This window comes from Delphinus delphis, chromosome 19 (assembly GCF_949987515.2).
Source record: "Delphinus delphis chromosome 19, mDelDel1.2, whole genome shotgun sequence".
NCBI lineage: Eukaryota > Metazoa > Chordata > Mammalia > Artiodactyla > Delphinidae > Delphinus > Delphinus delphis.
Genome location: NC_082701.1, coordinates 2,170,248 through 2,271,399, shown reverse-complemented (window position 1 = coordinate 2,271,399; position 101,152 = coordinate 2,170,248). Strand labels below are relative to the sequence as shown.

The following is a 101,152-nucleotide window of genomic DNA, read 5'->3' as shown; positions in this document are numbered from 1 at the left end:
CGTGAAAGAAAAACTGTAAATTTCAGATGCAGCTCCAGCACGGAGACTGTGCGACCGCCTTCAGCAGAGGCCGGGGCAGTGGGTGGGGTGGCCAGGGTGGGAGTGGGATCGCAGCACCCTCCAGGGGTCCCGAGGTCACTGGACCCGGCCTTTCTTCCTCCCCTCCTGTTCACTTTCTTAGCTCCCACCCACGGAGTCCTCAATGCCACCCACAGGAGATCCTTGGGAGCCCAATTCCTATTTTTCAGGGAGTGACGTTCTTAAAGTAAAAACCAAAGTCTGCGTTTGCTCATTTCACTGAGTTTACTATGTTCATTTGCAAGATAGATAGATATAGACACACATTTGTGTGTATACATGTGCGTGCATGCGCGCACACACACACACACACACGATTGCGGCAGCTTTTTGGAAACTATCTGAGGCTCAGAAAATAACTTGCCTGACAAGACATCAAAGAACTACAGAAAGAGGCCACAGCGCCGAAGGCCGTGCTGACGGACTGCTTCGCAATTTGCAGTGACATTGATGATAAGCATCTATTTGCTCCAGCAAGTTGAAGTAGAACTGTAACATTCTGTTTGTTCCGGGAAACAGTAACCGAAGTCACAAATCATAAATAATAAAAGTTAGAAAAATCCCCTTTTAACCTAATGGACTAGAAGATTTTAGTTTGCTTCTCATTTCTGCTAATGGCCTCTCTCCCTTGGCACTGCCGGAGCTGGCCCATTACAGGCAAATCAAGCCTTGGTTTGCAAGTAGGACAGGATCCAGAAGATCATTTATAAGCTGGGTGTTTGGGATGCAGGATGTGTTTCCCCTAGAAACTGTCTTCCCAGAGTGCCTGGGTTCTCAGCTTCACTACACAGCCCAACCCCCGCTGTACCTGGGCTGTGAGGTGTTTTTTTTTTTTTTTTTTTTCTTTTTGCGGTACGCGGGCCTCTCACTGTTGTGGCCTCTCCCGTTGTGGAGCCCAGGCTCCGGACGCGCAGGCTCAGCGGCCATGGCTTACGGGCCCAGCCGCTCCGCGGCATGTGGGATCTTCCCGGACCGGGGCACGAACCCGTGTCCCCTGCATCGGCAGGCAGACTCTCAACCACTGTGCCACCAGGGAAGCCCGGCTGTGAGTTTTTGAGGGCAGGTTGTCTGCAGTGCAGGAGAGAGAAAACAAGTCAGCTCCTGCTCTCCCCATAGAGCCCTGGCTCTGCGCACAGTTTAAACACAGGTTAACTTTCTTTTCCATCTTCCTAACTCCTTTGAGGCATCCAGGTCCCAGTGTCCTAATCTCCTGGATCACAGCATCCTCCCCAATCTGCCTTATCTGTTCTGGGCTGCTCTCCTGCTGGGGGGCTCTGAGACCTCAAACTCCCCACCTTTCCCCACCAATGTAGGGGACACGGGTTCGAGCCCTGGTCCGGGAAGATCCCACGTGTCATGGAGCAACTAAGCCCGTGCACCACAACTGCTGAAGCCCGCGTGCCACAACTACTGAAGCCTGCGCGCCTAGAGCCCACGCTCCACAACAAGAGAAGCCACCGCGATGAGAAGCCCGTGCACCGCAACGAAGAGTAGCCCCCGCTCGCCGCAACTAGAGAAAGCCCCGCCAGCAACAAAGACCCAACGCAGCCAAAAATAAATAAATAAATAAAATTTTTTAAAAATAAAAAATATAACAGTTATCATTGAGACTTAAGCTAATGACATGTTAATGAATCATATATAGGGAAAACTGACTAGACAGAGCCATTAAAATTATTTACAGTGGCTGTGATAGCCTAGTAAGATTGGCGAGATTTTTTTTCTTTTTACCAAAAGTTTTTGGTATTATATGGAGGAAGTTTATACCAAAAAAAGGTGTTAGACAGAAGATACTCAGGAGCTGCTGGATTCTTACCCCTGCACTGATCCACTGAAAACAAACAAAAAACAGGTCCTTCTTAGAGGGAAAAAAAGGCAGAAATCAAGCTGGATTGAAACCAATCCTGATGATGACTGTTATGGACTGAATACATCCCCTCCAAGTTCATTTGTCAGAGCCCTAATCCCCATGTGATGGTATTTGGAGGTGAGACCTTCGGGAGGCGATTAGGTCATGAGGGTGGAGCCCTGATGAATGGATTAGTGCCCTTGGAAGAGGCCAGCTAAGTGAGGATAAGTCTGCAAACCAGAAGAGGGCTCTCCCTGGAACCTGATTCTGCTCAAACCCTGGTCTCCGACCCCCAGCCTCCCAAGCTCTAAGAAATGTATTTCTGTGGTTTGTAAGCCACCCAGTCTATGGTACTTTTTATAGCAGGCTGAACTAAGATAATGACCATAAAATGAATGAATCTGACCTTCACACATCTGAACACTCCAGTGAGTTTTGGAGGCTATCAGATCCAGACTTTCAACACCTCAGAAAGACTAACAGCACACTCTTGAATATCTATGGCCTGTTACAAGGACATTCCCCATGAGGAAAAGAGTGCAGGAAAAAAATAACAACACACGGGGTGGGGGGGGTCACTTTTCCAAAAACCTACTGAGTTCCCCTTAGGGTCCTCAAAGACACATACTTAAAATTTTCCCCATAAAGTCCCTCTCTTTACTTTTTTTTTTTCAGGAAAATTTGAAGACCTTATCATAGGAATTTTGTATTATCATTATTATTTTTGGCCTCGCCGAGTGGCTTGCGGGATCTTAGTTCTCCGGCCAGGGATTGAACCTGCGGCCTCGACAGTGAAAGCCCCGAGTCCTAACCACTGGGTCACCAGGGAATTCCTGGAATTTTGTATTATAGACTATATTACGCTATGAACAATTTTTGTTGCAAGTGGGAATATTCTAGAAGGCTTTCAAGAATCTGAAAGTAGTAAAGAACAGAAACCATTGAGCTCAAGCTCCTTATTTCCCAGATAATTGGTCTAATCTTAAACTCCTTAAGTTAGTGACCGTGCACTCAAGGGCCACTTGTCCACACAGTAGGGACACGTTCTCTCCACCCCTCCTCGGGCTGGTTCCACTCAGGCTCCCGTCACAACTGGACTGTGAGTCTCCTAAGGAGGAGACCCTGTGTCGGTGCCTCTTGGGAACAGTCAGACGTGTCAGCCGGGCACACGGGGAGCTTAGCAAAAGCATCTGTGTAACAATGTCGGATTCGTGTCACCGTCGAGCAGAAGCATTAAGACGTGAACGTAAATCGCTCTACAGTAAGTGCCCTGGGAGAGGGGTAGGATGGGAGGCGCACACAGAGGAAGAAACTGCTCCAGCCTCGGGGTGGTAGTCATCCCGCCATCCTCCTCAGAGTGAGGCCTTAAAGGGTGAGCAGGACTTGGCCCATGGCCAAGAGAACCAGAGAGGCGAGACGTGGGGAAAACAGCTACCTAGTTCAGCTGGTGTGAAGGAAACTGGAAGGGCAGGCTGGCTGGAGAGGGAGGTTGACGCCTTGAATGTTGGACAGGTGTTTGAACATGATTCTGTTCCATGCACTTTGGAGAGGGCTATGCTGTCCAGTGCACCTGTGTTACACTGACGCTCATTATCGCCATAAAGTTGGGCATCCACCCTTGGTCTGGAATGTCATCCTCCTTTACCTTGATTTATAGCATCTTCCCCCAAACTATCACCTGCTGCAGAAATGCGAGGGCAGCCCGGACAACGCTAGCTCGAATGTGGAATTTCATCAGTACTGCTGAGCCCTGGGTGCTGTGACGCTCTTCCTTTTGGGATAAAGTTTCGATATACTCATTCTGGCCTTAAATGAAACCAGTGATTTAAATCTCCAAGTCGACAAGCACTGGGATTTTCCACGGAGAATAATAGAAAAAGAAAACAACTCTACTTTTCCTCTCCCGAGGTCAGTGGTGTTTGACCTCGTGGCATCTTAAGAGTTAAGTCTCTCTTCTTCCACGTTTGACGGGGGAGGAAAATCAAGCCCCAAGTCAAGGCCGTGGACTTAATTACAAAAGAATGATCGACTTTTAAAAAGACTTTGTTGCTTGTTTTCCTATCATGTACCTTCACGGGGAAAAGATAAATCAACACACTCCTCCACTCAGTATAAATGTTCACTCTGGACATAACTTCCCTCTGTATCCTTGGGGCCAGCACAGAAGATTAACCCTCTGCCCTGAAGAGTTACTTTGTATGGAACCCTTGTCTGAGCCCTTTGTCATCTTGGTGGCCTCGGAAAATGGACACTCGGGAAGTGTAGGTGACAGTGCTCGGCAGATACCCCTTCCTCTAGCTGCGATGCTGTATTCCAGGGGCCCCGCTCACTTCTGAGGGAAAGTTACAATGTGTCTTTTAAAACAATGCCCAAGTCATTCCTTTTCTGAGGATTTGCCAAATTTCCCGTCACCAAACAAACCTCTGGTTTAACCTATGAACTGCGGGTTTCCTGCATTCTCAAGAGACCAAAGGCTCTTTTCTCTTTCAACAACCCACATTGTGGGCAACGGAACAGGTCATTTTGAGAGCATCTCATGCCAAGGCTCTGTGATGGGGCCCAGCACTTCAGTGGACAATAGTTTTTTAGCTGTTTCCGCCGACAAATCAATATTCTCTCGTTCTAACAATAGCCTAAGAAAAGGTTTGTTTTTCTTTTTTTTTTTTTTTGGTAAAGACTTCTTGGTTTCCTTTGGGGGATTCAAATGCAAGTGAGTTTAGTTTCCACTTTAAAAGATCTTAAGTCTAACGAAGGCTAATCTAATGACCTGTTTCCAATCTAGAAATTTGTAGGTATTTGTAGATTTGTAAACATCTCTAAGCCCCAATTTTTCTATCTCAGTTTTTCTTGGGACCAACAGTGAAATCTCACTGTAAAGGTCAGGACTTGGACACAATTTTTATTTTGCCAGAAAGGCCTGGAAGCAACCAGTCCTGGATTACAGCCATCACCACTGAACATTTATTCACACCTGCTTTGCAATTCTGATTGTGGGAAAAGGCCCTTCATTCTGCTTTGGGGAAGAAAAGTACATGCTCAGCTTCCCATAAACGCCACTTAAAGAAAAGGTATAAACATACCAAAAGTTATTCAACAACTTCTAATTCGGCTGAAGTTGCCAAGGGAAAAGACGAGCGACGTGATTTCACGAGAGTGGTAATTTTACCCCTGTGGTCCCCACACACAGAATCCAGTCTGATCACAAGGAAGATACCAGGCTGATCCCAACGGACGGACAACCTACAAAATACCTGACCAGCACTCCTCCTCCTCAAAACAGCCGAGGTCATCAAAAACAAGGAAAGCCTGGGCAACTGTAATAGCTGAGAGGAGCTCAGACAGACAGGACAAATCAGTGTAAGACGGTGTCCTGGAGGGATTCTGGAACAGAAAGGGGCAACAGGGAAAAACTAAGGAAACCTGAATACAGTATGGGCTTAAGGATAAATTACCAATATTGGTTCATTAATTTTGAACCAATATGGTGAATTAGTATAATGCAAGATGTTAATTAGTACGATGCAAGACGGTAAATGGGGAAACTGTTGCCAACAGTGTGGAGTACAGGGAAACTACTATCTTTGCAATTTTTCTGTAAATCATCATCTTAAAGCTTCTTGAAACAAGGAGTGTAACATGTTGGTTTGTTTTTAAAACGCTATTTTGATGACAAAAGACATAGCAGCATTACTCCTGCAGGTGGACAAACTGTGAGCCCAGAGACACCCTAGGGCAATTTCAGCGATTTTAAGAGGAGCAGAGAGAAAAGTGGGGTGTTCCCCATTCCCACATCAAAACAAGTGTTTGGGAACGTTCTTGAAGCCCGCATCTCCGTCTTCAGTGAGGAAACGTTTACAGACTAGTATTAAGTCAAAGTATCGCTGGAGATCTGACAAAAGAGCGATTTCTGTGCTTTCAGTCACTGGGTGAAACCTCTGCTTTCAAATATTAAGTGTCTGCTTTACACTTGACATTTAATCAGATTTAAATAACATCATAGTATGGAATAGTTTATAAATGTTTATTAAACGTCCGTAATTTTTACAAAGCAAATATTAATAGCAAGAGGCAAAATTTTTGCAAAATATGTACAAAAGTAAAAAGCCTGGATGACTAGCAACTCATTTTATCAAATCAAACCATTCTTTCCACTTTCAGACCTCCTGTAGAAATAATTTATTGCCAATCCTGAACTAAAGCACTGACAGAAAAAAAATTTACAACAGTATCAGATAATGTGCTCAGTTCTGGGAAAGTTATAAAAAGATATATGTATAAAAAATCCTAAGCCACAAATACTTTCATACAGAGCTAATACAAATCATGTTTTGTTAGGTACAGTATCTATGAGGTTGTTATGAAATAGACTTTTTGATAAGGCTTCCGTGGCAAATGAGCCCCACCTTTAGACTAGTAAAGCCATTTAAACATTTTGCGATTCTGCTTTCAAGTAAGAGGTAAAGAAAGGGTAAATGGTATCGTCTGTTGCACTGTTACATATACTTTCCAAGAATTAACCCCTGCCTGCCCCCTCTGTTTTTTTCCCTAGAGCCATCAAATAGGCATGATTTGAGAACAAATGCAGCCCTTTTACTATGGCAAGAAATACTATAAACGAGCTTTCCAAAGACAAACCCAAATCAGAGAACAGGTAAGTAGCATACTTCTACCATGACCGTCACTGACTGATGATGTAGGCGTACTGGGTCCCTACTTCCATCCATCTGGACATTTTCATTATCAAAGGTAATGTGGTTTTGGAAAGGTCGCAGAATCTCTCATCAACCCAGAAATGACTGCCCTATCATTAACACTTCTTTGTTCCCTACGAGCTCTGGCATTTGAAATCAGATGGTTAGACCTAGATGTCACAAGAATGAACAGAGTTATTTAAATGCTAACTATACATTCAAGTACAGACAGAAGAATGCTAGTGGCACAAACACTGGTACTTCAGATTATGTTAATAATCACTTATCAGCCTAAGGTGAGTATCAACTCAATGGTACTTGAAAAGGCCATAAAGTTCAACTTGTTTAAAATGGTCCGGCTTAGACTTATACTTTAATCTCTCTATAAATTTATTAAGCCCTAACCTCGTACCATAAAATAATGGGTATGTACTATCACTTGCTTTATTTGGAACAGGGGGACATGTACACACCACTCACGTACAAGTCCCTCCCTTCCTCATGTTTACTACACTGAAGAGCCAACCTGTGTCCTATCACTAAAAAAAAGAAAAAAAAAACAGTACTTTTTGTCCAGCAGCACAAACACATGGACAGATCATCTGTAATTAATGTAACTTTATGTACTGAAATGATGGGAAAGAGAGATAAAGTCAGATTTCCAACTGAAAAAAGACATGCAAAATTTATTCTCGATCCCTCAATTAAAACTAAAAGAAATGAAAAGGTAACAGAGTGACTGTCTCTAGATTTATTAGGGAGTTTATTACAAATGTTTGACTGAGCTTTACAGGCACGATTTCATGGATTCAAACAAGAAATTAAGAGTTAACACTGGTATTTAGCCTTCTCATTACATATACAGAAATAACATTGCTACAAATTGCAATGAAGAGAATCTTGTTTCAAATGGCTTGGTTTGGGGTTTTGTCTAAATGTATCATTATATAATGAAAGCACCAATTTGAGGGTTTCTCAAATAGTGATTTGAGTTTCAGAACATAACAGAACATAACTTGGTAACTTTATTCTTCACATAAATAAGGCATAACACCGGATATGTGTACTAATGCTGAAAATACATTTTACCAAAAGCATAAATACAAGTATCGGGGTATACATTGGAAGTTCAGATTTACTCATTCTCGCTTACAAACAATTCTGGGGCATATGATTTTTGTGAGTCTGAACCAACACTTCTAATCACTTCTGGTATTAAGGGAATCTTCCTTTCTTCTACTTTATACTGACCACTGCCAACAAATGAACAAGGACCTCGCTCGACAACCTCCCTTGGGAGTTTAACCAGAGGACCTTCACCATGTAAAATACACGCCAGTGCAGCTTCAAACCAAACCAAACAGCCAAACCACGTTCACTCCACGATGCCTTCTTTGGTCGCTGCTGTGATCTAGCTGTCAAATGCCCTTTCCAGACAATACAATTGAGAAGAAGATTTCAATGCAATATATTTGGCAGCAAGCAATGATACGGGTTATTAAAAATATCTGACAGAGGCATTACATTATTTGGATCTTCAGAAAAACGTCTGACAATACCTCTTCCCTATAAGATAATCAAGGCAAAACTCTGTGCTGTTCTTTGATTTATAAGGCAACTCTGTATACTATAAATTTCTTCAAGATCAGTGAAGACACTTGTGTGACATTTCTTAAGAATTAATAAGCAAGAAGACACTCAGACTTAAGAGGAGAATGTAATAGAGAATTGGGCACATTTTATTCCAAATCATAACCATGAAGACTTAGAAAATCAAACACACTGAACAGCTTTAAATCCAACTTACATTTTTAGAGACTGGGGGGACACTGGCATAGGGCAAAACTATGAGCTCCCTTTCAGCTTTGTCACTGAATCTCATCTCCCTCTTCACACAGTGGTGTTTCAAAAGGGTCTGGTTTTCATGCTGTAGGTATAGGACTCCTTCAAACGGTTTAAAAGTACAGTATATAAAACATGCGGACTAAAGCCTTCAGATTGGAACTTAAAGTTCCACTGAGTGTCTAAACCAGCCTGCCATTAAATGTAAGTAATTTACTGCCTCAAAATATAGGCTAGGTTTTATTTTAAAAGAAAGCTGACTTTGAGACTTCACACACGTCAGGAAAGGAAATCTCAAATGCCCAAAGTAATATCCTATCTATTTGGTGTTTTAACATTTCTCTGTGGTAGTCAAAATGGTGCTTGTCAGGCAGTATTTATGGTTCATATATTTCAGATCTGAAATATAACTTAACTGAGAGTAACCTTCCTCTTTATACATACACTGGAGTGAAATGATGCTTTGGCCATTCGATAGGACCATTTGCTAAATTTACACACAGACCTTCCACCCAAAGTCTCCACGTTACTGTGCATATACTCAGATACTCCTCGGCCCTGAAATGGTTCTAACTCTGTGGATTAAACAATGCACTCTTTTTGGTAAGAAGCACTATAGATACAGAACTATTCTGATGTGCGTGAACTCTGCTGTACTATGGACGCCTGCATCAGGATGTAGGGCTACATGTCAATAGCTCAGGTGTCAACCAAGACACGAAAACACTGGCAGTTATGGGGGTAATGATGGTGGAGTTTCAAATGCAAGAAAAGTCAGGTACATTGAGAACAATCCCTGGTCAGTTCACTGCAAAGCCCTATTCTTACTAGACAGCAAGACAGACCCAGAGCCACTGTCTTAGAAAGGCTGGGTGATCCAGAATGTTGACCAATCTTTCAAGGACTTTCTAGCCAATAAAATACCTGAGAACACAGTCAGCTATACAGTAAAGTGAAAGGTATCACGGTCTTAATCACAATTTTCAGGAAAGGAAGAAAAGCCATCAGACTTTCCAAACTGTCACCAGTCTTGTACATCTGTTTCTCTAATCCAATTCTGACACTACGCATAACCTACAGGGCAGTATTTTTAGTACTGCAAACCAGCCACTCTGATGAGTTCACTATGAATGTATCTGTAATTGCAAAGCTACTTCATGGGTACGTTTTAATTTGGTAAGTGGTGGAGGAGGTCAAATGTAATCACCTTTCAGTATGAACTAAAAAAATTACTACTTATTCTTGAAAGTATCCTTGAAACCTTCAAAATGTACCTCAAGAAAGCTGGAATTTCGTAAACAATGATGTTGCAAACACACACACTCTTTCAGAGACACACCAAGAATGAGTAAGAATCTCAAATAGAAGTGAATAGTGTGGCAGGAAAATACTGCCCTTGGCAAGCTCCAAAAAACAAAAAAAAGCCCATAAATGCCACCGTCTGGAGTTGATGGGAACAGACAGGAGAGCGAAAGGACAATGTTTGTGATGGTGCAGCAGTGATCCCACCGTAAGGACCCACATCAGCTGAGACAGGATTTCAAAGTCTGAGAGTAAAACACATAATATTCTTGGGCAAGGGTGTATTTATTTAGGACGTTCTGTTATCAGGTTCTCGCACGTTTTTAGCTGCTGCTATGGCCAGAAGGTTTCCCGTATAGCACACTGATTACATGATATTTAAATATGAAAAGGGCAAATAACATTTCACTCATGACTTTTAATCAAAACACTACGGATGGCATGCGCCTGCCTTGTGCTCCCCTGGACCATTTGTGAGCGTTCATTACCATCAGACCAGAGATCCTCATGTAAACTTTAAACACACCAGAATATTGCCTTCAGAAACCACAGAAATTTAAAAAACAAAACAACTGCTGTGTATATAAGCAATCAGAAAACCGTGAAGGCTGAATCTGGGTGAAGCTACAGAACGCCATTCCTTAGATCACACATTTTCCAGTGGCCCTTTCAAAACAGGTCACCATAAAGCTGGGCACAAGTGTGGCTGCTACCTGCAGGGCGAACAAAAGGTATCTTACTCGTTCTAGAACTGAACATTCTCAACCTCAGGCCTACAAATATTAAGGACACCTTCTATACTTGGCACTACAGGAGAATTCAGTTTGAAAAGTGGAAGAATTTAAAGCCTGAGGGATGCCTTGTCTGAGGTCTGGCAGGAAATGACTCCACTCCAATGGAAGCCGGAGTGAAAGAGATCAAGGCCAAGCCTCAGCAGATATTGGCCCCGTGTTACTCAGCGGCTCTCAGCCACAACCAAAGGCCGCAGAAGAACGACTAAGATTTCCAAGAAGTTAAACACAGAATCAAGATTTTTCTAATTCCTGTTGTAAACTTCTATTTTAAAGAAACAAAACAAACCGAAAACAATCAAAAAGACAAAAAGGTACGAAGACAGCGAGTCTTCTGTACGTCACTGGAGCATGAGCTGCTTGAGGTTGTCGTGAAGGATGGTGTCCTTCACGTCACGGAAGACGAGGCGGATGTTCTCCGTGTTGATGGCTGTGGTGAAGTGGTGGTACAGGGGCTTCTGCTGCTGGTCCCGCCGCTTGTTCCGGAAACACTCCACCAGGAATTTTTGGACGTCTCTTAAGCAGTGGGGATCCCCTTCGAATTCTAAGAAATAGTCTTTGATGCTCACAATTTGCACTTTCTCCTCAAGCAAATCTGTCTTGTTCAAGAAGAGAATTATGGAGACGTTGCTGAAAACCCGGTTATTGACGATGGTTTCAAAAATGTTCAGAGACTCTGTCAGGCGATTGGTCAGACGATCTTCCATAAGCACCTGGTCAAACTCACTTGAGGAAACAAGGAAAAGTATTGATGTCACGCTGTCGAAGCATTCAAACCAACGTTTTCTTTCTGATCTCTGACCACCTACATCAACCATTTTGAAAGGGACATTTTTAATTTCAAAGTCGTACTCGTGAATGCCTTTGGTGGGCCTTCTGGCTAGCAGAATGTCTTGCTGTGATGGAATGTAATCCTGGAAAAGAAAAAAAATCGTTTCCTACTCAGTAATCCAGGAGTAATGAGAATATTTAATGTACTACTAACTGGGCTAGCGAATGGATACGTAAACAAAAGCATCTTTTAAATGACAATCCCCTGGTAACATTAAAGCATCAATGCTATTCTGATTCTCATCATAAAACAGCAAGATACGCTGCAATGTTAGCGTCCGCACTGGTTCGAAATTCGCCGCAAATGAAGGCGCCTATAATTTTTTCAGCCTGCCGGACGACCCGAGTGTCCGTCCACGCGTGACGCCCACCGTGCCAGCAGCCGCCTGCCGCTGCATGTCCACGGCCACGGTCACGGCTCCTCGCCCCTCCGTCAACAGCGGCGGGGCCCCAAGTCAAGGTTCTCTGCCCCCTGCGGCCCCTGCTCTGCGCCCCTGCCCGCAGCACCGGCAGCTCTCCCCGGGTCGCCTATGTTCTCACTGCTGCAACGCGGCCCCTGCTCTGCGCCCCTGCCTGCAGCACCGGCAGCTCTCCCCGGGTCGCCTATGTTCTCGCTGCTGCAACGCGGCCTCTGCTCTGCGCCCTTGACCGAGCTCACTCTGCGGGGCTTCCCAGCTGTTGGCGGGGGGCCGTCTCCGTGGCAGGGCCCCAGCTTTTCTCCTCTGCCGGCACCCGTGCCCGGACACAGCGGTGCCTCGGAGGGAGGGTCTACACCAAGACCCTGGACAGATGGATGGACGTATGGACGGAAGCTGCTGGCCTCCCGAGCCCCTGGGTGACCTGCGACAAGTCATCACTTAACCTCTCTGCGTCTCAGTTTTCTCACCTGTGAAAAACACAGACAACAGCACCCACGGGGTGCTGTGAGGACTAAACACGGCAAGTGGGTGAAGCGCTTAGGAACCGGGTTCGGCACACAGCCCGTGTGTTACTGTCTAGCGGTTCCCACTGTCACCACTGCTGCCAAGAGAGGGAAACCAAGGCAGCAACGGCCCCCCTACCTGTGCGCACCTGACAGCCCTCCACGGATGCAGCCTCTTCAGTCCCAACACTCACCGTCTTCGTCCCCAGCCCCGTCCACCAGGACGCTCTCCTGCCCACGTCCTGCCCCGCCCGCACCCCAAGCCTGCCCCTCACGGTGGACCTTCTCCATCACCTCCTACTTTATATCAAATCCCGCTGCTCCTTCTCTGAACCTTCCTCACCTTTTCTTTCCCCCCTTTATTTTCACTGCCCCCGTTTTTTAACATCTCAGCCTGGATTACCATCTTGCCCCTTGGTCCTCCGCACCTCCTGGGTCCACCTCTAAGCCCCCAGAGACCACCCCTCCTGCACCATGCCCTCAGAGCTGGCGGTGAGGCCCCTCCCTGCAGCAGACCAGACCTCGCTGACCCGGCTTCCATGACCCTCCTTATTCCTTGTTTTCCGGAACCAGCAGACTCTGCCCCACCTCGTCAGGCTCCCCAGAGCCCAGCGTGGAGAGCTGCACGAGCCTCACATCCTGAGACCGCCGCATGTCGTCAGCGTGATGCGTGACTGCAACGAACGGCGCATCCAGACCCTGGTGACCGCCTTCCTGAAACCTGCTCTTGTACGTTAGAGCCAAGCACTTCTGTCAGACGGATGTCCCTCCTGACCCCAGGCATGGCCCGCTGTGCGCGTCCCCTCGTCCCCCCAGCCGCCCAGGCTCACGTCCTCTCAAGGGCTAGCCCCAGCTTCTCCATCCATGCGCTAACACCATCTTCACCATCAGTCTCATTTAATCGTCCTCTGCTTGTTTTATGTATGTTAGTTTTGTCTCTGACTAGAATGAGTTCCTTAAACATGGAGGTCAAAGAACCAAACAGCTAATGACGAGCAGATATTACAACTGCAAGGCACCAACCTGAACACCTCACTGGGCGCCACGGATTGAACTGCGTTCCGGCACCGTCCCCGCACACCCCGCCTGCGTTCATGTGCTGAAGCCCTAACCCTCAGTGTGACTGTCTCTGGGGACAGGGCTTTTAGGAGGCGACCACGGTTAAATGAAGTCATATGGGTGGTGTCCTAATCAGGTAAGTGTTGGTGGCCTTAAAAAGAAGAGGCCATACACTTCTTGCACGTGTGTGTGCTGACCAAAGGGCACGTCAAGGCACAGCGAGAAGGCCACAGCCTACAAGTCAGGAAGAGTCCTCACGAGAAACCGACCATGCTAGCAACTTGACCTTGGACTTCTAGCTTCAAAAACTACAAGAAATAAAGGTCTGTTATTTAAGCCACCCAGCATGTGGTATTTCGTCATGGCAGCCTGAGCAGACTTTTGAGACATGGGGTTTATTTCACGTAATCGCCCCCGAGCCCGACGGGGATGGTTCTCTTACTATGCCTATGATGTGGATGAAGAAACTAACGTCTAGAGATGCCTAAGGTCACACAGCCAGTCTGCGATGGAACTGGGATTGGAACTCTGGTGGTCTGGCTGCAGAGCCCTGTCCTTGACCCCTGTGGTTCCATCTCCCAGAGGGCCATGGGGCTTGGCACACAGCGGGGATTCAACGGTCCTAGAACTTCAGTCAGAGATGGCGAAGCAAACGCAATCCCGTGACCTGTCTGATGTGCACAGAGTGGGCGGCCAGTCTGCAGCACACCCACATTGATTCTCCTCGCCTTTACAACTACCTACTGATCACAAAAACACTTCTTTGTTTTTATTCCAGATGTGGCCTCAAAACTGTTCCCAGCGTAAGCCTGTAAGCAGCCAGTACAAACTGACGGGGGCTGTGGCTCTGAGTCACTCGCGCCGACGCTATTTGCTGAGCGCCTACGAGGCACCAGGCACTGTCACCGGGCAGCAAGGACTCAGCCCTTCACAACCAAGACCCGAGGTCCTTGCCCTCAGGGAAAGAGGTGGGGGAAAGACCAGCAAAACCTGTAAGTGAAGAGACCAACTGTAACAAGAACAATCGAGCCTGAGAAGAGCCAGTGCTGACGCTGAAGACAGCGGAGGGGACCCACCTCGAATGGCTGCTCAAGGAAGGCCTGTCCGAAAAGGCAGACTGAGAAGAACGGGGCGAATGCGCACTACTGGGATCAGAAAACGTGAAATAACTCTTAGAGGATTAGTTTACCTACTAAAGCTTCTCTCCATTGGGCTTATACGGAACTTTTTTTTAAGGCTTATTGCAATCTGACCACACGGAAAAGTGACAATGAAACAAGTCTTAATACAAAGTCTCACTGATGTGGATTGAGTGAACAGAAACAGACAAATACAGAGACCCTAACTTCTAGAGCACCTGTGTCTACGAAACAGGTGGGAGAAACACATACTGACTGAACGGCAGACAAGTGCAATTTAGCAAAATATAAAAAAATAAGGGAAAATGCAAAACTTAGCGTTCTAGACACACATATGGTACTTTCCTACTTGCAATAGGTTTCATTTTGTGCTTTCCTTCTGTTTTATTTTTAAAGTTAAACATCTCAAAGAACCCATAAAACCACATTAAACTTTACAACAGAAATCTGGTTTAAGAGGCGGCATACGAAGCTATCCTCAATTGAATGGGTCACCACTGACGCTAGGGCAATGGTTTTCGAGCATTTTCTAAGCAGCACAAAGCTTCCTTCCAGTGAAATCTCTGCACAAGTCCAACACAGAGAGCGGCCAGCACCAGCCCTCGCCAGTCGGCCACGGCCTCAAGGACGCACTACAGGACAGTCTGATGCTCCAGCTCCTTTGCAAGGGCGACTCCTCCCACATCACGGCCTTGAGAATCCAGCCTCCTACGCTCCACCCCAACACACGGGGGGTCCTGGACTGGAAAATAACGTTTGCTGAAAAGTTCTGAAATCAATCAGCCCACCGCGTTCTTTCGGTTTCCACTTACAGAAAGGCAAAAGACACTGACGTAGGCTAGTTAATGTGCCACCTCATTTTCAAGCATAAACTTCTTTCCATAAAGAGTTTTACTTTCACAAAATAGTGGACAGGGCATTCCTCAAGGAACTGGCAGAGGTCAGGACAGGAGAGGGAGAAAACATGAAGCAGGAACAGTCGGCATACTGCCACTAGGAAAAAGGATACCGCTTAATACATCATTTTTCTAAGTTTCCTTATCCTAACTACTGCCTTCAAATGGCAATAAACACAAACATTCAGTCTGAAAACTTACTGGTTCTCCAAGTTTATCCAAGTTATCCAGGAAATATTTTACAGATTCACCCTGAAAACAAGAAGAAAATAAATAGTTATTAGGGCTTAGGGATGGAAGACTTTGCTACAGCAGTTTATATTAAACTGTCTGGTTGTACACTTAATCCAAATCCAAACATACTTTGTTTAGTCACCAATTTCAGACTGAGCAGCTAACCCCCCTGAAGACACATAAAGTGTCTGCCTCTGTCAAAGTGCTGCAGCCTGGCGAGGCTCACAGAGTCCTTACAGAAGCCATTCCCCAAACACTCATCCATTCGGACAGGATCGCATGTACGTGTTCCGATATATCTGTGTATCCAAAGGGAAGATGTAATTAAAAGGTGAAAACTGCTTTTGCGATACACATACAACTACAAGTCAGGTGGGATTATTTCTGTCTACATTTTTCAATCACGTTTATATCAAAAGCGAAGCAGGGATGAGGTGAGAACACCTAACAGGCAAGCGCCTAGACGGACACGCCTTTTTGCTCCTGAACCCTGAATAATGCTGCAGGCTTCACCTCTCTTCCCTACCTGAGTGATCAGTCTACTCTCTCTGAGCCCAGACTTCTATCAGACCTCAGGCAATTTCCAACATCTAAAGTGCATGAGAACACATTCCTAAGAGGAAATACTCGAACAAAGGACCGGCGGGGCTGTGTCTTGGCGTCTCCCAGGGTCCTCCCTGTCCTGCTGGGTTTCTACCGGCGCAGCACTTGTCCTGCCCGAGCTCCAGAAGGCAGTGCTTCTTTCACACAGAAGAGAATTCCCTGAAGACCTTGTCTGACTGCAGGTTCTGAGGGGGCATCTGAGGGGACAGGGGCGGGCACGTAATTCCTGCAATTCAGGTGATTTCTGGGACCACAGTTTGAGTCACGAGGCCTTAAAGCGGCAGTTCTCAAGATTTGAGTCTCTGGATCCCTTCATACGTCTTAAAATTCTTCAGGATCCCGAAAAGACGTTGTTTAAGTGGGTTATGGTTACCAGTACTTACCACGTTAGAAAGTAAAACTGAGACACTGTAACAAATATTTATTAATTCATTTAAAAATATCAATAATAAACCCATTCACGTTAACATATTTTAGTGTAGCTTCATAAAAGCCAGTGAGACACTTCTGCTTCTGCATCTGAACTGCTACTACAGGTCGTTTCCGCTGTAGCATATGAAGATCTGGCCTCACAAAGAATGCTGATTGGAAAAGGGAGCATTTTGATAACCTTTGTAACTGTAGATATTTTTGTTTCTACACCAGAATTTGACAAACGGTAGTTTCTTGAAAGTGACGTCCCTGTGGAATGGAAAGCCTACGGATGAACTTTCTGCACTTTTGTTACAGACACTAAAATTCACTGGTCTATCTTGTACTTTGAATGGGTCTTTCACCCACCCACAATTTTGTAACACCAAGCGCTGATCACATGGAACATGGTGGGCAATTAAGTATACAGCTCTTCCAAATGTCGGCATGTTTCATGACATAATATTAAGAAAATCATATTCATTAACATCATAATGATCTCATAAGAAGCCTTAAGGCTTGGGAAGTTGACAACCTCACAGTGGTGGGCAGATACAAGTTTTCCTAAATTCTGATTTTCACTTGAAAGCTCAAATTTTATCAATGGCAACAAATACCGTTACTTTCCTTGAACTGGCAGGCTAAACTTCATTCATTTTCTAAAACAATGCCTGTCAAATGCCCAAGTCTGAGTAAGTTGATTGTTTCTTTCAAGTAGAAATGGTGTTCCACGAAAAATACAGTTAGCTCAGCTCACGTCACAACCAGTCACAAAAGTATTTTCCCTGGAGACCACAGTCCTGCTGCAGGAGCGTTTTCAGGGTGCCGCCCAAGCCGGCATGCGGCGCAGTACAGAGCTGCTGAAACTGACCTAGAACAGCCTTCACTGCTTCATCAAGGATCTCTTCAGTGAACCTGGTGTGTGTGTCTTAAACTGCAGATGTAGAGCGGTGATGAATACACCAACTAGTAGTGTGTTTGGGGCTGATACCCCATCTGCGCTCAGGCACTGGCTGGCAACTGCAGCCCTGCTGTTCTGTTCTATCGGTGCGAGTGTCAGCTTAATGAAGGGAAAGAACATCTTAAGTGACACCCTCAAGAGTGCTGAACATGAAGACTCCTTTTAAAGGGTTTCTGGGATCCCCAGTGGTCCACGGACCGCACTTGAGAACTGCTGCCTTAAAGTACATGGTGGCGAGCGCGTACACGGGCATGTGCTTGTGGTGGGCACGGGGAGAAGGGGGGGTGGGGAGGCCTGGCTGCGATCTCCTGGTGACTGCGAAGGAGCAGCGGCAGATGAGTCTGCCTTCTTCTGGACCTGGAACATTCGTACAGTGTTTATAGCACCTAAAGATGATTTTTAAGAGAAGGGAAAAGAAAAAGCTTCCAAAAAATTCATTCTGGGGTAATGAAGAGATTATTTGGTCAAGCCTGTACAGGTACTTTGCATTATTTCATCCATTTTAATGAAAAACATAATATTTTTGGTTTTATGATGGACAACATATATAGGCCAAAGGGAATTTGGGCTTAATCTTTAAATAACATCAATATTTACTTATTGAGTTGTCTGTACAACCCAAATGAGGCTATATATTTAAAGTACTTTAAAAAGTAAAATTCAAACGAATATTACCAATCCTGTTACACTGAAGTATACACGGTAGAGTCTCTTGGACAAATGTGATAAAAAGTAGTCACTGTGTTTCTGTATGAGTAAGACTTACAGAACTGTTACCCTTTCAGTAATGTGCATATTGAATACTTACATAATGTTAAATACCTTAAATGAAATTCAGAACATTTCAGAAAGGTGTTTTTTTGTTTTGGTTTTGGTTTTTTTTTGCGGTACGCGGGCCTCTCACTGCTGTGGCCTCTCCCGTTGCGGAGCACAGGCTCCGGACGCACAGGCTCAGCGGCCATGGCTCACGGGCCCAGCTGCTCCGCAGCACGTAGGATCCTCCCGGACCGGGGCACGAACCCGTGTCCCCTGCATCGGCAGGCGGACTCCCAACCACTGCGCCACCAGGGAAGCCCCAAAAAGGTGTTTTTTGACTGGTGTTATATGTTGCATTAATTGACTTTCCTTGATTTTAGAATTAGTAAAATTCACTGTAGAAAACTTGAAAATTAGAAAAAGGAACAAAGAAGGAAAGAGGCAATAATCATTAATTCCATCGTTCAGAAACAACTACAGTTAACGCCTGAAGAGATTGCCTTCCAATCACTTTTTGTATATTTAACACTGCTGAAATAATATAGACAACTCTGCATCCTTATTTTTCACTTACGTAACTGTAAGTACATTTTAATGGTCAAAATAATTCCCAGTATTTATATGCTAAAAAGTTAACTAAAACCGCTAATCTAATGTTGGATATTTGAGTTATTTCCACCTTTTAAATAAGGTTTTAATATTTTAAAAATAAATAATGTTGTGTAAACAGCTTTATGCGCTCTTGAATTACATTCTTAGTGATCTCAGAAGAATTACTAAGGCAAAGAGATCCAACGTTTTTAATACGCCTACTACTCACTGACACACAGGTCCTATTGATTCTCTCCTACACAACAGCTACAACACTGAGTATATGAATAGTGAAACTATGAGGACGAAAAATAAGCCAAGATCACAGGAGAGTGTCTTACAGATGCTTCTGTAATAAGCTAGAATGCGGACTCGCAGCGGCCCCACACTGTGCGGGCTGCTGCTCATCACTTTGGGACCCCAGAGCAAAGGAGCTCTGTGTGAAAGAGAAAATAACACGTTCCACATCCAAACTGACAATGAAGGTTCAACTACACAAAAATTTACTTCAATTAATATTGCTGTTTAACTAATGGTCAAATAAACGAAGGTTAAAGTAACCCTAAGATGAACATATTATGGAAAGCAGCAAGCCTTTCCCCCTTTAAGAGCTAAACGCTTACACCGAACCCACCATTTCTGAGGGTGTTGGGAAACTGGTATACTCATGCTAGCGACCTTGCAAGTTCACACAAACTGTTTAGAGAGTACGAGCAGTATAAAGCTTTTCACGAACTTTTGCATATTCTAAGGAATTTACTGAACATAACACGACGCAAACAAAACGATATTTTCCTTGGCGCTGCCCACAACAGCAAGATCCGGACGTTTATTTCCCGCTTATCACGGGAATGAGTTAATAAATTTTGGCACACTAACATAACAACATAGTTTAAGTCATCAGGTAACAATTATTTCGATACAATCGCTACATACGAAATATGTATGCCGTTAAGAGCTCAATTAAAGCAGGGGCTGACACAGCTAAGCTCCGCAACCCCTCACCCGACCCACACGCTGCTCGTATGCTCACCCCTACACCCACCTGGCAGCAAAACCTGACCTCAAGCGGCTGAGGCTCCTCCTATAGTCTTTATTTCTCCTACTTAGTGAAACTGTTCAAATGTTTTGCTGCAAAAGAAGTGTGGAGGGACTTCCCTGCTGGTCCAGTGGTAAAGAATCCGCCTTGCAATGAATGCAGGGGACGCGGGTTCGATCCCTAGTCGGGAACTAAGATCCCACATGCCGCGGGGCAACTAAGCCCGCGTGCCAGAACTACTGAGCTCGCGTGCCTCAACTAGAGCCTGTGTGCCGCAAACTACAGGGCCCACGCACCCTGGAACCCACGCGCCACAGATACAGAGCCCAGGCGCCATGGAGTCTGTGCAGCACAGCTAGAGAGAAGCCCGCGCACCGCAACGAAGAGCCCACGCACCGCAATGAAAGATCCCACATGCCGCAACTAAGACCCGACGCAGCCAAAAAATTATAATAGAAAGTAATAGTAAGTAAATAAATAGAAAAACAAAAGAAGTGTGGAGATTACGTAATAAACAGTACATGCATTATATTATCTATCTGTAATCCAAAAAATTCTTCATGCCATTAATAAATGTGGACTCGGATTTATGATAAGAATAGTTCTGCATTACATATGCTTTGATTTTCGCTATTTAAAATATGGACAAGGTAACTTTGCACTTCTGTGAGTGACTATATTCTCTTTTCAAAAAAGGAAAAAAGGAAAAATCATCCCTATTTGTTCTTCTCTTGGTATTACAATACAAATATAAAAAAGTATTTAGAAAGTTCTTTTCACTGAAGCTTCCTGATTTAACTGCATTCCCTAAGAGGGAATCTTAGATCTTTGGGGTTCAAATTATTACATACCTTTGTTTATTAGGAATTCATCATCTCACCAAAATCAAATAATATAACACAAATATGCACGTGCTCCTGTTATTAAGTTTCAGCTTCTACTGAAGAAAGTTTCATCAGTGTAATTTACAAAGTCCTTTGTGCACTTGAGACTGTATAAAATCTAAATAAAAACATTTTAATACATTTCACACATTTAAATGCGTGGATTATCCCTAATATTTTAAGTCCTAAATAAAGTCCCCTTTGCCTTCTCCCCCATCACCCGGCCAGGACTCAAGGATTATAAATGCTTTAAAATATTATTCCTAAGAAAAACACATTTTGGTTTAAAATAACTCCTCAAAAAAAAGCTATTTACATCATAGGTGATACTACTAATCCTTGCATTAGTGAGAAAACTGAAAGTGGGAGACATAAGAATAATCTTAATCATCTTTTAATGCACGTGGTGGTAACTCTTACTGTTAAGAGATGAAGTTTAGCCAAATGAACCTATTCTGAAACAAAACAGTTTTAAACACACGCATGCAAACGCACACGTGCATATGCGAACACACACATGCTATAAAAGGATGAATACTTTTCTGAATTAGGTAATTTAAGGGAAATTTCTTTTTTCTTTTTTTTTTTGCTGTACGCGGGCCTCTCACTGTCGTGGCCTCTCCCGTTGCGGAGCACAGGCTCCGGACGCGCAGGCTCAGCGGCCATGGCTCACGGGCCCAGCTGCTCTGCGGCATGTGGGATCTTCCCGGACCGGGGCACAAACCCGTGTCCCCTGCATCGGCAGGCGGACTCTCAACCACTGCGCCACCAGGGAAGCCCTAAGGGAAATTTCTTACAGTAGCTTTAAAGACCTTTTACTGGGGAAAAAAAAAAAAGAGAGAGAGAGAAATCTTTCACAACCTCAAAAAACAAAAAACCCCCACCAAACTAAAAAATATAAAATGTGTGTTATTTGCAACTGAACCATGAAGGACATAGAAAGTGAATAACGGCATCTCTGTTCTCAGTAACCGAGAGCTTCTGCCCTGGCCTTTTGTCTGAGCGTTAGGCCCTCATGCAAATCGGATACCTCGCTCAGTGCCTGGCACCTGGCGGCCTGGCTCCCTCCTCCCCAAGTGTCCGGTGAACGAAGTGTGACTAACCAGGGGGTGATTCCCCTCAAATCCTTTTCCCTAACCGGTTCAGAGGTGATCGGAAGTCTTCTGGTTGTCTAATATTAACACTAAATCTAGTCCTTTCCCTAATACTGAGCCATCTGCAAGTCTCTAGACTTGTCTGGGCCTCAATTTAACCGTCAGTAAAACGAGGAAGTCGCGTGGTTCAATGCATAATCACCAGAGCTCTGTCTGCCCTAGGCAACAATTTCAGTTTGTACAATTGATTTAAATTTAAGTTCTTCTTTCCTTTATCTACGTGCCTGTTACCCTTAAAGTCACTTTTGTTGTGACTCATTATTCAGGTTGTGTTGCTTAGTCTCCTGGCTAACACAGAAGTAAACAATTTCATGTATCAGGCAAGAAAGACCACGGGTTTAAGACTCACTCTTTGTTGGTTATGACTTGAGAGCTATTGTAACTCTCCACAGTATGATTTATGTTACGGAAGGGAATTTTTAATAAAATTCCAAAGAAAAGCCATTTCGCACTTACGACTTTTTAAGTTTCAGATGTTTTAGGTCATCCCTTAGTTCTTTTTCTCTGTTTGAAATGCTGAGATAACTTTCTAGTTACCGAAGCAAGGCTGAAGCGTCCGCAGTGGCGCGGCACTCCTGAAGTTTCCGTACTTCCTTAACCTGTGGATGTTTGGGTTCTGCCTAAACAAGGGCAGAGCAGCCAGTGGGCCTGGGTTCTACTCGCAAGACAGGCTCTGCTACTGACAAAGCCAGGGAACCCTGGTGAAGTTAACTCAAGGACAAAATAAAATGACATGATATTAATTTGTGTCAGCTTTGCAGAGCTGAGCCTAAACTAGGAATGGCTTCAATGTCGTCCCCATTTACAAGAGTCATGTGTTAGAAAGACTGTCTTTGCTTGCAGAGACAAAACGGGTCAGGGACCCTGAGTTTGAAGGTAACAGAAGAGCTGAGAACACAAATTAGAAAATAACTTCTATTAAACAAATGTGTAATTATAGGGATACCTGGCAGTTTATTGGCCCAGTTATCAAACAAGTGACAGATTTATTCAGCACCCTCTTGTGCACGGCTAAAATATATACAGGACAGGATTTAGAATGTACTACTTTAAAAGGATGTGGAGGGGCTGCCCTGGTGGCGCAGTGGTTAAGAATCCGCCTGCCAGTGCAGGGGACACGGGTTCGAGCCCTGGACCGAGAAGATCCCACATGCCGCGGAGCAACTAAGCCCGTGAGCCACAACTACTGAGCCTGAGCTCTAGAGCCTGCGAGCCACAACTACTGAGCCTGCGTGCCACAACTACTGAAGCCCTTGCGCCTAGAGCCTGTGCTCCGCAACAAGAGAAGCCACCGCAATGAGAAGTCTGCGCACCACAACGAAGGGTAGCCCGCGCTCGCCGCAACTAGAGAAAGCCCGTGCGCAGCAACAAAGACCCAAAGCAGCCAAAAATAAATAAATTAATTTAAAAAAAAAAGGATGTGGAATTTCAGCTAGATAGCCAAAGAATACACAAGAAGAAATTATCTGCTTTTTAAGAAGAATATACTCATTTACTAGCAGCTTTATAGCAACAGGAAGGGGACAACTCTACTTAAACAATATAGGTACAATCTAGAGGAGATTTTAACTTCAAAGTCTTATTTAAATTTCTAAGGTCTATAGAGATAAGGATCAACTTCAGATATTTTAAAAGCAAGGCATACATATTCTAGAAAGCAGTTTGGTAATCTGTAACAGGGGCTGTAGAAACGGCCCAGGCCCTAGAGCTGCGGGAGTAGCACAGGAGCGGAGCGATGCCACTGCGGCAGAGGGGGAGCCACTGGGGCGCTCCCTTCTTGTGTTTCATATATTCTAGCCCAGGGTCCTCCAACCATGACCTGTAGGCCAGACCCAGCCCACTGTCTGTGTTTGTGTGGCCCATCTAAGGAGTTTGGGAAAAAAAAAAATTAAAAGACTACTTCATGATATCTGAAAATGATATGAAATTCAAATTTCAGTGTCCATAAATAACACCGCATCGGAGCACAGCCGTGCTCATCGGTTTATGTCCTTACTGTCTACAGCTGCTTCCTGGCCGCCGCCAGGAGAGCAGTCGTGACAGGCCACGCGTGGTGCTCTTCACTCTGCACCACGAACTGCACGGACGCAGTCATAACGTGAAAATGTTTCAAGTGTCATCAGTAGTGCAATACCACGACTTTTTGTTTTTTTATTATTACTAGTGCATGTCCAGCAAAACAAGCAGAAAAGGACTTTCTGTGTCGCGCTTTCAAGGCACAATGGAATGTGGATCATTTTGATATCAAATGAGATGGCAAAGCCCCGTGTTTATTATGCAATGACCCTACAACTGCGCTAAAAGTACACACGGACACCAACACTACCAGACAAGCACTCTGCAAAATAATCCCAACTCCTACAGAAAAGCAATAGTCAGAAAAATTACAAAATTTTAAATGGAATAGCTCATCACAGAATTTCTTCACAAGAGGGAAAAAACGAAAATGAGACGGCAGCTGATAGCTGACAAGTTTCCAAGGAGTTCGCATTTGTTAGCCAAGCAAGGACTGCCACGGACTGCTCAGCGGTTGTGTACTCAAGGGATCAATGCCAAGGGTGAAGTGACTGAAGAATAAGCCTGTGTGAATAGGCTGTGTGGAAGAACTACAGATGAGGATATTGTCAAGGAAGCTGAGCAAACACTAGATCAGCACAACCTGAATTGGGACGCGTACTACAACTGACGGTGGTAAAACTGTGTGGAGAAGAAAAAGGACACATTTACAAAGACTGTGAAGATGGTTACATCATGTACTCTTCACCAGCAGGGACTCTGTAGGAAATACATTAAATCTATATTGTTACTGAACCAGTATTGTTAACGACGAATTTAATTCACTCTCATGGACTTGACCATCACCAGTTCCGTGAATTTCTGTCAGAAACAGAAGCTGAATATGCTGATTTGCCCTATTACACCAGTTCCATGTCTTGGCAGAGGTAAGTTTTTACTGAGATTTTTTGAACTAATGGATGAAATCGAATTTTTTCTGAACAAGAACCACCTTCAACCACTAATGCAGAACACTGAATGGCTTTTCAAAATCAGCTTTAGGGAAGACTTGGTTACATTTCATAATGAATTCAATCCAAAACTAAAAGGCAAAACAGTTTTTTGCAAACTTTATACTGTGGTAAAATCATGTTCACAATTAGTGTTACTGGAATCATAAGCAATGTCCAACTGCTTTATACCCTTTCTTTGCTGTCAAGTTAAAACAGTAGGCCTCCATTCTCATGCAAATGTGCAGCAGATATACATTTCTAAAGTCAAACTACAGTTCCAGCAACATCTTTCAGACCGTAATACAAGTGTAAAAAAAAATCCATACTTCAAAACCCATTTAACTGTGCAAGGACTGGAAATGGTAAACCTGCAATGTAAATGACATGCCCAGAGGCAAACACCAGGAACAAGCTAACAGAATTCTCTAAATGTCTTCCAAGCAAAGTCTATGCTCAATTAAAACCAGATGCTTGGGTTTCCCTGGTGGCACAGTGGCTAAGAATACACCTGCCAATGTAGGGGGCACGGGTTTGAGCCCTGGTCCGGGAAGATCCCATATGCCACGGAGCAACAAAGCCCCGTGCGCCACAACTACTGAGCCTGCGCTCTAGAGCCCTCGAGCCACAACTACTGGGCCCACGTGCCACAACTACTGAAGCCTGCACGCCTAGAGCCTATGCTCCGCAACAGGAGAAGCCACTGCAATGAGAAGCCCACGCACTGCAACGAAGAGTAGCCCCCGCTCGCCGCAACTAGAGAAAGCCTGCGCGCAGCAACGAAGACCCAACACAGCCAAAAATAAATAAATAAAAAAAATAAAAATTAAAAACAAAACAAAAGAACTCCCCCAAATGCTCACTTGGCAGTACCCATCTGTGTGCAAAGACACTTCCAAGGGCGGAACGTGTAAAATCATTAAGGGATGAACATTTGCACCTGACTGTGATAACAGGGAGCACCAAAACCCTGAACCCTACTTAAGCAAAATGCTATCCCCTTCCAAAAGAATCCAATTCTTCTCATTAGTAAACCTATACTACAAAAAACCGTAGGCAACTTTATTATGTTCTGAATTGCGTCAATAAAAACATCTGTGCAAACCTGAGCTCTCTCCTGTTACACTGATTTTGTCTCCTGGCATGTGACGTCTAAGGTATCACACCACCGGGCCCTTTACAGAAAGCCTCTGACTCCTGCGCTAGCCAAGCGCTTCTTAATCTTGGCAGTGCCTCAGAACCACCTAACGTGCTCCTTAGAGACAAAGACCCCCAGGCCCACCACAACTCCACCAAACCAAACTTTTCCAAAGGCCCACGAGACATGGTTCTGAGGGGCCGGCTCCAGCATCAGCTCAGATCTGCACAGACAGCAGATTTTATTCAAAACTGGATTTTATATTAATTTTACCTTTTGATACTGATTATATCAAATCACCTAGGGTTTTTATTAAAAGCTTTGTAAAAATGCCAAGAATATTAAGAATCCAGATCAGAAACTTATTTAGCTTCTTCATCTTATTACAAAAGTAGGTTTCAAGCAATATTTACTTGAGTTCAACTAGGTCTCACATGAAAAGCATCAGGCCTCCATTTGACATATTTGAATTGTGACATAAACAGCAGAATTAAGTCTAGAAATAGCTTTCTTTCTCTCTCTCTCTTTTTTTTTTTTTGTGGTACACGGGCCTCTCACCGTCGTGGCCTCTCCCGTTGCGGAGCAGAGGCTCCGGATGCGCAGGCTCAGCGGCCATGGCTCACAGGCCCAGCCACTCCGCGGCACGTGGGATCCTCCCGGACCGGGGCACGAACCCACGTCCCCTGCATCGGCAGGCAGACTCTCAACCACTGCGCCACCAGGGAAGCCCTCTTTCTCTTTTTTAAAAACTGATTTGGTGATTCAGACACACTTTATTTCCTGTGTTACTACAGTTCTAGCAGCCTTCCTCTCCATATTCCTAGAGCCCATTTTCAAATGTCCAACAGCCTTCAAAACTTAACTCCCAGAGATTTTTGTGGTTAAAAATTAATGCACCTGGTACTCTAGCTGTAACACTGTTAAGCAGCTAAAAAAAGCATAAATGAGAACAAGTATTAGAACTGCTACTTATATTTTAGCAATAGGACCCTAATGAACTTAAAACCTCAGTTAAACTTATAAAATTATTTTGCTTCTGCAACAGACACTGAAACTTTGCATGACAGGTAAATAAAGCAATGCAAAGTGTTTAATAAGGAGCACTATCTTTTTACCTGGTAAACAGGTGAAAATCACACTGTGGAATGAAAAAAGAGGTAACAGAATTCCATCAAATGCAAACTATAAGTAATGCAGTGGATTTCAGTTTGCTACTAAAATGAACTACTGTTGCTTAATCTTGTAAAATATCTGGAATTTAATTGCAGGCTTATTAGGTATGTCTATAAATGGCAGAAAATCCACTGTGAAGAAATAAGTCAATTAGAAAGAAAGAAGTGAATTAAAAAGCATCCCGGGCTTCCCTGGTGGCACAGTGGTTAAGAATCCACCTGCCAATGCAGGGGACACGGGTTCGAGCCCTGGTCCGGGAAGATCCCATGTGCCGCAGAGCAACTAAGCCCGTGCACCACAACTACTGAGCCTGCGCTCTAGAGCCCGCTAGTCACAACTACAGAAGCCTACACACCTAGAGCCTGTGCTCTGCAACAAGAGAAGCCACCGCAATGAGAAACCTGCACAGCACAACGAAGAGTAGACCCCACTCGCCGCAACTAGAGAAAGCCCGTGCGCAGCAACGAAGACCCAACGCAGCCAAAAGAAAAAAAAGCATCCCATTTTTATGTGTGGAGGCCCTTTTAGTTATGAGATTAGCATCACCTAAAATAGTTTTTTAAGAGTAAACATATTTCTTGAGAGTACAAGAAATATTAAAATTCAAAGAATCTCTATATTACCAAGACAATTAAGCAGTGAGAAATTTTCTTTTGAAATCTAAGTACACATGTGATTCTGAAAATGATGGCATAACTCGAAGTTAATATCCAGTTTCTCTTTATATAGAGAAGCAACCACTAGCCAAGTACTACAAACAACAAACACTTCCTGAAGTACTAGTAAACTACAGAACAGAGGTCTGTGTTCTAAAATAGCTAAATGCAACGGTTTAAAGTGGTTCACACCCTTGCCATGCACTTTAAGTCCTTCCATTTGCAAGTTTGGAATATTCAAAGAGGAAAAGGAATCAAGACATAAAATTACAAATCTGTTTACTCTTTAAACTGGTTACAACTGTGAACTCAACTGCCGTATGGTGCTGCCCTGATTGCCGTAGCAAGGTTTCTGTATACCTATAACATGCCTTTAATTTTCATCTGTCTTATAATCCCAAAACTAAGCCAGGTAGAAATGTTCTCTGAATATTCATTAGGCAGGCTTCACTATGCATATATTTGGAGAACATCTATTCAATAGGAAACTAATTAACTTGCCTTTAAAAGTGACCTAGAAGTACGGTTGTTTTTTTTTTTAAATCAATAATTCATATTTTGTATACACTTGTAATTTCAGCCCTGCAAATATCCTGGTGAAGCCACATCTAAATAAGGAGGCTTTAAATATTCTATGAATAGACTCTGTGTAATATAAGCCTTTCCATCTAGCATTTACTTATATATAAGGTTTACAGCAAAAATTAAATGCCAAATAAGTAAGGTACAAAATGGAAATATTTGAGGTCAAAGCTGGCTAATGAATCCAGACTCCTCCTTTCAATAAGGACGTGGCTAGTAATAAAGACAGAAGGTAATACTTCTTACTGGATGGGTTCTGGGTCTTTTTTCCTCCTTAGTTTTTATTTCAAAATAAACTACAATGGAGCGGCTGGCGAGCCCACACACAGGGTAGGCATGAGACTCTCCTGGTGCTCAGGCCCTCGCCACGAACAGCCTCACTTCTGCGTTCATCTGCCTGCCCTTCCAACATTCTTGTTTTGCCTGGTCTTCACAAAGGACCCATTTTACTATTTCTTATCTTTGAGATGACCTACCTTTTTTTTTTTTTTTTAATGACTTTCTCTATTCATTTTTCTCTGGACAAAAACATTGTAAGGTATTGAAGTGACACACAGCACATGTTTAATAAGGGGATACTGTCATCTTTATCACTGAAGCATAAAGTACTACCACTCATGCCTGTTCTTTGGTTCACAAGGAGAAAGACAGTATTTACTTATATTCAAAGAAATACAAGCTATTTTCTTTTGCTCTGTAGACAGGTCAAAATTAAGTAGGCTCCAACTGAATGCACTTCCAAATTTCTTGCTGGCATTTTCTATGTACATCACTCAAAACTCCCAAAAGAGCCAAAATTAGTCAGTTACGTTAAAAACCATCCAAACATTTGAAAATATTTTTCAAATTAAATAGCTCTCCAAACTAAGATAGTTTATAATAGCCTAAACAGAATTTCAGAAAGAATACCTCTAAACAGTTAGTTTCAGATTTTTCTTGCATATAAGCTATAAAAACAAACTAGTGCACGATATTAGTAATAAGAAATTTTTGGAAAGAAGTTAACACTTTATTTTGTAAATTGCCGTTTTCTTGCCACTGCTCACAAATTAATAAATTCTTTTTTATATCAAGTTTTCTAATTAGACTTATCACCAAAATGATTTAAAGCTAATGATCTTAGTTTTCTAAGAGTACTCCTGTCGCCCCACCAAATTCCAGTTGACATATATCACAAAAGGCAAACGCAGTTTAATAATTCTACTACAGATGTCACAAAAAAGAAGGCCTTTATTTTATTAAAATGCTTCATCCTGAAGAGACAGAAAAAAGAGTTTGGCCATATGTCTAACAAGCATTTATAGGTGCGTATGTCTTACACTTATATGCTGTTCAACTTTGTTATCTTAAAGTATCAATTATTTTCAAAACCCTATATAAGAATTACAGCCGCTTCTTTAAAATACAGGTTTCAGAGTGGCAGCCAGCATTTCTTTATAAAATCTTATTCCCTGAAAAATCAGACACACATTTTAAGTGTGAGGAAGGAGCTGAACACCGCAGAGGCGGGCTAGCTCTGACACGGTGTACGGTGCTGCTCACTACGGCAGCAACGTGGCATGATTTACCGAATTATTTATTCCAGGTTACTATTTACCACCCTACTATTCATAAATACGTATATATGAAAGAATTTTCCATATAAGTCAAAAACGCACATCCATTTCTAGAAGAATGCCTTACCAGTCCTCTGAGAAAAATCACCTCCTCCAAGAAATGCGAATGGCACATTAAATGAACAGGATAGAAAACTGTACAGAAACTACAGAAAAGTTTAACTCAACAGCCAACAGTGTATTCAAATACTGGAGGAAAATACACCCAACTGTCAACACAGATGTCTCGGGGTGGAGGGATGGTGGCCAACTAGATGATCTTCTACAATGGGCATACACACGTTTTAAAATCTAAATTTTAAAAAAAAAAGCTAATTTAGATTCTGGAGCCCATTTCAAATCAAAAAACAAAACAGCTTCCCTGTTTTTCAGTTTTCACATAATGATAACACTAAAAAGCTTAGAGTTTTGAACCCTTAAAAATTCCTCAAAGTTAAAATACTTTTTTGAAAAGGGTCAATCATACACAATCCCAACAGCATATAAAGAAATGTCTCGAATTCTAAAAGAAATGACCTCAGTTGTTTAAAAAAAAAAAAAAGAATGTGCAGTTTTCCAACATAAGACATAACTTCCCAAATATAGTTTCAATTCCCCTGCTGTCTAAATAGAGGGGCTCATACAAGCACTTTTTAACACCCAGAAGTCCTTGTGAACGGACACCAGATGGAAAGCTCTGCTCTGGGCCGATGTGCTGCAATGCATCTTGAAATCCCCACAACTCAAACATTACGCAATAATCCACGTTAATTAACAAAGTAATTCTATGCCTAAGATCACAGCAGGTGACAGGAAAACCCAGACTTCGATGGATTTCACATTCAAGCCATCACCCCGATCTCGGCGGCAGAGAAGCTCCGCACGCCACCCCTCACCTCCGATCAATCAGGTCAGACAGCAAAGACACATGCAGCCTGGAATGTTTTACATGTTGATGAATGTGGGTAACGGCTCGTAGCGTGTGCTGGAGTATCAATTCCTGTTTCTAAGTCACTACGGGGCTAATGTGTTATTAAGGGACACGGGGAAGCACAGCAGTAATTATGACTGTCACACCCAAACTAGCTACGACCTTAACCCTGATGGACCTGGGTTTTATGTACAAAGCGAAGCGAACTGGCCTACCTGCCCTCCTAGGCCTCTTCTCAGTCAGTGAACACTTGCTGATTCTGCAAACTCTCGGAAGAGAGGGTACCAAGGCAGCACTCTACACCGTTTACTGTATCATTTGCAGCCACCGCTGGGTGACTTGTGCGCTCCTCACTGGATCGAGAGCCTCCGTGAAGGCAGGCCAGCCAGGCAGCTCCTGAGTCCCAGGGCCTGCTCATCCCAGAACATGGTGTGGGCAGATACTCAGCACACGCCTGCTGAAGGAGGGAAGGAGCATCGCTGCTAAGTTACCGCCCTCACTGCATAAGCAATGGTCTCAAGTGAACATTATTTGTGTTTGCCTGGCCCAACAGATTAACACTATCATTAACTGATATTAACTCTTCTTCTGAGAGTGAGATTCAAAGAAATTGGTTAATATAAATACAATACACTCTTAGACTTTAAAAAGGCTTGAAAAAACCCAACCTAGTACGTCAGGTGGGCTGAACGCGCTGCAAAAGGGCAATGAGAAGAGTCAGCTGGACTTCAAGAGAACTTCTCCACTTCCTCGCATCACCTGCCAGCCAGCAGTAACCTTCCTGCTGTCCGGCATCAATGGACACGTCCGTCTTCACCTCACGAGACCTCTCAGGGGCACGTGGCGCTCCTGACCATTTATTCTTCTTTAAAACCCTCTCCCGGCCCCCATGGCGTTACACGTTCCTGAACGTCTTCTACCTTTCTGGCCATCTCCGCTAGCATCTCCTCTTCTGAACAGTCTCAAACAGTCTGAAGGTTCCTTAAGACTCTTTCCTGAGCCCTAACTGATTTTACGCCCTTTCCCTGAGTAACTGTACGCGTTCTAAAGACTTTAAATATCATCTGAACACAAACAGCTCTGAAATTTCTCCCTCTAGCACGAAGCTCTGTTCTAGATTCCAGACATATATACCCAACTGTCTACCTGATTCCTCCTGTATGTCTCAGAAAGCTCAAAACCCAATAAACCCAAACTAAAGCCGTACTCTTCCCCCTCAAATTTCCTTCTCACAGGGTCTTTTCATTTCAGCAAAAAGCATCACTGCCCACCTGGTTGTCAAACCAGAAATCCAAGCCCCTCTTTACTCATGCTTTTCTCCCTCCCCTCAGTCAATCCATCGGCAGCCCCATGACTCCCCTACCAAGTGTCCCTGATGCATCCCATGGCGACCCCCTGACAAGGAGGGCTCCTTCTGCAGAAGCCTCCCAGCTCTGGGGCTGCTCGGGCCCCCAGGACAGCCCAAAGGCTCTCCTCCCTCTCCTCGGATTCCCGCACTCAGGCGAGCCCTGGCCCGCGGCAGGCCCTGCACACGTGATGCTCCTTCTGCCTGTCCAACTCTCCCCTCTCCTGGCCTGGCCGACCCTTTCCCACCCCTGGGGTCTCAACTTCAGTGTCACCTCCTCTGACTGCCCTCTCGTTGCTTTCTCTTCTTCTCCTCCAGAGCATTTATCACAGGTGGGATTATTTACTTGTTTGCATCCAAGATCAACGGGAACAAAGATTACTCTCATGTGGTTTGCCAGCAAGTACCCAGCCTGCAGAAAAGCACCTGACTCACTAACAGGTGGCAGGTAACATGTCCCTGAACAGCTGCTGAAAGCTGCCAGGTACCATGATTTCACTAAGGCTTAACTCTTGTTAAAGAGGAATACGTCTCCTGAAATGTGCTACCCAAGGCCTTCTTGTTCTTTTACACTTGCTCTTCAGTTTTCACATTTGAGAAGAAAAGAATTCAGATTATCATGATGAAAAACGGATACTTCTGAAGTAATGCCCTAAACCTTAATATCTGCACATAGTATAAAATACAGTTACATATCAAAATATCAAATGGATATGTATATATATTCCTATCAAAAGAATAAAGTTCTACAGAGTGATTTTTTTTTTAAATAAAGCACCTTTTTCAAAAGAAAGCTATCTTACATTAAGGCCAAATGTGCAAAATACAAGAGACGGGAACCTTGGTTTCTTACTAGATTGTAACGCCATCTTAAAATTGATTGTAGCATTTGATCATAACATAACAGTTTAAAAAGTCAAGAAAAAAGTTAAGTATAATTCTCCTTACCCTAGCCTAGAGCTGAAGTGTATATAATCTATACGATGATTCAATGTCCCCAGCAATTTTGAAGCTGTAGCTAACAAAGGCAGTTTTACTGCAAACGTGGTAAGTCAGTATCAGTTAAAAATGGGAAATCATTTGTACTGCAATATTTAACTCAGTAGGCTAAATCACATCACTCTTTTAAAAATATTTCAACTAGGATATATAGTATTTGCAGCTTTGTGAATATGAAGCATTTAATTATTTAGATTTAAAAAAAATTACTAAAAATGAATTTAAGAGACCATCGGACATTTGAACAGCAGACAAGTTTACCTGTCTGAAGCACAGGTGTGTGCATCCTCTCATCTGTGAGGCCTCGCGGAGCCAAGCTGGCCAGGAAACCCCTTGTGAGCAACTCGCTAGCGACCTGGAGAAGCTAGAGCCACTGCTCACTGCCAGCAGCTTCTGTGAGTGTTTCTTTTACTTAATATCAATAAATGGAAACCACCACACTACACAGCGTGAAGCCTAAATGCAAGTCACATGATATAAGAGGACAGACTCTCTATACAATTTCTATTGAGGAAGTTCATTCTATCTAACAGGAAAATAAATTTTAAAAGATTACCCAGGGATCAAAAAATGGTAACCAGGACATTGAAAAGGAAAGCGAAAGTCTCTCACCCCCATGACAGTACTCATTATCCCAGCACTTCTTGTTTAACCTCTCTAGAAGGGAGAAAAGAGATGTCCTATTAACAGGCTAAATGTAGCTGCACTGGTTGGAAGAACCCAAACACACTGGGTTATTTTGGGGGACGGGGGTGACAATACAAGAGTTTTGTTTGCTGGCTAACATTGTTTTTAAATGGCAAAATTAAAATTTCGGGGCTTCCCTGGTGGCGCAGTGGTTGAGAGTCCGCCTGCCAATGCAGGGGACACGGGTTCGTGACCCGGTCTGGGAAGATCCCACAGGCTGTGCAGCGGCTGGGCCTGTGAGCCATGGCTGCTGAGCCTGCGCGTCTGGAGCCTGTGCTCCGCGACGGGAGAGGCCACAGCAGTGAGAGGCCACGTACCGCAAAAAAAAAAAAAAAAAAAAAAAAAAAAAAAAATTAAAATTTCATTTTCTTTAGGGGAGCAAAATTGAAATTTGTTTATTTTGCTCCATTATTCTTTTAGGCTAATGAAAGTTGGTGTTTTTTTTTTTTTTAACAAAGTGGTCAGTAGTTCTAAAATCTCACAAAAAGTAACATGAAATCTTAAAAAAAAAATGATTCAGTATTTTATGAATATAAGGAATTTTTTAGGTTGGAAAAGAAGCCCAAATACCCTCCTCAACGTGAGTCCTCACAACACCTCTGCCAGGCCACAGGCACAGGAAATGGCAAAAAGGGAAAGAGGATACATGTGTGCAGGGGGAAGGGCGCCAGAAACAACCGAGCAGGGAGAGGGAAAGACAGAAAGCGGCACATTTGGCGAGAGTCACGGAGCACCTGCGCCCATGCTGCGGTGACCTCACGACGCCGCTGGCAGGAAGACAACTTTGGCTAATTCAGACCACACATCTGAAGCGTCTCAGGAGCACGTTCTCCAAATTAAATACTTCTGGCTAGAAATCTCAAGGTGCAAATGGGAAAGATCAGTACTGGTGAGTTTTACCATACATCTATACACTGCCTTATTTTCAAAGCATTTTAATTATCATTATTACATTTGATTCCTTAGAATTGTGTTTTAAAAATCATTTACAAATATATACAAGAACTAACCATAAAGATATAGACCTGTCATTTATAAAATGTTTTTTGTTTAAAATAAATACATAAGCAAAGGGCTTTCCGAACTGACATTGCTATAGCTGTCAGGAAGACAGATTAAGCAACATTTTTTAAAAGTTTGTATATTTGTCAAGGAAATGGAAACTATACAATCAATACAGTGAAAGGTAAGGTAAAATTAGCTAATTTGGGTCAGTATGGTAATTTATGTATGAGAAAAACAGTCAAAATAAAATAAGTAGAGAGAAGACTTTCAAACGGACGTCGCGCTGGGTGGGATACTTGGGGTTAATGTTTCTAATGTTAAAAGTTGAGAACATATCATCCCCATTTTCACAAAATGTTAAAAAGGTACTATGAAGAAATGAAGAGCCACATCATGAATTTTCGATCTGGAAACAAAGCACGGTGACGTTGGAAAGGAAACAAGAACTGACGTAACAATGAAAACCTCAAACCTCTCCCTGGTGCTGCCTTCGTTAGAGATGCCAAATGGTCTAATGAGACTGTAAGTCATATTCTGCACTGTTTACAATTCAGGATTTTTATATGGGAAATCAAGTTCACAGAGTTAATCAAATCAAAGTTTACAGCACTCTTATCTCGTAGGAAACTACTTATGGCTTGTGGATATGGCATATACTAGGGCTGTTAATGGCTAACGATATTAAAATGATTAATGTGTGTCAGGCACTGTGTCAAAGGCTTTACGTGGATTACCTCATGTAATCCCTACGACGACTAACAAAGGTAGTTGAATCATCCCCATTTCACAGTCGCAGAAAGAGAAAGAGAGCCTGGGGGACTCGCTCAATCTCACACAGTGAGAGGCAGAACCCACACGAGTTCCGTCTGGCCACCTAGTTCCACTTTATTGCACAGCACAGCTGAAAACCACATCACATTTTAAGGTCCCCACGTTAAAACCATTTGTAATAATGTTTTACAATATGGAAAATAAATGAATAGATTTGAACATGGTTATTTTCTCATTTGTTTGGAAGATACAAAGTAAAGTTCCATGTAGCAAAACCAAGTATACAAGTCTTATGACTTAGACCAAAAACCAAAATAAATCAGAGAAGGGTAATTCTACTAAAGTATTCTGCTTCTATTGTAGACTAGTTGTGTATGAAAAAGTTCACCCACTGCAGTGATTTAAAAATCTTTTTTATTCGTTTTGCCAAAAGAAGAGAGATTAAATTTGAAAGATTAAGACAAACAACTACCATCGCTGAAAGAGACTGGTAAATGTAGCCAAGGCCACTAAAGTCCAGTTTTCAAAACAAAACTATTTCCTTGATCCATATCAGCTCATTCTAATAATGCTCTGCTAATGTGGATGTAACAAAGTCTCTTAAAAAAAGGCATCTCGTAAAAAAAAAAAAACGTTCACAACAAAGACTGAAGTGAATTGTATCATACAGCTAGAAAAAAAAAAATTTTTCAAAAAAGGAAATAAAAATCACTGCTAATTTCCAGAAATAGGTACTTTCTAACTGGAACAAAAACTTGCAACAAACTACAATCTGGAATGCTCATAAGCAGAATGAAATATGTGACAACTACATGAGAAACACTGCAAAGGAATTCATAAAAATAGCTAAGACTGCTCTGATTATCTCCTCCAAACCAAGAGCAAATCTGCGCAACTGTATACCAGATACGTGCCCATTTCAGAACGTCACTTTCTTACAAAAAATATATGGCTGCTTTTCAGATAACTGGTTGCCATTAAACTTCTATGTTTCAGGGTACGTTAAAAACCATGTTGACTGATGAAACATCAGTTGAGGGTCACTAGTAGTTAGTTTTCAAGGAGGTGAACATTCAAACAGCCTTCACCCTAATGCATGGTGGTTAGGATAAACTGTACCTCTCTAACTTAGTAAATTTACCATTACATTTACGTTTATTACCATTCCCACTGTAACCATAATCTAAGTTCATAAAGTAAAAAAGGAATGGCACAAGGAAACTATGGAAAGTTCGGAATACTAAAAACATCTGTGTGCGTACCGGTGCAGCGCTCTGTATCTCTAAGAAAACCTTACATATATTTAAAATAACATGCTAGAACTTAACTAGGGGAGTGTTAACTATCAGTGCAGGGTGTTGCTCATAAGAGGAAAGAGCCCTGGAGGGCTTGCAAAATGGGGCTCTGTGCACAGGCAGTCAGCAGGCTGAGGCTCCAGGGTCTATCCTGTCATCGTTGACTACCTCTGTGAGCCGAAGGAACCTCTCTGTCTCTGAATTTTTTAATCTGTGAAATGAGGACAACAGCCCACATTCCCTTTGTTTTCTTTTACTTAAGGATTAAATGATAGTGTATGTGGTAGAAATAATTAATGTACTCTGAAAAGTACAAAGCAATTTTTGTAAAACATAAGGTGTTAAAAAGTGATGTAATTAATTATCAGCACTTGAAGTAATTTTCTGGAGAAAGAAGCTGGCACCTGTTTGGGGTTAATATGACAAGATACGGCAGATTGGATGGGCTGCTGCTTATCTGTGACAGATGAACAGGGACTGTGCAACGCACGAAGTCCTTGGGCCGTTATGCTTTTCTTAAAAGCAAGCTCACAAGTCTCTCTCCTGAGTTAGGTCCACACTCTAGTAAAGAAGAGCAATAAAAGGTAATATAAAAAGCAGCACAAGGACTTCCCTGGTGGCGCAGTGGTTAGGAGTCCCCGTGCCAATGCAGGGGACACAGGTTCGAGCCCTGGTCTGGGAAGATCCCACATGCCACAGAGCAACTAAGCCTGTGCGCCACAACTACTGAGCCTGTGCTCTACAGTCCACGAGCCACACCTACTAAAGCCCACGTGCCTAGAGCCTGTGCTCCGCAACAAGAGAAGCCACCGTAGTTGGAAGCCTGTGCACGGCAATGAAGAGCAGCCCCTGCTCACCGCAACTAGAGAAAGCCCGTGCGCAGCAACGAAGAAGACCTGATGCAGCCATAAATAAATAAATTAATTAATTAAAAAAAAAAAAGGCAGCACAGTATTTTACAATCCCTCTTCAGCACCCAGGGTTCGGATATCCCACAGCTAGTCAAGTTTCTACCAAAAATAAAATCATGTAAACATGAACACACCAACTGGATAGAACAAATCAAGAGATCGACTTAGGCGTGCATGTGTATGTGTCACCCACGTGCACACACACAAAATCTCACCAAGTTATATGAAAACTATAAGCACGTGCCAAAACCACCTCTTTGTTTTCAACGTAAACAGCAGTACAGCTCTGGGTTTCCAAGGCCTGGATAACACATGACCATTGTGACATTGGATCAAGTTTACCAAAACCAAATTCCATAGACCTAAATTTAAAAATCTCTACAATTCCTAATGTAACATATAATCCTTGTTATATAGGCTGAACTATTTCATCCTAAGCCTAGAATCAGGAGGTTTTTAGCAACTTGAAGTCAAAGTCCTTCTTTGATTTCATTCGTAAAGAAAATGGACAAAACCCTTCTCCAACAGAAAACTGAAAATAGTTTACAACTGAAAGTAGTAATTCACCCTTTAAAGCAAATCCTATCTAGCGTTAAAGAACAAACAAATGCCTCTAACTCTATAGTATTTCAAATCCATACTGCAGTGCAAACAAAGAAACGAATCCCTCAGCCCAAAGGGAAGTTCCTATTCTACTGAGCACTCAGCTCCTTTTTGCAGGCCGCTGCGTGAGGCTAAATAGGTACTTTGTTACACAGACTGAGGGAAGAGCTGTCTTAATGAAAAAACTAGCTCCTCAGCTTGGAGAAGTGTAACTATCCTCAAGCACAAACTGTACTACTTGAGTATGAAAAATTAAGTCTAACCCAAGGTACCACGACAACGAAGAAAATGGTTTCAGTGGCAGGAATTGCAGAGAAAAGCCCGGTCGTCACAGGAAGCTGTATGAACGCTGACACCGTCACAGGATGCACAGACGCGGCAGTGCTCCTCCCAGAGTCGCACACCTTCCTGTCCTGTGTAACCAGGTCTATGCGTTCTGCTTACATTCCTGGATAAGTAACTGTGTTACACAGTCCAGAACAATCTAACTGGCAGTGACTCCTGCTACATGTCCCCAGCTGCATCGCTTCCCAGCCATCTCTTTAGTCCTCTAAGTTAGCAAATCCCCTAGTTACAGTCACGCGAGTTTTTCTAAAGAGAGGGTATCTCCTCGGTACAGTGGCAGGCTATGGTGAATGTACAGCCCAGGCAGAGCATTACAGACATTTATTTAATTGAGACCTAGAAGAGACCACTTCTTAGGATATACTGTCCTCAGTGTGCTAGCTTATACGAACGAGAAAGGCACCATAAGCTGTAACAACAACTTGAATCTTTAGACTTTTCTTTTTCCACAGTAAGCTATTTAGCTTACCCACAATGAGACTAACCAGAAAAGGAAATGTTTGCCTTTGGGAACTAGGGAAAGAAAACATTCATGTTTGCACCCAAAGTTATTACTAACAAACGAACGGCCTGCTAAAAACTAAAAACCAAAGCTGTGATATCACTACCCTACCCTCGTCCCAAAAACTGATTAAAGGGCGGTCATTCATCTTAAGCAAAAAAGCTGTAGGGAGGCTTAAAAACTGCCCCCATTTTTTTGCATTTAAATTTGCATTAATAAATTTAATAATCAAGGGTTAGTTGAAACCAAAAAGGCTACTTTTTCTTATTTTATCTGCTAACTCCTCTCATTTCCCCCATGACTACTTTTTCTATCCAAGATTCAAGAATATACTACATTGTTAAACATAACAAAAAAGAAAAATTGATTCTGTAATACAAGAACTTCCCATCTCCTGGAAAATTAACAAACTAGCATACAGAAACACTCATGTTTCCCAGGAAAAAAATGAGGACTGTTTCTTTTTTTCTAGAAGAATATTATAATTCAGATCGTCTAAAAAAAATGAGGAAATAAAATGTGTCAGGCCCTACGTTAATGAGAGAAAAAGACCAAAAAAAGGCAGACCAAAGGAGATTCTGCTTTAGAGGGAGATGAAAACACAAATCAAAGAGCTGGAACACCAGGTGAGGCACCAGATGGGGGTCGGCACGCAGGCAGGCAGGCTAAGGAAAGGCATCCCCGTCCAGCGCGTGGCCCAGGGAAGGCTCCCCGCAGGAGAGGTTGGGCCCGGCGGAACGGTGGCCCCAGAGCAAACCCACCCCACGGCCTACGGCCTGCCACAGATACAGACCACGGGGCTCCTCCCAGGCTCCCCAGGCAAGGAAGGGAGTTGAGGAAACTGTTCTGTTCTGGTTAAGCAATGATTCCGGCTGAATCTGCTTCAAGGGGCCCATGGACCACATGCAGTCACATTAAAATCTGGTTGGCGCTGTTCTAAGTGAAGGGGGAGACCTAGTAACCAGCTACGGGCCTGAAGAACCCAGGCAGAGGGACTCTGTGAAGACGGCCACGGATGCAGAAGCCCAGGGCACGTGGGATTTGAGAGGTCATAGGGTATGTGATGTGGTCTAATGACAGTGGAATCCTAGGCAAGCCAGTGAGAGTCCGGACTCACACGGAGAGGTTGCACTCTGTTCCAGAAGCTGTGGAGAACAAGCAGAGCTTTCTGAGCAGACCTGGCCGTGTCTGGACAAGATCACCTGGGAGTCCAAGCAGGAGGTACCAGGACATGGAAAGGTGGAAAGGAGGGACTGATGCAAGAGACTTTTGGAGGCAGAAAAGACAGGACTCGGGGCTTTGTGTGCGTGGCGGGAGAAGGAACCAAAGAGGACCCCGAGGAAAAGCTGAAGTAGGCAAAGTGCCTCCCCAGGGTCAACAGCACGCCAAGCACCACGGAGCATCCTGAAGTCTGAGAGCCACTGATCCAGCGCACTCACTGAGCACCTACTACCTGTGCCAGGTATACCATTAACAATGCCGAGGAGACACACGGGAAAAAAAATCCCTGTCCTCCAGGAGTTAACACTAGATCTCTCCCTGCTCCTCTTTCCCTGTGTCTCTACCTTTCATCAGAAAAGAAGTATTTCTGGAACTCGTCTCTCCTTGTCTGTGAGGCCTTCTCTGCTCTGAAAGCATCAGCTGGCTCAAGTCAAGAACCTGCAGGTCCTCAGCCTGAGTGGTTTTACCCATTCGTTCTTAATGGCGAATAAATCCTCAGGAATGCCTTCTCCACAACGATGGCCATGAGACTGTAAGATGTGAACGTTCAAATTCAATAAGTGTCACCGAGGTCCAACTTCAATTAAATGGACTTATGGAACTTTCCCACAGAGAACATTACAGTACAGCCGTTTGTTTGTTCACTGAATCAATATGTAGTGCGTGCTATTACAGATGGATGCTTTTTCCCTGACCTGGAAGGACGAATAACATCCTGGGAAAATTCATAGTGAAAAGTGTGGTTTGTTGAGAAAATGAATTTAGAAGAGAATAAGCAGCACTTAAAAACAGGACGGAGGGGCTTCCCTGGTGGCGCAGTGGTTGAGAGTCCACCTGCCGATGCAGGGGACACGGGTTCGTGCCCCGGTCCGGGAGGATCCCACATGCCGCGGAGCAGCTGGGCCCGTGAGCCATGGCCGCTGAGCCTGCACGTCCGGAGCCTGTGCTCCGCAACGGGAGAGGCCACAGCAGTGAGAGGCCCGCGTACCGCAAAAAGAACCCAAAAAAAACAGGGGGGAGGGTAAAGGGAGATGAGAAGGGGTGTGTGGAAGACAAAAATTAACCCCAAGTCTGAGAATTAGATGGAGGTCACTTGTCAAGTTAATTCATAATATTCAACATATAATGCTGCCAGCTACTCAATTTTAACAATTATGTGAGATTGCCCTTGTCTCTCATTAATGGATAAATTAACAGACAAGATACACACACTAAAGAAGAGAACTATACCGGACAATACATAATCAAGTGCTAGGCTGTATGTTACACACCAGGGCCATAATTCAGAGAAAGTAAAGATTCAGGTCTCAGTTTTATCAAGAGCAAACGTGAACGCTCTTCTAGAACTCTTAATTGCCAAGACTGCTGCTGAGTACAAACTGTAACAGCAAGGACTGCTGGCTGCACATCATCTTGCAGCCACACCCAGAAATGTGAATTGCTTTAATGCCAGTGACATCATCAAACAACTTTCTAAACAGTTTTACTTTTAACTGTCACTTTATTTTGATCACATTACAGTAAAACACTTCAGATCTGAACTCCCTCCAAATTGCATACAGTCTAGATGGCTATCATTCCTGGGACCTTTCCGGTCTTTGCCAAATAAAACCCCGAATACAATCAAAGCATTCACAATTAAATTACAAAACACTTGATTAAAAAAATCTATTTCAATCATTATTTTTGTATCTTTAACCTAGATCAGATCCTTTTCCACTCTCTCTTCAATGTTGTATAATAGCTACAAAGTCTTACGGGAGTCTCGTTTAAGATAAAGTAGATATGATAAATATAAAATAAATTCTAGGTGCTTCCCATGTGAAACAGAGGTATAAAAAATAACAGATTATTTTTGTTTTTTAAGAAGGAACATTTTGTAAAACGTGCTTAGAAGCCTTAAAAAAACACAGCATGCAAATATACAAAAAGCATGACTGTTAAACAGTATTAAGGACTTTAACCTCTTTACAGATTAAATTAATCTGAATCATGAAATAAATACCTCTGAAGACTAAGGATAAAGAGCACATCTGAACAATCAGGTTACTGAACTCTTAATCCAAGAGTAAAAGGTCAGTTTCTAGAAAGATCAATATTGTTGCTGGAATTGAGAGATTACTTCTAAAAGGAGAAAAAAACTAATAATTTGAAAGTGCCTGAGAAAATCATGATGATCTTACTTTCAAAAAGGAAAAATGACCAACTAATTATAACAACTTCACCAAACCTATGGGGTGTACCTTACTTTTATCTTGCTCAGTTTAAAAAGCTCATCTATAGAGCAATCCAAGTTTCTGAGGCTAAAATTCTGGATAGATACATTATATTGTGGAAGTCAGTGAAAAAGGTGTGTTAGAATCAGATGTTAATAAATGCCGTTAAAATAAAATCACAACATTAAAAAAAAAAACCAAATCTCTTACCAATTGAAATTCTCGACGCCGGTCATAGGCATTCTGTATACCACTGTCTGCCCATAATGCTCTTATAGCAGGAAGATACTGTAAAAAAACTCGAGTTTCCACGATTCCCTGGGCCGTCAAGGGGGTCCGTGTATCAAACGCCATCAGCTTGTCTCCATTGAGGTGGTTTGAGGTATCCCCCCAAGGAATGTGAAGCTTCTCTCGAGCATCTACCAGCACCCTCATACCTTTGTTTAAAAAAAAAAAAAAAGTGTGATGGGAGTCATTAGATATTCTCAGAGATTTGGTTCTAGTATTATTTCCTTAAACTTCTTAAGTACTCCAGGCCTGCTGCCTCCAAAACTGGAGACCAACATCAAGACAAACAGGAGCAACTTCTCAGAGTGTAAAAAAAAAAACTAACAGTTGTTCACAATCATAAAATTAGAGCCTTGCAAAGCAAATACAATTAACACAAGTGCTCCTCCTAAAGGATTTTAACATGTTCTAATTTATAAACTAACTCCTGGGTAGAACGCAGTCACGAGAACAAAAACTAGCAAAGGAAAAAGAAATTATGCTGCATAGCCTGATGTCCAGGCTCTGAAGAAAGATCTGCAAGCAAGATTTTATGAGTCTCTCAAAGAGACGTTTATTTATGAGACGTCAAGAACCAAACTTATCACCCTGTGATCTGCTTGGTCCCTGAGCACCCTGCTTAACCCTGAGTCTTCCAGGATCACATTCAAAGCTCAGAAACTTCTCCCATCTCAAGCTTCAAATCAGTGTAACGCAGAGAATGGAGTCAGACCTCCCTAGAAGGAGGAAGACCAACTGCAAAAAAGACGTAGAAGCTGAGATTTCAACTCACAGAGATTAAATCAAACCCATTATTTCTAACACTAGACTGTTACCTTTAGTCCCTCTTAACAATCACAGGACTATTAGGTCATCTGTTTGGTTAACTGAAAAACCGTTTTGCTGTCAATTTTCTGATCACGCCAACTCAAAAAATGCAGATGGCTAGTGACTGCATCTCATCGTCAAAGCTCGAAGTAGGTCACGCGTAGGAGCCCGTGCACATGAAGAACCAGGTGTTTACCTGGCTGACTACCAGTTAACATGCTGGCTCTATTCATTGACAGAATCCCTTCCGTTCAGCTGCACCGTTCAGCTGCATGGGGATACAAAGGTACCTTCGGTTAAGGACTGGCTAGGCAGTCTTCGGCCTTGAAAGAGACCTTAATTAGTTTGGTTCTAAACTTGAAGAGAGGATAAATACAACCACTTTTTACAGCTTAACGTCAGAGGTACTAGGGCTGGCTGTGGTCTGTGAGCTCCTGGCCTAGTGCCCTTCCCCCATCCTTACCCCCCCCAACCCCCAAGCAGTTTTCCTCTACTCAATCCCGGGAGAAAAAAAGTGTCACCAAAGAGTGACTTAGGTACTTCTTGAAAAAAAAAAACCCTTAAAAAAAACGATGCTTGGATAGGCCTGAAATCTATAACCAGCTCCTATATAACTGCTACCCAGATGCAACACAGAACCCTCATGCACCTGAAGTACCAGGCTCTGTATTCAACTCTGCCAAAATGCCTTTTATATAAAGTACAAAATAGGTGCTAGTGAGAAAAATGAGTGCTAATTATCGCTCCAATGACAAAAATAAAATCCCCTCTTGTGTAATTCTTTGAAAGCCCAGAACTAAAATTCTTGTGTGTTTTTCACCTGAGAACAAAGCTTACTCTCAATTTTAAAAATACCCACAAACAGCAGCAGAGCCTATGGTCTAAGCCAACACTAATTCATTGACTCAACCTGTACAGGCTCCGCATCACATTTAGGCCGAAGATTCTTTGTATCAACACACGATTTCATTTAAGTAGTAGAAACAAGTGTGGTACCCCCTCCCTCCCGCCCCCAATTATTAAGCAAAAGAAGAGTGGAACGTGCTGCATGGTGATTACAGGCAAACATCCTGCCCGACCGTGACACTGGGGCGAAAAACCACCGCTAACTTTTTTAGGCTGACTGTATGGTGCACTCTTTCCTGATAGCAGCACAGTAAATAGGACACCCTCAAGTTTCATATCCTTGCCCCAAAGAGCTGTCACACTTCGCCCCTGAGCAGGGTCTCGGGCACAAGTTTCCTGACTGCGGCGGTTCCAGAACTCCCCGGCTCAGGAGTTGGGAGCAGCCCCGACCCCATGTGACTCGGGTCACCCACCAACCGGGGCGGCGAGGCTGGGCGGGCAGCGCCCCGGCGTGGGGTGAGGATGGACGGTCTGGGTTTGGCTCGTCCGGAGGGAGGACAGGAGAGGTCACCCCACGCTCCGGAGCACCCGGCTCGCCGCACTTCCCTCTCGCAGGGGGCGAGGCCAGCGGCGGGGTTGGGGGTGGGGGACCCGCCGCGCCCCCTGGCCGGGCGGCAAGGGGGAGAACGGGTCGCCCCCGGGCATCCTCTCCCCCGGGCCGCGCCCCCTTCCCGCCCGCCGGGCCCGGTCCTCCGCCAGGGACAGAGCGAACGAGGGCGGTGCCCGGCCCCGCGCCGCGGCCCGAGTCCGGGCCCAGCGACCCCCCCGGCCCCCGGCCCCCGGGCCCGGGACCCCCGGCACCTTTGATCACGTTGCTGTAGATGGTGGGGCGGAACTCCTCGCGCGCGCGCTGGTCGAAGTCCTGCCCGTGGATGATGCGCATCTGCTTGAGGAAGGTGGACTTGCCGCTCTCGCCCGCGCCCAGCAGCAGGATCTTCACGAGCCGCTTCACGTAGGTCTTCTCCCGCGACAGGCATTTGTCGATCTCCTTGGACTTGCGCTGCTGCTCGGCCTCGCCGCTCGTCAGCACGCAGCCCGGGAAGCACACGGACAGCACGGACCGCGACGGCAGGAAGTCCGCCATCTTGCCGCCGCCGCCGCCTCGGCGGGCCCCTCCGGCTCCTCCGCCTCCTCCGCGGGCGGCGGGCGGCTCCGGCTCGGCGGCTCGAGGGCGCGGAGCGCTGCGGCGGCCCGAGCGCGCTGGGGGAGGGAGGGAGCCAGCGGACTGACTCGCAGGGCGGGCCGGGCAGGGCGGGCCAGGCTGGCCGGGGAGGGAGGGAAGGAGGGCGGGCCCGGGAGGGGCGGTGGCCCCGGGGCGTGCGCGCGCCCGCAGCCTCCCGGGGGCGCGCGCGCACGCCGCGGCCGCTCCCCCGACTCGCGCCCCGGGCCGGAGACTCACGTTCTCTCGCGAGCCCGCGACCGCCGCCGGGCGCGCGCGGGGAGGTGTCTGCTGGGCGGAGTCTTGTGGTCACGTGACCTCCATCGGGGCCGGGCGCCTCCGCCCGGGGCAGGCACCTGGGGAGCCGGCCTTTCGGTTGCCCTTGAATTGGCTGCACCCACTTAGGTGCAGAAGGGCTACTTCCGACGGCCCGGGCGGCCGGAGACCAGGTCGCGGGCACTGCCCTTTGGGCTCCCCAGCCGTTCCCGCCGTTCTTACTCCTGGTTACTCCCCGCCGCCGGCTGTCACGTAATTTCGAAGTCTTTGGTTCGAAGTTATACAAACAGCGAGCGCGAGCTTGGAAAGTTTTTGGTGCATTTCCTTAAAGTGGGTTCCTTGACATCCCAGAACTGTGACCAGACGTCATCCATCCTCCTCCAGCCCCACCCGCAGCTCCCTTTGTCATTCTCAGACCTTGCCGTTCCTCTGAGATGTGCCAGGAGCGATTGTTGATGTTTCGTTGATGTGGGTTTCCACCCGAGCTGCCGCGCTGAAATCTGGACAGTAGCTGCCGGAGGGTGAGGTCATGGTGAAAATCCCCCTTCACCGGACACTGTGATGCAGGCTCTTCCCTAGAAGGAAGCAGATAAGCAAACAGACCGAGGACAAGAGCCGGCAAATTTTAGGTTTCCTGCCAGATTGCAGAGGATATGACCAGCCGAGGGACTTTTTTTCTATCTTAGTAGCGGATTCAGGCCAGGACACCTGAAGGGCTGCCAGGAGACAAGCGACAAGTGACAGCTGGCTTGGCAGAGAGACTGCATCGCAAGGACCCCGGAAGCCGACTTCTTCTCTCTTAGTATTCTAGTTTAAAGTGGGAAAAGGCATTTGGGTCGGTCTCTGTTTATGGTAGTGCAGCCCTAATGCTCCTTGATTGGGGCTTCTGGGGCTCAGAAACTTCTGTGTCAGGCACTGAGGTGAGAAGGAGGTCAGCAGTCTGACAGGCTCATGAACACGTTTAAATTTAAAAATCAGTGCTAATCAGTTTACTGGCCGGGTTGGGTTAATGGCTGAGGAGCCTCATGACTCGGTAAATTGGCTGCAGTAAACAATACCTACAGTAGGATTACCTCCTGTTGTCCTGGCCGAGCCCACAGGGGTGGATAAGCTACAATATACAAAGTAGGGTCAGTTCAACTCCAGTATCTGTGGATTGATAGGGTCAGAAGCACTAGGCCATGCCTTCAGGCAGAATCGATGGTAAAAGTCCACCCGGGATGCAAGATATCTCTGTAGCCTCAGCTAGTGTTTGGGAAGTTCTGTTCTCCAACCATGAGAGGACGGACCTCTGCCCAGGACAGGGATATAGCATTGGCCCCCAAACACCCATTTCTATGTGGACTTCAGATGCTAATTTGAATTCTACAAAAGCAGGAAGAGAGAAGCCTATCAGTTAGTTAGTTAACATCTTTTTTTCTTTTTCCAGTAGTGTGTGCAACATAATTGGAGAACCAAGGATCTCTAGGAGGCAGGAAGGTATTCCCGCCCTGCCAGTTCATGTTGTGACATGTAGACCAGCAGAGAAAGTTGTTCCAAGCCCTGCCTGTAACCTTCTGTTGGAACGAGCTTGGCTCAGATCAAGCCCAGCTGCTCTAATCAGTGTTTCTGAAAAAAAGAGACCTCTTTGGGCCCAGCCTGGAGTCTGGCTGCAGTTGTCCAACTGCTTCTAACTGTCTGGTCATCAAGCCACCTTGAAAACATGAGCATTAAAATGAGCTAGAGGTTTGGTGACTCCTCGGAAAGTTAAACATAACAATTGCCCTATGACCCAGCAATTCCACTCCCAGGTATATACCCAAAAGAAATGAAAACAGGTGTTCAAAGAAAAAAATGTACACCTGTGTTCATGGCAGCACTATTCAGAAGAACCCAAAGGGGTGAACAACTCATAAATCCATCAATGGATGGATGGATGGATAAACAAAACGTGGTGTACCCATGGAACGCAATTATTCAGCCGTAAAAGCAAATGAAGTACTAACACATGCTACAATGTGGATGAACCCTGAAAACATTAATGCTACATGAAAAAGCCGGTCACAAAAGGCCACACAGGTAAGGCTCCATTGATATGAAATGCCCAGAATAGACAAATCCATAGAAACAGCAGATTAGTAGTTGCCAGGGGCAGGGGGAGGGGGGAGCAGGGAGTGACTGCTTAATGGGTATATGGGCTTTCCTTTTGGGGTGATGAAGATGTTTAGGAACTAGATAGCGGTGATGGTTCATTCACAGAACATTGGGAATGAACTAAATGCCCCCAAATTATACACTTTAAAATGGTCAAATGATGAATTTAATGTTATGTAAATTTCACCACAATAAAAAAAAATGAAGTAGGGAAAACAATAGTTTCCATAAAAGTCTTTGGATTCGTTTAACATTGTGCAATATTCAGTGAATAGAAGTGTGATTATGGTTTTTGGGGTTTTTTTTTTGGCCGTGCAGCTTGTGGAATCTTAGTTCCCTGACCAGGGATTGAACCTGGGCCCTTGGCAGTGAAAGCACAGAGTCCTAACCACTGGACGGCCAGTGAATTCCCTGATGATGATTATTTTAAAGTAGTGCTAACCGTTTAAATTATTTGCACCAGAAGCAAATCCACTCTAGCTGTTGCTTCAGGTTACGTTGTAATGATATTAGTGATATTCTAATTTTCAGATAGTTTCATAACCAAAAATAAATTCTGAACTTTTTAAGGGAATATAGAGTTTTTTGGTTGGAATTGGATTGGCTGGCTACTCCATTTTCAATAGACCCAGATGTGAATTCATTGGAAACATCTGTATTAGCCAGTTAATCCATATGCAAATGAGGGGTTCAGATGCCCAGAGGAGCTGTGATAAAATGATTAAACAGTTAATTAGTGGCAGTGCTCTTTTCTTTCTGGAAACTCTAAGTCTAGTGGCAAACAGTCTTGCTAGATAAATAATGAAGGTGTGACTAAAATTGTAGAAATGCATTTCCAGATGGCTTTCCTACTCTAATGTGGGCACCTTATGAAGGATCCTTTCTAGCAATACTGTCGATTTCTGAAATCTACTATTTGTTTTTTTTTTTTTTTTTTTTTTTTGGCTGTGCTGCTTGGCTTGCAGATCTCAGCTCCCCAACCGGGGGTTGAGCCGTGCCCCCTAGAGTGGAAGCACGGAGTCCTAACCACTGGACCACCAGGGAGCTCCAACCATTTGTAACTTGCTGTGGGAACTGAAAGAAAGTTTTCCTATCTTATAGTCACAGTTTTTAAAAAAGTGGCATTACTTAGCCCGTTTACCAAACTCCATGCCAAATAACTTCGGGCTGTTTACAAAAATCAGTATTTTCCACAAAGGACAAAAATTTGTCACCCTCAGACATGTTCGAAAGAATGCGCCAGAGGCTCTAGGAACAATTCCAAAAGAAGAGTTAAAAACAAAAATGTTTTTTTTGGAATGATGGGACATATAATTTAAATAAGTGTATCACCTGCCAAGGTGACTACTCACTACTCAGGACAGGACCCCACCCATTTAAATGTTTATTTAAAAATCAGTCACATTACTGGATGGTGAAACCATGTGTTAATTTTCTAACAAGGATGACGACATATCCACGGTTCTCGTTACTGTACTGTCTTCTGTCTCATCATCAGTGTTACGAATAGGTGGGTTCTAATTCTTTCTTACAGGTAAAACAGGCATGGGTTTTTCATATCTTCCTTTCTGTCCCAGGAGGAAGGGAATTCTCTAGTCCTCCCATAATACAAATCCCTTACAGTTGTGTGTGTGTGTGTGTGTGTGTGTGTGTGTGTGTGTGTAATGTTTTAACTGCCGCAAAGCACTTTGACCTACTTGATCTCATTCTCTGCTCACAATAGCCTGACAGGAACACCCAGCATTAAGGTCACTCCCAGAGCAGGAGGAAACTGAGGGAAGAAAGGTCTGAGTGATGTACTACGCACAGCCTCCCTCAGCCTGGCTACTTGCAGAGCCAGAACTAAGAAATCCCCCCTTTTGACTCTGAACTCAGGGCTCTTTCTGATATGCCGAAAAGCGGTAGTTCCCCGAGTGCCCAAGTGTATGAAGATCAAATTTAAGGAACAAACAGTTAAGTTTATTTGTTTATTTGTTGGGTGGTTGCTTGGTCTGTTTTCCCAGCCCCTTTCGGGCTAACTGCCACCTCAAAGTTTACCAGCTTTTAGGCTGATTCTACTAAGATGTTCTCTGATGGAGTGCAGGCTCTGGTTTGTAAAATGTTCCAGGTGGTTGATGTAGAAATAAGAAAAGAGGACCCACGCTTCTGGCAATATTTACATGGTGGCGGAAGCCCCAGATGTTCCCTTAGCGTGCGTTCCATATGAAAAGGCAACTTCTTTTGTTATGAAATGCAGTGGTGCCCCTACCAGAATAAGCCTCTCATGGGGAAAGTTTTGTGTGAAATGCAGCATGTGGAATTGCATTGTCAGTGGGTTTTGTTGCTGTTGTTATTAAAGGAGAACATGATTTTAATTACTGGTCGTGTTTTTCTCAGCCTCCGAGAAAGATCCATGAGCTGGTGTTGACAAGCTGTGACCTCACTCAGCTTCTCCAAAGTCAAAAGCCTGTGTCTGAAAGACACACACCAGCTCTCGTAGAAACCCTTACACCTTGCTTACTGCATCGGACGCATTTATGGGCAGTCTATTTATATAACACTCAACACAAGGCTTTGGTTGGAAATCTGAAGCTCTTTCTGGGAAACTCAAAACATCCTAGCTCAATCTCTCACCTTTCTTTTCCCTTACAGCTTTTCAAGGTGAGGATGACTTTTTATGTTTTATTGGCTGTAAATGGGCTGCCCCTTGCCAGTAACAGGTAAAGGTCCTCTAACATAAGCTCTGTTTCTCCAAAGAAGTTTAAGTGTGCAAAATCTCAGCTGATTCCTCTAAATTAACATCCTCTACCCCCAGTCCAGCTGCTGCATTTTTTTTTTTTTTTCCCCTCGGAACATGGAGTAGCAGGAACCACGATCCTGGCTAGCTGGCTAGCCGGGCATCATCACACGTCATGGCCTATAGACCTAGCATTTGCCTCAGTATAAATGCCAGGACGTGTTGACCATCGTGCAGTAAGGGCTCACCCAGGGGCACTGAGAAACAGTCCACGTTGCCTTTGTCAGACTATGACAGCCTGGCTATCCCTGGAGCAAATAATGTCATCGACGTATCTGTCTCCAAACTCCTGTGTCAGCTGCTAAGGAAAAGGAGGGCTAGCTCAGGGCAGGACTCAGGGAAAGGAACCCACTGCTGAATCAGAATCACAGTCAGAGGTCTGGAAAATGAGCGCCGGCCCCAGAGGTCCTTCTCTCGCTTCAGCTGCTGCCTGTACCCTGGCCGTGGGAGGGTCATGCCAGACCCACACACGAGAAAATGGAGAGGAGATAAAAGCAAGAGGGAGCATCTCTGTGTGTGGCAAGCGGTTTTGTACTGTGATTCCTTTCCCTTTTTCTGCTAATACACAGAATGGTAATAGGAAAAAGTCCCTCAAGCAGCGAGTTGAGGTTATCTGCTTTTCCGGTTAAACCACACGAAGCACATCAGATTGTTTGCTAGTCGTTTCGTTTCCCAGAGAGGGTGCAGAGTACGGGAACTTGGGGAGAACTCAGTTAACGTATCCGAGCCTTGCCTCCCTATCTGTAAAATGGGAGTATCGATACCTAAAGATATGTCCTGAGGATTAAAGTATAGAACAAATGCACTCCATCTCAGCCCATACAGGAGAGATTCAGTTTTAGATTATTTGAGGACGAAGCTACCAAACTTCTTTAAAAACCTTCTGAAGGTTTAGCAATATTGTGCTGGTCAGAACGTCGTCCCAGGTATTTCCTGAGCTCTCCCTTCTATGGTTGAAACATCTCTCTTCTAGAGAACCATATTCAATATCCTATGATAAACCATAATGGAAAAGAATATATGTAAAAAAAGAATGTATATATATGTATAACTGAATCACTTTGCTGTATAGCAGTAACTAACACAACATCGTAAATCAACTGCGCTTCAATAAAAGGAAAAAAGAAAGAAAGAAAGAAGAGAACAAAAAACAATCTCTTCTCTCTCCTGTGCTCAGATTCACTCACAGACGCTGATGTCTCTCTTCCCCAACAGGGTCTGTTGATAACAACAGTGAGAAAAATACATGCATATTGGATGTTGTCCCCCAAATCTGAACTCTGAAGTAGGGCGGGGTTTATTCATTTTCAACAGCACCAGGAGTGTCAGGTAAGGAATCACCTCAACCAGAGGGCAGAGGTTCCAGTGGAGATGTCAGCACAGTGCATTCAGAGCATGGGCTCTGTCTTCTAATCTGTAAAGTGGGTGCAATAATCTCAGCGTATTTGGGGGGAGTTATATAAAATGACAGAGCAGGCTTTTAGTCTGTGTCACCATGTTTCCTTCAGTCAAAAGTATTTGCTTGGGCTTCCCTGGTGGCGCAGTGGTTGAGAGTCCGCCTGCCGATGCAGGGGACGCGGGTTCGTGCCCCGGTCCTGGAAGATCCCACGTGCCGCGGAGCGGCTGGGCCCGTGAGCCATGGCCTCTGGGCCTGCGCGTCCGGAGCCTGTGCTCCGCAATGGGAGAGGCCACAACAGTGAGAGGCCCGCGTACCACAAAAAAAAAAAAAAAAAAAAAAAAAGTATTTGCTTGTCCAACTGATAAAGCAACAGCTGCGTCATCAAGGTCATGGGGATGAGGGAATGCCTCAGCCCACACACCATGCTCTGTGCACACCCCTGCCTACAGCCTCCATTGGACACCCCTTGCCCTAGGGGTGGGTGCATTTAGTGTGGGGGGGAGCACAGGCTATGGGTGGGTCCCTTGGCCTCACGCTGTGAGTAGGGACTGCAGCAGAAGAGCGTCAGAGCAGGACCTTCTAAAGCACAGGTCGGGGGCAAGGGGGCTTCTCTTGCCTGGAGCTAGGGCAGTACTGGCTGGGAGGGTATAATGAGATACCATCTAAATTGCCCCATTTTACAGACATGGGGCCTAAACTAGACCTCAAAAACCTCCAACTCCCCAGGCCCTTGAACTGGGTCCCCCCGGGGAAACCTATGAATGCTCGGCCGAAACACTGCGTAGAAGTCATCCCTTAGCCAGTCCCGGGCCGGGGACTTCCGCTCCTCTGGCAGGGGCATCGCCGTCCTTCCCAAGGCCACCCTGGGCAAGAGATCAAAGAGTGCTCTGTGCGACAGCAGACACACCGCGCGCTTTGGCCCAACCTCAGTTCTTCCCTTACCCTGGATTTCTGCTCAGGGCCTGAGGGGAAGCAAAGGAAGTGACCCCAAGTTAAACCCAGCTCCAAGGGGACATGGGGTTCCGTGGGACCACCTCAGGCAGGATGTGAGGCCCTTCAAGCAAAACCTCACCCACCATCCCCCATCCCAGTCTTGGTCCCAGTGAACTGTAACTGTCCCCTCCCTCACCCACTGCACCAGAATGTGGCCCCGAGACAAGGGACACAGCCAACTTCCCTGGTACCTTCAGCATCGAAGCAGGTGATTTAAATCAGTAGAGGCACCACCTGCTGCTCCCAGATTGTTTTCCCGCGTTTCTGAGGGCTGCCAGCTGGACTTGCAGCCCTCCAGGACTGGAGGGTCATGTGCGGTGACTAGAGGGACTGATGGCTCAGCCCCGCTTGGCAGAAGCAGGGTCCCAGATCGCGCTACGTGCTCTAACTTGGCACTGCCAGACACTACCACATTATGAGCTGTTAAGTGACTTGAACTAGCTGAAGGGTGTGCACGGGGTGGGGTGATTGGGACACACCGTCACACTCTGCACATCGATCAAGTGGCCTGCTCACAGCCGGCAAGCAGGATGGCAGGGTTTGCCTGTGTGGGCCAGGAGAAGCTAGAACTTGAGCCCTCGCCCTTCTCAGCAGCAGATCCATCGTGGCTGCCCACGCCTATCAGACATGAGCTGGGGCCGCAAAGAGCAGCAGCGAGAGGCAGGCAGGGGTGGGATCAAATCCCAGCTTTGCTGCCTCACGCATCTACCATGAGAATCCTGGCAAAACCCACCTGAACTCTCAGAGCTTCAGTTCTGTTATCTGAAAAATGGAGCTAATTATGCCCACACCTCACGGAGTTGCCGAGAGGGCTCAGTGTGATGGTAACATGTAAAGCGCCTGACAGAGTGCCTTGCCCACATAGGTGTCAGATGATGTAGCGTTTGCTGCTAGGTGTTGGGGATTGAAGGTGGTCAATGATTTTGTTATATAAATATGGAGATTTAAAAAAAAGACAAAGTTGTGTATGCTAAGTTTTAAATGTACTCTACTGATCACTGCTTCAGGAATCTAGAGTTTTGAACGTGGCTGTTTAATAAAAATATAATGCAAGCCACAGACGTAATTTTAAACTTTCTAGTAGCCACATTAGAAAAAAAAAGTGAAATTGATTTTCACGATAGAGTTTATTGAACCCACCATATCCAAAGTATTTCAACACGTAATCAGCGTACGGATTATTACAGACATATCTTCCATTCTAATATATTGGACTAAGTCTTCAAAATCCAGTGTATGTTTTTACATTTGCAGCGATCTCAACTCAGATGCTAAGTTTTCATTGAGGACATCTGGCCTGTATTTAGACTTCATACAATTTACAGTTGAAAAAATAGAGTCACAAAACCAAATTGTTCCCAACAGACGTAAACATTTCCCAGTACCTGAGCCGAATTTTTTTTCAGTCTTTACATTTAAATTAATTAAAATTTAAATAAAATTTAAAATTAAGTTCCTCGGTGTCACGAGCCACATCTGAAGTGTTCAGAAGCTACTTGGAGCTAGTGGCTGTTTCCTGGGCCAAACCATGGGAGGTGCACGGAAGCCTGGAATGATTGTTTGCAGAGAAAGGAAGGGCATTGCAGGCAGGTGCCCGGCATGTGCCCAGGACACCGTGGGAGCCGTCGGTTTGATCAGAATCAGCCAGGTTAGGTGGACGAGGCATGGTGGTGTCAGGTCACAATGCTGAGATTTTATTCCGTCGCTGAGTAGAAAGCACAGTAACACTCTCGAGCAGGGGGCGGGCGCCACGTGCAGTTTTAGTCTGATGCACCTGGCGCTGGTGCCCGTGAGGGGACGAGAGGGAGGGGGCCCAAGCCAGGAAGAGCAGCTTGGAGGTGGCTGCAGCAATTCAGGTGTGTAGGGACAGTACCTGGCTGGCGTGAGAGCGAACAGAACCGTCCGGAGACTCCTCAGAGGCAGCCTCCACAGGACTTGGAAAGCCACGAGCCTCTATAGTGTGAGGGCAAGGACAGAGGCAGACATGCTAGGAGGCTTGGGGACCGCGTGCCCGCTTGGGAGACTGGCTTGACCCTGAGAGGTTTAAGGAACCAGGGTGCTTCTGCCCGTCAGAAAGCAACTGCCCGAGACAGATGCCTGAGCCCGGGCCCACGAGACTGTTCTTCTTTTTTTTTTTATGGTTTGTTTTTTTTTAAGCAAATATATAATTTATAGCATCCACTCCACCCTCTGAATCACACGGTGACCCTGGACTTTGCCCAGAGTCTCTGAGATTGTGAAAGACACTCCTTAATTCTAGGGAACTCCTTGAGGTGCTTGCTGGGTCCAGGCTGGAGCTGAATTAAAGACTTCAGAAGTTGGAGGAAAAGTTGAGGCTGCAACGGCTCCCTGGCTAGTTTTTCACCCCCCTCACACCCTCCCTGGGAAAGCATGACTTGTTTTTTGGGGTTTTTTTACATCTTTATTGGAGTATAATTGCTTTACAATGGTGTGTTAGTTTCTGCTTTATAACAAAGTGAATCAGTTATACATATACATATGTTCCCATCTCTTCCCTCTTGCGTCTCCCTCCCTCCCACCCTCCCTACCCCACCCATCCATGCGGTCACAGAGCACCGAGCTGATCTCCCTGTGCTATGCGGCTGCTTCCCACTAGCTATCTACCTTACGTTTGGTAGTGTGTATATGTCCGTGCCTCTCTCTCGCTTTGTCACAGCTTACCCTTCCCCCCCCCATATCCTCACGTCCATTCTCCAGTGGGTCTGGGTCTTTATTCCTGTCTTACCCCTAGGTTCTTCATGATATTTTTTTTCTTAAATTCCATATATATGTGTTAGCATACGGTATTTGTCTTTCTCTTTCTGACTTACTTCACTCTGTGTGACAGACTCTAGGTCCATCCACCTCATTACAAATAGCTCAATTTCGTTTCTTTTTATGGCTGAGTAATATTCCATTGTATATACGTGCCACATCTTCTTTATCCATTCATCCGATGATGGACACTTAGGTTGTTTCCATCTCCGGGCTATTGTACGTAGAGCTGCAATGAACATTTTGGTACATGACTCTTTTTGAAGTATGGTTTTCTCAGGGTATATGCCCAGTAGTGGGATTGCTGGGTCATATGGTAGTTCTATTTGTAGTTTTTTGTTTGTTTGTTTTTGTTTTTGTTTTTGCGGTACGCGGGCCTCTCACTGTTGTGCCTCTCCCGTTGCGGAGCACAGGCTCCGGACGCGCAGGCTCAGCGGCCATGGCTCACGGGCCCAGCCGCTCCGCGGCATGTGGGATCTTCCCGGACCGGGGCACGAACCCGCGTCCCCTGCATCGGCAGGCGGACTCTCAACCACTGCGCCACCAGGGAAGCCCTATTTGTAGTTTTTAAGGAACCTCCATACTGTTCTGCATAGTGGCTGTACCAATTCACTTTCCCACCAGCAGTGCAAGAGTGTTCCCTTTTCTCCACACCCTCTCCAGCATTTATTGTTTCTAGATTTTTTGATGATGGCCGTTCTGACTGGTGTGAGATGATATCTCATTGTAGTTTTGATTTGCATTTCTCTAATGATTAATGATGTTGAGCATTCTTTCATGTGTTTGTTGGCAGTCTGTATATCTTCTTTGGAGAAATGTCTATTTAGGTCTTCTGCCCATTTTTGGATTGGGTTGTTTGGTTTTTTGTTACTGAGCTGCATTAGCTGCTTATAAACTTTGGAGATTAACCCTTTGTCAGTTGCTTCATTTGCAAATATTTTCTCCCATTCTGAGGGTTGTCTTTTGGTCTTGTTTATGATTTCCTTTGCTGTGCCAAAGCTTTGAAGTTTCATTAGGTCCCATTTGTTTATTTTTGTTTTTATTTCCATTTCTCTAGGAGGTGGGTCAAAAAGGATCTTGCTGTGATTTATGTCATAGAGTGTTCTGCCTATGTTTTCCTCTAAGAGTTTGATAGTTTCTGGCCTTACATTTAGGTCTTTAATCCATTTTGAGCTTATTTTTGTGTATGGTGTTAGTATGCAGAAAATTATAAGACATTGATGAAAGAAATTAAAGATGATACAAACAGATGGAGAGTTATACCATGTTCTTGGATTGGAAGAATCAACATTGTGAAAATGACTCTACTACCCAAAGCAATCTACAGATTCAATGCGACCCCTATCAAACTACCACTGGCGTTTTTCACAGAACTAGAACAAAAAATGCCACAATTTGTATGGAAACGCAAAAGACCCCGAATAGCCAAAGCAATCTTGAGAACGAAAAATGGAGCTGGAGGAATCAGGCTCCCTGACTTCAACTATACTACAAAGCTACAGTAATCAAGACAGTATGGTACTGGCACAGAAACAGAAAGATAGGTCAGTGGAACAGGATAGAAAGCCCAGAGATAAACCCACGCACATATGGTCACCTTATCTTTGAAAGCATGACTTCTAACGTGACTTGAGGCTTTGCTATGTTGTAAGGGAAAGGACAGCTCCCCGACCTAACCACGCCCCCTCCACGCCCCCTCCAAGCCCTCCTCCACACTCCGCTCCCCCCACCTCCACGCCCCCCCCCCCCACCCCGGGCTCCTCTAATCCTCCTGTGGCCTGAGTCACTGTGATGTCCAGTCTCCTCCTGCGATGGTCCAGGTCAAAAGCAAGCCTGTGGCTGCTGGCACACAGGGAGGGACTGACCTATAGAGGGTGAAGCCAGCCTAGCACTGCCTGGTCTGGACACGTGGGGAGCGTCTGCATGGGCCGGGCACTGTGCCGCGTGTTGTGGGGTACGAAGGGGAGGGCGTTTACGGGAAGGTTGCAGTGGGCGAGGCCAAGTGGCCAACTAGCCATCACAGTGCTAAGTGGGGAACAGGGACAGCTGATGTGTTAGAGCACATCTACCAGCCTGGGAGCTCGGCTGGGGCCTCGGAAAGCAGGTGAATGGGATCTGAATTGTTTTGAAAGAAGGGAAAGGGAAGAGGGAGAACGGGAAGGTGGGCGTTCTGAGCTTTTCTTATTGTCCTGATGAATGAACCTAACTGGAGGGGTTGCAGGTAGTTCTGTGCGGGACACAAAGGGGACACGTACGTGACCGTCATGGCCCCAGTGTGTGCAGAGCGGTCCTCTTCCCCAGGCGCGTCCAAGCAGCTATGCACTCACGGGCTGGTTGGGGCTGGGCAGGCAGTTCCTCCAGGCACTGGCTGGGCACCAGATGTGGGTTCTTCTAGGTCAGGCGGCTCGAGGATGCAGTTTGTATAAACTGCAGGCATGGCCCGAGCACTATGTAAACATAGACTATCTCCCACTCCAACGTTTCCTTTGGGGAGGTCCCTCTCCAGCTGGGATGCTCGATTCCAACTTTCTTATCAACTTGCGCTTCCTACCCTGATATAAGGAAGCTATTAAAGTCTGGTTCCTGGTATTGCCTTGATCCCCCAGGCCATGCTTGCATTGAAGTGAATGCCCCCTTAGAGGAAAACATTCTTCACCTTTGAGAATTCTTTAGCCTCAAATGTCCCACATCAAACAAGCCTGCAAGCATTTTGAAAATGTTTCTCCAAAGCCTTATGCCCTTAACGTTTACTTTCTACTCCAGCTAGTTTATGCCTATTTACTTGGCTTTTGCGACTCTCCTTGGCAAAAGGCAGCCCAGGCTGCCTCTCTCACCCTATTTCTGGAGTTTTTTCCTTCCCAATGTTAGTCTCCTTTTTACTATCCCTTAAATAAATCCCGTTCACCTCTTTTAAAATTTTCCTCCTACTTCCCCTGTCTCCCCTTTGCCCTTCTGATTATCAAAGTCCTACCCTCCTCTCTGTCCAAGTGCCACAGAAACAAGGAATTTGAGGAAAAAGAAGTGGCGACGGACACCCCGCAAGATCTAGCTGTAAAACCTCTACGCATTGCCTAAGCCCTCTTACCTTCATTTTTCTCCCTCTCATCTGAACTCCTATGGAAGTTATAGTCTCTGCCACACAATTTAGGACGTGGTGGTGGTCAGCCTCCAAGGCGTCTCTACTCCAGGTGTTCACACCCTCGTGTAGCCCCTCCCAAAATGAACAGGGTCGACCCCCATAGCTAGTAGGTTATTGTGGCTCAATAAAAAACAATAAGAGACACTGTGGCTTCTGCCTCTCTTGGATTATTTTGCAGGCAAGGATCCAGCTGCCATATTGTGAGGACTCAAGCAGCCCCACGCAGGGGTCCACGTGGGAAAGAACTGAGGCCACTGCCAACGGCCAGCACCAACTTGCCAGCCTCGTGAGTGAGCCATCCGGGAAGCAGATCCTAGTCAAGCCCCAGGTAATGGCTTGTCTGCAGCCTCTTGAGAGATCCTGAGTTAGGACCAGGCAGCTGTAAGTGGCTGCCGAACTCCTGACCCACAGAGACTAATAATAAGTGAGATAATAAATGTTTCTTGTTGCATTAAGCTGCTAAGTTCTGGAGTGATTTGTTATACAGACATAGAAAACTAATTCAGAACGTAAAAATAAAAGTGATAGTAATCATAATAGTAATAGCAATTAATATTACTGAGTGTTCATAAATGCCAGGCACTGCTTAGCACTTTATATGTAATATCTCACTTAACAGTATAGTCAGTCATAATCATCACCACCACAGTTAACACGGGTTAAGTGCTGCACGCATATTCTATTCAGTCAATGAAGTGGGTACGGTGATTAGTATCATTCCCGTCTTACTTTTAAAGAACTTGAGACACAGAGAGGTTGAGTCACGTGTCCAGGGCGCACACAGCTTGGATGTGGCAGAGCTGGGACTGGAACCCAGTCTGGCTCTAAAGCCTGCGCCCCCAACCCCTCTTCCCTACACCGTTTGTGCTGGTCTGTGTGAGTCTTGGTTCTCTGATACAAGCTGACTCTTTTTTTGGTGACTGTGCCTTTTGCCTTTGATTCCCCACCACAGTGTGCAGATAATAAGGCTCAATAAATGCTTAAGGATCTATGGGATTCCCACTCAGCGCTCAGTCATTCAACCAGTCGGGGTGGCACTTACCACTTGTAAATACGGCAACGAAATTATCACATGTAAATACGGTAACGTCCTTATCACATGTAAATACGGTAAAGCTTTTTCCAGGCGGGAGCACAACTGCTGTCACACCGAGAGACCAAGACGAGGGCTCTGTATGGCCCGTGTGGGGATGTGACCTGAGGCCACTCATGTTCCTCGACCCTCCACGCTTCTGTTCCACCCATCGGGGTACTTTGCCCCGACTGTGGCCCTGGGAACATGGAAAGCATCTTGCATTTACCTGTCAGACGCTGGCTTGGAGAAGCTCTGACAGCCAACAGGTCACTTGAAAGCGCAGTTGCTCATGTCCCACATCAACATCCGCCCCCTCCTGCCCCGCCTTGGGTCTGGGAGTCCGAGAGGTGAGAGCTTGGGAGAAAAGAGGCTGTGGGTCTCCTGCAAAACTGTGGGATCCTTTGTTATCACACGGCTACTGCCAGGGGCTGCTGGCAGGAGCCTGATAGAACAGGGGGCTGGAAACCCTCCCCCGAGTAAAGGTCCTCTGTGTCCTGTTGCTCCAACGTGGACCTGACGGATGACTCCACAACTGCTTCACAAATTCATTTTACCAAACACCTGGGAGCTCCTCCTAGGAGCAGAGCCCCAGACCAGAAAGATGAATACGACAGGGTCCCTGCTTCCCGAGTGCTAACAGCGAGCGACGAGTACTGACTGAATATATAATTCAGACCTCTTTCAAGGCCCGGGGGGGAGGGGCGATGGGGAGATGGTGGGGGGATGGGGGATGGGGAATTGGGATTGGGAGGAGGCCAGTTGCCAGGCCCCAGTTTTCACATGAGAGCATCATGCTCAGGCCTGCTTAAATGTTAACCTGCTGGCCTGCCCAGCCTCTTGCCTCTGGAAGCAAGATGCCAGGCTGGATGGAAAGAGCTGTTTCTACATCTGTTCCAAGGGCTTCCTGGAAACACAGAAGAAAGGAAAAGAAAGCCCAGGCCCTTGAGTCCCAGCCTGCTTCTCTCCAGGGAGCTGTGAGTCACCCTTGGGAAATAGTGTGACGAGCCCACCAGAGCATCCTGAACCTTTACCTGATGGTCTTGACCGTGGCATCGCCTCCCCAGCTGTCTGACCTTCCCAGGGCTGCTGCTGTAACAAAGTACCAACACTGGCTGACTTCAAACAATGGAAATGCACTGTCTCCATTCTGGGGGCTCCGCGTCCTAATTCAAGTGCGGCCAGGGCCACGCCCTCTCTGACGGCTCTAGGGGAGGATCCTTCTTTGCTTCTTCCAGCATCTGGTGTTTGCCAGCACTCTGGGCACCCCTTGCTTGTACACGCATCACTCCGCTCCCATGGCCATCGTCTTCCTTCCGTCCAAATTTCCCCTTTTTATAAAGACGCCAGTCATATTGGGTTAGGGTCCATCTGACCTCATTTTAATTTGATTTTCTCTGTACAGACCGTGTTTCCTAATAAGGTCACATTCTCAAGTAGTGGGTGTCAGGACTTGGGCATATCTTTTTTTTTTTTTAATATGCTCAATGTGATTCTTTTTTAAAAAATTAATTAATTTTATTTATTTTTGGCTATGTTAGGTGTTCGTTGCTGTGCACGAGCTTTTTTTTTCTTCTCTAGTTGCGGCGAGCAGGGGCTAGCTACTCTTCGTTGCAGTGCACAGGCTTCTCACTGCAGTGGCTTCTCTCGTTGGGAGCACGGGCTCTAGGCGCGCAGGCTTCAGTAGTTGTGGCACGTGGGCTCAGTAGTTGTGGCGCACGGGCTTAGTTGCTCCGCGGCATGTGGGATCTTCCTGGACCAGCGCTTGAACCCGTGTCCCCTGCGTTGGCGGGCGGATTCTTAACCACTGTGCCACCAGGGAAGCCCTTGGGCATAACTTCTTTGGGGACACAATTGGACTCATATCACTGGTCTCACCAGGCTATTCTTGGCAAGCCCAGTAGCCAAGGGAGAAGGGGACAGGGAGACAGGGACAGAGACAGAGAGACAGGATGGAGCAGGGTCAAGAAGGAGATAGCAGGAAACAGACCCAAGTGCACACACATGACCTATATGGGAATAGAATCTAAAAGAGAGTGGGTATATATGTACAGGCATAGCTGATTCACTGTGCTGTAGAGCAGAAACTGACGCAACATTGTAAATCAACTCTACTCCAATAACAATTAATTTAAAAGAAAAAGAGCACACACAGCTGGAGGTGGTGGCCTTAACAGGAGAAATGGCCCCTTACCCTCCGGCAGAATCCTCCAGCCGCGTTGCCTACAGAAACGGTGGCGGAGGTCTGGTCGGGCACTGGGGAAGAGCGCTAGCGTGGGGAAGGGTGGCAGAGGGATCCGCCAAGTTCAAGGGGGGACATGTGGTTTGAGGACTCAAGTGAGCTGGCAGCCTCGGTGACAAGGCTGACGGGTGTCACAGCCGGGCTTTCCTCAGCTTCCCTTACGCTCTTGCATGTAGGTTTCCGCTCGCCTGGGGGATGTGCAGGCGCGTCTGTGGGCGGCAGGGCCCACGAGGCTCTGAGAAGTCAGTTCACCTGCTGACCTGGGGCCCTGTGAAGGAGGTGGGTAGCGTGGCCGCCGGGGCCCGGTGTCCCGAGGGGCTGGGCGGGGCGTGCCCTGGCCTTTCCGGGCCTGGAGAGTGGAGCGAGGGAGGGAGAGCCGGAGGGCCCGGAAGCCGGCTCGCAGGGCCAGAAGCTGGAATCCAGTATTTGGAGGCTGCACATTTCTGGGTGAGGACAAGGTCCAGGGTGTGGCTCTAGGGGGTGGGGGGTGGCCGGAACGAAGGGGCAGCAGGGGTCCTTGGGGGTCTGTGAGGTGGAGAAGTGCGATGGGTCACCCAGGGGCCTGAGCACAAGAGGCTGGACACAGGGAAGACACCTGGCGGCCATGCCTGGTACCTGCGTGGCTGGAAAGAGGCGGAGCTGGGTGGCGCGCGCCCCCGAGGAGAGGGGCCTGTACTTCTGAGCGCGGGCGTGTCCGGCGGAGCTAGGAGGGGCCTCTGGGCCGGGCTGGGCCGGGCAGGTGGGGAGCCCCTAGGGAGTGGCCCCTCGAGGGCTGCTGCCTTTCAGTGTGGAGTTCTGGGGGGCGGAAGCCAGTTTGTTTAAGGAAGGGGGTCCCATGGGGGCGCGGGTGGAGAGTGTGCGATGCCGAGGCAGGATGAGGGGTCTCGGGAAGCTGTCCCAGAGGGGCCAGGGTTCCCCGGAAGCTGTGTGTCACATGCAGGCACGAGCCAGCCCCAGCGAAGAGGAAGGAAGCGTGGCTCCGACCGGGGCGCAGGGGGCTTCGGGCCCGCAGCAACGGTCAAAGATGTGGACGTGCGGGCGGGGATTCAGGCCGAGGAGGAGCAAACCAGTTCAGCTAGGCAACTGGTTCGACGAGTGCCCAGGACAAAGCCGGCCGCCTGAAATGACCAAAGAACAGTGTGTTCGGGAGGGTGAGGGAGCACCAATGGCTGGAAAACTAGCGCAGATCCCGGGCCGGCCACGAGGGGGCGCCGGCTTCCTCCCGGAGGTACGGGATGCTAGCAGTCCCCGCGGAAGATAACTTCTGAGTTTGGATCGAAAAAGAGAAAAAAGTTTGGTGTCTGCAGGGCAGCCTTGGCGTTGATCCTGGAAAAGCTGCCTACCCAAGAAGAGAAAGGAGACCAAAGGGTAGGACTGCTGCTTCCAAGGTCAAGGTGCTCACTACTGTCACTGGGGAAAGAGAGAGAAGTGGTGGAGAGGCGGGGAGAAGAGGGCAGGAACGGGAGGAGAGAGAGAAGCCGTGCTGAGATCCACACGGGGAGCAAAGAGAAGTAAGGGCGAGGGAGGCGGGGGCTGGAACTCCGCGTCTAAAGAAAGAAAGTGAAACTGGTGGATGTGGAACGGAATCCTCGCAGGTGCCTCTGCTTTCATTTCCTTCGCTCTCCTGCATCAGTCAGCTTCCTGAGCCCTTCCAGAGGGGCTCTTCCCAGGAAAGTCAGAGCCCGAAGGCAGCCGGGTGGGAACTGGAAAATCCCTGACTTGGGAAAGTCACAGTTGGAAGGACGTGGAAATAACACTTTTCTTTCTGATAGGGGCTAAGTTGGAGACCTGAGCTTCGTCTGAGGGTCAAACGGGCCCGCGGAAGCCACAGCGAGACAGGATCTCCCACCTGGTCCAGGGCAGGGCTCCTCAGGGTGGGCAACGCAAAAGAGATGCCGCCTGGATGGGAAGGCACGGGGGGGGGGGGGGGCGGGGAGCAGCAGCCCGGAGGGGAGAGGAGCCTTCTCCGTTCAGCTACGCCTTGCCTCCTGCATCTTTATTCCACAGACATTTACACCACACTTCACGGGGCGGGGGTGGGGGGGGGGCGTTGCAATGCAGTATAGCAGTTAGGCTGTGGACTTTGGTGCTGCACTGCTAGGCCGGAATCCTACCTCTGCTACTTCCTAGTTCTGTGCCAGGCCTCACGGGGCCTCTAGGTTCTCCCCTGAACGGTGGGCAGGGTATCCAGTTGACATGAAGATTGTCTTTAAAAAACACACCAGCGCCGGGCTCACGATCGCTTGGCCCTATGAGTTTTGTTGTCATTATCATTATCATCTGGAAGGTTTCCGGGGGGGGGTTCCGGCACTCCAGGAACAGAAAGGCCCTGTGCCACCTCATGTAAAGTGATTGCAATGACATGTCCGTGCATCCAAGCACAGGCAGCAAAATCAATGGACAGCAGGGCCTATGAGAGCTGAAGAGACAGAAACGGAGACTCCTGGGCCCCGGGGTCCCTCATTTCTGTTCTCTGTGAGTCTTTCTGCATCTCCTTCTCTCACATATTGACTAAAAGCCTCCTCTACCCCAAGTGCTGGAAATAGCAATGTGGATAAGAGAACCAGGTCCCTGCCCTCATGGGGCTGAGGGTCCGGTTAGGAAGACAGACAGACGGTACCGAGAGACTCACATAATGATCAACCATGTTGGAGCACGTGCCAGATTTTCTTCCTTTTGAAGGCTGAATAATATTCCATTATATGCACGTATTACGTTTTATTGACCCATTCATCCACTGATGGACGTTTGGGTTGTTTCCACCTTTGGGCTACTGTGACTGACACTACTATGAAAGTTGGGTGTGGGGGCCTTGCCTGGTGGCGCAGTGGTTGAGAGTCTGCCTGCCAATGCAGGGGACATGGGTTCGAGCCCTGGTCTGGGAAGATCCCACATGCCGCGGAGTAACTGGGCCTGTGAGCCACAACTACTGAGCCTGCGCGTCTGGAGCCTGTGCTCCGCAACAAGAGAGGCCGCGATAGTGAGAGGCCCGCGCATCGCGCTGAAGAGTGGCCCCCGCTCGCCGCAACTAGAGAAAGCCCTCGCACAGAAACGAAGACCCAATGCAGCCATAAATAAATAAATAATAAAAATAAAGAAATTCCCTTAAAAAAAGAAAAAAAGAAAGTTGGGTGTGCAAATCCAACCTTTTCCTTTTACAAGTGAAAAGAATTATAGTTGTGGAAAGTTGACCAAGAAGAGGCAGAGTTGAAGGACCTAACCCAGTCTGGGGAGGAAGTCAGGGAAGGTTTTCGGCTGAGGAAGTGACGTTTTGGCTGGAACCGCAAACATGAGAAGTGAGCCACGTGCAAAAGTAAATGGAGCTCTTTCCCTTCGGCGCGGTGAGTAGTCGGCGGTCGTGGCTCGTGCGGTGCCCTCGCCGTTTCTCTCCTCTAGTCCAAGGCCTGTCTTCGACTGCTCTTTCGATCTTGTATGTTTTGTTGCAGCCACTGAAGATCTTGCTGTCGCCATGGGCCGCCGCCCCGCCCGCTGTTACCGGTATTGCAAGAACAAGCCATATCCCAAGTCTCGCTTCTGCCGAGGTGTCCCTGATGCTGAGATCCGCATCTTTGACCTGGGGCGGAAGAAGGCAGAAGTGGATGCGTTCCCACTCTGTGGCCACGTGGTGTCGGATGAATGTGAGCAGCTCTCCTCTGAAGCCCTGGAGGCTGCCCGTATCTGTGCCAACAAGTACATGGTGAAAAGCTGCGGCAAAGATGGTTTTCACATCCGAGTGCGGCTCCACCCCTTCCACGTCATCCGCATCAACAAGATGTTGTCCTGTGCTGGAGCTGATAGGCTCCAGACGGGTATGCGTGGTGCCTTTGGAAAGCCCCAGGGCACAGTGGCCAGGGTCCACATTGGCCAGGTCATAATGTCCATCCGCACCAAGCTGCAGAACAAGGAGCATGTGATTGAGGCCCTCCGCAGGGCCAAGTTCAAGTTCCCTGGCCGCCAGAAGAGCCACATCTCCAAGAAGTGGGGATTTACTAAGTTTAATGCGGATGAGTTTGAAAACACGGTGGCAGAAAAGCGGCTCATTCCGGATGGCTGTGGGGTCAAGTACATCCCTAATCGTGGCCCCCTGGACAAATGGCGGGCCCTGCACTCGTGAGAGCCTTGGCGCCCCCTCCCCACCTATGGCCACTAATAAACTCTACTTTCTTCAAAAAAAAAAAAAAAAAGTAAATGAAGAAGAGTTTTGGCCACAGGTGACAGCCCTGGGACAGAAGGAGGCTTGGGTTGTTCTAGGAATGGAAAGGGGGCCGGTGTGGCAGGGGCATAGTGAAGAAGGGGGCGACGGGCGGGGTGCACCTGAGGGGTCTTGCAGCACTCATTATAGAAGGGCTTTTTCCTAAGAGCCTGGTGGACAACAGAAGCCCTCGAAGCAGAAGAGTAAAATGTCCAGATATGGAGTTAAAACAAAAAATGGCTCCTGTCGCAGTGGGAGGAGTGAATTGGAGTTTGGCCAGGTAAGGGGTCAGGAGAGAGCACCACCCCCTTAGACAGCGTCATAGTTGCCCAGGCAAGCAGCGCTGGTGGCCCCAGTCCGCCCTTTTCCGTCCTACCTCCCCAGTCACTCACACTTCTTTTCCCAGATTAGCTATTATCAAAATTTTAAAAATTCACTTCTCTCTATTTCCAGATTTTCAGTAGTGAGCATATATTTATAGTGGGAGAAAGGGACTTGTGAAAGCAAAGGCGTCAATATTATGAAGGAGAATCCACCTGACTCCTGTATAAGGGAGGTAGAATGTGATTTCTTATGGGGGACAGAGGCTGGGACAGTATGGCCCTATTTGTCTTTGTTAGCGTCTAGCAAGTGTTTCCGGGAAATTTCCGCCCTGGACTCACTGCAGGGACTCTACTCCTTAGGATGGTGGGGATGGAGGGGAACATTCCTTATTAGGGGGGGATGAACTGGGGGTGAATAGGAGGTCTAACTTAGCTCAGATGATTCTGTGTGAAATTCCTGCAGTCCTGGCAGCCAGCCACCTCCCTCCATTCCTCCCTGCTTCCTCCTTCCCTCACTTGCTCACGCATCTCACCTGGAAGTTATGTGGATGCAGGGGGGAGAGAGGAGATCTCAAGTTGCAGGAATGAGACATCCTTTTACTTCCCAGCCGAGCTGATCAATTTAGATGGACAGGCGTGATCTAATCAATTGTCTTGTAAGGAAAGCAAGGTGTTCATCAAATTCGAATACATTTTCACCACACTGTTCTCCCTCTCACACGTTATCTTGGGCTCAAATTAAACAGTGTAGATTGGACAAATATTTGGATAAATACAGTCACTTATCTTGAAGACCCTTGAGATTGTACACTTCTTTCCTTTCTCCCCCACCTTGTCTCTCCCACTCATTACTCACATAATTTATGTAATTAATTTATATCCCAAGTCATTCCAAAAAGGAGTTGTTGTGGCTTACCAAATGACAAAACCCAGATAATAAAACCGATGATATACGAACTCAAATAGGAAAACAGATTGGAGAAAAACATTAAAAACCAAAAGTTCATTCCAGTTACTCCAAGGGACCCTAATGCCAGATTTGAAGTGTTTTGCTGATCAGGGTGAAAAAGGAAACTGGATACACATCTCTCTTGATCAGAGAAAAGGATACATTGTGATTTTCTTTTTCAGGGAAGACTTAGCTTTTCTTGGTGCTAAACTTGGAAAGAAATTTCTCCTACAGTACCTGGTAGAGAGACAGAATGGACTATCTTGACAACCGTTTGGGGTCAAGTCAGAATTTTTTCCTAAAAGAAATTCATATGACTTATTCCAATAATGACTTTTGGTGACAGTCAAAACCCCTGACGCTGCAGATTTACCCAGAGATGCTGATTCGGTGTGAGCATTTGAAAGCACACTGGAGGAAGCTCAGACTGCCAAGAATTTTTGGAGGCAAAGGCTATTTTCTAATGTATTAGCCATTCTTTTATTTTGCATCTTTGAAAATGTAAACATTATGTCACCAGTGTTGCCATCCAAATCATTATGATTTTTAATAGGATGCAATTTTGGGTAAATACTGTGACATGCAACTATAGACCTATCTCCATGATTAAGGAAGAACTGGGGATTTGATCATTCAGACACGAGTCCACTTAAGCTAATTCTCATCTGAACGATGTATTCATTTATACCATGTCTCTTTTCACAGTTGGGCCAGTGGGGCATACAGGAGATGCGTAATATAAAATGGTCAGCTATAAATTAAAAATCAAGGCAAGGGAAACATTAACTATGGAGTCAAGACCAGGGTGGGTATAGGGTGAGGTTGGACAGAGTGCAGATACGATGGCGATACAATCCTACTGTTGCTACAGACTGGTTGCAAATTTGTTTTGGGCTTTGGGGGTCGGGCAGTGATAAAGTTCACTTTTCCCCTGTGGACCACAGACGTCTTGCTGAAACACAACTATACCGTATCTCCATCATTCTCCCGATCTGTAGCCCGTTACCTCCACGAAAAACTAACTAGAGACAGTGCGATTTGCTCTTTGCCAACAAGGGCCCCCGGGGCCTTCACTTACGTTTGTGAGAGCTCTTGGGGTCTCTCTGTCTTGCTCTGTGCAGCTGTTCCATTCTCACTTCCACCCCAGGCTTCCTTCCACTGCTCAGACTTTGTCCCCCCGCCCCGACTTTAGCTCACCTATGTCTTTGCCCCACCATGGGCCCGATTCCACCTCAGGGCTTCTTTTCAGATCTGGCCGCCTCTACTACTGGCTCACGTGGTTCCTCCAAGAGTGATAATCTGGTTGGTCCAGTTCATCATTTGACACTTAGCCATGTTACAGGTTGTTGGCCTCTCTATGGACTGGTGGCCTGGGTCAGGTGCTCCAGTGCCCCCGGTCCAGTTAGCCATGGGTCAAGTCACATGGTCGAAAATATGAGCCAGGGAGTGGGGGGAAGGGACGTGGAGGGACCTGTAGGTGAAACCATTTTCCTCGCGGCGACGTTCAAGTCCTGCGGGCAATCAAAGACCTGCCAGGTGGGCTGGCTCTGAACTCGGATTCGCCACTCCCTCTTGCATCTCCAGCCAGCTGTGGAACCTTTTCCCCATCTTATCAGTGAGGATACTGCACCCTCCTTGTGCTTCTTCTTTGGGGGGGGCTTGGTTTTGGTTTTAAGATTACTGAGCTACTACATATGATCTCACTTATAGGTGGAATCTAAAAAAGTGACACAAATGAACTTATTTAGAGAACAGAAACAGACTCACAGACACGGAAAACAAACTTGTGGTTACCAAAGGGGAAAGGGGGGGGGGATAAATTAGGAGGCTGGGATCAACAGGTACACAAGACTATATATAAAATAGACAATCGACCAGGACCTACTGGACAGCACAGGGAACTCTACTCGATACTCTGTAATGACCTATATGGGAAAAGGATCTGAAAAAGAGTGGATATATGTATACGTATAACTGAATCACTTTGCTGCACACCTGAAACTAACACAACATTGTAAATCAACTATACTCCAACATAAAATAAAAAATTTTAAAAAAGCACTTAGAACCAGGACTGACAAGTGTCCTAGATGAGGGGGACATTGTAGGGTGGGGGACACGAATATGACTGGGACTCGGGACACCTGGATTCTGATCCCAAATCCATTGCTGATCCACTGGGGGACGTCAGGCAAGGCACAGGTGACACAAAGTGATACAGGTGGCCACTCGAGATAACTAAAGTTCTTTTCTAGTTTACAGAGCCCTCTCACATCTGTTAAGTAACTTACACAGCATAAATATCCAATGACTAGATGATCTTAAAGTTCTAGCTTTTCAATAAAATCCGATTCTCCAGTAAACACACACACACACACACACACACACACACACACACACACACGATCTCATAATAGACAAATCACCATCTAACCTAATTGAGAAAAAAGAGAGAAAGCCCAAATCAACAAGAGAATGGGGAAACAATTACAGACACACATCAATTTAAAATGATTCTGAAATTACTTTGCCCGTCCTGATGAATTTGGGAACCTGGATGAAATGGGCGGTTTCTTGCCCTCTGTCACGCACCATCGCGGCGGCCTCGCCAGGGAGGGCGCTGCATCTCATTGCTTTCTGGCAAGTCATTTCCCTGTGGATCAACCAGACCTCAGAGTCTGGCTTCTGAAACGCTTATACTAGCAGTTTAACCCAGAGCTAAGATGTCAGAGTGGCGTGGCAGGAACTGGGCTCTTCCGCTGAGATGGGAACCAGATTATCAGAAGACTTGTTTGCTGACTGCCCCTCTGATGGCAACTGCCCACCCGCCCTCTTCTGACGTCAGCGTTATCTGCCACGCTCGGGCGCCCAGCTCTACAACGAAAAACAGTCAAGTCCCTGGCCCTGAGAATCCTGCCTGTTAGACCTGGGAGGTCTCACCCTGTCGGAGACTGGTTCGCTCTAGTCCCTCCTTTACAGATGAATAAATTGAGGACAGGGGAATGATGTAGTTGTCAAGTTGAGACTATTTTCATTCATTTTGTGCTCTTTCTATTACACTATCTTTAATGATACTAATATTAATAATAGTAACAACTGATATCTATTGATTTGTGTACTCCTTTACCTCCCCTTAACAACCCTGTTATGTAGGCGGTCATTGTGCCATTCCCATTTTACAGAAACTGAAGCACAGAGGGATTAAGTAACTTGCCCAAAGTCACACAGTTTGTTCATTAGTAAACAGCAGAGTTGAGATTTGATCCCACGTAATCTGACTCCAGAGTCTGTACTCTTACCTCCATTGACTACTCCAAGACTTCTTGTATTATTCTGAGATAATATAGGTCTCGGACTATGGGTATAAAGAAGACACTAGGAATGGTAATTTTTAAGAATCCCAAGAGACATAAGAGAAACTATGGTTTATTTGACATTCACCGTGTGTCAGTCACGGTTCTGTTTTTTTTTTTAATTTAATTTTTATTTTATATTGGAGTACAGTTGATTTACAACGTTGGGTTAGTTTCAGGTGTACAACAAAGTGATTCCGTTATACAGATACATATATCCATTCTTTTTCAGGTTCTTTTCCCATATAGGTTATTACAGAATATTGAGTACAGTTCCCTGTGCTATCCAGTGGGTCCTTGTTGATCATCTCTTTTGTTAATATGTATAGCAGTGTGTATATGTTAATCCCAGCCTCCTAATTTATCCCCACCCCTTTCCCTTTGGTAACCGTAAGTTTGTTTTCTGTGTCTGTGAGTCTGTTTCTGTTTTGTAAATAAGTTCATTTGTATCATTTTTTTTAGATTCCACCTATAAGTGAGATCATATGATATTGTTTAAGTGCTTTTTACATGTATTAGTTCAGTAATGTTAAACCCAAATCAACCCCCCCCACACACACACAAAGAAAAAGCACAGGGAGTGTGCACCATTCTCATTGACAAGATGGGGAAAAGGTTCCGTAACTGGCTTGAAACCGCACGGCCAGTGGAAATTCCGGGTTCGGAGCCAGCCCATTTGAGGAGCCGGGGCAGCATTCCTCCCCGCCAACCACACTCCACTGCCGGTTAGCCCGGTTACTCATTCCGTCCTCATAGTACCTGACACACAGGTGTCCCTTCCAACCCACTCACTTGCTTTTCTCCCGTGAGAAGAGGAGACAGATGCTCTTACGCAGTTTGCTAAGGCCCATGCAGGGAGCTGGTGGCAGCCCAGCCAGGGGGCCAAGGCCCGTGATGCACTGTTTTCGCTCCCCGGGCTTTGGTGCTGCGGTCCGAGCTCACCCCCTGCCGCAGAGCCTCCCACGCGGGTCCCGGGCGCGCGGGGCTCACCTGCGGCTCCGCGGGCCCCGGCGGAGCCTGACACCGCCCCCTGGCGGCGGGTGGGCGCCGGCGCAGAGCACGCCCGGCCCGCGGCGCGGCGCGCTGATTGGCCGGCGCGGATTCGGGCAGCTTCCCGGGGGGCGCCGCAGGCCGCACCACCCGGCCCTCGCACGGGGACGCCGGCGCGCTCTCCGGGGGCTTCCTTTTCCCTCCGGTGGTGTCCAGGTTCTGCGTCCGCCAGTGTCCAGGATGACAATCCGACACCAAGGTCAGCAGTACAGGCCGAGGATGGCCTTTCTGCGGAAGGTGAGCGCGGCCCCATCACCTGGGCCCGGGAGGGGCGCGGGGACCAACTCCGGGAAGTGCCGGCGGCGATGTGGGCAGGGGCGGGGGGCAGCCCTTGTGGTCTTAATAACCACAGGATCTCAGTTTCCAGGCTGCCTCTTGGTCCATGTAGGGCGGTGAGGAGCCCGTTACCAGAAGCTTCCTCCCCACTGGGGCCGCACTGTCCTGGGGGTGTTCTGCCCTCCACGCTCTTGTTCCCAGAGGCTCCCCGTAACCCCAGTGACCCACGGAGGGGGGCGGGGAGCCTGCACACCTGCACAGGAATGCACGGGGTATTGCCCTTCTTTCTTTCCCCGGCTCCCTTTCCAACCCCTACGGCTACTTCCGGGTGTCAGTCCTCCCACTGACACTACAGCGATAGATTTGACAATTATCCCCATTTTACAGGTAAGGAAACTGAGGCGAGTAAGGACCAGCACTGGAAGAACGGTCGGTGTGATACAGTGAAGCTGGTCTCGCTACAATGCTAGGAACATAAAGTACAGAGTCTAGTGGGCAGGGGCTTCGGATTCTACTCCAGGAGCCGGGGAGGCCCAGCAGACCCTTGAATCTAAGACTGAAGGATGCTGCATCGGGGCTTCTGCTGGGCCCAGAAGAGGCGGAAGGAGACCCAGGCAGCGGGAGCAGCGTGCGTCAGAGCAGAGGTGTGTGCGAGTCTGGTGTGTTTAAGGCGAGTTGTTCCTTGTTGCTGAGATTTTTTTCCACGGGGATTGTGAGGTCAGACAGGCAGGCAAAGGTGCATGGTAAAAATCTCCTGTGCCTTTCAAAGGTGGTCTGATTTTTCCCAAAAGAAGCCACGGAGGAATTTGGAGCAGGCAAGCAACGTCAGATGCAAGTTCAGAGGACCACTCGGCTGTGAGCCAGAGGAATGGATGGGGTCACTTTTCCCTGAGCTTAGAGAGTTTAAGTCAGGGTCCTCCGGTGTCCACTCCAAGTCCAGCTGCTTAGGAAATGACAGGCTTGTGACAGGGCTGGGGGGAATGGTGCTGGTCAGAACGACCCTTCTTTCTCCTGTGGCTCCCAGGCTGCCCTCTCGGGCCCAGTGCCACCCGTACGAGGTCGTGACCACCAGCCCCACGTCTGATTTCTTTTTGCACAGCCTGGTGATGGGCGCCCACCACGGAGTGTCCTGGGCTTGTTTAAGATGTGGCAGAAAGAGGTGGGGCATCCAAAGCCAGGAGCTTCACCTGGTGGAGTAGCTGATGACACACAGTGTCTGAAGAATGTGGCCTCCGGCACCTTCAGGGCTCTGTTCCCGGCCCAGGCTGTCATTTCCTGTGTCCCGGCAGCCCTGACCATCTAGGGGGAGGTGGGAAAAAACTTGCTGCAGCCCTCCGAAAAGCCTTCCTCTTGATTTAGGGAAACAGGTGGTCCTCGGCGAGGACTGCAAGGAATAGGGGTCATAATGAGGCTTTTGGGCTGATTTATTTATTTACTTATTGAAGTGCAGGTGATTTATAATGTTGTGTTAGTTTCAGGTGTACAGAACAGTGATACATACATATAATATATATGTGTATATATACACATGTGGCCTTTCTCCCAGCCCCCCATCATCTCTGTGTTCTGTGTGCATCCCTCCTGCGGGTCTCCTTTCATCAGACACAGGGAAGACCCCCTGGCCCTTTCCCAACACACACACACACACACACACACACACACACACACACATACACACACACACACACACACCGAATTGACCCTGCTTTTTCAGATTCTTTTTCAGATTCTTTTCCCTTACTCTACAAAATGCTGAGTAGAGTTTCCTATGCTGTGCAGTAGGTCCTTGTTGGTTAGCTCTTTTATATACAGTAGTGTGTATATGTTAATCCTAGACTCCTAATTTATCCTTCCCCCCTTTCCCCTTTGGTGGCCACAAGTTTGTTTTCTATGTCTGTGGGTCTATTTCTGTTTTGTAAATAAGTTCATTTGTATCTTTTTCTTTTTTTAAGATTCCACGTATAAGCGATATCATATGATACTTGTCTTTCTCTGTCTGACTTACTTCACTTAGTATGATCATCTCTAGGTCCATCCATGTTGCTGCAAATGGCACGATTTCATTCGTTTTTATGGCTGAGTAATAGTCCCTAGTATATACATACACATATGTATACATGTACCACATGGTCTCTATCCGTTCCTATGTCGATGAGCATTTAGGCTGCGTCCATGTCTTGGCTGTTGTGAATAGCGCTGCTATGCACATTGGTGTTCATGTATCTTTTCAAATTATAGTGTAGGGTTGGGCTGATTTAGAATTGCTGGTATCATTTATACAATCCTCCCACAACAAGCATTTATTAAGCACCTACTGTGTGTCAGACATCGTTAGATGCTGGATAACAAAGACAGTGGGGCCGTGGTCCCTGTCCTCAAGTGGCTTCTAGTCTAGTAGTGGGAGGCGGTCACGTACACCAAGCCTGTGGCACACCACAGGTGCAGTGGCAAATGCCTGGCGGGTAGAGGAAGCACCCTTGCAGGCATTCACCTTATCCTGGGTGGAGTGTCACAGAAGGGTTCTGGAAGATTTGGTGGTGGCTTAGCTGGAGCTTGGAGGATGTTCTTGAGCCGGAAGAGGACCAGGACACAGGAGGAGGGACGTGCACAGCGCCGTGGATCTGTGGCCTGTGTGTTGTTGACTGGGGCCCAATGGCGATGGCCAACAGGCAGTTCTGTTTCTAGAGGGAGGCCCTGGAAGACTTGACAGTGGTTCTCAGTGGTTATTGGGGATGTAACAAAAGTTATATCGAGGCTGGATGCAGCTAAGAGGCCACATGGTGGGGGGCTTGGGCATTCGGGCTGTGGACGGCAGCGCTGTAGTTGGGACACGAGCCCTTATGAGGAAAGAAAGATCACTGCTTACAGCTTTGCGCAGCAAAGGACGTGATGAGTCTTGTCAGCAGGGAGCCCTTTCTGGTTTATGGGAGCTCTGCTCGCTGAGATCTCGTGGAGAGCGACAGCCACGTAATGTGAGGAGAAACCATGACTGTGGGCAGACGGATGTTGAAGCCATGGCTTCTGGTACTTTGAGTGACTGGATTCCTTGAAATGCTTGATGTCATACCTCAGTGAGCTGGAATCTGAGAGTGGAGACGCTAGGCCTACTGTGGGGTCTGACAGGCCAACGATGACCTCTTGTTACAGCCGGGAAGCTGAGGCTGTGGTCTGGTCAACTGTGTGTGTGTGTGTGTGTGTGTGTGTGTGTGTGTGTGTGTGTGTGTGTGTCTGTGTGTTGGGAAAGGGCCGGGGGGTCTTCCCTGTGTCTGATGAAAGGAGACCCGCAGGAGGGATGCACACAGAACACAGAGGTGATGGGGGGCTCGGAGAAAGGCCACAGCATCATCCTTTCTGAAGAGCTTTAAAATCAAGGCAGTTTTCTGTTGTTGGTGGACAGTTTCTGCTTCAGAAAAGGAGGTGGCTGAGGCTGCCTCTCTGAGCCTAGGGGTCAGTCATATTTTGTTTTGCACTTTACAGTTATTATAACTTTTTCAAAGGGAACCACTTAAGTGAATTTACCGAGGAAATTATTCTGTGCCCTCATGGGAAGACTCCTGTCTGAGTCCATTGGGCTGCTGTAACAAAATACCACAGCCTGGGTAGCTTCCAAACAACAGACATTTATTTCTCCCTCTTCTGGAGGCTGGAGGTCTGAGATCGGGTACCAGCAAGCAGGGTTGGGCTCTGGTGAGGACCCTCTTCCTGGTCGCAGTCTTCTGGCTGTGTTCTCACATGGTAGAAGGGGCGAGGGAGCTTCCGGGTCTCCTTTATACGGGCACTGATCCCACACATGAGAATTCCATCCTCGTCACCCCACCTACTGTGGGAGATGATTGCTTTGGGGGTTAGGTTGAATCTGGGGGGGACACAAACATTCAGACCACGGGAACTCCCGAAGAACATACACGGTGCACACGTTCCCCTCTTCCTGGCAAACCCTTTGTGCAAAGTGGGCCCTCCCTGCTGGAAAGAAATTTGTGTCTGTTGCGTTTTTGAAAATAGCTCTTGTTAATCCCCTTTGAAGGGTTTCAGATTCTTTGTAGATTGATTTTTTTTAACACAAAGGGAAAGGAATGAGCCTGCTGATTTTTTTTTTTCGTCAGAGGAGTTTACATTTCTAACTGGCAAAGCAGATAAAACGCCGAACTAGCTCCCCCTGAGTCTCTACTAAGAAGCTGGTGGCTTCACCCAGCGAAGTACAGTATTTTCAGGAAGAGTTGTGTATAACTTGCAAAGCTGTGAGGGAGAGGATGGAGCTCTAAGCCCTGTCATCAGAAATGAGCGTAACAGGTGTGTGTGTGTGTGTGTGTGTGTGCGCGTGTTTGTGTGTGTGTGTGTGTTGGGGAAGGAGTGACCCCCTGCCGCCCCTCGGTCCCCGCCCGCGTCCGGGGGAAGCAGCCGCCCTCCGGCCACCTCCTGGGGTGTCCCGCGCCCCCTTCTCCGCTGGGAGCCGCTCGGTGCCCCCGTGGCCCGAGACGCCCCCAGGCCCCGACCTTGCAGGAGGCCAAGCACTGCAGCTCCGAATGGAGCGGAAACGCGTCATTTCCGTTCCAGAAGGATCCCGCGAGCCGAGAGCGCGTCTGTGCGGACGGGCTCGCGCTGGGTCTTGCACGAGGAGCCCCGGGCGGCCCTGGGCCCCGGCCGGTCCCGCGGGCAGCTGAGGGTCCGGCGCTGGGCCCGGAGTGGCCGTGACCTTTGCCCCTGATCTCGGCCGCTTCTCGGGATTGTGGTTCTGCTGCCGGTGCCGGTTTAGCAGCAGGTGGAAATAGGACAGCCCAGCCCTCGGCGCTGACCTAGGACGTCGTGTGTCCCCCCTCCTCCCGCCCTGGGGACGTGGGGGGGGCCTGCCAGCCTCCGGGGTGGCGGGTGGCGTGTCTCCAGTTCGGGGCTCCCCGCCTGACCTTTCCCCTCCAGCACAGCCAGGTCAGTGTGCACCCACCCCGGCCTGGCCACATCGTGGGCTCCCTTCAAAGTCCACTCCCTCCAGGAAGCACCCGTTGACCATCCAGAAGATCTCCGCTCCCTCTGAGCTCCTGTGCAGCACCCCCGTACGCCCAGCTGCGACACACTTTATCCTGTGCCGTGTCATCTCTACCTGTCTCCGTATTTTGCTGCCCCGGCTCCCAGGGGACAGAGATCATGTTGTTTATTTGTAGCGATCATACAGTTGGCTCTAGAGGAAGCACTCAGTTCAGTCGCTCTCTTTGGATTCGGTTGTCTGGCTGAGCTTTTCTCATGTAACCTTATCGGTTGACCCCTAAAGGGCATCATGTGACAATAACTTCTATCACTGCCACTCCCACCCCAGATGTCACTGTTCCTGGATTGCCTTAGAGATGATAACGCTGTTTCACATTCGGTGTTTTCATTTGATCTTCACAACTGCTTGTTTAAGTACATGAAGCGGGTATTGCGTATTTCTGCAGTGGATGAAAACCCTGAGGTTCAGAGAAGTTAGATGACTGGCCCAGGGTCACAGAGCTGACATAGAAAGCGTCCGCGAGGCTGGGAAGACCACTGCCCCGTTCAGACCATGGGTACCTTCATGCCTGTAAAAGGGCCTTGTGAACCGAGGGTTTATACAAGGTTACATGGAATTGGATGAACTGCAGGAAAATCGCCAGAGTGAGACAGTGAGATAAGGAGGGAGCAATCGGTCTGGACGGCTTTGGACTAGGTGGGCAGGAGTCAGAGCGTTGGCCGCATTTGGGGGGCCCCCGGTGGACGTGTAGCAGCAGGAGGTAGTGGTGTGAGGGGGGGGAAGGGAGACCCGAGTTCCGAGGGCGGTCGTCTGCACACACGCTGACACCTGCAGCCCCATCCCTCTGCTTCCGCTCTGCCCTCCCCCTGGCTGCCCCTCCGCCCTCCTCCCCCGGAGCTGGGGGCGCTGTTTCCAGTCGTCCCCTAGACATTGTGATGCCGCTTCAGCAGCACGGCGCAAACTGAAATCTTCCTCTTCCAAGACAGGCCGCTGCTTTTGTGCTTCCTGCGCTGGAGCCTGGACACCTTGCAGTCATGTTCTCCTCCCCTCTCCAAGGCGAATCCAGTCTCCAGGGACCAGCATGCCCCCATCCTCCCAGTCCTTGGGCTGCCGCCTGAACTGTTGCACTCACCCGCTCTCCGGGCTCCCACCTCTGCGTGCCCCCCTTTTTGTTGCCTTCTGTGATCTTGTGAATCAAGGCAAACTATGACGTTCCTCCCTGACAGCTTCCACGTGCCCGTTGTCATGGGCTGAATTGTGTCCCCCAGCTTCATGTGTCGAAGCCCTAACCCCCAGCTTCTCAGACTGTGACTGTGTTTGGAGACTGTCTTAGTCCGTTCAGGATAGCTACGTGCTGGGTGGCTTAAACAACAGAAATCTATTCTCTCGCCGTTCTGGAACTTCAAGATCGAGGGGCCGGCAAGGTGGGTCTCATTCTGAGGCATCTCTCTCTGGCTTGTAGGCAGCTGCCACCTCTCTGTGAGTTCCCAGGGAGAGAGAGGGAGAGAGCAAGCTCTCCGGTCTCTCTCCTCCTGAGCTCTAATCCTATCAGATCCAGGCCCCACCCTTATGACCTCATTTCACGTTAATAACTTCCGAGAGGCACCACCTCCAAATACAGTCACATCGGGTGTTAGGGCTTCAATATATGAATTTGGGGAAGATGCCAACATTCAATCTGTAACAGAGGTAAAGCCTTTAAAGAGGTGATTAAGGTCAGATGATACCATTCATTTGGGCCCTAATCCAATTTGTCTGGTGTCCTAATGAGAGGAGATTAAGACACAGGGAGAGACACCAGGGGCACGTGGGCAGAGGGATGTCCGTCTGCAAGCCAAGGAGAGAGGCCTCAGGAGAAAACAACATTGCTGGTACCCCGACCTCAGACCTTCCGACCTCCAGAACTGTGAGAACATATGTTTCCAAAGTTTAAGCCCCACGGTCTGTGGTATTTTGTTACGGCAGCCCGAGCAAACTAATACACCTATGAAATGATCGTCCAGGCCTATTGGGTCCTAGGTCTCTTTGCTCTTACGTTGCATACCATGCATTTTTATCCTCTCACGCCTTTGCACATGTTTGCTCCTCAGTCTGGAACGCCCCTTTTCTCAGTGGCAGAGGCTAAAAATTCTCACCCAATATCCCATGTGCTGTCTTAGAGCCAACAGGCTACAAGCAGTAGTGATACGTGTGGTTTCCAGGCTAAAAGCATTGAAAGGCAGGTGCAAATTCTCCACTTTTGGTGTCTTCCCTGCACCGCGCTCCTGAAGGCATGTGGACCATGGATGGTAGCAGCCTGCATCCCTGAGTCATGGCGTTGGGGGAGTGCCCTGGACATTGCCAGGACAATGAATTAGCATTTGCATAAGAGAAACAAATCTTTGTTGTGTTAAACCTTTGTTACTGCAGCATAACCCAGTCTGTCCTGACTAACTCACCTTCATTCACTGCTGGTTAAAATTGTCGTCTTCTAAGTTCCAGTTTAAATGCTGCTTCTTTCTTTAAAGCTCTTCTAAACCAACCTACCCCCAGTCAAATTAATCTCTTTCCTTTACACTTTCACAGCATGTGTAACTTATGTCAATTTGACACTTAAAGCTTAGTATTATGCTTAGTGATCCACACATAGAGTTAGTGACACAGAATAAATAAGACTATGAATTCGGGAACCAGACTGACTGCGTTCATATCTCAGCCCTGCCATGTATCAGCAGTGGGACTTTTGATGAGTTACTTAATCTTCCAGGACCTTGATTGATATTTGTTTTTCTAGGACCTGCCAGAGCACCTGGTACAATAATTAATTGTTCAATAGTACCAGCTTGCTAGCCTCCTTCTGTTTTGTCTTGCAGATTGAAGCATCAGTAAAAGACATGCAGAACCAGAGATGGGGCTCAAAATGCAAAGCCAGAGGGTCCTGTAATCAGGGGTCCTTGTGACTTAACAGGTGATACCGCCTGTAGCTCAGGCCAGGCCAGGCCTGGAACAGACTGCAGTTTACTCCTACAAATTAACTCAGACTGGAGGACTCAGAGGGAGGAAGGAAAGATGCATCTGATCTTGCTTCTTGAAACCACTTTCCCTGAGGTCATCACTTTCAGGTGTGCACCAACATGGTTTACGATTTTTTTTTCTACTAATGTGATGAGTTACCTTGACTGACTTCAGTATATCGCATCACTTGCATTCCTGAAATAAACCCTAGCTGGATGCTTGGTTTTATTTGCTAGTAATTTATTTAGGATTTTGCATCTAATATTCACAAGTGAGGTTTTTTCCCCCTCCTGACACCAACCAGTTCTCTAATTCTCTGACACCAACTGGGTGTCTAACAATTCAACTCAATTTTGACACTGTCGACTGAAAGGAAAAAACGCACAACCTAAAAGTTGTGAGTTGTGTTTTATTCTGGGACCTTACTGAGGACTATGGCCTGGGAGGCAGCCTCTCACATAGCTCTGGAGAACATTCCAAAGAGGCAAGGAAGGAGTCAGGATATAGAGGAGTTTTTGCTGAAAAAAAAATTGTGTAGTCGAATGTCAAAAGCTTACTGCTAATCACAAAAAACAGACGCGTCAAGCAAATGATTTTAGTCCTTTTCTGTGTATGGGAAGATGCGAGGGTCTGGGCTCTTTGAAATTCCGTAGATCTGCATCTTAACCCTCTGGGGCCAGTAGCCTGTTTTTCTGTATCCGGTGTTCCCCTCAGGGCAAACCACCAGGGTGGCCGCAGTGCCGCAGTGGCTGACGACTTGGCCGCGGGGCACCATTCTTTGCTTGCTGAAATGGCCGGCCACTTTTTTTTGTCTGAAATACTAATTACCTGGAGTTAGGTGTAGGGGGCTCAGTCCCACAACACCGCCCCCACTTCAGACACCAGTCCCAGGCTCAGGTCGCCAGTACTTCTGATCAACTGGCCGTAAACTGGGGGCTTCCACATGCCCGCCCCCCACCCCACCCACCAAGTTTAGATATTTCATTAAACGACTCACGGAACTCAGGGAAGTGCTTTACTTACTGCTACCGGTTTATTGTAAATGACAGCGTTCTGTAATAGGCAAATGGAAGAGAGGCATAGAGCAAGATATGGGGGTGAGGTAATGCTTGGAGCCTCCAGCTGTCTCCGGGCAAGTCACCCTGCTGGTACCTTGATGTGCTCACCAACCCAGAAGCACTCTGAACCCTGTCGTTTAGGAGTTTTTATGGAGGTTTCATTATGTAGACACGATCGATTGAATCATTGGCCATCGGTGATTAGCTCAATCTCCATCCCTCTTCCCTCCCTACGGTTTAGGGGGCTGGGCTGGAAGTTTCAATCCTCTAATCAAGCCTCTTTCTTTCTGGTGACCAGCCCGAAGGGCCTCCAGGCACCAGCCACCTCATCAGCATACAAGAGACACTCGTGTTACCCTGAGATTCCAAGGGGTTCAGAGCTGTGTGCCAGGAACCTGGGCAAAGGCCAAATATTTATTTTTATTATATCACAACGTGAGTGACTGGCCAGTGATTTTTCCTTCTTGTAAGATTCTAGTCCAATTTTCTATCAGGGTTATGTTGGCCACGTAGAGTTGGGAAGTATACTAGTTTTTCTGTTCTCGGGAAGAGTTTGTGCAAGATTCGTGTTATTTAAATATTTGCGAGAACTAACTGGTGAAGCCATGTACGCTTGGAGTTTTCTTTGTGGGAAGTTCTTGAATAACTTCAATTTATTTATTAGATATTAGATATTAAAATGTTCGTTTTCTTCAGTGGGCTTTGGAAAGCTGCATTTTTCAAGAAAATTTTCCATTTCTTCGTCTGAAATTTCAAAATTTTAGTGTGAAGTTTAAAAAATAATATGTTTATTAATCCTTTTGATGTCTGTAGGCTCTGTAGGGACATTCTTTTTCATTTCTAATATTGGGAATTTGTTTTGTTTTTGTAGGACAGTATTGTTAGTTTACCATTTAACGATATTTTCAAAGAGCCAGCTTGTGATTTTGTTGATTTTCTCCGTTGTATATTTGTGTTCTACTTCACTGTTTATCATCTTTCTCATTTACTTTCTTCTATTTTCCTTATATTTAATTTGCTGTTCTTTTAATACATTCTTGAAATAGAAGAATAAATCACTGATTTCCAGCCTACCATTTTTCTAACGTGTACATTTTTTTTTGATGTCTTTCTTCCAATGAATTCTTTTTTTTTTTTTTTTTTAAATATTTATTTGGTCGCACCAGGTCTTAGTTGCGGCTCTTGGGCTCCTTAGTCGTGCCATGTGAACTCTTAGTTGCGGCATGCGTGTGAGATCTAGTTTCCTGACCAGGGGTGGAACCTGGGCCCCCTACATTGGGAGTGTGGAGTCTTATCCACTGCGCCACCAGGGAAGTCCCTCTAATGTGTACATTTTTAAGGTTATAAGTTTCTCTCTGTGCCCTGCATTAGCTGAATCCTGTGAGTTTTTATATAAGTTATGTCTTTATTATCATTCAATTAAAAATATGTTCTAATATCTGGGGGTTTTCTTTAGTTTATGAATTATTTAGGAATATATTTTAAAATTTCCAAACAATGCATATAATCTTTTTATTACTGATTTCTAAGCTTAATTCCACTGTGGTCAAATAACATTCTCTGAATGATTTCAATGTTTTGAAATTGGTTGAGGCTTTCTTTATAATTCACTATATGGTCAATTCTGGTATATGTTTCACTTACACTTAAAAATGTAAATTCTGTCATCGTTGAGTACAGAATTCTACATATAGCCACCAGGTCAAGTTTGTTAATTGTGTGTTTTATCTTCTATATCCTGATTGGTCTTTTATCTGCTGGTTGTATAAGCTATTGAGGAAAGTGTGTTAGTTTTTCGCTATGATTGTGGATTTGTCTCTTCTTTGTTTAATTTTTGCTGTATGTATTTTGAAGTTATGTCATTGAATATGTACAGATTTGTGACTTGTTATCTTCTTGTTGGATTGACCCATTATGATATTTCTTTAGTTCTAGTAATGCTTCTTGCCTTAAAGTCTTATTTGATACTGGTATAGATACACTTGATTTCTTTTTGCTAGGGTTTGTGTAATCTGTCTTTTCCCATCCTTCTACTTTAATCATTCTGTCTCTGTATATTTAAAGTGTCTCTCTTAGAAGTTACATGTTTTCTTTTTCTTTATCCCATCTGACAATCTTAGTCTTTTTCTTGTATTATTTAGTCCGTTTACATATAAAGTAACTGCTGATATAGTTGGATTTATTCCTACTTTCTATTTTTTTTTCTATTTGGCTAATCTGTTTTATGTTCCATTTTTCTTTTTTCTTGCCTTCTTGTGGATTAATACAATATTATCTCTTACTCTATTCCCCACCCCAAACTTGTAGGTTATATGTTCTGTTATTATATATTATTTTCTTTTAGTTGTTATCCTAGAGATTAGACAATATGTAATCTTGTCTTATTTCTGTCTAATACAATTTATTACTTTTACCAGTTTCCCAGTACTGCTAGAACCTTAGACAACTTTACCTTTCCTAAAAGTTTCTCCCTTTCCTCTTTTTGTGTTGTTTCATACATTTTTAGTTCTACACATAAATTTAACTGCACAAGACATGATAATTGTTGGGTTGACATTTAATATTTATTACTAATTCCCCATATTTTTATCCTTTCTGGTATTTTTCATTCCTTCCTGCATTTCCATGTTTCTGACTAGGATGATTCTTTTTTTTTTTTTTTTAATGATTTTATTTATTTTTGGCTGTGTTGGGTCTTCGTTGCTACGCGCGGGCTTTCTCTAGTTGCGGTGAAGGTGGGCTACTCTTCGTTGCGGTGCACGGGCTTCTCATTGTGGTGGCTTCTCTTGTTGCGGAGCAGGGGCTCTAGGCGCGCAGGCTCAGTAGTTGCAGCACGCAGGCTCAATAGTTGTGGCGCATGGGCTTAGTTGCTCCACAGCATGTGGGATCTTCCCGGACCAGGGATCGAACCTGTGTCCCCTGCGTCGGTAGGCGGATTCTTAACCACTGTGCCAGCAGGGAAGTCCCAAGGATGATTCATTTTCATTCTGCATACCTATTGACAATGAGTTCTCTCTTGCCTGTTGTGACCAGGAAATTATTTTTAAAATCTTTGCTGGTTGTTCTATGAAATTAATTAGCAGAAAAATTATATTTGGCCTTTCTCTTATGCCCCTTCCCTATTCAGACCGTTCTCAATCATAAAATTGGGGAACACTGTAATGCCTCTTATGGGGTGAAGGTCAAGGGCCTGAAAAACATCAATTGAGAATATATCAACAGATTGAAGGTGAGGGAGAGCTCAGTAAAACGCATTTTGATTAGCATGTTATATGTACGTATATTTTAATCGAAATATAATATTCACTTAGAAAAGACAGCGTATACAGCTCTTTCGAACATGTTTTCACAACCATGATTTTCACGGACAGAATGTGGTGCATATACTTTAAATCATTAAATTCTGTTTAAAGAAGCAGAATTTTGCATCGCAGGCACACGTTACTCACTGTTCAAGCAGATGGCTTCCCGAAGAAACCTGTGTGACTTTGTACTATGTGGCCCTCTCCACCAGACCTCCCTGACTGCCCCAGCTGTGACCTTGCTTCTTGTCAAGGTGCCCTCCACAATCCAGTTCACCTGTGCTTCAGGCAGACCGAGACAGGGTCTCCCAAGCAAACTTCTGGCTTCCTCTGCCCCCAGGGAGGAAAGTCTCTGTGTGACCACTCAGTAGCCTATCTTTCTGCCCCAGGTGCAACTTCACGGAGGTCCAGCTGGATGGCGGCTGTAAACAGAAAAGATTGAACCAAGTCAGTTGCATTGTACTCCAGCTCGAGAAAGAATATGGGGCGAGCATCTCTGAAAGAGATGTTCAAAGAGATAAAACGGTTTATCTTGTCTCTAGCACCATGGATGAGAGTGCTTTTACCCAGGAAAAGGAAGATCTAGCTAACCTGACAGGTACATCTGTAGGGTGAAGACACCCAATGCCATTAAACTTGGGTATCATTCTGGTTCTGATTCCATGCCATGTGTCTCCTATGTGATATACGCATAGTATATGAATCTGGACTCCCATGTAGATCTTCTTTCAAGAAGGAACACACTGTTGGTGAATAAAGTTTGCCAGCTGCCTGATAGTTACATTTTTCACTAGAAAGGAATTACCTTACACTCCGGGTTTATACATTGGTCTCTTTTGAGTTTGGTTAGCATTAGTGTGTCCTCTGGAGCCTGGTTATCTCTGTGCGAACGGTGTAGGTTTCTGGCCCAACAGGATGGAGGACCAGACACTGGAACAAGGACACTGTAATGTCTTGTTACTGTCATCCTTAGGCAGGTCCTGCTTGAAACTGCAGGTTTAGTAACATAGTAAACTTCCAAGTCACTTCAAAGCTCCCCTTGATAGAGGTTTGCACCAAACACATGAATCAGCAGCTCAGTCATCGTGAATAAAGCTGAAGACAGTCCCTGTACTCAATTTTATTCTATAATGTTAGGGCAAGTTTCGCGTGAACGTCACTTCATATATACATACAACATACTTAAGCGTTTCTTAGCTACATTCTATTTATAGCAGGAAATGTTAATCATGTTTTACTAAAGTAGGTCCTTCAACAAATGTCCAAGGTTTGTCATTCAGAAGCCCTGAATTGTAGAATTTCCACTTGGAACGATCTGTGTTTTTCAAAGTAATTATTCCTATTGCTTTATGAGTAATATGCTGACAATACGCTGATAATACCGGCGCAGTGATGTTAAGATGTTATTTACTGTCCATGATGTACGAAGGAGGAAGGGTGAGGAAGGTTCACTTCCTTTTCCAAATGTTAACAGCTTGTAGTACTTCATTATTTATGGACCAATTTCTCCAATGTCTGTAAAACTGAAACTATCCTTACTGAAATCCAGTCAGGTGATTTTCAGAAAGTTCTGAAATGTCTTTTGAGAAGTGAGAGTGACTGTTGCACAGGTCTGTGCTCACGCGAATGATTTATGTCAGCGTCTCCCAAAAATGTGTTCCGGTCAAAACCGCGTTGGGGAGATATTAATAGGGTGTTACTCAAGTTTCTGTGGTCAAATGCTGGAGAAACGCCCGCCTAAACAGAGTTAGGTGAGTTCCATTACTGCAAAGCTTCTCAGAACAATTTAATATTCTATCAGTAACTGTGGCAAGAGACCGCAGTTCAAATCCCAAACTTGTCCATCTTTTATTTTCCCCTGAGGAACACACTGCGGTAACATTCCCCCAACACGATCTTATAGTGTCAGAGAAGGTAAATCCGGTTCACTAAAGAACATATGCCACAGTACAGTCACACACAGTAGGACAGGATTACACACAGTAGGACAGGATCACATATGGTAGGACAGGATCACACAGTAGGATGGGATCCCACCCAGTAGGACAGGATCCCCCCCTGCAGGACAGGATCCCACAGTAGAACAGGATGGCCGACACCATCCTCACTTTAAAATCGAGGACACTGAAGTCAAAAAGTCTAGGCAGTCAGCACCTGTAACGAGCGCGGTCCTGAAGAGGAAGAACCGCGGCCCGTGCTCCGCAGGGGTCTAATCGCCAGGCCCACTTCCGGGCGACAGCTCGGTTCGGAGCCTCACCCACCCCGCCCCCCGCCCGGGGGAGGCCGTGCCGACCTTCCGGGCCGCCTTGTCCCCCGGCGCCCCGCTCCTTCCAGGGCGCAGGGCCAAGTCATGCGCCCCAAGTCCTCCCCCCGCATCTGCACACGACGAAACACGAAGACACACTTCTTTGTTTTAGCTACTTGACTGTTTTTCACACAGGCAGCCGGTCGTTCTCTCAGATACACCAAGACAAGCCTAAATCACGTATTTTTAGGGCGGGTTTCACCACGGCTCGAGGAGTTATAACGAGGAAACAAGTCCACATCGCTGGGGGTTCGAGGGGCCGACCCCGATCCCCCACTTCGGGGAAGGGGCCCCAAACTTCCGGGGTCCGCGCCCCCCACCAGCTCCCCGTAGGAAACCCACACCCAGCTGGCACCCGGGCCCGGAGGGGGGGGCCGGGAATGGCCGCCGGCGGAAGTCCGCCTCCGGGAGCCTGCGCTTCCTCCCTAGGACTTTGGAGGTATCCGCGCCTCTATGGTCTGGGCCGGGCCCGGCCCCTCTGCGGGAAGGGAGGTGGCGCTGGGGACCGCGGAACCCTTGCCTGCCCTTGCGTGTCTGTGCGCACCTGGAAGCACTGCTAGCAGAGCGGCGGAAATTCCCCTTATCACGATGTTTAAAAATGGAGATGCAGGAACACGGTAGGGTACCCCCAAACTCCCCATCAGTTTTCTAGCCGGTTTTTTTTACCAGTGCAGGCGCACATCCGTTTTTTAATGACGTGAAGTCTAGCTTTTATGCAATCACACAGCTGAAATGACGCTAAATAATTTTTTTAAAAAAAGGTTTTACACTGAAGTGCCTTTTGAACGTGAACCCCAGCCTGGGTGCTGGACCTGCGGCTCGTTTTCTTCTCCCAAACGCAGCCCTCTTCACCTCTAAAACGGCAGGGATGAACGGGCACACCTGTCATTCCCTCCTACCGGGGCCCCTTCTGGCTCACCTGTGGATTCAGAGGGTCACCTTAACAACTCTGAGATAGTACCCTCTTATTTGGATTTTCTGGTCTAAAAAGGGAAAACTATGCACGTACAAATACAGAATCTAGGAAAAATTAGAATTGTCTAGGTATAAGAAACGTAATAGCACCCAACACAAACAAGGGCGTGGTGAAATTAGTTCATTCTGGGCAAACAGAATGTAAATATGCAATCCTGCTGAAAAACTGCTTGGCGCTCTGTGTCAGAAGCCATTGAAGAAGTAAGTTCAGACTCTGACACGTGAGATAACCATCTGTGGAAAACTCATCCCAGGCCAACAATCCGAGAGAGAGGAAAAGCTGCGTTTCTGAAGTGACTCTACCATGGACAGCTGTTGATTTTGCTTGCCCAGCACCCAGTTTTCTCTGTTTCTGGTTTTAACACCATGACTTTTCTGTGAAACCAGCTAGCTCTCAGTGCACGACTGAGGCGGGCACAGGACGCAGTTCCTGGCCGATCCGAGGACCCTGGCATCGCATGGAGGTGAGGTGTGAAGTCAGAGGCCAGGCTGCCTGGGTCCCAGTCCTGGCTCTGCTCTTAATAGGGGCAAAAACGTCAGCTTGTTATTTTTTCTCTTTACTCATTTAAAAAAAAAATTTTAAATTTTATATTGGAGTAGAGTTGACTTACAAGTGAGTCATATATGTACCTCTATTCTTTTTCAGATTCTTTTCCCATATAGGTTATTACAGAGTATTGAGTAGTGTTCCCTGTGCTATAGTAGGTCCTTGTTGCTTATCTATTTTATATACAGTAGTGTGTGCATGTTAATCCCAATCTCTTAATTTATCTCCCTCCCCGCCTTTCCCCTCTCTTTACTCATTTGTTGCCTGGGGGTCTTAATAATAGACAGCGACTCCTAGGTTGTTGCGAGCCCTCAGTGAATGGGCAGGTACACGAAGGCCTGTTACGCGAAACCATTGTGATTTAATCTGAGCAGGCTCTTACCACCTTTCTGTTCTTTCCTTTTCTTTTTTGCCTTCCACATGCTCCCACACCATCCACTGCACTATCCCAGAATTATATTTTATGTCTTTCTTTTCTACCGGAGACATCTTCAAGGCAGGACCGTGTCTTATTCACCTTTATACCACGGGTGCTTGACATGGTTCCCAGCCCAGAAACGGTGCTCAGTCAAGGTTGGTTGAACAAAACTGAATACTCCCTGACACAGAGCAGAGAGTGCCGGAACAAGGAGTGAAAATGTCATGAACCCTAGAGGAGAAACAAACGGGAAATGGCAAAAACCACATGAAACTAGAACAGTTTTCTTAGCAAAAGAGGTGTGATCCCTGGAGATTGCAGACTCCATTTCTTCCTGGCCCTGGACTTGCTCTCTTATGGTGGGCAGGTGAGTTCCAGCAATAGACTGGTACCCAAGACTGACTTTCTGAATTGCTGCTTCTTTTTTTCTGCCGTAGAACCTATTTCTTCCCTTGGCGACTGGCAGGCGAAATAACCACCGCCTTCAAGGAAGTCAAATCTACCCGCAAGATATCAGATACCACCCTGCAAGCCCAACGTTCGTGTGCAGAACTTCACACATACGATGCAGAGTGAAGAGTGTGCTTAAAAGGGCAGGCTTCCTGAGGCGCGTGGAAGAGGTGGATCGGGGCAGCCAGAAAACCCTTTCTAAGGGGTGATTGCCCAGCTCTGAAGGTGATCTTGGTGGAGTGATACCAGCCATACAAGACTCCCTTGGAACCACACCCATCTGAGACGCAATAATTCTCAGAGTCGGAAGAGATGCAACCATTGAGTGTAGTGTAGGTCTTGTCTACAACATCCTAGACCATGGCCTCTTAAGCTGCGAATATTCCAATGACTCCCCGTTCCCTGGTCCATGAGATCACCTCTGAAGTTTCTGGAACAGTTCTAGTTGCTATAAAGTTTTTTTGTTGGTGGTGGTGGTTTTTTTTTTTTTCTTTTGCGGTATGCGGGCCTCTCACTGTTGTGGCCTCTCCCGTTGCAGAGCACAGGTTCCAGATGCGCAGGCTCAGTGGCCATGGCTCATGGGCCCAGCCGTTCCGCGGCATGTGGGGTCTTCCCGGACCAGGGCACGAACCCGTGTCCCATGCACCGGCAGGCGGACTCTTAACCACTGCGCCACCAGGGAAGCCCCTAGTTGCTGTAAAGTTTTCTGCTCAGTGTTTATGTAACGATGCTCCAGTTCAGGTTTTGCTAATCCTTAGCAGTTTTTGGTGCTGCAAAATGAATCCAACAGATACAGAAGCATCTTCACCTCCCGTCCAGTGATTCTGTGGTCACTGATGTCACATTAACAGGAGTATTTACACCTCAGAAATTGGCAGTGCCACAGTCAGGTCTACCCCCGCCAGAACCAAAACCCAAACCCAGAGACCGCTGCTCACAAGCTGCTGGCTGACCTTATTCTTGGTGAAACTCATCGATTAGCAGGGGATGTAAGATGTTCACCAATGATGTCCCACCCAAATTTGTGCGTGAAAAAGTGCCACGAGAATGGCACCAACTCAGTGGTGAAGGAATGGGGAGGAGGGAGGTGTCAGCAGAACACCTGGTGGGAAAGACCTGGGGGGAGAAAATCCACCACAGGCTGGTGAAAAAGCAGACTTCAAGGCTGGCGAGAGAAAGAAACTCCATGTTGAGGGGCAGTGACACTGCAGGTGACAGTTCAGGTCGGGCCAGACTGGGAGAGAATTAATTTTATTAGGGAGGCGATAGGGAGCCGCTGAAGATTTTTGAGAAAGAGAGGGGGCCTCATAATAGCAAAACCTGGGGAAAATGATTTCTCTGAGCTTGCGCTTTAAAAAATTGAGGTATAATTCCCATACCATTACAGTTCACCGTTTTCAAGTGTACAGTTCAGTCCTTTTAGTCTATTCACAAGGTCGTGCAACCATCACCACTGTCTAATTCCAGAACATTTTGATTATCCCCAAGAAGCAACTCCATACTCATTAGCAGTCACTCCTTCCTCCCCTAAAGGTTTGCACTTCTTACAAAACACCAAATTTGGTTGTCTGTAAAGTGACTTGAGTTTGACCCCAGGAGGGCTGTGTACCAAACATAAAGAGGGAAAGGGAAAGAGCAGGACTGGCTTTTCTAAGGTTCAGGTGATGTAACCAGACATTATCTATCTATCATCTATCTATCTATCTATCTATCTATCTATCTATCTATCTATCTATCATCTATCTACCTACCTACCTAGAAAGAGAAGAGAGAGAGAAGAGAGAGCAGTATTAGACCCACACACAGGAGCCAAGAGCATGGGTGAAGTTGATCTTCAAATGCAGCATCTGGGTGATGTGGAAGCAATGGATGTCAGAAGAAAATTCTTTTTTTTTTTTTAACATCTTTATTGGAGTATAATTGCTTTACAATGGTGTGTTAGTTTCTGCTTTATAACAAAGTGAAATCAGTTATACATATACATATGTTCCCATATCTCTTTCAGAGAAACTTCTGTAGTAACGAACTATAAAAATGATCCCTGAAAGTATAGTCTTAGAAGAAAAGTCTTGCATGGGCTAATATTTTTATTTCCCTGGCATCTCCTGTAGCATTCATCTTCCTGTACCCTTCCAGACATTGCTGTTCTGGGGAAACCAAGGGAAAGAGCAGACTGTGCAGGAACTTTGGAAAATCCCTTGCTTTGGAAAGCCCTAAGAAAGACACTTGCTCTCCGTGGACAGAGGTGGCTGCTGGGGCCAGGACGAGGGGCTGGGAACCCAGGGTTTTGGAGGCTGAGCCACCCCACCGGCAGGGGGAGCACCTGAGCATCAGTAGAGGACCCTCGCTGGCACGCTTTGCGTTTAAAAATCCTTCGCGGGATGGGCATGTTTGACAGAAGAGAAGGATTTCAGTACGATTGATACAGATGGGGTGCACCAAGTAATACATTTTCTTGGGGTCTCTTCTCCTAAGGTGGGTCCCTCTTGCCCCTCTCCCCCAACCCTCCCCGATCACGTGTGGCAGGAATGGTTGGGGGCACGTCCATGGTGGCACCCAGCTCTTCGGCTCTTTCGAACGTCTGCCACGTGGAATCCCGTTTTGGGATGGCCGGTCTAAGTCCAGAGAGGCCTCGCTTTGTAAGGAGCGCTAAATCCCACTTTGTTAAGGCTTCCCTGGTGGTGCAGTGGTTCTGAGTCTGCTTGACGATGTGGGGGACATGGGTTCGTGCCCCGGTCCGGGAGGATCCCGCTGGGCCCGTGAGCCACGGCCGCTGAGCCTGCGCGTCCGGAGCCTGTGCTCCGCAGAGAGGCCCGCGTACTGCAAAAAAACAAACAAACAAACAAAAATCCCACCTTGCCAGCCTTCAGGCTGATTGAGCTGTGTATTTATTTCCGTTCACTAATTGAAGTCATGTGACTTTCAAATTGGAGGGGAATTTTGAATTCATCAAGTCGGGCTCTCTCTTATTACTACTGAGAAAGTAGAGACTTGGAGAGATTAGGTAACTTGATCAGATTCACCCCTCCCACTAATTCAGGGCGACAGAAAGCAGGTCGGGGGTTGCCTGGGGACAGCGCGGGGGAGGGATCACAAAGGGCATAAGGAAACTTCAGGGGGTAACAGATGTGCTCCCCGTCTTGACCGTGGGTGTAGTTTCACGGGGGTATACATGTATCGAAACTCATCGAAGTGTGCACTTCAGATACATGCAGTTTAGTGTATGTCAGTTATCCCTCAACAAAGCTGTTAGAAAAAAGTCTCACATCTGGTGAGAGGCAGAGCAGGGACCAGAGCACAGCCTGGAGGCCTTCACACGTCCCCTGAAGCCCTCAGCTGTCTTAAAACGAAAGCCTATTGCAAGCTGTGAAAACGCCTTTCCCCATAATGCCATTTTTTCCTTTTTTGAATTAAAATTTTTTTTAAAAAAATTGAAGTATAGTTGCTGTACAATATTATGTAAGTTACAGGTGCACAATGTAGTGATTCCCAATTTTTACAGGTTATACACCATTGGTAGTTACTATAACATTTTGGCTATTATAAAGTATTCCCCATATTGTACAATGTATCCTTATAGTTTGTTTGATACCTAATAGTCTGTACCCCTTAATCCCCTACCCATATTGCCCCTCCCCTCATACCCCTCCCCACTAGTAATCACTAGTTTGTTCTCGGTATCTGTGCGTCTGCTTCTTTTTGTTACATTTACTAGTTTGTTGTAGTTTTCAGATTCCACATATAAGTGATATCACACAGTATTTTTCTTTCTTTGTCTGACTTATTTCACTAAGCATAATGCCCTCCATGCCCGTCCATGTCGCTGCCAATGGCAAAATTTCATTCGTTTTTAATGGCCGAGTAATATTCCATTGTACATATGGACCACATCTTCTCTATCCATTCCTCTGTCGATGGACATTTAGGTTGCTTCCACATCTTGGCTATTGTAAATAGAGCTGCTCTGAACATAGCGGTGCTTGTATCTTTTCGAATTAGGGTTTCTTTTCTTTTGGATAAATACCCAGGAGTGGAATTGTTGGGTCATATGGTAGTTCTGTTTTTAGTTTTTTTTTAATTGAAGTAGAGTTGATTTACAAAGTTGCAGCAATCTCTGCTGTACAGCAAAGTGACTCAGTTAGACACATATGTACATTATTTTTAAAGATTCTTTCCCATTATGGTTTATCCCAGGAGATTGGATGTACTTCCCTGTGTTATATAGTAGGACCTTGTTCTCCATTCTAAATATAATAGTTTGCATCTACCAAGCCCAAACTCCCAGTCCATCCCTCTCCCTCCCCCCTCCCCCTTGGCAACCACAAGTCTGTTCTCTCTGTCTGTGAGTTTGTTTCTGTTTTGTAGATAGGTTCATTTGTGTCATATTTTAGATTCCACATGTAAGTGATATCATATGGTATTTGTCTTTTTCTTTCTGCCTTAGTATGATAATCTTTAGGTCCATCCACGTTGCTACAAATGGCATTTCATTCTTTTTTATGGCTTAGTAGTATTCCATTGAATATATAAACCACATGTCTTGGTTATTGTAAATAGTGCTGCTATGAACATAGGGTGCATGTATCTTTTAGAATTAGGGTTTTTTGGGTTTTCTTTTGCTTTTCTTTTTTGGATAAATACCCAGGAGTAGAATTGCTGGGTCCTATGGTAGTTCTGTTTTTAGTTTCCTGAGAAACCTCTATACTATTTTCCATGGTAGCTGTACCAATTTACGTAATTGTCATTTTTAAAAGACCCATAGCTCCAAATCTTCTATAATGAGAAACAGTGCTGCCCTTAACAAAAACCAGTTCCAGCCTGACCTGCTCCACAGGTAGACAGAAGTGCACCCCACGGAGTTGGGAAGAGGGTGGGGCCAGAGGGAGGCGTGATCTTGTTCTGTTTTCCTGTGTTTATCTCTAGCCATGCTTGTGAAAAGTATCACCTCTGGATGCATCCAATTCATTTAATTTAGGAGAAAAAAGATAAGGATGGGATTTTTATTCTAGGACTGTACTTGGTGGTGGTACCTGGTAGCCCCTGCTGGGCCAAAATAGTTTCTGAACAATCCCCAGTTGATGAAGAAGCAGGAAGCCTTCCAGAAAAGTTCCTCTTTTTCTCCGTCTCTCCCAGGTCAAGCACTCAGAGCCACACCAGGTGTGGTCAGCTTCTGAAGGTCTCAAGTAGCTTCTTCTGGAGAAGGTGAAAGGCAGGGAGAAGCGTAGGTGTGGGCTACGTAGGGCTCCACCTACACTTCCTTCCCTTTATTGCTGAACTGGCGCTGACCAGTGGGTGTGCAGAGAGGGTCTGTCTGTGGGCCCAGTGTGCTCACTGCGTGGAAATTAAGGCCCTCTGAGTTCCCTCCCAGAATATGTTTTCATGAGCTATTGCCTCTCTCAGCGGAGCTAGGAAGAAACATTCATGCATCTAAGATTTTTTAATATATATATGACTTTTTAGAATCGCCAGCATAATACACACGTGTGACAAAATGCAAACGAGACAGAATTATATGAAATGCAAACATGGCCCAGAGCACGGGCAGTGGCCCAGGGAGTCAGGTGAATTCAACATGACTTCTGTCTGAGTCAGGGAGACGTCTGTGCGGGCTGGGTGGTGCTGTCACCGAGCTGTCCCGAGTGCTTGGGGACACAGAATCAACTCCAAGATCTGTGCTCTGGGCTTCCACGCTATCGAAGACATTTAACCCATGGTGCTGCTTCTTCACGATTTGCCTCCCCTAAGTCCTTCCCACCCCCAACCCTTTGCCCTTCTCTGCCTGGCTGTGTGCCCTGGGAGGCTGATCCGGACAGGCTGCATCCCCGGGCCTCTATCACCCTCTGGCTTCCGGTCAGGACCGACAAATGGGAAGCACTCAGAGGAGAGAGAATCGGGGTATTTATTCCGCCAGCACCCTTTCTAGCCATGGCTGTGTCCCTCCAGGATGACAGCCCCCCACCAGGGCTCCGGCTCACCATCCCTCGGGCCTGGGTGAGGGCAGTGGTGTCCCACGGCTGCTCTAACTCTGACCCCTCTAAGAAAGTCTCTGCCTGCAGGCGGTCTGAGGCATCCATCATGGAGAGATGAACTGTTGAGGATTCTGCCCCTCCTCCCAGTCTGGGAGGAGGGCACAAGGGCTGAGAGCAGGACGTTTTAGGTTTTATCTCCTGTGCACTAAGCACGGTGGACTGAACTTAGTTGTTGTGTTGACCAGAGGTGTTGGGACATTTTCCTGGGAGGTGACCTTGGAACTGGGGTTTAAAGGGCACTGCTGTGTAAAGGACCATATCATTGTGTTTGGATGTGGTTTATCCTACAGGGGCCAGGCTCATGGAGATCCCATTGTATGGTATCCAGGGCAGCAGGACCCCCATATAGGTCCTGAATCACACCTGTGTGTTGATGAAGAGGAGGCTGCAGATGACTATAGTGATGACGATGGTGATGGTGGTGATGATGATTAGATGTCCACTTACCTGACCGAGTCACAGGAGAATTTCATTTTAGCACGATGTCCCTCTGCCATCTTGCAAGATAATACTTGCTTTTTCGGGTCAGTCTTTTTATTGGGGTATAGTTTACAGACAATGTCATGCTCCAATTTTAAGAGTACAGTTGGATGAGTTTTGACAAACATGATTACCTGTGTATAACCATCACTCCCATCCAGATATAGAGCATCTTAAACAACAAGGATTTCCTGTATAGCACAGGGAACTATATTCGATCTCTTGTAATAACGTATAACAGAAAAGAAACTGAAAAAATAGACCAGGCAGCTGGCCCAGCAGGGACTTCAACTTTCCTTCTTTATTCTTCACGTCCTTTCTTTTGTTAACCAACATCTCACCAATTCCACGTAGAATTTGCTTTTCCCCTAAACACTTCTAAACATTTTTAAAAATTTTAATTTTTTTATTGGAGTATAGTTGAGTTACAATGTTGTGTTAGTTTCAGGTGTATAGCAAATTGATTCAGTTATACATATACATGTACTACCTATTCTTTTTCAAATTCTCTTCCCATTTAGGTTATTACAGAATATTAAGCAAAGTTCCCTGTGCTGTACAGTAGGTCTTTCAGGATTATCTATTTTATTTTATTTTTGCCATAAATGTCCTTTTTCTAGAAACTAATTTTTACTGGAGTATAGTCATTTTATCTATTTAAAATATAGTGGTGTATATATGTGAATCCCAAACGCCGAAACTATCCCTTCCCTCCCTTTCCCGTGCCTGTCGCCCTTCCTAACCGAAGTCCCATCCTCCTTAAGGGCTCGCCCTCGGCCACAGACCCTCCCACGCGGGTCCCGGGCGCGCGGGGCTCACCTGCGGCTCCGCGGGCCCCGGCGGAGCCTGACACCGCCCCCTGGCGGCAGGTGGGCGCCGGCGCGGAGCACGCCCGGCCCGCGGCGCGGCGCGCTGATTGGCCGGCGCGGATTCGGGCAGCTTCCCGAGGGCGCGGGCGCGCGGGTCGGGGGCGCCGCGAGCAGCACAACCCAGCCCGGGCACGGGGACGCCGGCTCGCTCTCCGAGGGCTTTCTCTTCCCTCCGGTTGTGTCCAGGTTCTGCGTCCGCCAGGGTCCAGGATGACAATCCGACACCAAGGTCAGCAGTACAGGCCGAGGATGGCATTTCTGCGGAAGGTGAGCGCGGTCCCATCACCTGGGCCCGGGAGGGGCGCGGGGACCAACACCGGGAAGTGCCGGCGGCGATGTGGGCAGGGGCGGGGGGCAGCCCTTGTGGTCGGTTAGTGCCGCTTGATGTCATTAAGTGACTTATTTGCCTTGTGTTTCTGTCTGTCCGTCTTTTAAAGACTCTAATGATTAGGTTTCCTTGTTACCTGTTTATAGTGGAGAATCTACAGCCGAGGGCGACTGCCGGCTGGAGGCTGAAAACAACCTGTTACTTGGGAGAGCAGGCGCAGGAAGGCAGTTCAGCGAGGCTGGGTCAGATTTGAGACAGTCTCCTGATACTATTAGAGGCTCCCAGATGTTAAATTAACATGTTTGCTGTTTTTCTGATTCAACACTGCAGTATTTGAAAGCGTGTGTGTGTGGTGAGTGTGTACACACAGACCGTGAAAACGGTGTGATTTGCAGGCTAAAGGGACACCCCACTTGCAGCGCTCCTAGATTCCTTATTCAAGTGTGTGTATTTGTGGATCTCAGGTCTCTCTGTGTGCAGCGGAAGTCAGGACCCTCCCCATGCAAAGGCTTTCTCAGAGCAAGTGGCTGGGCACAGGGGGTGTCCATACTGGGGACTTGTGCGGGGTGGAACGCACCTTGTGTGGTGATGTATTTGGGGATGAAATGGCTCATTTTGTTCTAGGCTTTTGAGATGACCGGTATCAGAAGGGGTCAGCAGAGGATTAGGTCCTGGGTCACTTGCCCGCCCTTCCTCCCACTTGCAGCCACTTTTCACAGTGTGGTGTCCACCGTCTTAGGCTTGTCTTGAGTAGAATTAGCTGAATGCTTTGTGACAGTAAGAGCCCTGCCCTGAGCCCTTGGAGCTCAGCAAATTGGCGTAGTCAAAACTGTCCTGATTTGTCTAAGACTTTCAACGCTAAAACCTGGCCAGTCCCGGGCACACTGGGACAGCTGGTCACCCTCGGTCCAGCTACTTGAATAAGCTTGTGCGTATTCCAGGTGGTAGAGGTGTGAGGATATAAAACAGAGGGGGAGTGCTGTCTCGCTGGGAAAGAGCCCTGAGAGCCTCTACTGCAGACACCACCTCCTAAAATCAGAGAAAACTGCCCAGACTGGATCTCTGAGAGCCATCAGGCATCTTCCAGGAGTTCCCAGGACTGCCGTCTTCTCCCAGACAGGGCAGCTCGGGCGCTGAGGCTCTGAGAGCGATTGTCTGGAGACATTCTGTTTGTTTTTGAGCCTCAGACATTGTGTTTCATCAGGACTGTTATGTGGTAGACATTCCTGTCTTTACCTGGGCCTTCTGACTGGTGTGTTGGTCTCCAGCCCATCCTCCTCCACCGCTGCCTCCTCTTTTCCACCCCAGCCTCCCGTCCTCCACCCCTGCCTCCTCTCTTCCACCCCAGCCTCCTGTCTTCCACCCCACCTGCCGGCCTCCACAATACCATTCATCGGCATGTTGGGTTTCTTTCGCAAACCGACATGGATCCCCTCTCTCTGAAACCCTCTGCTGGTTTCCCCCGTGCACAGGGTGATGTCCAGCCTTCCCAGCCCGGCCACTGAGGACCCTGCTCCCACTCACCCCTCCGGCTTGACCTCCCGCCGGCCTCCCACACCTGCCCTGCAGGGACACAGAACAGAGCAGCCCCCCTCACTCAGGGGGGCTCTGGCCTCAGTGACCTCCTCGTCTTTCCAGGAACCCTGTGCCCTTCAAGCCTCAGATCCCTCCACTGGGAAAGCCCTTCTTCCCCTTCTCACCGGCCGAGCCCCCGTCCCCCCCACTTCCGGGCCCAGCTCGGGGGCCCCTCCGCTGTGACGGCCGGCTCTCCCCACCCCCCCTGCCCTGCAGACCCTGCCCGCACCTCAGCGCTGCTCTCTCCCTTTGCCTTGTTGGATGGGGGGAGACCCCCGTCTGTCTGTGTCTTCTGAGGTCCTCAGTCAGATCACAGAGCAGGTCCCAAGAGCCTGTGCCAGGGGGCCCTCAACCGTGAAGCAGCTGAACGAGGTGCCCAGCCTTTGGAGAGGAGCCCAGGCCTAAGGAATGTGGACTTGGGTGCAACTCTCACCCACCACTCAATGGATATTTTTGAAGTAGGCTGTGTCCCCAGTGGGGCCCTTACATGAGTGTTCTCATCTATTCCATGAGACAGAGTTATCATCACCATTTTACAGAGCGGGAAGCTCAGAGAGGTGAAGTCACTCGCCCCAGTCGTAGCCGCTAAGTGGTGGAACCAGGAAAAATACAGATTGTCGCCAAATGTGAACCAGTGCTGTAAGCTTTCCTGTGATGTTGGCGGCAGGAGAGGCCGTGGGAAGGCCTGCCCGAAGGTGCCTGGGGGACGCGGAGCTGAGAACTGAAGGATAAATGGGGGTTCTAGGCAGAGAGAAAGAAGGCTGTTCCAGGCAGAGGAACGGCGTGTGCTAAGTGCGTGTGCTAAGTGCATGTGTGTGTGGGATGCCGCACAGTGGACCGCCTCCCGCGGCCCCTGTGAGCTCCTGTCCTAGTGCTGGCCCGTCCCCCCCTCCATCCGCCCCTCCCCCGAGACGTCCCGATCTCCACACCAGCCAGGAACAGCTGTTGCTGCCCTTGGGATGCGCCTCAGGTCTGACTGTCCTGGTGCCTCATGGAGAAGCCTGGACTGCTTTGCTTTCCTGTGTGGCGTCTGGCATCTCCTTCTGCTGCGGGGCAAGGGGGTGCGGAAACAAAAGGGAGGAGACCCGGGCAGAGCACGGGAGCTTTCGCTTGTATCATTCTTTCATTCAGCACGTGCACAGAGTCGTGCGCGTCTGTGCTGGGCGCTGTGCCTGATGCTGGGGACACTGTGGGATTAGGACGTGGCCCCTTCCTCCTGGAGCTTAGGGTCTAATAGAGAAGGACCGCTGTATAAGTAAGAAGAATGTTCTGCAGGTTGTGGGAGACGTCATTAGAGGAGATGCACGTATATAAAACGCAGAGCAGGGAGTGGTCAGTGCCATCTGGGTTGGGGACCAACAGCCTTCACAGGAGGGCTTGTAACTGAGTGAAGGTGTGAAAAATTAGTAGGTGTTTTTTTTTTTTGCTAGGAGGACGGGAAGATGAGTGGCATTTGGGGGAATGCGGAGCTTGGAAGTGTGGAATAGCGTTGTGCCGTGGGAGAATCTTCAGGGGTTGGGGTAGCTGGCCGGGGGGCAGGGGTGGGCAGGAAGTTGGTGATGGAAAGGCTGGTAGTGAAGGACGCTCCGGAACTGGGGGCTTCGCACATCCAGCCGGGGGTCTGACGCTTTCTGTGCTCACTGAGAAGCCATTTGACGTTTTAAAATCGGGTACGAATAAAACGAGTTGGTTCCCATGTTAGAAAGATGATTCTGATTAG

At 46.7% G+C, this 101,152-nt stretch overlaps 2 protein-coding genes, 1 long non-coding RNA gene and 1 pseudogene across 4 annotated transcripts; 2 read left to right on the top strand and 2 right to left on the bottom strand.

Moving 5' to 3' along the window:
• Positions 1-5,933: 5,933 nt before the first annotated feature.
• On the bottom strand, positions 5,934-46,362 carry GNA13 (G protein subunit alpha 13). 2 transcript variants are annotated; one of them, XM_059997137.1, is made up of 4 exons: positions 45,816-46,362; positions 43,224-43,450; positions 15,602-15,652; positions 5,934-11,467 (listed from the first exon to the last, which is right to left on the bottom strand). In XM_059997137.1, the coding sequence occupies exons 1-4, from the start codon at positions 46,096-46,098 to the stop codon at positions 10,895-10,897; spliced, it is 1,134 nt and encodes a 377-aa protein (XP_059853120.1). In that variant the 5' UTR covers positions 46,099-46,362; the 3' UTR covers positions 5,934-10,894. The 2 variants fall into 2 exon arrangements, with proteins under 2 accessions (XP_059853120.1, XP_059853121.1); XM_059997138.1 differs by lacking the exon at positions 45,816-46,362 and adding an exon at positions 44,117-44,333.
• Positions 46,363-47,707: 1,345 nt separating this feature from the next.
• LOC132414537 (uncharacterized) lies at positions 47,708-60,087 on the top strand. The gene is made up of 3 exons (XR_009516970.1): positions 47,708-48,507; positions 52,574-52,687; positions 59,843-60,087. It is a non-coding gene; the product is annotated as an uncharacterized lncRNA (long non-coding RNA).
• A 3,322-nt stretch (positions 60,088-63,409) lies between these two features.
• LOC132415119 (large ribosomal subunit protein uL16-like) lies at positions 63,410-67,116 on the top strand. The gene is made up of 2 exons (XM_059998260.1): positions 63,410-63,425; positions 66,425-67,116. The coding sequence occupies exon 2, from the start codon at positions 66,448-66,450 to the stop codon at positions 67,090-67,092; it is 645 nt and encodes a 214-aa protein (XP_059854243.1). The 5' UTR covers positions 63,410-63,425; positions 66,425-66,447; the 3' UTR covers positions 67,093-67,116.
• Positions 67,117-92,126: 25,010 nt separating this feature from the next.
• Positions 92,127-92,208, bottom strand: LOC132415584 (small nucleolar RNA U3; annotated as a pseudogene).
• Between the last annotated feature and the right edge of the window lie 8,944 nt (positions 92,209-101,152).

What these genes read in the sequence shown, in the direction of transcription:
- GNA13 (XM_059997137.1), bottom strand. Translation starts at nt 46,098, where the DNA reads ATGGCGGACTTCCTGCCGTCGCGGTCCGTGCTGTCCGTGTGCTTCCCG. An exon ending in CTACAGCAACGTGATCAAAG is followed by an intron (nt 43,451 to 45,815) that starts GTGCCGGGGGTC and finishes TTTTAAACAAAG; the next exon opens with GTATGAGGGTGCTGGTAGAT. An exon ending in TGGATAAACTTGGAGAACCA is followed by an intron (nt 11,468 to 15,601) that starts GTAAGTTTTCAG and finishes TTTCTTTTCCAG; the next exon opens with GATTACATTCCATCACAGCA.
- LOC132415119 (XM_059998260.1), top strand. Translation starts at nt 66,448, where the DNA reads ATGGGCCGCCGCCCCGCCCGCTGTTACCGGTATTGCAAGAACAAGCCA.